This window comes from Bos javanicus, chromosome 4 (assembly GCF_032452875.1).
Source record: "Bos javanicus breed banteng chromosome 4, ARS-OSU_banteng_1.0, whole genome shotgun sequence".
Lineage (NCBI taxonomy): Eukaryota > Metazoa > Chordata > Mammalia > Artiodactyla > Bovidae > Bos > Bos javanicus.
In genome coordinates this window covers 52,792,659-52,936,837 of record NC_083871.1, presented here as the reverse complement: position 1 = coordinate 52,936,837, position 144,179 = coordinate 52,792,659, and the positions used below count along the sequence as shown (strand labels likewise).

At 38.9% G+C, this 144,179-nt stretch overlaps 1 protein-coding gene across 2 annotated transcripts; it reads left to right on the top strand.

Moving 5' to 3' along the window:
- The first annotated feature begins 49,157 nt into the window (after positions 1–49,157).
- On the top strand, positions 49,158–106,935 carry TES (testin LIM domain protein). Of its 2 annotated transcripts, none has more exons than XM_061414047.1 (7): positions 49,158–49,249; positions 82,877–82,962; positions 94,148–94,400; positions 95,382–95,717; positions 96,685–96,900; positions 97,307–97,465; positions 105,674–106,935. In XM_061414047.1, the coding sequence occupies exons 1-7, from the start codon at positions 49,223–49,225 to the stop codon at positions 105,860–105,862; spliced, it is 1,266 nt and encodes a 421-aa protein (XP_061270031.1). In that variant the 5' UTR covers positions 49,158–49,222; the 3' UTR covers positions 105,863–106,935. The 2 variants fall into 2 exon arrangements, with proteins under 2 accessions (XP_061270031.1, XP_061270032.1); XM_061414048.1 differs by lacking the exon at positions 49,158–49,249 and adding an exon at positions 49,676–49,778.
- Positions 106,936–144,179: the final 37,244 nt, after the last annotated feature.

Sequence of the window (144,179 nt, the reverse complement as noted above, 5' to 3'; positions counted from 1 at the left end):
CTCTAGAATTTTTAAAGAACTCTGATGTTTCTAAGTACCACTATTCACTGTCAGGAGTGTACACTCAGTGTGGTAAAGACTCTGCTGCTAAGACTCTACTACAATGTTAATCTAGAAACCACCTACTTTTTCTCTAGTACAGTGCTGTGCTCCTCTGGTGGGTTGAATTATGAGGGCATAGTCTAAGCTTTTGCAACAGAGACCTCAAATACAGGTGGTTTGCTTTGTGCTCATGTAATCATACCAAGATAAGAAGTCTCAGGACTGATATGAACGATCTGCCATTCTCAACAGGGGGCTTCCATCTTCTGGCCAATGTACCTGTGCCATTTCCATCATCATCTAGTGGCAAGCATCACTTTCTCTCCCATCCCTTTGGTCAGGACTAAATCTGTAAGGGAAACTGGGAAAAATAAGGCCTAGAAGACAGCCATGCTCCCTACTAAAATTCAGGATTTCTTTTAATAAAGAAGGAAAGAATGCATCCTGGTAACATCTAAAAAACTCTGTCATAGAGAACTTAATAAAGTATTACAATGTGAGACATCAAAGGAAAAGATTACAGATTTAATCTTCACCATTTTATAGATGAAGAAACTAAAATATAGTTCTATGACATCTTTCAACCTATTTAGAAAAATCTGGAAAATCAGTGAGTTTCCTTGCTATCATTCACTATAAAATCACAAGAACTTGTTTTCCTTAAGTATTTATATCCTTTGTAATTACACAGAATATTGATGAAAATAGTTTTATTCTTTCATAAAGTACTATAAAAATTATTTGTGGCCCAAGAGTTTGAAGACTAAGAATTACAGAACATGCTCTGTAAAACATGGCAATAGTTGAGCTCTCTATTTCTTCTACTAATAAGGAGACACATTTTAATAAATACCTTCAGCTCATATCCTCAAAGGAAAACCCCTTCAACTGAGAAAGATGTATATCTTACTCAAAATTGTTGCTACTATTAACAAACAAATGCTTATAATTCTCCAGCTAGAGATTATTTTAAAATCTTGAATCCTATTTAAGATTAAATATACAAAAAAAAAGTTACATAAACTAATTATAAATTTCAGTGCAATTGATATTAGTAATACTGTACTATAATTGCCTATGGTGACAGTAAGCATTTTATACATATTAACTGTGACTTGCTCATTCAATGGCCCTAAACTGTCTTGTGACTACATGGTGCATTTGAAACAGAATTTTTCTTCTAGATCCCCTAAGAACATTAGCCATAATGTCCATCATTATATTATGTACACTAACCTCTTCAGTCTTTAAGTGCAATTAATTCTTTTACTTTTTCTATGATCAATGCAATTCTGATTTGGAAGTTTGGTTCAATCATAGCAATCAGAAATTCATCTTACCTGTGGAAATAAAACAAATAAAGCAAGAAAATACCCTGGAAACCACACTTTCTTTGGGAAGTCGGTCTATTTTCATAAAGTAAAATGTCCAGCAGAGTTTACTCTTTCTTTCCCTTTTTTTAAACTATTAAGACATGGGCATTTGGTATTCTTCACTTCTCTATTCTTGTTAACATAGTTCCTCTTTATTCTATTTGGGTTATAATAAAACTAATAACTGTCTTGGTTCTTGTTAAAAAGTCCCTAACAGTGGTGAGACAGATATTGGAATTAAACTGCTGACTCACTCTCACATGACTGCACTGTGAAGTCCTAGAACTTAGGGGATCTAGAAGAAAAATTCTGTATCAAATGTACCAAGTAGTCACAAGAAAGAAGCAAATTCAGAATTGAATAGACTATGGCTAGGTGGAACTTCCATGGGTGGCACAGTAAGACTGAACTTTTCATTATAAAATCTAAGGTTCAGTTGTACCTTCTGTGGAATGAGTGAACAACTTGTCACAGGTCATTTGCAGGGAAGATGGGTTTCCCCAGTGGCTTAGCACGTAAAGAATCCACCTGCAATGCAGGAGACTCAGGAGATGTGGGTCAATCCCTAGATTGGGAAAATCTCCTGGAGGAGGAAACAGCAAGCCACTCCAGTATTCTTGACTGAAAAATCCCATGGACAGAGGAGTCTGGCAGGCTACAGTCCACAGGGTCAAAAGAGTCTGATGTGACTGAGCACACACACACACACACACACACACACATACAGGCGGGAAAGTGCTTGTGAAATCTACACTGCTTAAAAGGCTAAAGAATACTGTTGAGTAGGAATACACCAACTATACATTTGCCTAAATGTAATAAGAAGGAAAAATGGCTTCTATGAAGGCATGGTATAAATCAATGTCACTAAGCTGTTGGCTATATATTATGCTATCCTCATGATCAATAATTAGCTGATTAATGGCTGATTGAAAACTACTGAATTCACTCTGAAGTATAGGCCCTAGTGGAATGCAGCAGATTCCTCATAAGTCAAATGTTTAATCAACTGTAGAAAAGTTTAAGGCATGGTCTTCTGACTCTCACCCATTCTCTCCCCATCCCAGATTATCCTCTGCCCTGCTTTGCTCTGCTCTGTGCCTAGGAGCAGAGTCTGAATTACTGTTGAGCTAATAAAGCTTCTGCTTCAGGGCCCCTTCCAAGCATTGTGTCTAAGAAGACCATGAATTATTTTTCTTGTATAGTACTTCCTAACTGTATAAAGTTCATTGCCACATGACCTGTATCCAACCCTGCCCAGGAGGCTAAATCTTTAAGACTGTCAACTGATACCATAGGTGGAAGAGTGGCTCCTCCTAAGATGTCCACATTCTTACCCCTAAATTTTAAATATGTTTCCTCACAGAACAAAGATTGTCAGAGTGATGCTATATGGAGACTCAGTCTGCCATAGCTGACCTTAAAGAAGGAGGATTGAGCTAAAGAGTGTGGATGACATCTGCTGCTACTGCTAAGTCACTTCAGTCGTGTCCAACTCTGTGCGACCCCGTAGACGGCAGCCCATCAGGCTCCCCTGTCCCGGGATTCTCCAGGCAAGTACACTGGAGTGGGTTACCATTTCCTTCTCCAATGCAGGAAAGTGAAAAGTGAAAGTGAAGTCGCTCAGGATGACATCTAGATGCTGGAAAAGGCAAGGAAATGGATTCTCCACTAGAGGAATAAGCCCTTCTGATACCTTGATTTTAACCCAGTGAGACCTCTGTATGAGTTCTAACCTCTAGAATTATAAGATTATAAATTTAAATTGGTTTAAGCCATGAAGTTTGTAGTCATTTTTACAGCAGTAACAGGAAGCATAAACCTGGCTTCTGGTTGGATGTGGCTAATGGGAATCATCCAAAGAAGAGTGCAGATTGAAAGGAGAAAATGTTTTTTTTCCTGCTGTATGTTGCTGTTATTATTCAGTCGCTAAGTCTGTCCAACTCTGCGACCCATGAACTGCAGCATGCCAGGCTTCCCAGTCCTTCACTGTCTCCTGGAGTTTCGTGTCCATTGAGTCAGTGACCAAGCCAGTGATTGAATCCATTGAGTCTGTTCTATACCTGCTCTGAAACCAGTGTCATGGCAGGGCACTCATATCTCTACCACTCAGATCTCTAGAATTACTGCCATGGTCCCCTGCTTCACTGGCCCAGCTCAGTAGGATCCTGGGGCACAATTCCTCTCCTTGCCCCTTGAACCACCTGTTTTCTTAGTCCACACACAACTTCATAAATGAACCTATAGTGTTAAATAGTATCGCTCAAAATTTCATGTCTACCCAGAACCTGAGAATGTAATTTTATTTGGTCATAGGGTTTCTGTAGATGTAGTTAAAGATCTTGAGATAAAATCATCCTGGACTTAGGGTGAACTTTAAGTCCAATGACTGATATCCTCATCTAAAAGAGGAAAGGATGCCAAAAAAAAAAGAAAAATACACAAAGAAGGCTATATGAAGATGCCTTTTGAAGCCAATGAATGCCAAGGATTGCTGGCAGACACTAGAAGTTAGAAGAGAAGCATGAACATTTTTTTTCCCCTTTTAGAGACTCTGCTACTGCTAAGTCACTTCATTCGTGTCCAACTCTGTGTGACCCCATGGACTGTAACCCACCAGGCTCCTCCATCCATGGGATTTTCCAGGCAAGAGTACTGCAGTGGGGTGCCTCTAGAAGCAACTAAATCTCCCAACACATTGATTTTTGATTTCTGGCCTCCTTAACTTTTGTTTTAAGCCACTGAATTTGTGGTAAGTTGCTTTGGAAACCCTAGGAGACTAATACAATACCTTTATTAAAGTCTATTGAACCATCTGAGTTAGCTTCTGCTTTCTGCCAGGATCCTGGCTGACAAGAAACCTATGCTTATGACACTTGTGAAAGAAAGGAAGATGGAAGAATGTTAAAATCCTAGGCCACAGAGTCAAAATTAAAAATTATCTCACAGTTTAATATAAGGGGCTGTAACTGAAAAATATAAATTGTAACAGCCTTACATTTAGGCTGAAAAAAATCATCTGATGTTATTGCCCATGTAGATTTAGCAAATCACTTAGTATTTCTTATTCTAAATATCACCATGTTTAAAATGGAGTTAATACAATTTGTTTTTCCTATCTAATGCTGTTCTAAGAATAAGAGGAAATAGTAGAATATAAGGAAATGATAGCAGCCATCAGATCTAGACTCGACTTTGTCACCAACAAGTTACGTAATCTTATTTCAGTTAATTAACCTCTGTGATCTCTAATTCCCTCATCTCTAAAATAAGGAGCTTGGACTAGATAATATACAAGTGGATCATTTTGTGATAACATACTATAGTTTGTTTGATTGAGATAAGGAAGACATGTACAAACAGCCCTTCTCATGAAAAAGACCAAGGGGATTTTTGGTAGTTGATCACAAGCTCAGAAGTAACCAGTTAAGTCATGTGGGTACTAAAAATTAATTAATTAGAGAAGAGAAACAATATAGACTTAGTCTGTATTAGAAATATCTATCTAAAGGGAGATAAGAGTTCTACTGAACTGTGTTATGTGGTCAGTTAAAAACATTAAATTTGTAAAGGAATATTAACAATAAAAATTATAACCAAGGCAGGGTTATCAGAATGATTCAGCATGTGGAAAACGTTATATATATATACTGCTACTGCTGCTAAGTCACTTCAGTCGTGTCCAACTCTGTGCGACCCCATAGACGGCAGCCCATCAGGCTCCCCGGTCCCTGGGATTCTCCAGGCAAGAACACTGGAGTGGGTTGCCATTTCCTTCTCCAATGCATGAAAGTGAAAAGTGAAAGGGAAGTTGCTCAGTTGTGTCCGACTCTTTGCAATCCCATGGACTGCAGCCCACCAGGCTCCCCCACCCATGGGATTTTGGCAACCTACTCAGTATTCTTGAAAACCCCATGGACTGAGGAGCCTGGAGAGCTACAGTTCAAGGGATCACAAATGATTGGACACAACTGAGTGACTGAGTGTACATAATATATATGTTGATTTAATTAGCAAAGAATATATATCCTGGAAAATGAAAGGTTTAAGATGGTAATAAAGAAGGAAAACTAAGGCTAGAGGATCAAAGTGGAGCAAAGGTAATTTTAGAAGCACAACCAGGGAAAGAACAATAATAATTAAAACTATTAATATCAAACAGTGGAGTGGCAATGTTTGATGCCAGGACAATTCAAAGCTAAGGCTAGGTAACATTTTAGGGTTCTAATCAACCTATCAATGGTTTGTTAATGCTGGATTGTACTAACTCATAAGAGATCATTGCTAGGAACTCTTCCAAACTCCACTGACATCATTTCAATATGTTGAAACTGGCCTCCATGGGAGTATTTTCACCACAAAAATCAGCAAACACTGAAAATAAGAGTCTTTGTTTTCCCCCAAGACCTGGTAGCTAAACATTTACCATGACACTACGAGGTATTTTAGAATTTCAGCATTGAACAGTTCGACATTTGCAATTTTACTCCCAATCCTTTGAGTCTAAGATTCTATTTGACTTGACTTAGTAGAGGGGAAAATCAAAAGAGAGGACTCTAAGTAAAGTTAAAATGCCTTCAGGGTCTTCCCTGGAGGTCCAGTGGTTAAAACCCTGCACTCTCAATACAGAGGGCATGGGTTTGATCCCTGGTTGGGAAACTTATCCCTCACGCTACACCACATGGCCAAAATAAGTAAATAAATAAAATGCCTTCAAAGTGGGACCTCTGCGCCCAGTTTCCTGATTCTACACACTCATATTCTTCCTCATATTCTTCTGCTGATAATGACTCTTCCATGTACTTTGGCTATTTCCTCCCCACCAGTTTTCTTTATCATCTTTCTTATCAAGATCTGACAGGGACCCATAATAAAGACCTTCAAATAGGTGAAGGGTTGTTGTGCAGAAAAGAGATAAAGCTTATTATTATTATTATATAATTTATCAGCAGAGGTATTATGGTGTGATTTAAACAACAACAACATCAACAATTATGTTTAGATTAACACCATTCGTTAGTTGGCACTGATTATCTACACATATGACAGAAGTTACTTAATATCCCCTGGATTCTGTCTCTCATCTCTGAAGGACTTACAACTTCTAAATCAAAGATTTTGAAAGTTCTATATGACATAATGAAACAAAAATATTTTGTCAAGTACTGTGGCTTCCCTGGTGGCTTAGACGGCAATGAACTTGAATGAACTGTAATGCAGGAGACCCAGGTTTGATCTCTAGGTCAGGAAGATCCCCTGGAGAAGGGAGTGGCAACCCACTCCAGTATTCTTGCCTGGAAAATCCCATGGACAGAGGAGCCTGGCAGGCTACAGTCTACGCAGCCGCAAAGAGTTGGACACAACTGAGTGACTAACACACACACACGCGAATAAAAATTATTATTGTTATTATACTATCACTAAATTTTACCTGCATCCCAACTTAAAATTGCGTTTATTTTATGATTTTAACAGGAGCAAGAACTGGCTGCACATCCAATCTCCTTTATCCCCCATCCACATCGTGTATCTGAATGTGATTCAAAAGCAAAACAATGCAATCCAGGCCTTGCCATTTCCCACATAACGGCAGCAGTGACCACTGCAAACAATCTTCTGTGACTTTGTTCATCTCTTCAGGAGAATAGTAGGAACTTATAATACGAGAGCCTTGCTCATGTGGAGCATCTCCTTTCTCAGTATGCTTTAAGACATAAAATTTTTGAAAGTAAAAGCATTTTGAACTACTTCACATTGTACTTTCCTTTGTATTATCTCACTTTAAAAGTCATTCCTTCTACCACTAAGGCCAAGGCATAGGGTTCAGCAGCCTAGAAAAAGAAAGTGGTAAAAGCCTAGAACAAAAAGGTCAATTTTTTTCTCTTTAAAGTTCAAAGTTTCGATTTTTGAGTCCACAGCAAGAGAATACTCTTGAGAGTCAGGCTTTGTTGAGAGAGTAAAGAATGTTCTAAAATCCAAAGTCTGCCTTTGCATGTGAAGCTTAGAGGTCTGAATATACAATATTTTATAAGGTATAAGTAGAGAAGATACAGGATATCACATCATGTCCTAGAGCTTGTGTCTACCTATCAGTTTCAAATGAACAATTAGGTAGGAGAATGTTGGGGGTGAGAATAGGAGGTAGGATGAGAAATGCAGGGAGCAAGGAGAGAAATTCAGATTAGGACAGTCCAAGAAGTTGCAAGGACTCTGAAAAGAGCCTTAACCCACTGGTTTACAGAAATTCTGATAGAAATTCCAAATAAGCTGAGAATGAGAGCAACTGAGCTGGTACTCCAGTTTACACTGTGCGGAACCCTACAGCAGCAAGGCCAGGAGAAAGCGGTTTAGGTACACGGGGCTGGACATTCTTGCATTGTCCCCTTACCTCCTGAGTAACAGAGAAATGATTCAAGGACTTCCCTGGTGGTTAAGACTCCACGCTTCCACTGCAGGGGCATGGATTCAATCCATGGTCGGTCACATGCTGTGCAACAATATAAATATAAAAATTTTATATTTATAAACCCAAGTTCAATCCCTGAGTCGGGAAGATCCTCTGGAGAAGGGAATGGCAATCCACTCCAGTACTCTTGCCTAGAGAATTCCACGGATAGAGGAGTCCTTGGGGTCACAAAGAGTCAGACATGACTGAGTGACTACATTTCACTTTCACTTTCATATATATATATACATACATACATATATGTGTGTGATTCAGAAGTTCCCATGAGGGGTAGAAAGATAAAGTGAACTTACCTGAGGGGTCTGGATGAATAGGAAGTTTTCTTATGCCACAGAGCTTTGAAACCAAATTCCCATATAAGGGAGTAAATTGGAGTCATAACTGGATCTCTGGGGACAACATAGTGGGAAAGAGTTGTAGCAAAATCTGCCACCCCAAAATGTCTCTTTGGCACGCAGATTACTTTGAGATGCAAACAACCAAGGCCCAGAGGACTCAGGAAGAAACTCCGACCTTCCCCCTAACCGCCTAAAGAATGTAGATGGGAACATGTTCCAGAAAGGGAGCTGTCACCATAGAAAACTATAATGTGAATTAGGTGTGTAGAAGTGAAGGAACCTAGCAGAGTCTGTTTGTTAAAATTTTTATGTGTCTCTGCATGGCCTAGCAAACACCTGTTAACCAAACATTCATTTTTCCATGTCCATGTCAAATGCCTTCTTCCCCTTGAAGTCCCAAGCCACTCTCCTCAACACCCTCGTTTGTCTTTAGCTGAAGGTGGTATTTAAGATGAGAATTTCAGCCTGTTTGGTGACTTAGACTTTCTGGGTCTCTCTTATGTATACTGGTTATTAAACTTATGTGTGATTTGCTCCCGTTAATGTACCTCATGTCAATTTAATTCTTAGAACAGCCAGAAGAACTTGGAAGAGTGGAGGAAAATTTCTTCCTCCCCAACAGAGTCAGGGCAGGATTTGGTCAGATGGCGGAGGTAATCAAGTTTACCTGGAGCAATTTCACACCATATCAATGCTAAGAGGACAGAACACAAGTTACACCATCTGCAGACACATTAGAAGAGGCAGCTGTGGACACAGAGTGCCCAATGAAGGTGCTGTAAACCACCAAGTTACCTAGTTATGTGTCAACAATAGAGGACTGTGGTTTAAATTATGAGAGTGAAATTTAATGCCCAAAGAATGCAACTCAAGGTCCATGAGAGCCACAGACAGAGACTAAGGGGAAAGCAAATGTTCCTCCTTGGCTCTGACATGAGTTTTGTAAAACAAAGTAGAAGTTAATATATGAAAGACTGGGCTTAATAAAGTGAAAGTGAAATCGCTCAGTCGTGTCCAACTCTTTGCGACCCCATGGACTGTAGCCTACCAGGCTCCTCCGTCCATGGGATTTTCCAGGCAAAGGTTTTGGAGTGGGTTGCCATTTCCTTCTCCAGGGCTTAATAAAAGAAATATTAAATTTAAGAAAAAGAGACCATTTTAAAACAAAAGAGCATGAGCTATTTATTTTTCTGCTCGGTCCCCAAATTTCTCATTAACAAAAATAAGAGCTTGTAAGCAAGGTGATATAAATATAAAGAAAATAAAGGTTACTTTTTCTTGTATATCTGACTGGCAAGGCATATATTTTAACTTGCCATAACCACTCCAAGTCACTTACTTTAAGGAACGGTACTTTGGGTAATAAGTCAGCTAATAAAGAGACCAGAAAACCCACTGTTCTTGCTGTGAAGGGATTAAAAAAGGAAACTCTAATTGAAGGGCCTGCATTCATTTTCTCTTATGACTGAAACCAGTCTCCCTGGAGTCTGGGGAGTGATAAATATCAATATCCATCAGACTAAAGCCCTGAGTATCAGACCCAGGTGGATCCAGGGGATGATGGGCCTCCCTATGGAAAGCAGTGGTTATGCCAAGGAAAGATAGCAGAGTTTTGAATGGAGAGTGTCGAGGAAGAAGGATGTGAAGCTAGAAGAGAGACACAACTTTATCCTCTTTAGAAGGTGGAGCAGAAATCATCCATAAAACCTCATCCCTGTGAAGTCCTAAGTATTTAGATTCCCTAATATGTGGGATTCAAGAGAAACTTCAAGTTAACTAAGACTCTGACCTTGGTTCTCTCAGGCTTGTAACTCCTTTATAAAATTGCCTTTATCCTAAAAATGTCATATACTCCTAGAAAATTGGATGTGATGGTTTTGTGAAGGATGAACAAATAGGATGGCCAAGAGGTTCCATGGATCCAATGGAAAAAGTGTTAATATATTGGGGCAAATATACCTCAGAATCCAAGAGTGGAAATAGAAATATTAGAGCCCAGTGGCAAATCCCTGGGATTTGAAAAATACTCCAGAAGGACACGTAGAGGACAGATTTTACAGTCACATCATCTAGCAGCCCTCACAGGTTACTGAAGGGGACTAGTGAACAGCAAGTTGCATGGCTATGTGTCATTAGATGACTAGTATGGGTTTATGTTATGAGTGGGATTATAGACGATTTTGCTTTCCTTCCTTTATTTTCTAGAGTTTCGGTTCAGTTCAGTTCAGTTCAGTTGCTCAATCATGTCCAACTCTTTGCGACCTCATGAATCACAGCACACCAGGCCTCCCTGTCCATCACCAACTCCTGAAGTTCACTCAGACTCACGTCCATCGAGTCACTGATGCCATCCAGCCATCTCATCCTCTGTCATCCCCTTCTCCTCCTGCCCTCAATCCCTCCCAGCATCAGAGTCTTTTCCAATGAGTCAACTCTTCGCATCAGGTGGCCAAAGTACTGGAGTTTCAGCTTTAGCATCATTCCTTCCAAAGAAATCCCAGGGCTGATCTCCTTCAGAATGGACTGGTTGGATCTCCTTGCAGTCCAAGGGACTCTTAAGAGTCTTCTCCAACACCACAGTTTAAAAGCATTAATTCTTTGGCGCTCAGCTTTCTTCACAGTCCAACTCTCACATCCATACTTGACCACTGGAAAAACCATAGCCTTGACTAGACAGACCTTTGTTGGCAAAGTAATGTCTCTGTTTTTCAATATGCTATCTAGGTTGGTCATAACTTTTCTTTCAAGGAGTAAGCATCTTTTAATTTCATGGCTGCAGTCACCATCTGCAGTGATTTTACATACACATAAATACTGTTTCTCCAACATATAGAATGTACCAGTTATTCTTCAACAGTGAGGAAAAAAAGCAAAAATCAATCCTTGTCAGTATTTTAAATAAATACAATATAAAATTAGGTTATAAATAGAAAAATAGCCACTTTGAATATTTTCAAGCTCAGCAAGCAGATATCTCTCCTCTCTCTTACTCTTTCCTGTGTATTTCCCCAGTATCCTTTCACATTATGACTAATTCTTCGTTTCACTCATAGGTTACCTGAATTGCTTAAAGTTCATTGAGAAAAAAAGATCAGCATTCATAAACAATCTATTATATCCTTAAGCCTTTAGTAAATTAACTCGAACAAAATTATAGAAATGAATCATGATCCTTAGATTAAAACCTCAAACTAATTTTCACATTCTACTATACCCACTACACTACCACCACCATAACATACTCACACACATGCAATAATGTTAAAATTAATATAAATTTTTAAAACTTATTTGCAGTTCAAGTATATTTGTTAAAATAATTATTAGTTTTATATGAATGTTCCATGAAGTAAAAGGGTAATTGTCTCTTACAGGAAAATGAAAAATATTCCACTTATTCCATTAGGTGGCAGCAAAACACTGCCAAATCCTTTGCCTTGAACTGTCTTGACAGGTTATACTACACAGAGAAATAAAAATGTTCAGTTGTTACCTCTCAGTGGAAGGGGCTCCATAAACATCAAGATTCATAGTGTATTGAATTTAAAGGCTTTATTGTTAAATTATTTCAAATTAAAAAAGATTCAAACTTCCTTTGTTTTTAAATCCAATCCAAAGAATTTGCTAATTATATATACCAATAATAATCTACGAGTTTTCCATTTTTATGAAGTTGACTCCAGTAGGTAGAAATAAACATGAAATCAATAAATACCAGTAATGTAAAAAATACTAAGCTTTAGTCTTCATCTCCTTTATCACCAGTCCTGTGTCATCTGAGTGAAATTATCCTTTCTAAAAAGTTACCTCTTAACTAGAAGCTCAAGTTTGAAAATCATTATAACACACATTGTCAAAATTGCTTGTCTAAGATTTCCTGAATAAAACAAAGATATCCACTTCCTTCACCCCCAAATTCACCTGTTTTGTAGGGCCCACGTCCATCCCTGAAGTTCTGGTATGGAATGCTGTTCTTGCCCCTGCCTCCATTCATATCTTGGGGTAGAGCAGAAAAAGGTCCAGAAAGGGACAGAAATATACCAAGTACAGGACTACAAGTATGTATAGAGTTAAAGGCTTAACTCCTTACAGGTTTACCAAACTTCTTTCCAAAGTTTTTACTATTATACATGAGTGAGAAATATGTGAGGGTTCAGGTCATTCTACATTCTCATCAACACTAAGTATTAATACTGGCAGTAATTTTCATTGTACCAATTCTAATGTATAAAGTGATATCTTCCTGAGGTTTCTGTTTTTAAGGATCCCCTTAATTCTCCACATAACTTTGTTAAGAACTTCTACATAAGTGAGCTGGGGCATGGTGGTTGTACCACTTATGTATAACAGATATACAGATGTATCTTTATCTCCCTAGCCCTCGGGGTCTCCAGGGCCAGGATAGCCAGATTACCCAGGCTGCTTTCTTCCAGATCAAAGGTCTCATCTACTTACCTCAAAGTGCCATACAAACTGCATTTTCAGTGTATGTCATATGAAACAGACTGGCAGACTTTTGAAAACATATACTTAAGCTTCTACTTAAGTAGAACACAGGTCAACAAAGGTCCATCTAGTCAAGGCTGTGGTTTTTCCTGTGGTCATGTATGGATGTGAGAGTTGGACTGTGAAGAAGGCTGAGCGCCGAGCGCCGATGCTTTTGAACTGTGGTGTTGGAGAAGACTCTTGAGTCCCTTGGACTGCAAGGAGATCCAACCAGTCCATTCTGAAGGAGATCAGCCCTGGGATTTCTTTGGAAGGACTGATGCTGAAGCTGAAACTCCAGTACTTAGGCCACCTGATGCGAAGAGTTGACTCATTGGAAAAGACTCTGATGCTGGGAGGGATTGAGGGCAGGAGGAGAAGGGGATGACAGAGGATGAGATGGCTGGATGGCATCAGTGACTCGATGGACGTGAGTCTGGGTGAACTCCGGGAGTTGGTGATGGACAGGGAGGCCTGGCGTGCTGCGATTCATGGGGTCACAAAGAGTCAGACACGACTGAGCGACTGAACTGAACTGAACTGAACTGAAGCTTCTACTTCTCCTCCTGTTATGTCAGTTTCAATCAGAATCTTTTGGCACCTGATTAGTAACCAGAATTCCTTCATTTGTATTATTCTCCTCTCTTTATTCTGGGAACAAGGGAGGGGTTGAAGACCCTGGTGGAGCAAGCAGTTTCAGGGAAGATTCAGTAGTGGACTTAGAAAACACTGGGACGACCCAGAGGGATGGTATGGGGAGGGAGGAGGGAGGAGGGTTCAGGACGGGGAACACATGTATACCTGTGGTGGATTCATTTTGATATTTGGCAAAATACAATTATGTAAAGTTTAAAAATAAAATAAAATTTAAAAAAAAGAAAAGAAAACACTTCTGAAATGGGTCTACTACATCCTGAGACCCTGTCATTAAGCATAGGACCTACTCATGTTGTAAAATATGAAATCTGGCAAAAGTTATGTAAGTTTCCACCTGAATAAATCAGCTCTACATCACAGTTTACAAGAAGGTCCATAAAATAATCAAGTTCGAAAAACTTGTTCCTTCCATTTCTATTTTGCAAATGTATGCTATGAAGCACACATTTAGGAAGGATGTGCCCTGTAGCTTCTAAAGCTTATTCAACCTACCCTTCAAAACATCTCCACCATGTGTTATCACTGACCAGTTATAGAATCATGGTGTCATGGAAAGGGATTGACTGTATGCTCATTGTATTTGGGGGGAAGCTTTTCTGGAAGCATTTCACTCTAGGCTGTCTTCTTATCTTTGATGTTTTTAAACTCACTTCAGTAACTCTGGATCAACAATCACCTCATTAACATCCTACCTTATACTCCCTGTGCCATTGCTGGAGACCATGTTTGGTGTAAAAATGATTAGAATAGGTGATGCATTTGTTCCAGGAGATAAGTTTTATTATCATGAAATATCAGGCAAGACTAGGTTAGATGTTCCTGTGAAATTGTCTGATGAGATGTAGCTTCTGGAGGCAAGAAAATTAGCCTCAAGCCAGTCTCAAGTGTTTCCTGGATTTATTTATTTTCTTAATAATTTATTGAAATAAAATTCATGTAACATAAACTTAACCATTAAAGTGATAGTTTGGTGACATATCTAACACATTCACAGTGTTATGCAATCACCTCTTTAATCTAAGACAGTTCCATCACTCCAGAGTAAAACCCTATATCCATTAAACCATTTCTTTCCATTTTCACCCCTCCCTAGTCCCTGGACATCTGAATTCTCTATGGATTTATCCATTCTGGATATTTCATGTAAATAGAATCATACAATATTTGACTTTTCATATCTGACTTCTTTCCCTTAGAATAATGTTTTCAAGGTTCACCATATACATCCACTGTGGTATGTATAAGTACTTCCGTCTTTTTCATGGCCGAAATACACATATACATACATATATATATATTATATATATACACATATTCTTAAAAATGACAGGACACTTGTATTTTTTGGCTGTACTGCGTGGCACGTGGGATCTTAGCTTCCCAAAGAGGGACTGAACTTGCACCCCTACAATGGAAGTGCGAAATCTTAGTCACTGGACCAGCAGGGAAGTTCTTGAAATATATATTTTTTAATCATAATTTGTTTATCCACTTATCTGTTGATGAATCTTTGGACTGTTTCCACCTTTTGACTAGTACAAATAGTGCTGCTATGAGCATATGTATCCAAGAACTTATTTTAGTACCTAAATTCCAATTTTTTTTTTTTAGGTGTATACCTAGGAGTTCAATTGCTGGGTCATAAGGTAAGTCTATGTTTAACTTTTTGAGAATTTCCAAACTGGTTTCCATAACAGCAGAACCATTTTGCATTCCTGCCAGCAATGTAAGAAAGTTCCAGTTCTTCCTTGCCAACACTTAGTTTCCATTTATTATTATTATGATAGCCCCAGGAGATATGAAGTAGTACCTCATTGCGGTTTTGGTTTATATTCTCCTGATGACTAATGATGCTGAGCATTTTTCATGTGCTTTTCGGCCATTTGTATATCTTCTTTGGAGAATCTATTTATGTCCATTGCTTATTTTTTAATTCAGTTGTTTGTCTTTTTATTCTGGAGTTGCAACAGTTCTTTATATATTCTGGATACTAGTCCCTTGTCAAATATATTATTTGCAAATATTTTCTCTCATTCTGTGGATTATATTTTCACTTCTTTGAATAATATCCTTTGACACACACAAGTTTTTAATTGAGATAATTCCAATTAACCTATTTTTTTCTTCTCTTACTCTTTCTTTTGGTGTCATACCTAAGAATCCATTGATAAGTCCAAAGTCAAAAAAATTTACCCCTATGTTTTCCTCTCATAGTTTTATGATTTGTAATTCTTATATTTAGGTCACTGATCCATGTTGAATTTGTATTTATAGGTAGGAATCCAACTTCATTTTATGAATGTGGATATGCATCATATATTAAAAAGATGAGTCTTCACCACTGAATGGCCTTGGCACATTGCTGAAAATCTATTGGTCATAGATGTATGGGTTTAATTTTTAAACACTCAATTCTACTCCATCTGTCTATACTTCCACTGCTGCTGCTGTCGCTTTCAGTCGTGTCCGACTCTGTGCGACCCCATAGACAGCAGCCTACCAGGCTCCCCGTCCCTGGGATTCTCCAGGCAAGAACACTGGAGTGGGTTGCCATTTCCTTCTCCAATGCATGAAAGTGAAAAGTGAAAGGGAAGTTGCTCAGTCGTGTCTGACTATCTTCGACCCCATGGACTACAGCCTACCAGGCTCCTCCATCCATGGGATTTTCCAGGCAAGAGTACTGGAGTGGGGTGCCATTGCCTTCTCCGTCTATACTTCTAGGCTTATGCTAATACCACACTGTTTTGATTACTATAGCTCTGTTGAAGTTTTAAAATTGGGAAATGTGAGTTGTTCAACTTTACTCTCTTTTTTGAGATTGTTTTGGCTATTCAGGGCCCCTTACGATTCCAAATGAATATGAAGTAATATATTTCAATGTGTTGAGATTTAAGTCTTTGTTCTTTTATCTTGTGTTCAGCTAGTATTTTGATAGCAATTTCCATGTTCACCAGGAGTTAAAACACACACACACACACACACACACACACAAAACCCTCCCAGTTTTTAGAGATTGACTCCGTGATGAGTCACTCCCTCAAACTTAGCTAGGCTGTTTACAACTCTGAATTAGACTTCACTTCCTGCTTGCACTGAGACTAGAGGTCAGCCAGAGGTAAAAGCTTAGAGCATTCTATGGTCTTTTCTGAGCATCTGACCTTCCTTGGACAAATATTTGGGTTTCTAAATTCCCAAATATATGTGGATGCTTTTCCAAGCTCTGGTTTCTCAAAAAAAAAAAAAAAAATTCTTCCCAGCTTTTCTTCCCAGCCTTTGGACAGTCTGTTGCATCTCAGCCAAAATTTTTAGCCCCAGGTGGCTGTGGGTTGTTTGTCACCTTACAATGTTTCAGAGTAATGCTGGCCAGTTTTCTACCCTGAGTGAGCTCCAAGTTAGGCAAATCAGAGACCTTGCTAGTGTCTCAGGCAGCTCCCAGAGAGCTTAGACTAAACAAACATAATATTTTGTCAATTAGATCTGCTCTGCTCCCTATGGACCAGGGAGTCAGACTCTTACACTGGGTAGGTGGGCTGCCATCTTCAAGAACACCACAAAGCTGGGGAGGGGTTTGAGCAAGAGGAAGGAAAAATGCCATAAAGCTTTCCTATCATTGTTAAGTTGCCTTCTGTTTTTGATTCAGCATCCACCTGGCTGCTGTAAACCTTTAAGTGTTTTCCAGAATTCTAACAAAGTTGATTCTGCCAGTTTCTGCTTCTTTTCAGTGTTTCTGTAGAGAGATAGGAGCTTGGAGCTACAGCTCTGCCATTTTGCTGATATCCCCCAAATTTCTTTTTCAGATCAGATCAGATCAGTCGCTCAGTCATGTCCGACTCTTTGCGACCCCATGAACTGCAGCACGCCAGGCCTCCCTGTCCAACACCAACTCCCAGAGTTCACTCAGACTCATGTCCATCAAGTCAGTGATGCCATCCAGCCATCTCATCCTTTGTTGTCCCCTTCTCCTCCTGCCCCCAATCCCTCCCAGCATCAGAGAGTCTTTTCCAATGGGTCAACTCTTCACATGAGGTGGCCAAAGTACTGGAGTTTCAGCTTCAGCATCATTCCTTCCAAAGAAATCCCAGGGCTGATCTCCTTTAGAATGGACTGGTTGGATCTCCTTGCAGTCCAAGGGACTCTCAAGAGTCTTCTCCAACACCACAGTTCAAAAGCATCAATTCTTTGGCGCTCAGCTTTCTTCACAGTCCAACTCTCACATCCATACATGACCACTTTTTAAGGCCATGCAAATCTACTCAGAGTGTATTTAGAAGCTCTTGTGATGGTCTGCATCAACAGAATAATTGAAACTGGTTAGGAGGCTACTCATAAATTCACTTTCCCAGGAAAGAACCTGTATGCCAATATACAAAAAAATTTTTTGAACAAATTTGGTTTACAGTAATGACTAGAATTTTATTTTGATGCCTTCAGGTATTTTATAAGTATTTTTCATTTTAAAATATCATGAATAAAAATAGCTCAGTTAAAACCTATTATATGCCTAGTCAGTACACCTATTAGAAAAATGCCACACACTACTATTAAATGTAAAACTGCTACAATACAAGGATAATTTGTAGTTTGAAAGATAATCCATCTTCTGTGGTCAAAATTCCATCTTTATATTTCACTAATGTATTTATTGATGTTCAAGCTGGTTTTAGAAAAGGCAGAGGAACCAGAGATCAAATTGCCAACATCCGCTGGATCATTGAAAAAGCAAGAGAGTTCTAGAAAAACGTCTATTTCTGCTTTCTTGACTATGCCAAAGCCTTTGACTGTGTGGATCACAATAAAATGTGGAAAATTCTGAAAGAGATGGGAATACCAGACCACCTGATCTGCCTCTTGAGAAATTTGTATGCAGGTCAGGAAGCAACAGTTAGAACTGGACATGGAACAGACTGGTTCCAAATAGGAAAGGGAGTACGTCAAGGCTGTATATTGTCATCCTGTTTATTTAACTTATATGCAGAGTACATCATGAGAAACGCTGGACTGGAAGAAACACAAGCTGGAATCAAGATTGCCAGGAGAAATATCAATAACCTCAGATATGCAGATTACACCACCCTTATGGCAGAAAGTGAAAAGGAACTAAAAAGCCTCTTGATGAAAGTGAAAGAGGAGAGTGAAAAAGTTGGCTTAAAGCTCAACATTCAGAAAACGAAGATCATGGTAGCCAGTCCCATCGCTTCATGGGAAATAGATGGGGAAACAGTGGAAACAGTGTCAGACTTTATTTTTCTGGGCTCCAAAATCACTACAGATGGTGACTGCAGCCATGAAATTAAAAGACGCTTACTCCTTGGAAGGAAAGTTAAGACCAACCTAGATAGCATATTCAAAAGCAGAGACATTACTTTGCCAACAAATGTTCGTCTAGTCAAGGCTATGGTTTTTCCTGTGGTCATGTATGGATGTGAGAGTTAGACTGTGAGGAAAGCTGAGCACCGAAGAATTGATGCTTTTGAACTGTGGTGTTGGAGAAGACTCTTGAGAGTCCCTTGGACTGCAAGGAGATCCAACCAGTCCATTCTAAAGGAGATCAGCCCTGGGATTTCTTTGAAAGGAATGATGCTAAAGCTGAAACTCCAGTACTTTGGCCACCTCATGCGAAGAGTTGACTCATTGGAAAAGACTCTGATGCTGGGAGGGATTGGGGGCAGGAGGAGAAGGGGACGACAGAGGATGAGATGGCTGGATGGCATCACCGACTCGATGGACATGGGTCTGGGTGAACTCCGGGAGTTGGTCATGGACAGGGAGGCCTGGCGTGTGTGGTTCATGGGGTGGCAAAGAGTCAGACATGACTCAGTGACTGATCTGATCTGATCTGAATGTATTTAGAAGTAAAGTACTATTGTTGTTGTTTAGTTGCTAGTTCAGTTCAGTCGTTCAGTCATGTCCGACTCTTTGTGACCCCATGAATTGCAGCACGCCAGGCCTCCCGGTCCATCACCAACTCCCGGAGTTCACTCAGACTCACGTCCATCGAGTCGGTGATGCCATCCAGCCATCTCATCCTCTGGCGTCCCCTTCTCCTCCTGCCCCCAATCCCTCCCAGCATCAGAGTCTTTTCCAATGAGTCAACTCTTCGCATCAGGTGGCCAAAGTACTGGAGTTTCAGCTTTAGCATCATTCCTTCCAAAGAACACCCAGGGCTGATCTCCTTTAGAATGGACTGGTTGGATCTCCTTGCAGTCCAAGGGACTCTCAAGAGTCTTCTCCAACACCACAGTTCAAAAGCATCAATTCTTTGGCGCTCAGCTTTCTTCACAGTCCAACTCTCACATCCATACATGACCACAGGAAAAACCATAGCCTTGACTAGACAAACCTTTGTTGGCAAAGTAATGTCTCTGCTTTTGAATATGAGTAAGCGTCTTTTAATTTCATGGCTGCAGTCGCCATCTGCAGTGATTTTGGAGCCCAAAAATAAAGTCTGACACTGTTTCCACTGTTTCCCCATCTATTTGCCATGAAGAGATGGGACCAGATGCCATGATCTTTGTTTTCTGAATGTTGAGTTTTAAGCCAACTTTTTCACTCTCCTCTTTCACTTTTATCAAGAGGCTTTTGAGTTTCTCTTCACTTCCTGCCATAAGGGTGGTGTCATCTGCATATCTGAGGTTACTGATATTTCTCCTGGCAATCTTGATTCCAGCTTGTGCTTCTTTCAGCCCAGTGTTTCTCATGATGCACTCTGCATAGAAGTTAAATAAGCAGGGTGACAATATACAGCCTTGATGTACTCCTTTTCCTATTTGGAACCAGATTGTTGTTCCATGTCCAGTTCTAACTGTTGCTTCCCAACCTGCGTATAGGTTTCTCAAGAGGCAGGTCAGGTGGTCTGGTATTCCCATCTCTTTCAGAATTTCCCACAGTTTATTGTGATCCACACAGTCAAAGGTTTTGGCATAGTCAACAAAGCAGAAGTAGATGTTTTTTTGGAACTCTCTTGCTTTTTCGATGATCCAGCAGATGTTGGCAATTTGACCTCTGGTTCCTCTGCCTTTTCTAAAACCAGCTTGCACATCTGGAAGTTCACCGTTCATGTATTGCTGAAGCCTGGCTTGGAGAATTTTGAGCATTACTTTACTAGCGTGTGAGATGAAGACATGTCCAAATCTTTAACCACGCCATGGACTGTAGCCCATCAGGCTCCTCTGTCCATGGAATACTGGATACTGAATGGGTTGCCATTTCTGCCTCCAGAGGTTCTTCCCGACCCAGGGATCAAACTCACATCTGGCTCATATAAAGACATATTGCCTACATATTTTTAAAATTTTATTTTAAACATAACAAAAAAGTATATTTTGGAGGTCCTATTAAATATTTAACTTCATTTGAGTCTCACAGGAAGCCTGTGAGGGAAAGATTCCTAGGGCAATTATATGAGGCATCAGGAGTGTGACTCATGGATATCATAAATATCATTCCTATCTTGTATCTGAGAGAGACAAACTGTGAGAAACAGAAGAATATGACTTATAAAAGACTACCTTAATTGGAACTTGAAAAATGGGACTAGCCACTTGGGAGGGGAATAAAAACTGAGAAAGTATCAAAATATTTTCGGGAACTTCTTGGCCAAGAAGATTCCCTTCTCTTTACTGGACTCTTAATTAATTAGTTTTTTATTTTATTTTATTTTATTTTTTGGTAGGATAGTGTGAAGAAAGTTCTAGAGCTCTAAGAGAGAAATATCAGTTAAAAGGGTTTGCTTATTTGTTTTCAACAAAATCTTACTTATTTTCTATTTTGATCGTAAGGGTCTATTTTGTTTCAATTATAGGAAATTAAAAGCACCCCACCTCCCACCTCCCCACCCCACCTCACTCACTACTGGTTTTAAGAAAGGCAGACAAAAAGGAGAGATTCATCTTTTATGCTATACAGAAGCAAGCATAAACTTTTTTTTTTACCACGCAAAATAAGATTTAAAGATTTGATAAAATATCCCTTAATTTTGTTTTATCTATTAATCAAACTTAAATAAGTTATTTTTTGTGATTTGAATTGCCCAGGTGTTACAGAAGTATATTAAAATAATTAAAAAAAAAAACTATTGAATTTTTTCCCTGGGATTAACTAAATCCTACAGCAATGTGTGTAGGTATGAGTCATTTTTTTTCTTATATTCTGTTTTGAACTCTGTGTGATCTTTCTCCATACTTGTTTCTTTCTTCTTCTAATTTTAAATGTTTTCTTTTATGTCTTTGGTAATTTTCTTCCTGCCATATCTCTTCTTTGTTATAGGACTTCCATCATATACTGGGCCTGTTGGGTTTACCCTTTATATCTCACTTTTTCCTCTCTCATTTTTTACACAAATATCTTTCCAAAGAGTTTACTCCATGTCTCTTCAATAGCTAGTGATTATGCTGTTTCCCCTGCACATTTCAAAAGGCCCTGGGAAACTCCACTGTCAGCCACCCTGTGGACACTGGCTGGCACTTCCCAGTGCCACCTGGGATCCTGGAGCAGGGTCCCAACAGGCTGACACTCTTTCCAGTTTGGATCCTGAAAGACCATTCCCCTTACCCTTCATAAGAATTCACAGTACATCAGCCACATATGAATGGCTGCTTCACTGGCAATCAGAGCAAGCTCAGAAAGAAATTACAAATTTAAATTCTAATAGCTTCCCTTAAATGTCACAAAGAAAGGATTTCCTACGGGTGCCCTGACTCCAACTTCTGACCAAGGTCACCTACCTTCAAGTTTGTAACCATGAGGGGAAAATGCAAAAGTAGACATACTTTAAAAGACAAACTGCTATTGTGCTAGGATGACAGGAATATGGAGGATTGTACTTAGTTTTTCCCCATCTTCCAGTATTTGGGTAAAGTATGCATATTAATTTTAAAATAAATAACAAATTCAAAGTAAATCTTATCAGTATGAAAAGCATATCAGTATTCATTGCTTGATAGTCAAATATTCATGACTTTGTATGTGCTCCTTGTTTTTTATGCATCAAATTCGGTGTCCTTTTACCATATTCCCTATTTTAAAGAGAAGATACCATTGCAAAGTACAGCAAGCATGTAGAATATTGATGCTTTATGGTATTCCTCAGCTCCCGTAACTTTCCAGTTCTTGATGTAAGACTCATATGAGGCCCAAGAGCACCTCTTGTCCTTGGACCCTATGGTATTCCTGTACTCTCTATCATTTCTTCCTGTTTAGAACAAATTAACCTACATGATTTCAGTTAATTAGAATGGAAAGTTCCCTTAGAAAGACACAGGGCAAAAACCTCCAGTGATGAAAAGCCACCACCTAGCTAATATGAAGGCTTTAAAAAATGTAATAGAGATATCTGCCACGTCTTAAACGGACAGTTTGGAAAGGCATTGCCAAAAGCCATTGCAACTGTGTCCTTGATTTGAGTTATAGGAGGAGAAATCAATTAGCAATAATTTTAGTTAGGAAGACAGCTAACTTTGGAAGTCTATTATTAAGAAGTTCACACTTCTTTTTTTCCCCCTATAAATAGCTCTTGGTTTACTTCTTTAAAGTAAAGCGCATACCTTAAGGTTCAGAGTGGCAAGCAGTACTCTTCAAGTATAAAAGTTAATCAAAACAATTCATTTCTCAAATGCTGATATTTACTTTTTTTTTTAAATACAGTTGACCCTTGAACAAAACAGGTATGAACTATGTGAGTCCATTTATACGAAATTTTTTTTTGTTCAGTATTAACTACTTCAGAACTACACCATCAGCACTTGGTTGAATCCACAGATGCAGAACTGGGGATGAAGAGAAGCCTTGTATATGATGTGTACGTGTGCTCAGTCGCTCAGTGGGCTACCAGGGCTTTCCAAGTGGCGCGAATGATAAAGAATCCATCTGCCAATGCAGGAGACACAAGAAGCATGAGTTCAATCCCTGGGTCAGGAAGATTCTCTGGAGGAAGAAATGGCAACCCACTCCAGTATTCTTGCTGGGGAAAATCCCACGGACAGAGGAGCCTGGCAGGCTACAGGCCATGGGGTCACAAAAGAGCCGGACGCAACTGTGCTACTGAACACCCACACGCCACAAAGGTCACATATATGGAAGACTGACTATAAATTATATGGTGGGAATAGGGACTCCTTGAGGGTTGGTGCCCCTAACCCCCATGTTGTGCAAAGGTCAACTGTAGATACTATTACCGACTTTTTACAAATGGGGAGATTGAAGTTCAGAGAGCTAACTATTTTGCTTGAGATTTCAAACCCAAGCAAGTTTGCCCAAGGAGCTTTCTTTTGTATGCTGAGTTTAAGCTCTATCTATGGGAAATTCTTAAAGAGTTGGGAATACCAGACCACCTTACCCATCTCCCAAGAAACCTGTATGCACGTCAAGAAGCAACAATTAGAACCAGACATGGAACAACTGACTGGTTCAAAGCTGGGAAAGGAGTAGGACAAACCTTAGATATGCAGATGATACCACTCTAATGGCAGAAAGTGACAAGGAACTAAAGAGCCTCTTGATGAGGGTGAAAGAGGAGAGTGAAAAGGCTGCCCTAAAACTAAACATTAAAAACACTAAGATCATGGCCTCTGGTTCCATAACTTCATGGCAAATAGAAGGGGAAAAAGTGGACTGTGACAGATTTTATTTTCTTGGCCTCCAAAATCACTGTGGATGGTGACTGCAGCCACAAAATTAAAAGACACTTACTTGCTCCTTGGAAGCAAAGTTAGACAAATGTAGACAGCATATTAAAAACCAGAGAAATCACTTTGCCATAAAGTTCTGTATAGACAAAGCTATGGTTTCTCCAACAGTCATGTATGGACATGAAAGCTGTCCCATAAAGAAGGCTGAGTGCCAAAGAATTGATGCTTTTGAAATGTGGTGCTAGAGGACTCTTGAGGATTCCTTTGACTGCAAGAAGATCAAACCTGTTAATCTCAAAGGAAATCAACGCTAAATATTCATTGGAAGGACTGATGTTGAAGCTGAAGCTCGAATACTTTGGCCACCTGATGCGAACAACCAACTCATCGGAAAAGACTTGATGAGAGAAAGATTGAAGGCAAGAGGAGAAGGGGGCAGCAGAGAATGCGATGGTTAGATAGCATCTCCAACTCAATGAATTCGAGCAAACTTCAGGAGATAGTGAAGGACAGGGAAGCCTGGAGTGCTGCAGTCCATGGGGTCGCACAGAGTTGAACGTGACTTAGCGACTGAACAACAACAACAAAGCAGGGAGTAGGAAGTGTGAGCACAAGCTCAACATTTGCTGAATGGGGTGTGATCATTTAGTGAGAATATAAAAATGAGAAGAGAGGCATGAAAAAAGCCTTTAAATAATGACAAAATTTTAAACAGTGGGAAGAACAAAAATTAAATGGAAAGGTCAGAGACGTAAATGAGACTTAAAGAAGGTGATTTCAAATTGCATTTACTCTAATTTCCAAACTAGAATCTGGAGTTTTTTGGTGAGCTGTTTTCCCTTTATGTTGCCACCAGGGGTCTCCAGTAACCCCTGCAATATCTGTTAGGGGAGCCCTCAACAAGTATCCTTTTAATTCAGTTCAGTTCAGTCGATGAGTCGTGTCTGACTTTTTGCAGCCCCATGGACTGCAGCATGCCAGGCCTCCCTGTCCATCACCAGCTCCCAGAGCCTACTCAAATTCAGGTCCAAGGAGTTGGTGATGCCATCCAACCATCTCATCCTCTGTCATTCCCTTCTCCTCTTGCCTTCAATCTTTCCCAGCATCAGAGTCTTTTCAAATTAGTCAGTTCTTCACATCAGGTGGCCAAAGTATTGGAGTTTCAGCTTCAACATCAGTCCTTCCAATGAATATTCAGGACTGATTTCCTTTAGAATGGACTGGTTGTGTCTCCTTGCAGTCCAAGGGACTCTCCAGAGTCTTCTCCAACACCGCAGTTCAAAAGCATCAATTTTTTGGCATTCAGTTCAACTCTCACATCCATACATGACTACTGGAAAAACCATAGCTTTGACTAGACGGACCTTTGTTGGCAAAGTGATGTCTCTGATTTTTAATATGCTATTTAGTTTGGTCATAACTTTTCTTCCAAGAAGCAAGTGTCTTTTAATTTCATGGCTGCAGTCACCATCTGCAGTGATTTTGGAGCTCCAAAAAACAGTCTCTCACTGTTTCCATTATTTCCCTGTCTGTTTTCCCTGAAGTGATGGGACCGGATGCCATGATCTTTGTTTTTGAATGTTGAGTTTTAAGCCAACTTTTTCACTCTCCTCTTTCACCTTCATCAAGAGGCTCTTTAGTTCTTCTTCACTTTCTGCCATAAGGGTCCTCTCATCCGAAAATCTGAGGTTATTGATATTTCTCCCAGCAATCTTGATTCTAGTTTGTGCTTCATCCAGTCCAGCATTTCTCATGATGCACTCTGCATAGAAGTTAAATAAGCAGGGTGACAATATACAGCTTAGATATACTCCTTTCCCAATTTGGAACCAGACTATTGTTCCATGTCCAGTTTTAACTGTTGCTTCCTGACCTGCATACAAATTTCTCAGGAAGCAGGTCAGGTGGTCTGGGATTCCCATCTCTTGAAGAATTTTCCACAGTTTGTGGTGATCCACACAGTCAAAGGCTTTGGCATAGTCAATAAAGCAGAAGTAGATGTTTTTTTTGGAACTCTCTCGCTTTCTCGATGATCCAGTGGAAGTTGGCAATTTGATCTCTGGTTCCTCTGCCTTTTCTAAATCCAGCTTGAACATCTGGAAGTTCATGGCTCACATACTGTTGAAGCCTGGCTTAGAGAATTTTGATCATTAATTTGCTAGCGTGTGAGATGAGTGCAAACGTGCGATAGTTTGAGCATTCTTTGGTATTGCCTTTCTTTGGGATTGGAATAAAAACTAACCCTTTCCAGTCCTGTAGCCACTGCTGAGTTTTCCAAATTTGCTGGCATATTGAGTGCAGCACTTTCACAGCATCATCTTTTAGGATTGGTGGCTCAGGGGTAAAGAATCTGCCTGCAAATGCAGGAGATGCAGGAGATGTGAGTTCAATACCTGTGCTGAAAAGATTCTCTGGAGAAGGAAATGACAGTCCACTCCATGAACAACTGAGCATAAGCGTGGCATTAAGAAGAGGGCTTTTCCAGCTGTGTCATCCACACATCAAGAAGTCCAGGTACCTCACAACAGTAACAGTTTATTGGATGCCTGATACTCTTGACTGACGTAAAGTTAGATGAGTCATTCAAGTGATCCATTGGTCTGTGGTCTATTGATTTCCCTGTAGTCACTTGTATTGGCAGTTTTATCACATGATAAATGAATGAAACATATTTTCCCATTTCAGAACTGGATTGATTATCTGCCTAGGACACACTAGTGCCCAACATACAGATTGTATAAGGTTTGGTGAGACCTCTAAGCATACTGGAAAAAAAAACACCTGATGTTCTAAAAAAAAATTCATCATGTTATAGTAACTCTAGAAAATATTTTTCTTTCTTTTAAAAAAAAGAGATGAGAAGAAAAATAGGTCTGTCTCCTGGAATGATGAGAAAAGTGAAACTAGATAAAGCTGCCGCTGCTGCTGCTGCTAAGTCACTTCAGTTGTGTCCAACTCTGTGTGACCCCATAGACGGCAGCCCACCAGGCTCCCCCGTCCCTGGGATTCTCCAGGCAAGAACACTGGGGTGGGTTGCCATTTCCTTCTCCAATGCAGGAAAGTGAAAAGTGAAAGGGAAGTCGCTTAGTCATGTCCGACTCTTCGAGACCCCATGGACTGCAGCCCACCAAGCTTCTCCGTCCATGGGATTTTCCAGGCAAGAGTACTGGAGTGGCGTGCCATTACGTTCTCTGAGATACAGCTGACAAGTGTTTATTTCTAAACTTTTCCCTTTTTCTCATTATTCCTACAGATGACACTATTTCTGTAATGACAACATCATTATCTCCAACAGGTTATAATGCAATTAAGTTATGTGCATATATACTTTTATATTGGATATTTAAAGTTTTACTAACATGAAGATGTTTATTAATACAGAAAAGTAGAAAAGTAAAATATCACCTAGAGATGTCCTATATCACTAACACTTTGCCATATTTGTTTGTTCTATATGTTTTTTCTCTTGAACCCTTATAAAATAAATTATATTCTGATGCTTCAACCTAACTGCTTTAGCATGCATTTTTAGAAAAATAAGAGCATTCTCCCAGCTATTGACAGTACTGTGTGCGTGTGTGTGTGCTAAGTTACTTCAATCATATCTGACTCTGTGTGACCCTATGGACTGCAGCCCTCCAGGCTCCTCTGTCCATGGGATTCTCCAGGCAAGAATACTGGAGTGGATTGCCATGCCCTCCTCCAGGGGAGTCTTCCTGACCCAGGGATTGAACCTGTGTCTCTTACATGTCCTGCATTGGCAGGTAGCTTCTTTACCACTAGCGCCCCCTGGGCAGCCTGACAGTACAGTAATCACATCTAGTAAATTTGGAAAACATCTTAATGTCACCTATTTCCCAGTTTGTATTTAAATATTGTTACCTCTTTCCAAAGCACATTGTATAGCTTTTTACTTTCAAACCAAGAGCTAATCAAGAACCATGCATTGTCTTTAGTTGGTTTGTCTCGCTGAATCTAAAACAATTACAATTCCCTCTTCCTTTTTCCACTACAATACAGACTTGAGATAAGACAGACTGTCTTGCAAAATATCCCATATCCTTGATTTGTCTATTTCCTTGTCGTATCCTTTAAATTGGGCTTTCCTAGGAGAAGGCAATGGCAACCCGCTCCAGTACTCTTGCCTGGAAAATCCCATGGATGGAGGAGCCTGGTAGGCTGTAGTCCATGGGGTTGCACAGAGTCGGACACAACTGAAGTGACTTAACAGCAGCAGCAGCAGCAGCAGTGGCTCAGACCTGGAGGAGGAAATGGTAACCCATCCCAGTATTCTTGCCTGGAGAATCCTATGGACTGAGGAGCCTGGCATGCCACAATCCATAGGGTCGCAGAGTCTGACATGACTGAAGTGACTTAGCTAGCTAGCTAGTGGCTCAGACAGTAAAGAATCTGCCTGCAATGCAGGAGACCTGGGTTCAGTCTCTGGGTCAGGAAGATCCCCTGGAGAATTCCATGGATGGAGGAGCCTGGCAGGCTGCAGTCCATGCAGTTGCAAAGAGTCGGACATGACTGAGTGACTCACAAACACACACACACACACACACACATCCTTTAATCCTCTAGCTCCTATATTTCCTATATACTGGAGGTTAAAACTGGGCCTCCTGAATTATGTTCAAGTTTAAATTCTTAACAGGAATTCTTCCTAAGTGATACTGTGAACAACACTGTACATCACACTGAAAGGCACTGGCAGTGTGTCCCTGTCATGTCTGATGTCCCACTATTAGTGACAGTAAATGTGATTACTGGATTAAAGGCGACGAGCTAATCTCTTGGTTTTAAAATTAAGTTATTTTCCTTTGAGAGCTACATATAATCTGCATTCCCCATCAACCATTTACTTACTGGTTTTAGAATTCATTAACTTCCCCTACTGTGACAGGCACAATAAATCCCTCAAAGATGTTCATGTCATAGTCCCCAGAACCTATGAATATGTTACCTTACAAGAAACAAAGAAGTTTCAGGTGTGATTAAAGTCAAGGACCTTGAAATGGGAAAATGCACTGGAATATTGAGATGAGTCCAATCTAATCACTTCTCCAAGTAGAGCAGAGAATCTTTTCCACATGTAGTCAGAGAAAGTGATATGATGATGAAGCAGGGTCAGAGAGATACTAAGTTGCTGGCTCTGGAGATGGAATAAGGGATCCATGAGTCAAGGAATTCAGGCAGCCTCTAGGAAGTGGAAGAGGCAAAGAAACAAATTCTCCCCTAGATCTTCCAGAATGGAGCACATCATGCTGACATCTTTTCAGTCCAGGGGGAACCCTCTAGGACTTCCAACCTACAGAATTGTAAAATAATACATTTGAATTTTTAAATAATATTTATTTATTTATTATTTCTGGTGGTGCTGGATCTTCTTTGCTGCAAGGGCTTTTCTCTAGTTGCTGTGAGTGAGGGCTACTTTCTTGTTGTGCTGTTAGGGCTTCTCATTTCGATGGCTTCTCTTGTTGGGAACACAGGCTGTAGGGCACACAGATTTCCGTAGTTGTGGCACATGGGCTGGGTGGTCATAGCTCCTGGCTCTAGAGCACAGGCTCGCTAGTTATGGCATATGGTCTTAGTTGCTCCATGGAATGTGGGATCTTCTCAGATCAGGGATAGAACTTGCGTCTCCTGCACTGGCAGGCAGATTCTTTACCACTGAGCCATCAAGGAAGCCTTATATATTTGTACTTTTTTAAGTCACTAAATCTGTGGTAATTTGTTATAGCAGCAATAGAAAACTAATGCAGATCTTCAACTTACAATGGGGTTGCTGCTGCTGTTGCTGCTAAGTCACTTCCGTCGTGTCTGACTCTGTGCGACCCCACAGACGGCAGCCCACCAGGCTCCCCTGTCCCTGGGATTCTGGGTTACAACCCAGTAAATCCATCATGGGTTGAAAATATGATTAAGTCAAAAATACACTTAATACGCCAAACCTCCTGAACATCATAGCCCAGCCTACCTTAAACATGCTCAGAACACTAACATTAACCTGCAGTTGGGAAAATCATCTAACACAAAGCCAATTTTATAAGAAAGTGTTGAATGTCTCAAGTAATTGTTGAATACTATGCTGAAAGTAAAAAACAGAATGGTTGTATGGATACAGAATACTTATAAGTGTACTGATTGTTTACTCTTGTGATTGCAAGGCTGACTGGAAGCCGCAGCGTGCCACTGCCCAGCATTTCAAGAGAAGATCAAATGTATGTCACTAACCAGGGAAAAGATGAAAATGCAAGATTCAAAGTATGGTTTGAAATGCATATCATTTTCATGCCATCATAAAGTTGAAAATCATAAGTTAATTGTAAGTCAGGGTCATACCTACATCAATTATTTATTGAGGGATATGAGTGAAAGTGTGTACACATTTTCTACATCAGTCATATTCCAAATCACGTGTTCCTCAAGGCTGTACCTGGTCTATTATGTTGAACTACAAACATAATCATGGCCCATCGGTATTTAAGTAGTTATGCAATTGAATGATTTTTACTAATTTTCATGTCATAGAATGAGATTTTTCTAGTTTTCAAATACTCTATACCTTCTCTATCAAAACTTAGGACTTTATTATATAGCAACAACATGGAGGCAAGCCAGAAAGTATCCATTCTTGGAAAGCATTATCATCATCAGTTAAAGAATACTGCTTATATGGGAATTTTCTTGCATAGTTCAGGAAGTTTTAGAAGCTTTATAAACATTAGTTTCCTCCTCTTCCTATACACGACTTTGTCCCAGAAGACAAATGCCAACAGTAACTAAAAAGAGCTGGAGTACCTGTTACTATTGTCAGACAAAATGAACTTAAAAATAAGAACTGTTACTAGGACAAAAAGGGCATTTTATAATGGTAAAAAGGATCGTTTCATTAAGAAGGTAAAACAATGATAATATGTATGCACCTAAAAACAGAGCTCCTAAATGCATGAAGCATAAACTGACAGAATTAAAGGGGTAAATAGACAATAACAATAATTGTTGGACACTTCATAATCCTATTTTCAATAATGGATATAACAACTAGAGACATCAACAAGGAAATAAAAACTTGATCAAATTATAAACATAGCAACAGACAAAGAACATCTATAAAACACTCCCCCAATATCAGAATATATATTCTTTTCAAATGCACATGGACCCTTCTCCAGAAGAGATCATATATTAGGTCATAAAAACGTGTCTCAAACTTAAAAGAATCAAAATCTTACAAAGTGTGTTCTCCAACTTCAATGGAATGAAGTTAGAAAATGACAATAAAATGACGGATGGAAATTTGAAAATTTCACAAACATACAGAAGTTAACCAACATACTCCTAAATAATCAATAGCTCTACCTGGCTGGGCAGCTGGATTGGGAGATGTTAGTACTGCAGTCCATGGGGTCGCTAAGAGTCGGACACCTGAGCAACTTCACTTTCACTTTTCACTTTCACGCATTGGAGAAGGAAATGGCAACCCACTCCAGTGTTCTTGCCTGGAGAATCCCAGGGACGGGGGAGCCTGGTGGGCTGCCGTCTATGGGGTCACACAGAGTCGGACACGACTGAAGCAACTTAGCAGCAGTACTATAGAAGATTGTGGTAAGCCTTAAGGCTTAAATCAATGTTGCTGCTGCTGCTGCTGCTAAGTCGCTTCAGTCGTGTCCGACTCTGTGCGACCACACAGATGGCAGCCCACCAGGCTCCCCAGTCCCTGGGATTCTCCAGGCAAGAACACTGGGGTGGGTTGCCATTTCCTTCTCCAATGCATGAAAGTGAAAAGTGAAAGTGAAAGTGAAGTTGCTCAGTCGTGTCCGACTCTTCACGACCCCATGGACTGCAGCCCACCAGGCTCCTCCATCCATGGGATTTTCCAGGCAAGAGTACTGGAGTATGGTGCCATCGCCTTCTCCAAAATCAATGTTAGATAGGGCCTAAGGAGCACTGCTGTGTTCAACTCTCAGGATCTGTCTTTGTCTATAAGCAAACATACATTTAATGGCTTCTCAGATAAGCTCCCAATCCCATTTATAATCAAACTAATCTATTAAACTATTGCTCATTACTGCCAATTCAACTGCCCAGCTAGATTAATCCCTCAGGGTTTTGTAACTCAAGGAGCCTTCACATCCTCTGTGCCTTAGCTGTACTACTGAATGCCTGCTCTCCTCTCTGCTTCAGTATGACCCTCGATATGACATTGTGCTGTGTGCTGTGCTGCGCTTAGTCACTCAGTTGTGTCCAACTCTTTGTGACCCCATGGCCTATAGCCTGCCAGGTTCCTCTGTCCCTGGGGATTCTCCAGGCAAGAATACTAGAGTGGGTTTCCATGCCCTCCTCCAGGGGATCTTCCCAACCCAGGGATTGAACCCAGGTCTCCCGCATTGCAGGCAGATTCTTTACCAGCTGAGCTACAAGGGAAGCCCCAATATGACATTATGTGTATGCATTGTTGTGTAAACTAGAACAATACATTGATGTAAACTACATTTACTTGCATTCACATCCTTCAAGAACCAGTTAAATTTCCTCTTCTTCCAAGAATCTTACTAAACTCCTAGAGTCCTCATTGATCTCTTATTTCTTTTTCTTTTTTAGATTTTCCTCTCTCCCTTTCTTCCTTCCTTCTTTCCTTCCTTCCTATTTTCCTTCTAAAACTGTATTTTCCTTCTTCTATACCTCTATCCCCCACACACCTAGTAAAAATTATTTTGAATTGTGTATTTATTATTTCCTGGTTTATTTCACAGAATTTATCATTCATGTGTATTCCCTGAAATAAAACATTGCTACATTTTGTCTTTTTTAACTTCACATAAAAGCAATTATAATGTATTTGTTCTTCTGTACTTTGTTCCTTTTTATCATCATGGGCCTGTCAGTTAACTTGAGTAGGAATTATATACAAGGTTCAGACAGCAAAGCAACACAATACAAAATACTGAATAGCCTTACTCCACCCGCCCCCTCTCCGCGTTGCCGCCAACCTATGTCTCCCTCTACCTTCTTCCTATGCTTCTATTGAATCTTTCCAGGGTAAGCAAACACAACTGTATTCTTATCCCACCCTACCTTTTCAATTTAAAAAGGAGTTAACATCATGTATAAATCTTTTCATATAAATTTACACAGAGAACTTTCTTTTTTTTTTTATAATATGCATCTGCCATAGTTTCATAACTAGTCTTCTTTAATGGACTCTTGGATACTCTCTAATCTTTTACTAATACAATGTTGCAGATAACAACATATTCCATTTTCTCCTATGTTCATGTATTTCTGTAGAATAAATTCCTATGCGTAGGACTCCTGGATGGAAGGGGAAAATACATTTATAATTTTGACAGGCATTACCAATTGCCCTTCAGAAAAAGTGTGCTATTTTATACTTGTCCAACAATATGTGCCTGTTTTCCCTCTGTCTCATTAACCTTAGATTTTTGCTAATCTAATAGGTGAAAAATTCATCTACTGGATTTTAAGTTGTGTGTATTTTCTTATTTTTAAGACTATTTGTCTATCTTTTCTATGAGCTAACTTTTCATGTCTTTGGTACAGTTTTCTCTTAGATTACTGACACTTTTTTCAAATTAATTCCTAGCATATCAATTCCTAGAATTACAGGAATGACAACTTTTTATCTGATTTTTTATCTTTTACTTTGTGTATTATAGTTTTGCCACAAAGAAATTTTTATAAATGTTAGTTTTGTCTGTTTTAAAATAGCTCTGGGTTTTTAATCAAAGGTAGAAAGTACATTCCTAATTTAATTTTGTCAAGATATTCTTCAATGTTTTCTTCTAGTACCTACATGATTTTATTTAAATCTTTGAGTTTATATCCATGTAGAGTACAAGGACTGGCTCTGACTGTATCTTTTCCTAAGTGGAGTTACCTAGTGCTCCACCCCAACATCATGTATAAGATTCACCAGTGTTGATGCATATAGCTACTGCTCATTCATTCATTCTACATATTGAATTTCATTGTGTAAATATGAACAACTTATTTATTTTCTCCAGCAATCCAGTGATGTTGGTTATTTCCAAAATTTTGCAATTATAAGCAGAGCTTTGTAAATGTGCTTATAGTATCTTATTTCTAAAGTCTGTAGCACTTACTGTCTATCATGTATAACTTGCATTAACTGGATAAATGAATTGATATTTAACTATTTCCTATTATTTATTCACTCTTTTCACACTAGGACTTGAGAAAAAGAAGACAGTAATCTTACATCTTCTCCACTGACTAGAAGAGAGATGAGCTCTCAGTAGTAAATGAATTGAATTGAATTAAACTGAATAGAATTAGTAGCCTGCTATAGGCAGTGAAATGTAACATTATTTCCTGTTATTCACCAAAAGCAGAAGCAACAGGATAAAATTAACTGCACACATATTTTGAATATATATAGCTGTTTATTTTTTAAGGTTACAGAGAACATGAATCTTAACGAAAAGCCCATTGTTATTGTTCAGTCACTAAGTCATTTCTGAGTCTTCTGTGACCCCATGGACTATAACTCACCAGACTCCTCTGTATATGAGATTTCCCAGGCAAGAATGCTACAGTGGATTGTCATTTTCTTATCCAGGGGATCTTCCAGACCCAGGGATCAAATCCACGTCTTCTGCATTAGCAGGTGGTTCTTCACCACTTCGGAGAAGGCAATGGCACCCCACTCTAGTACTCTTGCCTGGAAAATCCCGTGGACGCAGAAGCCTGGTAGGCTGCAGTCCATGGGGTGGCTAAGAGTCCGACAGGACTGAGCGACTTCACTTTCACTCTTCACGTAGCCACATTGTTAGTCCACTCAATTAATTCATTCACCTTTGATACTCTTGGAATATTTCATGTGCATATGAATACTGATATAGATTCTGTGTGTGCTGTGCTTAATTGCTCAGTCGTGTCTGACTCTGCAATACCATGGACTGTAGTCTGCCAGCTTCCTCTGTCCATGGGGATTTTCTAGGCAGGAATACCAGAGTGGATTGCCATGCCCTTCTCCAGGGGATCTTCCCTACCCAGGGACTGAACCCAGGTCTCCTGCATTGCAGGTGGATTCTTTACTGTCTGAGCCACCAGGGAAGGCCTTTTATGACCTATCAAAAACAGATGAGAAATGAGAAATGGTGGAAATTTTATTGCAGTTTCCTTTTCATGCATTCAAAAAGAACATGCTGGCCTTATTTGGTGTTATCTCTCACATCACTTTTGACTAATCCTTTTGTTTAAATGATAGGCGTCTAGGAGTGCCTACATCCTCTTATGGTAGAAGCAAATGCCTTTTAGAATTCATTCCAGGCTAGGTTTTTGCCCAGGGATTAGAAGTCTGAGTTTTAAGTGAACAAAATCTACATCTCTTTCAGAACTGTAATTGATTTTCCTCCTTACCCTGCTATTACTGCAAGTACTGCACTAAAATAGTCACCAATAAGCTGGAGTCATCCCTTTTTAGGACTGATTAAACTTATGAAAAATAAATTAATATCTTATGTTCACACTGAGGCTTACCAGAGGCTCATATTTATACTACAGTTAAGAGACAATCTTAAAAGTACATTTCCACTAGCAATAACATATTGAGCTCTCAGGAAATGGTATACCCAAGGAAAAGCAGTGTTTAAAAAATGAGATCTATGTACATTCTTAAGGTAAGAAAATTTATTAAATGACAATATAATAGATAGAAGGATGCTTTTCTATAAGGCAAAATCATGATTTTACTATTAAGTGATAATAGTCCATTAAGGCAAGGTGTTGTGTTATAATTTAAATATTGATAGAATTAAAATGCCTGTGAGCTTTGAGCCATTTAGGAATCGCACATAGTACTGTCTGACATACAAGCCAATTTGTCTTTTTCTGTGCTTAAACACTTTTCTAGAAAAGCTATAATTACATTATTTAGGAAATAAACTGCTAAAATAGTTAGAAAAAATGTAAGACAATAGTATTTGTTTAATTTTTCGTGATACTTGTCTTAAAAAATACCATAACTTGGTGGCTTATACAGCACGTATTTATTTCTCATAGTTCCAGAGGCTGGGAAATTCAAGACCAAGGTATTAGCAGATTAGGTGTCTGGTGAGAACCTACTCCTCCCTGTGTCCTCACATTGCTCAAGGGCAAAGGAGCTCCCTTGGGTCTCTTCTATAACGAGTGTGTACTCAGTTATGTCCAACTCTTCACGACCCTGTTAGCCTGCCAGGCTCTTCTGTCCATGGAATTTCCCAGGCAAGAATACTGGAGCGGGTTGCCATTTCCTCCTCCAGGGGCTCTTCTGACCCAGAGATTGAACCCGTGTCGCCTTTCTCTCTTGCACTGGCAGGCAGATTCTTTACCACTGTCATTTGAGAAACCCTCTTTTATAAGGACATTAATCCCATTTATGAGAGTTCTACCATCATGACCTAATCACTTCCCAAAGGTCCCACCTCTTACTATTACCACATTGGAGGTTAGATTTCAACATGAATTTTGGGGGGATGCAAGCATTTAGTCTATGGCAGTGCTCATGGTTTTTTGTTCCTGCTGATGAGCAAAACTTTAAAAAGCCCTCAGTACTTATTCCTAAAAGGTATCATTCTACCCAGGGAACATGCTGCCATAGACAATAATTCCACAAATACCAGTCAGTCCTCACTGCATTTGCCCACAAGGAAATATTTATTCTAAAAATGATGTAAAATTCTCCATTGCAAGAAACACAGGGATTCCTAGCCAATGACTTCAATAAACTCCAATGCTCTAATGTCTCATGCTTTTATTTTACACCCCTATCTTTTACATCACATTTTCCTTTTTTGCCTAGGAAAGTAGTGAGCATTTAGCATTATTATTAATGTTTAACACTGACTTGTGGAAGAAACAGATAATAGCTTTGCTTTCTGCTTTTTACATCATGTCTAAATTCATCCAGCAATTCAAGAGGGATTACTCAATGCTCTAGGTTTAGGTTAAAAGTAAATCTTACTAAATTTTGGTGAAATAGGGATGGAGTTCTTGCTATCAAAACAACAAAAAGAAAGAAAAAATTCCCTAGAATTGAAAAATGATTGTGCCAGTATTTCCCTTAAGATTATAAGGGACTTAAATAGATAATAACATCTTGTAACTCCTTAGTTTAATAAGAAAAAAAAACTTGATTGGCCATAGATCATTTCCAGAATTTTTCAAAATTAAACTTATAAAGAAGAGTCTTATTTTACTTGGTTATGAAAGATGTGAACTGGAATTATCTGTTGCTTTGTCACTGGTAACATGAAGAAGCTTTGTAAGCGACATTGAAGTCGCTCAGTCGTGTCTGACTGTTTGCGACCCCATGGACTGTAGCCTACCAGGCTCCTCCATCCATGGAATTTTCCAGGCAAGAGTACTGGAGTGGGTTGCCATTTGTAAGGGAATGAATTTGAAATACTACAAGGGAGAGAAAGAATTCTAATGAAGTCAATAAACCCAATTGGGTTAAACTAGTTCAAATTATGTTTCTGTCCTATGCTACCTAGACAATGGCAAGACATTGAGAAATTACTATCTGGAAAATGGGGTATTGCAAAGGAAAGGCCTTAATATATGATTCTATTGGTGAAGGGAGACAATGGTGAGATACAATCCATTGAAAATGATATTAAGAAAGTTAGTTAAATTTCTTTCCAGTTTTCTATTAGGACACAGGCCATGCACACCACGGCTGTTACTTAAAAGAATTCCAAAACAAATGTCAGGGTATTGGAGGGTGTGGGTGACATCTTGCAGTCTACATAAACTACAAGACAGAGATAAGCTAGGATCCAAAGCTGGAGCATCAGAAAGAAGAAAGGATCCCTTGGTACCAACCAACAGTGTCAGTGTTGTTAAGAGAAGTACTTTCTACCTGTTGCCAAAAATCCAAAGCAGCAGGTCAAAAAAGCACATATTCTGCTCATACAAAGATGAAACACTCTGTCTCATACTGAACATAGTGTGTTGGCTTAGAGAGGTGCTTTCAGGAGGAATCAGAGAAATGGGGAAGATTTTATCCCACGTGACTCACCAAATGATCTGTGTCCTCGCTGTTAGGCTCCTCTCCAAAAGCCTCATTTCAAGATGCAGTAACCTGGAATCAGTCCTGTGGCAAGCTGAAGCTTTCTATTATCTCTGGCTGTTTGAGGATAGTGGCCTAGAGCAGGCAATTAAATTGAGGTTAGAGGGGTAGACAGAAAACCAAACTTGTTGCTCAGAGATCAAATCTATGGCTTAAGGCTAGAGATGGAAAGATTTCACTTGAAAAGGGGGGCAGATTGTATCCAAAGATGACCATAATAATATTTTCCATGCCACATTCTTACTGTGTGATATTTACATCTTTCCTATTGCACAGTAAAGTCTATGACACCATGATCTTGAGGGGACCTTTGTAACTACATTGATCAACAGAATTTAGTGAAATTGATGCCATGAGACTTAATGAGGCTAGTTTAGAAAAAATGTTAATCACTTCCACCTTGCTCTTTTGGGATGTTTATTCTTGGAACCCAGCTACCACATGTGAAGAAGTTCAAATTAACCTATGCTGAAAGAACACATGGAGAGATCATTTGTAGATGTTTTTGCTGATAATCCTAATCACCAGCCATCATCAACTAGACAGTGAAGCACCTTCAGGTTATTCTAACCCTAACCATTGAGACAACCCCAGGTTTCAAGTCTTTCAGCAAAGAAGCCTTTCCTATGTGTGTGGTCCCCAAGACCACTCTCAGGTTCAATGATTTAGTAGAAAGACTCACGTAACTCAGAAAAACTGTTAAACTCATGTATGATTCATTACAGTGAAAAGATATAGATTAATTTCAGCAAAGGAAAAAGACACACAGGGCAGAATCCAGGAGAGACATGAGTTTCTAGTTTTCTTCTTTCAGTGGAGTTACAAGGACAGCACTTAATTCTCCCAGTAATGATGTGTGACAATATTCAGGAAATATTTCCAGCCAGAGAAACTCACCTGAACCTTGGTGTCCACTGTTCTACATAGGCATGGGTGTCTGTGTGACTGACCTTGGTTACTCAGTCTATAGCCACCCAAGAGGTCAAACTGATACAGCACAGCCCATGAGTCACATTTTTAAACTATCTAGTACATCTTAAGTCTCCAGATAGATAAATGCATTTTTCTGAGGCAGGATACTCCAAAAGTTTAGAGGTTATCTCCTAGGTGACAATTAAAGCCAATTTTATATTTGGAATTTGCAGGGTTTGAACAACTGATATCCATTGAGTTAACCCTCTACTGAGCGTGAGGCTAGTTCAGAAAGATGCCCAGCACTTCCACTTTGCTCTCGGGGACCTTGGAATTCAGCTACCATGCTGTAAGGAAGTTCAAACTAACCCAGGCCAAAAAAAAAAAAGAAAGAAAGAAATCATAGAGAGGCCATATTCAGATGTTCTTGCTCTTAGTGCTGGTCAATATCTATCATTAATCATACATGTGAAGACATCTCCAGAGAATTTTGTTCCCCAAATGTTTTGTCATCCTTAGCTTTTAAGACTTCCAGCTTAAGTCCCAGAAATCATGGAACAAGACTTCCCCACTATGCTCTCTCCAAATTCTTGATCCACATAGTTTCTAACCCTACTAAAATGGCTGTTTTAGGCAGCCAACTTCAGGCACTGGAAGTAGGGTCCTGCCTCCTTCACTGCCCTGCCTCTCACACAAAAAAAATCTAAAACATCTTACACTGGCTTTGGGAAGAAGTGAGAAGAAACTCAAGGGCCTAAGTATACTATTTGAAAGTCTAAAGGGATTCCAGGCAACAGTTATCTAAAGCTAAAGAAGGCCGTCAGTGAGTTTTTAAAGGAAAGTATGAAAGTGTTAATAGAAACTGGAGGAAAGAAAGCAGTTGTTACGTAGTGGTAGAAAATTTGCCAAGACTGTTGTCTCTAGTAATGTATAAAACAGAAAACAGCTAGAACTGGATAACTGGAGAATATTGAAAGTGCCACTTGGCTTCTTTTTACACTCTATGGTAAAATGTGAGAAGAGAGATGAACTAAAGAATGAAATGCATTGTTAAATAAAAAAGGGACTGGTACTTTCTGGGTTCAAAAGTAAAACTGTTTCACATAACCAACATTTCCATATGTCTAACAATTTTTAAATTAAGTATTGAGAAATGGCTTCTTGGTAAATACCAAACCTGGGGTGGTATATAACAGTCTTTGTTAAGACAGCAAAGAGATTTAATAGATTGACTCATATATAGTCTTTAGACAGATGGAGGGCCCCCTGAGGTTCTTAAGGGTGTGCCTCAGATATCATCTGCATTTTAAAGTGTTTCTAAGAATACTAAATATAATATCTCATGGAAATTTCACACTGGAAGGACAAGATAAAGAAATGATACTATCAGAGAAGTCTGGATATGGCTTTGGCTTAACAGAATATATTACACATTGGCACATAAGAAACACAAATGGTTTTTCAAATAATTATAAAAGCTTGAACTGAAAGGGAAAAGTCAGTACAAAATGCTAAAAGGCCTTTGGACTCCTATTTTTTGCATTCAGGAAGCAGGTTGAGAAAATGATTCGAATGCAAACATGATGTGCTCTTGGTAGAAAAAGAAGAATGCATCAGAAAGCAAAGCCAAGATTCCAGAGTGGAGTCAAGATCCATGAAGAACAATTGCCAAGGAACAGAAATGAGTGCCAATCAAGGAAGTCACAACATGGTCCTGGCCAGATTTCAGAATTGCTATGGAACAGTGGTTGTTATGTGCCGCCTGTTTTACACATTATTGAAGGGGGTTGTCTACAGCAGGTATTCCAGGACTCTCCCACTATACACTAAGTATGTGTGAGGCACAGGTATCTTGTTTCTTTAGTTCAGAGTTTTTCAGATCAAGAGGAATTGTACTCAAGGAGCTGTAACCAAATAGCTGCACTTGAGGAGTATCATCCACATCTGGACTTGGTGTGGATGACAGAGACCAGACTTTGTACTAAGGAGACCTGAAGATCTGAGAGAACGACATAGTTATATTTGGCATGTGAAGGAAGGTGAGTTTTTGTGACAAAGGGTAGATGGTAGAAGATTATATTTTCCAAAGAAGATTGCAAAAATATCTCCTACTTTATATACTCTTCTTAAGTTGTGATTTTTATACTCTTCTCATCAAGGTGGAGTCTATGTCTCTTTCCCTTAAAACTGAGAAGATGTTTATTATTATCTCAAACAACAGAGCATGATAGAAGTGGTACTACTATTATGACTTCCATAGCCAGAACATAAAAAAATGCCATGAATTCTACCTAACTCTCTTGGAACACTTGCTTTTGAAACCCAGCCACCAAGCTGTAAAGAAGCCCAAGCAGCTCATAGAAGCCCTAGCTGGAGAGGAACCGAGGCCTTCCCCCACCCACAAAGATCTCTGAGGTCCCAGCTGATAGCCAGCACTAACGTGCCTGTTGTGTAAAGCCATCTTGCAGCATGTCATGTAGCATTCAGTCATCTCAGCTGATCGTGCATGCGGTGGAGACGGGGGACTCTGGCCTTTCCTGTTCAAACTGCAGATTTGTGAGCAAAATAAAGTTGTTCTTGTTGTTTAAAGCTATTAAGTTTTAGGGTGGTTTGTTACACAAAAATAGATAGTAGACTTCTGGAATCTTTTAAAGCTGAGTGGTTCTTAACTGGGGATAATTTTGCTCCACAGAACACATCTGACAATGTCTGGAGATATTTTTGGTTGTCACAAGTGGGGATGGATGCCACTGGCATCTAGTGGGTTAAAGCCAGGAATGGTATTTAACATTCTATAATACACAGGACAGCCCCCTGCAACAAGTAATTATCTGGCTCAAAATGTCATTGGTCTCATGGTTGAGAGACAGTCAGACATAACTAGCACTTTGACTTTTCTTAGCACACAGTACCTGAGACATGAAGTCTTCTCAATCTTCTTTCATCACAGGCCAACCTTCTGAAAGCCATCAACTGGAATTTATTTGGGTTTCCCAGGTGGCACTAGTGTTAAAGAAACTGTCTGCCAATGCAAGAGACACAGGAGGCTGGGGTTTGATCCTTGGGTCAGGAAAATCCCCTGGAGGAAGGCATGGCAATCCACTCCAGTATTCTTGCCTGGAGAATCTCATGGACTGAAGAGCCTGGCAGGCTACAGTCCGTAGGGTCACAGAGAGTTGGACACAGCTGAAGCAACTTAGCACACACATGAAATGTCATTGGTCTAATGGTTGAGAGATGCCGATTTAAAGTTTCCCTGAAATAAAAATGACAGGCATATTCTTAAGTCTCAAGCCTGGCAAAAGGTGTTGTTTTATCCCAAACATCTCAGTCCTCCAAAACTCTGCTCTTATGCTAGCACAGCTTTCCAGAAGGAAATCCTCAATCAATGCCTTTCTAGAATTCATTTTAGGGAACAATGGATAAGGAAGAGTTTTCCAGAAGTAATAATCCAGTGCCTCTAAAGTAGAAGACAAAGGAACTAACGCCACTGACAGTAAATTTAGTGCTTATATTCTCAATTCTGCAAGATATAGTGTTGAGTGTGGAAGAAAGGCCACTGATTGCTTCTGCTTTTTCCTAGTAACAGTTTTATTGTGACTATGTTGCTTTTGTTCTCCTACTGTAATGGGTTATATCATGTCCCCCCCCCAAAAAAAAATTCATATCCACCCAGAACCTCAGAATATAACCTTATTTGGAAATAGAGTTTTTAATAGACATAATTCGTTAAGATGAAGTCATATCAGATTAGTGTGCATGCTAAGTTGCTTCAGTTGTGGCCAACTCTTTGCCATCCTATGGACTATAGCCCGCCAGGCTCCTCTGCTTATGGGATTTTCCAGGGAGGAATACTGGAGTGAGTTGCCATGCCCTCCTCCAAGGGATTTTCCCAACCCAGGGACCAAACCCACGTCTCTTAAGCCTCCTGCATTGGCAGGTGGGTTCTTTATCACTAGTGCCACCTGGGAAACCCCATACCTCATTAGGGTTGGCCTTAAATCCAACGACTGGCATCTTCATGAGAGAGAGATGAGAGATTTAGACAGAGATACAGAGAAAACAGCCAAGTGAAGATTCTTCAGGAAGGGCTCATAAGAACTGTATTTCCTAAATTCTATGTTTATAAAAGTCTTTGCCCTTTAACTTGAAAGTTACTTCATATAAAATCCTTGGTTTACATTGTCTTTCTTGAATAGCTTAAAATGTTACTCTATCCTCTTCTGATCTAGAGAATTGCTAAAGCAAAAGCGCACTGTTAATACAATTGTCTTCCCCTTTTAAGTCACATCCCTTCCTAAAGCTGAATACCCAAAAGATTTTCTTTCCTATTCTTCAAAGTCCAGTAACTTTACTAGACTATGTCTTGTGTTGGTTATTTTGAGTCAATATATTCTCAGGTAAGCAATATGATCTTTCAATATCTAGTTTCATATCATTTTTATAATTTCGGAAAGTTTTCTTGAGTCACCATTTTTTAGTGTTTGTTCCTTTGGTTTTCATCTTCAGAGACTTCTATCATCCATGTACTCGATCTCATCACCTTTTTAATATTTGATACTTTCTCTAGAATACTTTATATTTGTCTTCATTACTTTTTAAATTTTTTATTTATGTTTAATTGAAGGATAATTGCTTTACAATATCGTTTTGGTTTTTCCCACACATCAGCATGAATCAGCATAGGTATACATATGTCATCACTTTTCGATTTTTTAGAAATAAGAATTTTTACTATCCGTTGTTTGTAGGCATTATCGGTTTTTTGCCATAGTATCCTTTTTAGTTTAGCCTTCATCTATGTAATATTATTTTCTTCATTTCTAATTCTTTCCTGAATTCTATTACCTCAATTATGAGTTTTTCTAATTCTGATTTGTATGATCCTTTCATGACATGCTTTAACTTTTTGATGTCTTTGTTTTCAAGTAACACACTTTTGCTCTGTTTTGTGGACACATCTTTCTGTAGGGAAGTTATTCTGCTCCGTTTGCTCTCTTTTCTTATAAGTTTGTATTGGATTTGACCTTAATAACTTACTGTTACCCATTATTATGTGACATTAATTTTCCTAAACTTATACAATGATGCAGAGTTTAGAAAATTGTGTCCAACTTCAGAGAGCTCCATCCTCCCTTGTTTTTATGAAACGCTAACAAATACAACAAGATTTTGGAGATTTTCTGACTCCATTTCCCTTTCCGGCTGTTGAGCACTTGAAATATGGCTAGTATGACTGAGAAGTCAAATTTTAAGTTTTAATGGATTTTAGTTAACCTAATTAATTAAATTTTAAATAACTACATGTGGCTACTGGCTACTACATTGGAGAGAGCTCCTCTAGCCTTTCACTTTCCACTGTCTCTTCTGCCCCAACCTACTTATTCTGATTTCCCTTGACAAAGTTTCTTATTGTGGGACCCTCTCTTAGAAAGAAGTCCTAGTGGGTGAGTCATGAGATATCACGGGGTGAGATTAATTCAGCTCCTTCAGTCACATTTCACTGTTTCAGCTGTTGTTTGAAATTTGGCCTGAAGTGTTTTAAAATGGATATCTGGAGGATAACATCTTGAATTTTCCTGGTTTCTGTCAGACACCAACTTATTGTTTCTCTCCCTCCCCTGACAGAATTTTTTATACATGCATGTCTTGTGGCTTTTGTTGGCTTGTCCTTATCTGTTGTGTTTTTGGATTTATGGAGATACCTTGCCAATTTTATTGTAAAGGCTGTCCATGGCTTTTGGTTTTGCTAACCAGTTGATCAGTTTTTTGTTTTTTTTCTTTTTAATGTAGATTTTTCAGGCAGGTTGAAAAATTATACTGCCACTGCCCCATCTTCCTAAAATGCTTTGAATAATATATTTTTAGATAAGGTTTTTCCATTAAGAAATATGCCATGATCATCATGGAATATTTTTTAAAGGAAAGAAGGAATCCCCATGGACCTATCAATCAGAGACAAACCTCTGCTAACATTTTATGAATTTTCCTCATGTTTCTTTTCTGTGCATGATATTTTTGCACAGTTGTGAGCACAATCTATATACCATTCTATTTTCTATTTTGTTCCTATAACATTGATTGTTTACTGTTAGAAAAAATTAATATAAACTTATCATGTGAATCATTCATTATTTCCCTAGCTAAACACCAGTGTTTGGTCAACTAAAAAAATTTTTACAGGTAATAATTTGCTCTGAAAAAATGTTTGTCTCCCCATAGAACAATGTGTAATCCATACAAGCTGCTAATGAGCAATAATAGCTAAGTCAGTAGCACAGGAGTTCCTCTAACAGGTGTTAATAAATTATGAACATTTGCTAAAGAGGCCACCTGGGGCTACATTAATAATTGAGGAGACAGGTACAGTCATCTTTATCTTGGAAATTTACCTTACCTGGTGTAGAAAACTTTCCTATTGGTGTTTCATTTTCCTAGTGTTCTGGTATGCTGAGTGTGTGTGTGTTTATACGTACATGTGTATATGTCGATGTTTGTGCCTGTGTATTTATAACCAGTCATCTGTATCTCCATCCCAGATGTCTCTTTTGACTGCCAAACTCAGATCCAATTGGCCTTGCAAAATCATTACATACAAACGAAACTCATCTTAAGGTGGGAAAGGAGAGATTTACAGCCACCGTACAAGTCACCAAATTAGATCCCTAAGAGTGACTCTTAGGAATGCTCATCCTTCCTCCCTTCAAGTCAATCACTCAATTCCAGTATTTTCTACTTCCTTAAAATCACTGGTTACTCCTTTAACTCTCTATGTTGCTGCCTCAGTTTGTCCTATAGCCTATTTGACATGGGATACAGCTTTTACTCCCCAAGTTTACTTTCTGTTAAATTCAATGAGAATTTGACCCTTTTCTATAGCTGGACATTGTTGATGAATTCCTTCTTGAATTTCTTCTCTTAAGAGTTTGTTGGGAACTCTAATTTTTTTTTTCCTTACTAACTAACCTTTATTTCCTTTCTGTGCTTTTCTTGCTCAACTTTGCTCAATTGAGGTCATTGATATTCTCTCTTATTTTGCTATATCCCATGCTGATCATTTCCATCCATGGCTTTCAATTATTTATATATGTAAGATATTGACACTTAATCACCATTCCACCCCAGTTCTCATCTCCAAGATTAATATTTGGATACTTCAGTATCCCAACCTCAAACCTAATGAATTAAAAACTGTACCCTTTGTCCTCATCCCACTCCCAGGAAAACACAACTAAACATAGCCTATATTTTCCTTTTTCCAGAACCACCTACAAAAATGAGCAAGCCAGCAACATGTGTGTTATCTTCTACTCATTTTTCTGTCATCAATTACATCTTGTCATCAAACAGTGCAAGTTCTAATTCCTTAGTATCTCTTTAATGTAACACTTGAACAGCTAATAAGAAATCGGAATCTAATCCTCCTAACCTAAAACTTATCTACCTCAATGTTACCTTGTATATAACTGGCACAGTAATGTTTCCAGGTAGATATCACTTAATTTCAACTAGCAAATGATACACAAAGTGATGCTAGAAGGTTTGGGAGGGAAGAGAGAGAGAAGGGCAGAATATGATGCTAAAAAATGTTTCCAAAGTGTTCTTGCCTGGAGAATCGCAGGGACGGGGGAGTCTGGTGGGCTGGGGTCACACAGAGTCGGACACGACTGAAGCGACTTAGCAGCAGCAGCAGCAGCAGCAGATATTTTCTTTAGTATTTGTCTCTCAAATTTCACAAAATAAGCCCAAAATTTATGTTACAACATTGTTTGATGCCTTATTTAAACTGTTTCACTGGACATTTTCCATCTGTTAAGCTCCCTGAAAGAGACCAAATTGCCTTGTCATAACTAAACCTCATATTCACTGGAGTTTACATTGGGTAAACTTTGCAGGAGCCCAAACATTGTAGCATGGTTTGGGAAAATGGCTTGGAAAAGTTTTAATTAAACTGAGTGAGAAGAAAAATTCATGACCATCTTGGTCATTCCATTTTTAGTTTATTAATAGAATAAGAAAAACATCACATCATAAATCAGTGCTCCGTTTGTTACTGAACTGAATTTGGGTCTGCCCATCCAATATGAGACAAAGCTAAGCTGCTGACACCAGGCTGTGGTGAAGCAAACTGTAGTGTTTATTGTGAAGGCATCAAGCAAGGAGGACAAGCAACTAATGCTCAAAACACTAAAACTCCCCAATGGTTTTTAGGGGAGGGTTTTTAAAGGCAGCATTTGGGGTATGGGTTGTAGGATGCCTGACCAGCTTGTGCACAATTCTCTGACTTGTCGGTGGTGAAGTAACAGCATGCTATTTCAGGAATCCCAATCATCAACCTTCTTAATTGCAACTGGTCTGGGGCCTACATGTTGGTGGTTCATCTGATTGGGGTGGGGGCTGGTTTCTATAAAACCAGTACAAGGATATGGCTCAGGATACTATCTATAGCACTGAAGGAAGAAACTAAAGGCCCCTGGCTTTACTTTACAGCCAAACTATCATTATTTAGTTTCATTTGACTGTTTTCCTTTGTTTTTGCAATTTCTCATATAACTGATTAAATTTGCTTTTGGGGACTTGGAAAAAGCCTAGGAAGTTAATGTTCTTCTACAAACAAAAGGCAGGGGACACCAGGGGACTGTCCAGGGGAAGGTCCTAAGGGTTCAAAACGTTAGCTAAAATGAATTTGGGTTTTTTACAGTTACCATATTTCAAAAGGTAAAGGGGATAGAGGACTTCCCTTGTAGCTTGGTTGGTAAAGAATCTGCCTGCAGTGCAGGAAACCTGGGTTCGATTCCTGGGTCGCGAAGATCCTCTGGAGAAGGAAATGGCAACCCCCTCCAGTATTCTTACCTGGAGAATCCCATGGACAGAGGAGCCTGGCAGGCTACAGTCCATGGGGTTGCAAGAATCAAACATGACTGAGAGACTAAACCACCACCACCACCACCACCAAAGGGGAGAGAAATGTGAACCTAAATAGCTATGTGATTTGGGACTTTTTCCCTTTTAAAAGTAGATGCAGATTAGGTGGTCACTTGCTATCTAATCATTATAATTTTCTATCATTACCATGAACAGAGGGGGAAAAAAAGACTCCTCTCTTTTAATTAGTCAAAAGGTTGTTTTTTTCCATCCCAAACAAGCTGAAGACACTGCTTAAAGACTCATGAGCTTTAGCTCTGTTCCCAAGAGACTAAGAAATTGGGCAGGTCCCTATACCTCTGGGGTCCTCAGTTCCCTGCAAAATGAGAAAGTTATACTCAATAATCCCTAGAATTCCTTTCAGGTCCACCAAGGCAATAGTATTCATTGCAGTTGCTCCTGAACGAGGCCATGATATGGATCCAAATCTAGAGCTGAAGCGCTGCTTGTTATGCCTATGATACTGCTTCATCTAAGCATGAGCACATGAGGAGCCTCACATCTTTTCACACAACAGGGACAACGGGCAAGCCTCTTCTTCCAAAGGAATGGTGTAAGTTATCTCTTTAGTGGTTCACATTATCCTCATTTTTGAACTATCAAATCCTCAGACAACCCATATAACCATCTTCATTGGCTGTCTGAGATAAGGTTTCCTGCCAGTGCTTGGGATATTGGAGAAAAGTATTTAGCCAAGTGCCTTTTCCACAACTCAACAGTGATATTATAGAGTGCAATTATAGAGTGCAATGCCCATCACGAAGATCCCTAACAATCCCCACAACTTGTCTTTTTCTTTGCTCTGAATTTATATTTAAAGTCCCAAGCAAAACAGGTACAAGCTGACTGAATGGAAAAGGCTCTTCCTCATTTCAGCTGGAGGCAGCCTGGGCTCCAATTCTTTGGGAGGAGGTAGTGAGGACGCCCAGCGGAGCCTCAGAGACCAACTCCCGGCTACCCAATTGAGCTCCGCAGGGTACCGCCCCGAACGCGGCCCCGCCCCTCACCTTGCTGGCGCCGCGCTCGGCAGCGAAGGTGCGTGCGGCGCTCAGTGATTGGCGGCTGCCCGGAGGGGCCCGGCTGTCATTGGCTGCTTGGCCCTCTTTGTTCCCGGTCCCCGCCGCAGGCCGGCTGCAGCCGACTGGGCGGCGGAAGTTTGACCGTGCCGGGCAAGTGGCTGCGGCGGTGGTGCCGGTGTCCCGGCACATCTCCTCCAGTACCCGCAGCGGTGCCAGACGCCAGGCGATCCTGGGCGTGATATCCCCGCCAGGAGGAGAAACCCCCTCTGACACATAGACATGGATTTGGAGGCCAAAGTGAAGAAGGTAGGGTGGCTGGCAGCAGCCGCTTCACCTGCGCGGGGCGCCGCCCCCTGGCTACCAGTGGCTGGTGGGGCGCAAGGGCCGTCAGGCTCGAGCGGTGTCGGGATCTCCGGCGCCCGGGGCCCCAGTACCGGGTCCTTCGGGTAGAGGGGTGTCCGCTGGCCCAACTAACTCCTGAAACCCAGGAGCGACTGAGAGTCGCGCGCGAGGGCGGGCGCGGGACATTTCTCCCTGTCTAATCAAGTCCAACGGTTGGAGGTGTTTGAAACTTTTTCTTAAGATGTTTTGGCTGGGCCTGTGCCTCCCTAGAAGAAAAGGATGAGCTTAGGGCGAGTTCGGGCGAAACCATGACACTACTTCTTCCTGTCTCAGGAAGCTGAACTTTATTAAGCCTTTGTGGTTTGGGGTCACTGATGAGACTTTTGACAGCTCAGACCTCCTCCCTTCCCAGCTTGGCAGTCAAGAGGCTGTCTAGAGTGAGCGTTGATTTAACGTCCTTCCTTCGCAGCAGCGGCTGGTGATGGCGTGAAAGGTGAAGTTTTGGGGTGTTTTTTTTTTTTGTCTCTCTTTGGTCATTCATTACTTGACTTCCAAAGCACTGCATTCGTCTTCCAAAGAAAATGTTCTCCTTCTTTGGCAACTAGTCCCAAAGGACGATTGTCAGCGGTGGTTTAGCTCCAGGAGACGTTTCCTGACTGGCTGCCCTCCGGGCTTCAGGACCCATGGCCCTACCTGAGCCGCTCCGTGAGTTTAGGAGACTCACGTTTCCTGGGAGAAAAGGGTGGGGACCAGACTGTGACTCAGAGGGAATGCTGATGTCACATTCCAGTGTAACGTTCTGTGTGAAAGGTCGTCTCATTCCAGGGAATTGATTAGGCTAGTTGCTCCTTGGAGAAGGAAATGTTGCTCCTTATCAAATAAGGAAGGAAGTTCTGCTGAGAGTAAAGGGGGAAAAAAATAGAGAACCTAATTTTCTTATCTTGCTCATTGTGGGTTATCAGCATTGCCATTACTTCATCTTCTAAAGACAAGGTTTCTGACCTAAGCATGAGTTCTGTTTTATGCCCACAGTTGGATTTTTGAAAATATATGCAAGTGCAAAATATTAGGTTAGGTTAGGAGGCTGTTGAAAAATAAAAAGCCTGCAGTGGGGGAAAAAAAAATGTTTGCCCTTTGTGACTAGACTCAGCATCCAAAAGGGAATTCAAGAACAGGAAAACGTAAATTCTGAGAGTACAGTGATTGAATTCTGTTGTCTTATAGTTTGGTTTCTTATTCTTTTCTTTGCTTTTAGATGACACTAAAAGCAAATTGATTTTTTGTTAATCTTGCTTGCTACTAGGAAAGCATTTTGTTTGCCCCTTAATTAGCCTTCTGTTGATGAACGCTTTGCTTATTTTGTTTTTCTTGTGGGAAACAGTGGGTAATTTAGTACTTGTCTAAAATTTTTTGTGAGGGGATCTTGTCTATGATTAAACACAGTGCTTCAAAAAAGACTTTTTAAATGCCCAGATTCTTTGGAAAGGAGGGATGAGTGGGTGAAACCATTCTGTGTTACTGTAATTGCGAATACCTGTCATATATTTGTCAAAACCCACAGAATAAACACAAAGAGTGCACCCTAAAATAAACTATGGACTTTGGGGGATGATGATGTGCCAGTGTAAATTCATCAATTGTAGCAAATGTACCACTTTGATGTGGGATATTGATAAAGGGGTGGGGGTGGGGGGGATCTGAAAGGGGATAGGAGATATATGGGAATGCTGTATCTTCTGCTAAATTTTGCTGTGAACCTAAAACTGCTCCAGGAAAAAAACAAAACAAAACACCCTCTATTTAAAAGGAGAAAAAAAAAACACACGCACAAGTAACATTCAAAAGTGATTTTGAAATTATTTGGGACGAGAAGTAATTCTGAGGGAGAAAGTCCAGAGTTAAGAATTATATGTGCTAGCAAGGGAAAAATCCAGACATTATTTATACACAGTTTCCTTAGTTTCAGAATGTGGATTATCGTAAATAATCATCTTGATATATGGTGTAATTTTTCTCCTGCATCTTCCCTTTACTTTAAAAGGTTATCTTTTCAACCGAGAATCTTATCCTTCTCTCTAATCCTCCTCCCCCCCTCCCCCCACCCGAAGAAAAAGGATTCCATAAATTTAAAACTTTTACAGACAATACCATGACAGTAACAAATCCTGTTTCACTACCTTGTCATCACTGGTGATTCTCAGGGCAAAGTCCTCAACTAGTAAATTGGAAAGTAAAAGATCCCAAAGATGTCCAATCTGATTGCCAACATACCCTCTCTGTGTCTAGGTAGGATCCTTGACAGATTAATGTTCTGTGTATTTGACAGAGTGTTTCCCAGTACAAATAATTTAGAGGTCCCAGGAATACATTTCATAATTTCAAAAAGAAACTTGCATTCCCTTTAGAAATTGTTTTCTAACACATGAGAAGGAAACATTACAATATCATCTTTGATCTTATGAGTCTTCTTACCCTGTTTTGGTATCTAGGATACTTTTCAGGTCTCCCTTCTTTTTGACTTGGATATGCAAGAAAACTGATGGTTTGAATATACCTTTTAAAAATCATAGCTGAAAGTTGAAATAAAGGCACAGCCATTTAAGTAAAACTAAATTTGACTTCTGTTTTAAGATGCATGGCATTTTTTTCCTTTTAAAACCTTTTTACTGTTGTTTTCATAAGAAATTTTCTCCAGGCAGATGACAAATGTTACTTTCCCATTAACATTTCATGTAAAAAGAATTAGAGGGTTGTCTTCATTTCACATCCACCTAGGTGGATGATGTTATTATAAGATTCTTTGTTTTTAAAAGGAGAACTTGGGTGTCTATCATTGGCATAAATTTGGATTAATTACCGGTTAAAATACACCATCAGAAAGGCAAGGAATTTTTATAACTAGATTTTACTATATTGTATTTTGTTTGAGATAAGTGAGCTGTTGCTAGGAAGTGAGAGCTAGTTTGGTTATACAGAGTTTTGTTTTAATAATATTTTAGAGTAGAATTTGATTTTTACATCTTTGCCCTTTCTTTGGAGTTACTTGTCTAGATCTCTTCCTTATGTCTTGTGTCTCTTTATTATAATTGACTTCATGTAAGTAGAGCCTGTGTCTGCTTGGAAAAAACAATGACCTTTGAGAAACAGAAACAGAGTCTCATTTTATGGTGAATGCTAAATCATGGCCCACAGCCAGATGTTTTCCTCTTTCCTTTCTGTGTTACTCTCCCCTGAGAGGAGAAGGAAATGGCAACCCACTCCAGTGTTCTTGCTTGGAGAATCCCAGGGATGGGGGAGCCTGGTGGGCTGCCATCTATGGGATCGCACAGAGTTGGACACGACTAAAGCAACTTAGCAGCAGCTCCCCTGAGAATCACTTTTTTCTCTTTAAAAACATACCAGAGAGAAAGAGAACTATAGTAATTTCCCTTAGGCTGCCTGGAATTGCAAAAGAGCTTTTAATATTACACTTTATTCATTGTTTGCCTCCTTTCTAACCTCCATCTTTTGATCCTTCCTGATGTCTTGTGTATTTTTTCTGTAGGACCCTTTTCTTTGTTTCTTTAATTTTAAAAAGATGAGATTTTAAAGATTACAAAGTCACTAAAACATCTTGTTTCTCAGCATCCAAACATGTTCTGAAAGCTTCTGTCATTGCTGAAAAATCAAAGTGAAACCATGTGATTGCAGTTGGAAAGATAACTGAACCACAAAGATTATTTCCATTAGAAATTAGAATGAACCTTTTCTCTTAGGGTGGTCCCTGACTGAAGTGGAAAAGACAAGTAAATGGTGACCTGGAGGTTCAAATCTACACTTGAATTCTCTGCTTGAAGCCATTCTTGCCTGAGAATCATTGGCAAGACTTGGGGTAATGGGAGGGCTTCCAGGGCTTTACCTTAGAGGCAGTTACTCTCTCAGAACAAGTATAGAATAAAGTGTTCCTTAGCAGGGCTTTTATCTCTTTTAAGCCATAGTGTGAGTCATTACATTAATTAGATATGAAAAGTCACTTTTTCTAACTTGCTTTGAATATTGGTTTGAATAGAACTGTAGTAGGTTTTCTGTTGATTTTGTTCCTTAGTCCTGTCCTGTGAAGTTGAATTAGGGGTTTATGTCTCCACTGGTTGTCAAGCTGTGTACCATCACCTCTCTCCTTGACTTTGCTAGCTCACCTTCAATAATACTAAATATTACTAATCCAAGACACACTCCTCACCCTACATGCCCCCTTTTTCCCCCAACACACACATCACCCTCCTTTTTTTTTTTTTTTGAAACAAAATAATTTTTATTTCCTAACCATAGCAAACATATACATCCAATATGTACTTCTTCTTGTTACCAGCTAGATGGAAAATCTCTTTCTTCTATATTCCCAAAGCATCTTATCATAACTCTTAGCAAACTCATTACTTTCTCCCTCTAGATTATAGTCTTTCTCTTAACTAGATTGCAAGCTTCTTGAGGGAAATTCATATCCTATTTATACTTGTATAGTTATTTTGTTTTCTGTTCAAAGCAATTTATGAAGCAGACTAGCTTCATTTTAAGGATAAGAAAACTCAGGCTTAGATAGGTTGATCTGAAACTGGCAGAACGTAACTGTGATCTTGCACCATGGTCTTCATAATCCACGTGACTTCCATTATGTCACCTAGCCTGAGTCCTCTGATACTTTTGCTCTGATCACTGCATATATGTTGAATGAAGTACCCTAATAGAAAAAAACCTAAGATGCATTTAAGCATTTTTATTTGTTTAAAGGAATTATATTGGAGAAATGGTTTCTGTTCCAATAAAATTACCACTCTACTGGTTTCCTATAGTTAGTTTATACTTTACCCATGGTCATACGTATGCCTTTAGTGTAAGTTGCCTTTGACATTTTTTGCATGGAAACAAAGTCTAAATAAGTACAAATATCATGAAAAGTAACTTCTGGGAGATTTTACAGTCAAAGAAATTCCATAAGTTCCAATAACGTTCTGGACCATATCTGCTAGAATTCCCAGGTTTTGTTGGGAGCAGTTATAGTGCTGCCTTCTAGCTACTTAATATGGTTCTGAACAATAGCAACCCTGCTTTTGGCTCTTTGTCTCTCAACTAGTGACATCTGGAATTGTATACAGGTACTCATGGTTGGCCTGGAGAACAATCTGTTCTACCTGCTGAACCCCAGAGTTGATAGTAAGTCTTACACATAACATGGTAGGCTAAACCTCTTTTTCTCCTAGCCACAAAGTACTCTAAGTGCCACTGGAATGGCAGATCATGTAGCTTAGAATAGAGCAGTTAAAAACAAAAAGTTCAATGTTAGGAGAATTGTTCATACAATAAGATCTATTGAGAAGCAGTAGGAAACACCAAAATGAACTATTTAACGAGGCACTCACTGAACTCCAGGAGGGTACCAGTCTTGTGAGCCTGGAATTAACATCATGGACCACAGAATTAGTCTGAGGGGTCTATTTAGTAGAAAGAAAATGATAAATTGGTAAAAGAGTATTACTTCCTATGTTCTTTTTCTGAAAGCCAGAAGTAGGGATATAGTTTTCCCCATGCTAATTTGAATATGTTTTTTACACACCAAATCACTACAGTGTGTTCAGAAATTAGAAAAGATCAATAAGTACCCAGTATAGGTAAAGCTCAGTAGTATACAGAAAGATCTTCTGTGGTATATTAGCTTTCTCATGTCTGTTTATCAGTATGATGTTTTAAATTCGCTCTGGGCTGAGAATTAGCAGATCTGGGTCCACTGTAGTCTTTGTGATCTTGGCCACTCTGGATATCAATTTCCTTATCTATAAAAATCAATAGGGGAACCAAGTGATTTCTGAGATTTCTTCAAACCCAGTTACTCTTTTTGACTTTGGAAAATATCAGTAGTTTACCAAATATAATAATGTTCCACAGTGCTTAAAAATCATACAAGCCAAGAATATATAAATATATATGATTTTCAGTGGAATGGCCTGTATATAAATGTTATATATTCTTATGGAGTCCATGAGAAAATGAAAATTTTTTTCATAGATCTTAGCTGTTTTTTCAGCTTGTTTTTACTTAATTAGTTTGCCTTTTAAATATTTGTGGGGTATTTGAAAACATTAAGTTTAATTCATTTAACTCTTTAGTTTACAGCTTCAAAGGCATATAAATTGCTTTATTAGCATGAGGCAAATAAGCCTAGTCATGATGTATATCACTCTCGATGGTACTTAATTACAGGAAAATGAAAAATAATGGAGCTTTTATTGTCTTTAAAAGTTATCTCTCCTAAAATAAGATGATTCATTTAAAAACTATGTGAGTAGTTTATGTGCAAAACATTTTTCTAAACCCTGGGGGTATAGTATGAACAAAAAGACAAGATACCTTGTATTACAGAACTTACACTATTGAGAGAAAGGATAGAGAAAAAAAATGACAAAATAAATGATAGAAAGTAAGTACAAATGGGATTATATCCCTTAGTGAACTCTTTACAGGTCAAGAGTACACTAGATTTGTAACACAATGTCCTATTTTAGTGGTGATTCTTGGCATTTGTTCCTGGCTTTGCAAGCTTTGTACTTAGGAGTGATTATTTGTCTTAAGTAATGTCAAATGAAAAATGAGAAAGCAGCTTATATGTATTAGAATGTGAAGAAGCTTATAATCAGATAAAGCTAAAATTTTTACAGTGTTACACCTATAGATACACAAACTGTCTTTCTCCTGATTACAAATGCGCTTCAAGGGTCATTCCTGTATTGCATTTCCTGTTTACAATCATTACTAATTTTTGTTTGGTAACTACTGTCATGGTACCTGAAAGAAGGACTTTTAAAAATCCATTTATTAGATCATTGATATATAATACATACAGGAAATTATTTTGCTTTTTACAAAGTAGTGATGTTTAGAGATTACTATATGAATTATGAAATAACTTTTTTAATGATAAGAAAATAGAGAAAAGACTAACCAAATTGAAAATGAGTTTTAGAACCTCAAATTTTCAAGATTTTAAGGAAAAATTAATTTGAAAATTGATAAATTTGTATTTGATCTTTGAGTAAAATCCATGGATTAAAATGTGCCTTAAGCACTGTTATTAGACGATTAAATTTAGAGGTTATGTTTTTCAGCTATCCAGCTCCAGTCTTTGATTCTCCTATAAAAAAGCTGTGGTCATATTTAAAATAGTTTCACTTATTTTTTTTCCAAGTACCTGGTCTACCTAACTCCCTACTTAAATAATAGGAAATTAGAAGAATTAATATGCATGACTATAATTTTCTAATGCAAGTTCAAGCTGTGATTCTAAAATGACTTTTTAACTATTTTTCTTTCTTTTTTCTTCTCAACCATTATAATCACTGTTCATTGCCAGTTACAAAAACTGTAAGAAAGAACAGAAGGTGATAGAAGAAAGAACCTACCTAAAGAAACTCACTAGGTATAATCTGGGGACTGCTATGGAAGTATTTCATGTTTCTGTAGTATTTAGCTATAAAAATTGGTTGATTGTAGGTATCACTGCTTTTATTTTGGTCATATTCAACAAAGGAGAAAAGCATTGTTTAGGATTGCCAGTTTCTCTTATCCTTGGCTAGTCAACAATGTTGGACTGCTTGGGTTTGAGTATGGCTTGAGGAAGGGACTGTAGGAGAAGCCAGGCAGTTTGAGGACTGCCAAGAGCACATCTGCCAAGCAACAGCCAGGCTACCACTATGTAAATATAATTAAACTCTGGATGAGGCCGGATCATCCTCAAATCACCTATGCTTCAGTCTGTCTTTATTACAGTGACATTCTGACCACCATACAAATTTTAAGAAGCGGTTTCAGGGCATCTGTTGGTTACATAGCTTCGTATCTAAAACAGTGAGCCTAGCAAAAAAAGAGGCTGAAAGCCTAGCACAGATGCCTTGGTGCTGAGTCCGTTAATGTCTGTTGCCACCATGAACTTATTACCCCTGTTTTGTTTAAAGATAAAGTGATATCATGTTTCATTGCAAAATGACAATGCAAATATTAGGTGTATTTTTCTTTTTATGAGTGTAATATCATGGAAGTCTTGATAAAATGAGTCACAAAGTGAAGGTAAAGAATATATTTCCATTATGGGATACTGGCATACAATACAAATAATTGAGGGTTAAACAAAACAAAGTCACCATTTGTTTTTCATAGAGGATATTAAAATTTCAATTTAGATGTAAAACTACAGAATCTAAATTCCTTTTCTATCAGTATCATCTGTTGAGCTTGTATCCCCCAAAATTCCATGATGTCATCTGTGGTGGATCAAAGAAGGAAGGTAGGCAGGCTAGCTAGTGGGCAAGATGTGAATTAACTACAGTGCTGGATAGAATGACATCAGTGCTATAATACAGTGTTGCTCAAAATATCTGTGTTGAGGAACCATTTTTTCAAAACTCGGAATCTGTCCCAGGCCAATACTTTTTAAAACACAATAAAAACGAGTTACTAAAAGAAAAAAAAAGATAAAAATGAGGCCAATTTAAGAAATATACTAGACATACTGTCAAAGTGCTTAACAATTCTAATTTCTTTCAGTTTCTTTGTATGTTCCATCACAAACTGGTAACCAAAAGTTTGCAGACTGCACACTTTGTACCACTGCAATAATAGGAATACAGACAACTACGACTACCATTCTCTACCCTTATCAGTGGAGGATATGTTCCAAGACCCCCAGTGGATGCCTGAAACCCCAGATAGTACCAAACCCTATATATACGGTTTTTTCCTATATACACATGCCTATCACAATAAACTGGAAAATTCTGAAAGAGATGGGAATACCAGACCACCTGACCTGCCGCTTGAAAAACATTTATGCAGGTCAGGAAGCAACATTAGAACTGGACATGGAACAACAGAATGATTCCAAATAGGAAAAGGAGTAAATCAAGGCTGTATGTTGTCACCCTGCTTATTTAACTTCTATGCAGAGTACATCATGAGAAACGTTGGGCTGGAAGAAGCACAAGCTGGAATCAAGATGGCCGGGAGAAATATCAATAACCTCAGATATGCAGACGACACCACCCTTATGGCAGAAAGTGAAGAGGAACTAAAAAGCCTCTTGATGAAAGTGAAAGAGGAGAGTGAAAAAGTTGGCTTAAAACTCAACATTCAGAAAACGAAGATCATGGCATCTGGTCCCATCACTTCATGGGAAATAGATGGGGAAACAGTGGAAACAGTGTCAGATTTTATTTTTCTGGGCTCCATTATCACTGCAGATGGTGACTGCAGCCATGAAATTAAAAGACACTTACTCCTTGGAAGGAAAGTTATGACCAACCTAGATTGCATATTCAAAAGCAGAGACATTACTTTGCCAACAAAGGCCCGTCTAGTCAAGGCTATGGTTTTTCCTGTGGTCATGTATGGATGTGAGAGTTGGTCTATGAAGAAGGCTGAGCGCCGAAGAATTGATGCTTTGGAACCGTGGTGTTGGAGAAGACTCTTGAGAGTCCCTTGGACTGCAAGGAGATCCAACCAGTCCATTCTGAAGGAGATCAGCCCTGGGATTTCTTTGGAAGGAATAATGCTAAAGCTGAAACTCCAGTACTCTGGCCACCTCATGCAAAGAGTTGACTCATTGGAAAAGAATCTGATGCTGGGAGGGATTGGGGGCAGGGGGAGAAGGGGACAACAGAGGATGAGATGGCTGGATGGCATCACTGACTCGATGGACGTGAGTGTGGGTAAACTCCTGGAGTTGGTGATGGACAGGGAGGCCTGGCGTGCTGCAATTCATGGGGTCACAAATAGTCGGACATGACAGTGACTGAACTGAACTGATGATGAAATTTAATTTATAAATTAGGCACAGTAAGAGATTAACAACAAGAACTAAAAATAGAAAAATCATAACTATATACTATAGTAAAAGTTTTGTTGATATGATTTCTCTCCTTAATTAACTTCCTCATTCCTACCAAAAATGGAGCTGTGGCTTATTCAATGGCATACCCAGTCTCTGCAGTAATTTTTATATTTTTCTGTCCAAACCTATTCCCAAATATTTGTAACCATCCTTTGCATGTATGCTTGCTAAGTTGCTTCAGTCGTATCCGACTCTTTGCAACCCTATGGACTGTAGGCTGCCAGGCTCCTCTGTCCATGGGATTCTCCACGCAAGAATACTGGAGTGGGTTGCCATGTCCTTCTTCAGGGGATCTTCCTGTCTCAGGGATCAAACCCGTGTCTCTTTGTCTCCTGCAGTGGCGTGCAGGTTGTTTACCACTAGTGCCACCTGGGAAGCACTAAATGGTATAAGTCATTTTAGGGGATCCCTTGCTGAAGTCTTCATGTGGGCTTCATGTTTTCTGGTGCCACATGTTACCACCAACTAGAATATGTTTCTGCTTATGTCTCCCACCCATGAGTTTAATGCCTTTTCCATCTTAACTAGGCAATTAGCACGTACTGTGTGGCTATAATTTCTGCAGTTTGAGGTGCAACAGCAACACTAACATGAATTTGTTTTTCCTTCTTTACAATTTCATGAATAGAAGATTTCTTCCTACCATAGATCTTAGTAGCATCAGCATATAATTTTTTGCTGCTAAGTGGAGAAATATCCTTTCCTTTCACTTAAAGGAATGACCTTTCCTTTCACTTAAAGGAATCACTTTAAGTTTTCTCTTTGGCATATCTGAATTGCCAGCATCACTATTTCTGCAGTTTGGAGCCATTATTAAGTAAAAATAAGGGTTATTTGGAACGCAGGCACTGCAATGATACTGTAACAATCAGTTTGGTAATGAAATTGGCTACTAAGTGACTAACTAGCTGAATAAACTGGTCAAAGAATGATTTGTAACTAAAAGCAGGACAGAGCAGACTCCAGATTTCATCACACTACTCAGAATGCAGTTAAAATTTAGGAATTGTTTACTTCTAAAATTTTCCATTTAATATTTTTGGATCATAGTTAACCATAAGTAACTGAAACTGCAGAAATCACAAGTGTGGATAAGGGGCAACTACTGTATTATGAGGTTTCAGAAGCAGAAGCAATATAATTGGGTGGATTGGGAACAACATTATGGAGGAAACATCAGTCAAACTAACTCCTGTAGGATAAGTAGGCAAAGAAGGATTTCCAGGAAGAATAGATAATCTGAACTAAAGAAACATGGCTGCAAAACATCAGTAAACCCTTGGCATTCTCACCATTAACATTTTCAGCATTGACTCTTCTAGAATAAAGCTAAGGTATATGATTTGTGATTTTCCTAGATTACACGTTTGAATTTCGAAGTGTGCCACTGAGCTTGTACGGGAACCTAATCTACTGCTGAGGATCTATATCTCTCGCCTAATCGTGATTCTTATTTAATGTCATCTCTTGACTTAGAGGAGAAAACATCACACTGGAGTCTAGCTGAGGTAGTCTGGGCTTGGCTGCAAGCTGTGGGTTAGACTATCCTGCTTTGAAGTAAAACTTTACTTTTGCTCTAAATACACCTGAATGCCAATCCTGGGCAAAGTGGAAAATAAAAAGATGGTCTTTTGACACCTTTTACCCCAGATTTTCTGTGCCTTCTCCTCATCGGGCTTTTCCTCTCCAGATTCCCTTGGATGCTTGTCCTTGCCTGGGCAGCCTGCTCTAACAGCTCTTTCAAGCCAGTGCCACAGGCCTTTCCCTTCATTCTGTCTCTGAGAACATGCCTGTACTGTTCTCTTTTCTGCATGTGCTCTGATTAGGTAGACAGTCAATGTCAAGACATCACTTAATTGTATAGTCATCCTTACTCCTCAATTATACTCCTAAAGAAATACTGTAGCCCTTAAGCCTGGTAAAAAATGATGGGAATATTCAAGTTTAGGTATGTACAGTCTTTAAAAAGGCTTCTCAATAAATAGCAATATCTGTGGAATCCACTCTTTGAGCCAGCTGTGGAGTTAGTGACACAAGACCAAATTAGAATTGTTTGTCATGATCTAGATTCTTTTAGGAGACTCTTACAGACGCCTTTTGGAATCACATTTTAAAAATACCTTTTATAGCTGATAATTGGGAGTTTTTGAGGCCTGTGTATAAAAGCACATGCATTACAAAGTCTTTCCACTGAGCCAGAGCTCAGCCAATCCTAATTAAAAAATCATTTCATCGGCAGCTGTAGCCTGTGACACTTTTATAGTCTGCATTGTCTTTCTCAAAGTAACAGAGTTAGGAGGAGGCTCTTTTTGAATAGAATTCACAGAAGAGAATTGGTGAACAGCTCAGGTGACTGCCTTCATGTAAGAGTTTAGAAATAATTTGATAGTAGTAAATTTGAAAAATGTTTATAAGGAACCAGCATAAACTGAACAGATGCAATACATTTCTTTTTATAATTTACTTACCTAAAATAAGTGCAATCTTAAAACAACTAAATTATTTTGTCTCCAATAATATTGTGAGGATATATTAGGTTTTGAAAAAGTATACAGTACTGAAAAGTTAGTTATGAACTGCTGCCTATAAACATACCTAATTTGAATCAAGTAATTTACATTCTGATATCACAAAGAAGTACTATATATTTTTTCCTTTTCATCACCAGAAAAGTTATATAATAAAATAAGGTTTATATCAGTCTTTTTCCAGTTTTATCCTCTGTTCATTAAGGAGGACTATGACATATTATAAAAATTGTGAAATTTTTCTTTTGAATGTATTTCTAGAAATTTCTTGCTAGTCAAACCTGATAGTTTGTATTCTGGTTTGTGACTGTGTTCTAAAACAAGTATGTATGTATGTGTGTACACAAGTGTGTATGTATGTTGAGATGGCTAGAGAATAAGATGAGAGACAAAATCATTCTACTGTGTCTTCTGAAAGATTGTTCCCTGATCTTGACTGAGTGAACAGTTAAACTGAGGGGAATAAAATGAGAGCATTTATAAGGAAAGAGCAAAGTTTTGTTTACTCTGCCCATTGGGGTGGATAGAGACTTAAATATTTGAAGTGGAAAAAAATAAAGGCAAGGGTGGTAGATAAGCACATTTATATCCCCTCCCTTTGTAAAGTCTGTCATTACAGATCACTTAGTCTTAGCATTTAAAATCAAAACAGAATAGAGGCTGTCAAGATGGCCCCGGTTGATCCCACCTCCTAGAATTCATAATCCTTTGTGTTCCCCTTCCCTTGAGTGTGGGCTGGTCCTGGTCAGTAGCTGCCAAGGAATGTAACATGGCAGATGTGATGGTACATCCCTTCAGCCTCTATCTTGGGTACACTCACTCTCTGTGGTTTGCTTGGCCTGGGGAAAACTTGCTGCCATGTCATAGGTGCCAGTGTGAGAGAGCTTAAAAGTGGATCTTCCCCAGTCAAGCCTTGAGTGACTACAGCCTTGGTTGACCCCTGACCTGCCTGACCCATAGAAAGCTATAAGATGATAAATGTTTGTTATTTCCAGCCCCCAAATTTTGGAGTAATTTGAAAGTAATACAGAGGTTTTCCACTAGGAATCTAGGAATTTAGTGATTTGGGAAAAAAAAAAAAGAATTATTGCAGTTTTTGCTTCATTATATTACCCCTGGACACTGCATAAATATATGGAATCTTCTATATAATATAGTTAATAATTTTCAGTACTAGTGATAAACCTACTTGTTTTGAATCAAGATCTTTCTACTTTGAGAATTAACTTGTTCATTTGCATTTCGTTGTTTCTTTTAAAACATTTTTTTTCCTCTTCCTAAAACATTGTAAGAGAACTATTTTACATCAGGACCCTGGATGTTTCCTTGACTTATGCCCCATACTTTTGAGGGTCCTCTTGTATGTGTGAATGATCACCTCAGGGCTTTCTGTGTAGTGCAGGTGGTTAGCAGACACTCGGGTTTTTATAATCAGTCTCAGGTTTGTCTAGGAAGGAGGAATTCCTGGCTGGTAACAAATAGACAGTCTTTCAGATGAAAATCTATTGTTCTACAGAAGTTACAGATGAGGAATATGACTCATTTAAATTATTACTTATCTTCAGAGTCTCATTTTAGAGGAAAAAATAGTGATTTTGTAGTTAAGCTCAGGATTTGGAGTTAGAAAGGCCAAGATTCAAATCAGCTCTGTCAGCTTTTGGCAGATTGCCCACAAGATAGTCTTAGACAAATTACTTAATCTCTCCAAGTCTCAGTGTCTTTATTTGTGAAATAGGAGTAATAACACTTTCCCATCAGTTGTCTTGAAAATTCAATCAGGTGATGTATGTATTGTGCTTGGTAAGTATTCGTGTCTTAACAAATGGTGTGCGTGCATACTAAGTCGCTTTAGTTGTGTCTGACTCTATTTTTGTGACCCTATGGACTTGTAGCCCACGAGGCTCCTCTGTCCATGGGATTCTCCAGGCAAGAATACTGGAGTGGGTTTCCATGTCCTACTCCAGGGGATCTTCCCGACCCAGGACTTGAACCTGGGTTCCTGTACTGCAGGCAGATGTCTTACCAGCTGAGCTACCAGGAAAGCCCCTAACAAATAGTAGTTGAGGTGTTTTTATTACCACTTCCACCTTCACAACTACCAGTGGTCATTAAGAAAAAGCATAATTAGAATTGCTTTAAGGTACCCTAACAAAACTACAATTCATTATTGTTTCCTAGAAAAAAGCAGCAGGATCTACTTCTGGTCTTCGTCAAAAATGTTACTGTATTTATTGAGGTTGTGTAGATGTTTTAAGTAACTTACGATTTGATTATATCCCAGACCAAAGTAGGGAAATTGCCTTGGTTACAGTCCTTATATCACTTAACCTAAGACTGGTACTGCCTTAAAGAATGTAGGGAAAGACTGAGTGGGAGTTATCTATTTAATTTGTTAAAGTTCCAGGAAGATTGACCCAGTACCTCCAGAACAGAATTTATTATGAACTGTTTAGACTGAAAGATCACTTGTTTTCTTTTCCTTCTTATCACAGTGATTTGTTAGTGATGATTTACTACTATATGTGAACAAAAAAGTGTCAGTTCATTTGTCTCACAGTGGATTTTGTGATATAGTTTCATGAAGGGCTCTGCCTTTGTATTTCATGCACTGAAAAGCTGAAAGGATGTGAAAATGAATTCTAGAATCTGTTATGAAGAGTTTTATTTCCACTTGCTTCTGAATAAGTGGTCCTGACAACTAAAGATCCTTACTTGATTATTTTATTCTTGGTATAATATTTTGATCTCAAATTAAAATTTATATTTCTTTCTATTTAAAAAGGATTAATATATTAAATATTTTTCTGACCCGAGGTCTTTGCATGTTCCTGATCTGTGCGTAGGCACTAGTGGTTAAGAACAGGCATTCTGCGGTGCAGCTGACCTTAGACCTGTCAGCAGTTTTCTGCTTTAGTTTCTTCACCTGGATGAAAATGCAGAAATAATTAACAGGTTTCATAGCATTGTTATGAGTATAAAATGAGTATAAAATGAGATGACCCAAGTGAAAATTTACAGCCATGCCTGACAATATAATGGCTCAATAACTATTTGCCATTGCAGTTATTATCACCACCACCCCTGCCAGAGCCCTTTTAAAATCTTTATTTATTTTTTGTGAAAAGTAATGGAAATTCCTTGGTGCTATGTCATAAATGATTTGATTAAATTAAAGCAAGTATTAAAAAAGTAGATACTACTTTCTGGCATTTCTACAAATCTCAGGCTCTGCAGCAGGCATCAGGAATTCAAATATGAACTAGAAACTCAGTCCAGTGGAGTAAATGAGTATCATAGTATAGAAAAAAAGGGCTAAATAATAGAATTTGAACTAAGACCGATGGAATTCAGAAGAACTCTGCTGAGGATGGTTCAGGAAGGACACAGAGTAACTGCTGTTTGAATTGGGTATATACAGATGAAGGAGAAGAGGAATGAGATCCAGGCAAGGGAAAAGCTCATCTAGAAGCAGAGCATGGCTGGAGGGAGAGGGCTTCGAGGAAGGGAGTTGTAGGATCGAGGGTGGTGCCAAGTTGAAAGGCCTTTCTCTGCCAGGCTAAGACACGTGGAATTCATTGAACTCACTGAAAGTATCTAACAAGGGTAATATTACCATCACCTTTGGGTTTTATTAAAATAATTTGGGGAGCAGCGCTATGACCTTACATGAAGGGAGTGATCAGTTTGGAGAGTGTGAGCCCAGGTTGATGTGATAGAAATTTGGACATGAACAGGAAAGTGGAGATGTAAGAGCAAAGTGTAGTTTTTAACAGAACTTGGACATTAAAAGCCTGACTTTGACAAGGATAAAGAGGCCTGCATGCCCAAGTTTGGGTAACTAAGTAAGTGTAATGACTTCTTCTTCATTCTTCTTCTCATGTATTTCGGAATTAAGTGAGAGATGGAAAGTTTTTGTTCTTCTGAGCAAAGCAAAAAATAACCGCAATTTTACTAGGAATGATTAATCATACCTCTTAATCACAATAAGTTACTTCTTTGTAGTCCCACCTAAAAAACTTGACAAACTATATGAAAGTTGAAGTCTTTATGTTTAAGTCTGGTTTTCTGTGTAATCTGACCTTTTTTTTTTTTTTGGTGGTGGGTGGTCACTGAGAATCTTAGTAGATATTGGGAAACAGGCATTGAGCTAAAAAACTAAAACAGTTTAAACTCTTATGTTAGATATTAATGAAAACATACCAATTTGAAGTTGGGTTGAGGGGAAACTTCAAAGATTATACCAGGTTTCTAGAAGAGCCATATGCTGAGAATTATTTATTTAGAAATTTAATTCCTTTGTCTGGAATATTCACTTCTGTGAACAAGATCTAAAATACCTGGGTGTAATATGAATATATGTGTGTATACATATATATATGTGGATGAATAGATGTGTACATGTACAGAGAAAAAATATATATATATTTCATATAATCTACCTTGGTCAGCTTCATTCCAAGGTGATTAAAGAATTCTTAGTAACACTTGTGTGTTTAGTAACCACATATGATTTTTTGCTCCAGAGGGAAATTTGGTTATGAAAACAGCATGAATCAGATGATCTCACTATGAATACTGAATAATATCTTCCAGACGTAAATTGTATCCAAATCAAGTCAGACTGTATTCAAAATACCAGATGTTCCCTACTTTGCTTTTTCTTTAAAGTATCTGATATGTAATACCCTTCCCTGGGTCAGAAGGGTCACCTGAAATATTGCCAACCTATGTGGTTGCCTAAAATTATAAATATGGAGAAATTGATCCCATTCTCATTTCTCTCTCTGAAATAAGCAGGAGATGAGGGATATTTTAGGCACGGATCACAGTGCTATATGTTCAGTATCTGGATCCTGTAGTTAAGGATATTTAAAAAGCTTATTTGTCTATGACTAGTATTTCAGGATAAATATTATACAGTCATTTTTATTTTTTCAAAGGACCTAGATAATTATTCCTAAAGCATTACTGTAGTTTTTCCAAATATAGTCAATCCAAAGGACCTGTTTTCTTGGACACTGAAGAAGAAAAATTAATCTGTCATGTCCTTGTATTGATGCTGGCCAGAATATGTTACTAAAATTATATGAAGTAGACAACTTTTGGACTTGTGTGCTTATGAAAAACACGTGTTTTCAGGCACCAAGTGTTGACTCTGCAGGGACTACTACATCCCATTTGCTGCTGAAATAATTATGTATAATAGAACTGCGTCTTACCCTCAGAACTTAAATTTTGTGTTTCCTACGTAGTTTTTAAACTACTCTTCCAAGCTGAATTCCAGATGATTCTGACCTGTTAGAGCCAATAATACATTAGCTTTCTCAAATAATTATTTGCTATTTAGTATTTAAATGTTAAGCTGGTGACCATGCTGAATAGCAACTGAGATGAAGTTAATCTGAAACACAATTTTCAGCCATAATTTTAGAATTGAAAAGTGTCTTAGAATTGATCTAGTTCAATTCCTTCATTACCTAGATGAAGCCTAGAGAAGAAGAGTAACCTCTAAAATCAATGGACTTGGTCGTAATTCCTTAGGACCACATCACAGTTTTCCTGACTCTCTTCCAGTGCTCTTTCTACATTTTCACCATTTAGTCATGTAATTCTTGATCATTAATACCTGATATAGTTAATTCTCATCCATATTACATGTAAGCACATATAAGCACATATATATAAGCACATACATAAAACACCAACATGTATGACCTTCCTGTTCTAAACAGCCAGGCTGCCTTAGGTGAGGAACTAATACTTCCTCTACCATCCCCTCCCACACACTGTGGATATCATTAAATAACTTCCTTGTTCTCATCACTCACCAAAAATTCTCCAGCCCAGAAACCTGGGCAGAAACTAACCTATAAGATCTGAATGTCTAAGAGTAGTAGCCATAACTCTTGAAGAAAGGAGAAGGACCCTGACTGACCAAAGAACGCAGTCTGTACTGTGGGTAAAGGGAAGCACGAGGTATAGAGAGAAGAATTCTGGGTCCTGGACTTAAGGGAATCCTGAACACTAAGGAGGAAGAGAAGTTGGTTGAGCCCTTAGAACAGATGGTATTCCAGACCCGCAAACTGAGACTAAGAAAAGTTGGAGAATCCAAGCTCCTATGACCTCTGCCCAAAAGAGTCTTGGAATAGGTCTTGAGAATGTTCCTGGGGAAGCTCTGGCTCTGAAATTCATTTTACTACAAAGTAGACTTAGTACATTTTACTTCATTTTATATGTTTAACTTGTTAAAGGGAGAATAGCAGATGCCTAAATTGGTGCGGGAACAAAAGCAGAAGGAAGTTACCTCATACCAGTAGAGATATGTCTGCTGGGGTGCAATTTTATCATATAAATTGGGTTGAACAGGATTAGAGAACACATTATACTCTGGATTATTACTTAATCTGGAAGTAGGCAATCTATAAAACACTGTTTTCCACAGATCTTTGTTGTTTGAGTATGATACAGAGTTTGTGCTTTTGTATCCTAACAGAGTTTGATAAAGAGGGTAAGATTATGGAAGAAGTTCCCATCCCAGTAAGTGGCATAAGTTAGAGATCTTCAGTGCTGGGTGTTAAGGAGGTTGAGTTTATAGCTTCATTTATATCTATAAAATTTATCTTAATGAAATTCCTCTAAAGAAAGTAAGTTTATTGCCAGTCTGAAACTCTGATCACTTTAGCTGCTAAAATGGTTTTGAAACCTAGGTCCTTTTTTTCACTTGTGTGTTGTTTTTTAATTAGAAACATTGGGTTGTAACAGGAGAGTTTGTGTATCATATTGCTGTGACCTCATTCCGCTCTCTTTCATTTACTTGTCTCTTTGTGATATTTTGAGAGTCTCCTCACTCCTTATGTATGGACCCCAGGGGAAGAGGAATGTGTGTGTGTTTGGGAAGGTGGGAAGGGACACATTCTTCAGGTGGACACAAACCCAAACTGCAGGAAAGAAGATGAAGTTGATCTTCCAGGCAGGCCAGCGGGAGTAGAACAACACTGGAGCAGTGCTTTCTGAGCTTTCCAGGGCAGACTGCAGAACTGTTTTCTCAAATTACTGCTTCTCTCAGAGTTAGGTCTCCTAGTCTCCCTGAGGGTCTTCCTGAGGTTTGGCCAGCAGAACTTAAGAGGGGCTCTTGCTCCCCAATTCCCCATCCCACCCTATGCCTGCATGCCTTTTCTCTAGGACCGTCCTCTGTAGAGTCTCATCTTCTCTCGGGGATGTCTTCTTTTTTAAACCTGGTAACCTAAGACATGGTGCCAGATGCTTCAGGAGATTTATTTGTTCCTCAGGAAAAGAAAAAAAAGGATAGAAAGCCCCACTTGGCCGCTACAAGCCTGGCCTTATCACCTCTCATGTTCTCTAAGAGTTCCTCAACTCTAACCATCCTTCTTCTGTCACGGGCTTCAAATACGGTGTCCCTTCTGCTTTGAATGTACTTCCTCATTCTCTTTACTGAGTTAGATGTTCATCCTTTCCAGCTTATTTCATGGATCACTTGTTCAAAAGATCTTTCCCATCCTCCCTGCCTGATTCATGGTGTCTCTTTATATAGGTTTCAAAGTCATCTCCCTTGAGAGGCATTGCAGGAGGCTTGGGGCTTGTAGTCCTTTTCCTTGAAGCAGAAATGAGCTAGGGAGTCTCTTTGGAAAATGGAAGGGCTCCCACTGGACACCCTACAGAGTCTGCCCCAGCAGCACTGCTGCTGCTGCTGCTGCTAAGTCGCTTCAGTCGTGTCCGACTCTGTGCGACCCCAGAGACGGCAGCCCACCAGGCTCCCCCGTCCCTGGGATTCTCCAGGCAAGAACACTGGAGTGGGTTGCCATTTCCTTCTCCAGTGCATGAAAGTGAAAAGTGAAAGTGAAGACACTCAGTCTTATCCGACTCTTAGCAACCCCATGGACTGCAGCCCACCAGGCTCCTCCATCCATGGGACTCTCCAGGCAAGAGTACTGGAGTGGGGTGCCATTGTCTTCTCCGGCCCCAGCAGCACAGTAGAGCACAAGTCAGACACTGGGTTTTAGGTTAGTTTGCTGTTGACTGGCCGTGTAACCAGCAGCAAATCATCTCCTCTAAATTTTGGTTTCCTGATTTCTTATATCAAGGGGATGTCTAGGCTTCTCCAGCATGAAAAATATGTGGGCACTTTAAAAGAGTAGATGTTCATGGAACACCACCAGTTCTAATAGCTCTCATGAATAAATGGATAACAATTTTAAGAATATTAAAAAGCAGGTAGGAAAGAAACAAATTGCCCCTTTCCAAGGCTGACATCCCCAAGAAAAAGAAATGCAAAAAGGCCTTACAAATAGCTGAGAAAAGAAGAGAAGCTAAAGGCAAAGGAGAAAAGGAAAGATATACCCATTTCAGTGCAGAGTTCCAAAGAATAGCAAGGAGAGATAAGAAAGCCTTCCACAGCAATCAGTGCAAAGAAATAGAGGAAAACAATAGAATGGGAAAGTCTAGAGATCTATCTCCTCAAGAAAATTAGAGATACCAAGGGAACATTTCATGTAAAGATGAGCACAATAAAGGACAGAAATGGTATGGACCTAACAGAGCAGAAGCTATTAAGAGGTGGCAAGAATACACAGAAGAACTATACAAAAAAGATCTTCATGACCCAGATAACCATGATGGTGCGATCACTCACCTAGAGCCAGATATTCTGGAATGCAAAGTCAAGTGAGCCTTAGGAAGCGTCACTATGAACAAAACTAGTGGAGGTGATGGAATTCCAGTTGAACTATTTCAGATCCTTAAAGATGATGCTGTGAAAGTGCTGCACTCAATATGCCAGCAAATCTGGAAAGCTCAGCAGTGGCCACAGGACTGGAAAAGGTCAGTTTTCATTCCAGTCCCAAAGAAAGGCAATGCCAAAGAATGTTCAAACTACCACACAGTTGCACTTATCTCACATGCTAGTAAAGTAATGCTCAAAATTTTCCAAGCCAGGCTTCAGCAGTACGTGAACCGTGAACTCCCAGATGTTCAAGCTGGATTTAGAAAAGGCAGAGGAACCAGAGACCAAATTGCCAACTTCCATTGGATCATCAAAAAAGCAAAAGAGTTCCAGAAAAACATCTACTTCTGCTTCATTGACTATGCCAAAGTCTTTGACTGGGTGGATCACCGTAAACTGTGGAAAATTCGTTAAGAGATGGAAATACCAGACCACCTTACCTGCTTCCTGAGAAATCTGTATGCAAGTCAAGAAGCAACACTTAAAACTGGACATGGAACAATAGAGTGGTTTCAAATTAGGAAAGGAGTATGTCAAGGCTACATATTGTCACCCTGCTTATTTAACTTATATGCAGAGTACATCATGAGAAATGCTGGACTGGATGACGCTCAAGCTGGAATCGAGATTGCCAGGAGAAATACCAATACCCTCAGATATGCAGATGACACCACCCTTATGGCAGAAAGCAAAGAAGAACTAAAGAGCCTCTTAATGAAGGTGAAAGAGGTGAAAAAGTTGGCTTAAAACTCAACATTCAGTAACAACGATCATGGCATCCGGTCCCATCATTTCATGGCAAACAGATGGGGAAACAATGGAAACAGTGACAGACTTTATTTTGGGGGGCTCCAAAATTACTGCAGATGGTGACTGCAGCCATGAAATTAAAAGACACTTGGTCCTTGGAAGAAAAACTGTGACCACCTAGACAGCATATTAAAAAGCAGAGACATTAATTGACCAACACAGGTCTCCTTCTAGTCAAAGCTTTGGTTTTTCCAGTACTTATGTATGGATGTGTGAGTTGGACTATAAAGAAAGCTGAACGCCGAAGAATTGATGCTTTTGAACTGTGGTGTTGGAGAAGATTCTTGAGAGTCCCTTGGACTGCAAGGAGATACAACCAGGCTATCCTAAAGGAAATCAATCTGAATATTCATTGGAAGGACTGATGCTGAAGCTGAAACTCCAATATTTTGGCCACTTGATGCAAAGAACCAACTCATTTGAAAAGACCCTGATGGTGGGAAAGATTGAAGGCGGAAGGAGAAGGGGACAACAGAGGATGAGATAGCTGGATGACATCACCGACGTGATGGACATGAGTTTGAGTAGGCTCCAGGAGTTGGTGATGGACAAGGAAGCCTGGTGTGCTGCAGTCCATGGGATCGCAAAGAGTGGGACATGACTGAGCAACTGAACTGAACTGAACTGAACTGATGCCTTCAAGGCACTTGCAATCTAATGTGCTTTCCAGACTGGCACTGAATTCTCCCAGCATCCAAATATCAGCCACGTTTATTCAAAAAACTACTCTACGTAAAGTATCAAGGCCTTTGAGACACTTAGGAGAAACCCTCTTATATGGTCAGTACTCTCTGAAATTTACAATCAACAAATTACATAAGTACATAAACATAAGCATACCTGTTACATGCTAATTAATACTGCAGGGTAAGTAAGTGCTGCAGAAGTTTTTCCAGGAATTCACAGGAGGGGTATAGTAGTTAGTCATGATGCAGTGAGTAAAAGTAAAATTTAAAAGGCTAATTGTCATTTCCAAACTTAAATTACTTGAGTAATTTTAAATATCTGGAACTGTGAAAAGGAGCTGGACAGGATTGAGCAACTGAACTGACTGAAGGCTGACTTTGTAAATCAGCAATGAGTTCTTAGTATAAAACCTCTGCTAACTGATTGAGGTTCTAGTTATATTAGCTGAGCTTCCAAGTTTCATTCAGAAATACAGAATGAGGTGGCATTGGTCTAGTATGTTTCTGATATTTTAGATCAGTATTGCTCAAACCAGATGATTCAGATTTGAAGGCAGGCAAGAATTTGTTTAGGTGGCCATTTAACTTAGAGGCAGAATCATACTTAGTTCTCCATATTATATAAGCCAGTAAACCTTTGTTTCAGGATTTTATACACAGCTACAAACATATAAGTTTGTATGTGTGTGCATATTCTCTTTCCTGAGATAAAATGTATTTCTTTTTTTTTAAATATATTTAATTGGAGGCTAATTACAATATTGTATTGGTTTTGCCATACATTGACATGAATCTGCCATGGGTGTACATGTGTTCCCTATCCTGAACCCCCCTCCTACCTCCTTCCCCATCCCATCCCTTTGGGTCATCCCAGTGCACCAGCCCAGAGCACCATCTCATTCATCGAACCTGGACTGGCGATTCATTTCACATATGATAATATACATGTTTCAATGCCGTTCTCCCAAATCATCCCACCCTCGCCCTCTCCCCACAGAGTCCAAAAGACTATTCTATACATCTGTGTCTCTTTTGCTGTCTTGCATACAGGGTTATTGTTACCATCTTTCTAAATTCCATATGTATGTGTTATTATACTGTATTGGTGTTTTTCTTTCTGGCTTACTTCACTCTGTTATAATAGGCTCCAGTTTCATCCACCTCATTAGAACTGATTCAAATGCATTCTTTTTAATGGCTGAGTAATACTCCATTGTGTATATGTACCTCAGCTTTCTTATCCATTCGTCTGCTGATGGACATCTAGGTTTCTTCCATGTCCTGGCTATTATAAACAGTGCTGCAGCGAACATTGGGGTACACATGTCTCTTTCAATTCTGATTTCCTCGGTGTGTATGCCCAGCAGTGGGATTGCTGGGTCATATGGCAGTTCTATTTCCAGTTTTTTAAGGAATATCCACACTGTTCTCCATAGTGGCTGTACTAGTTTGCATTCCCACCAACAGTGTAAGAGGGTTCCCTTTTCTCCACACCCTCTCCAGCATTTATTATTTGTAGACTTTTGGATCGCAGCCATTCTGACTGGTGTGAAATGGTACCTCATAGTGGTTTTGATTTACATTTCTCTGATAATGAGTGATGTTGAGCATCTTTTCATGTGTTTGTTAACCATCTGTATGTCTTCTTTAGAGAAATGTCTATTTAGTTCTTTGGCCCATTTTTTGATTGGGTCATTTATTTATCTGGAATTGAGCTGCAGAAGTTGCTTGTATATTTTTGAGATTAATTCTTTGTAAGTTGCTTCATTTGCTATTATTTTCTCCCATTCTGAAGGCTGTCTTTTCACCTTGCTTAGAGTTTCCTTTGTTGTGCAGAAGCTTTTAATTTTAATTAGGTCCCATTTGTTTATTTTTGCTTTTACTTCCAATATTCTGGGAAGTGGATCATAGAAGATCCTGCTGTGATTTATGTTGGAGAGTGTTTTGCCTATATTCACCTCTAGGAGTTTTATAGTTTCTGGTCTTACATTTAGATCTTTAATCCATTTTGAGTTTATTTTTGTGTATGGTGTTAGAAAGTGTTCTAGTTTCATTCTTTTACAAGTGGTTGACCAGTTTTCCCAGTACCATTTGTTAAAGAGATTGTCTTTTCTCCATTGTAGATTCTTGCCTCCTTTGTCAAAGATAAGGTGTCCACAGGTGTGTGGATTTATCTCTGGGCTTTCTATTTTGTTCCATTGATCTAAATTTCTGTCTTTGTGCCAGTACCATACTGTCTTGATGACTCTGGCTTTGTAGTAGAGCCTGAAGTCAGGCAGGTTGATACCTCCAGTTCCATTCTTCTTTCTCAAGATTGCTTTGGCTATTCGAGGTTTTTGGTATTTCCATAAAAATTGTGAAATTATTTGTTCTGGCTCTGTGAAAAATACCGTTGGTAGCTTGTTAGGGATTGCATTGAATCTATAGATTGCTTTGGGTAGTATATGCATTTTCACTATATTGATTCTTCCAATCCATGAACATGGTATATTTCTCCATCTGTTAGTGTCCTCTTTGATTTCTTTCACCAGTGTTTTGTAGTTTTCTATATATAGGTTTTTTGTTTCTTTAGGTAGATATATTCCTAAGTATTTTATTCTTTTCATTTCAGTGGTGAATGGAATTGTTTCCTTAATTTCTCTTTCTATTTTCTCATTATTAGTGTATAGGAATGCATTTCTGTGTGTTAATTTTATATCCTGCAACTTTACTATATTCATTGATTAGCTCTACTAATTTTCTGGTGGAGTCTTTAGGGTTTTCTATGTAGAAGATCATGTCATCTGCAAACAGTGAGAGTTTTACTTCTTCTTTTCCAGTTTTGATTCCTTTTCTTTCTTTTTCTGCTCTGATTGCTGTGGCCAGAACTCCAAAACTATGTTGAATAGTAGTGGTGAGAGTGGGCACCCTTGTCTTATTCCTGACTTTAGGGTAATTGTTTCAATTTTTCACCATTGAGGATAATGTTTGCTGTGGGTTTGTCATATATAGCTTTTATTATGTTGAGGTATGTTCCTTCTATTCCTGATTTCTGGAGGGTTTTTATCATAAATGGATGTTGAATTTTGTCAGAGGCTTTCTTTGCATCTATTGAGATAATCATATGGTTTTTATTTTTCAATTTGTTAATGTGGTATATTACATTGATTGATTTATGGATATTGAAGAATCCTTGCATCCCTGGGATAAAGCCTACTTGGTCATCTTTTTAATGTGTTGTTGGATTCTGATTGCTAGAATTTTGTTAAGGATTTTTGCATCTATGTTCATCAGTGATATTGGCCTGTAGTTTTCTTTTTTTGTGGGATCTTTGTCAGGTTTTGGTATTAGGGTGATGGTGACCTCATAGAATGAGTTTGGAAGTTTACCTTCCTCTGCAGTTTTCTGGAAGAGTTTGAGTAGGATAAGTGTTAGCTCTTCTCTAAATTTTTGGTAGAATTCGGCTGTGAAGCCATCTGGTCCTGGGCTTTTGTTTGCTGGAAGATTTCTGCTTACAGTTTCAATTTCCATACTTATGATGGGTCTGTTAAGATTTTCTATTTCTTCCTGGTTCAGTTTTGGAAAGTTGTGCTTTTCTAAAAATTTGTCCATTTCTTCCCCATTGTCCATTTTATTGGCATATAGTTGCTGATAGTAGTCTCTTATGATCCTTTGTATTTCTGTGTTGTCTGTTGTGATCTCTCCATTTTCATTTCTAATTGTATTGATTTGATTTTTCTCCCTTTGTTTCTTGATGAGTCTGGCTAATGGTTTGTCAGTTTTATTTATCCTTTCAAAGAACCAGCTTTTGGCTTTGTTGATTTTTGCTATGGTCTCTTTTGTTTCTTTTGCATTTATTTCTGCCCTAATTTTTAAGATTTCTTTCCTTCTACTAACCCTGGGGTTCTTCATTTCTTCCTTTTCTAGTTGCTTTAGGTGCAGAGTTAGGTTATTTATTTGACTTTTTTCCTGTTTCTTGAGGTATGCCTGTATTGCTATGCACCTTCCCCTTAGCACTGCTTTTACAGTGTCCTACAGGTTTTGGGTTGTGTTTTCATTGTCATTCGTTTCTATGCATATTTTGATTTTGTTTTTGATTTCTTCTGTGATTTGTTGGTTATTCATCAGTGTGTTGTTCAGCCTCCATATGTTGGAATTTTTAATAGTTTTTCTCCTGTAATTGAGATCTAATCTTACTGCATTGTGGTCAGAAAAGATGTTTGGAATGATTTCAATTTTTTTGAATTTACCAAGGCTAGATTTATGGCCCAGGATGTGATCTATCCTGGAGAAGGTTACATGTGTGCTTGAGAAAAAGGTGAAATTCATATATTGTTATATCTTCTTCTTCCATTGATCCTTTGATCATTATGTAGTGTCCTTCTTTGTCTCTTTTCACAGCCTTTGTTTTAAAGTCTATTTTATCTGATATGAGTATTGCTACTCCTGCTTTCTTTTGGTCTCTATTTGCATGGAAAATCTTTTTCCAGCCCTTCATTTTCAGTCTGTTTGTGTCCCTTGTTTTGAGGTGGGTCTCTTGTAGAGAGCATATATAGGCGTCTTGGTTTATATCCATTCAGCCAGTCTTTGTCTTTTGGTTGGGGCATTCAACCCATCTACGTTTAAGGTAACTATTGTTAAGTATGATCCCGTTGCCATTTACTTTATTGTTTTCGGTTGGAGTTTATACACCCTTTCTGTGTTTCCTGTCTAGAGAAGATCCTTTAGCATTTGTTAGAGAGCTGGTTTGGTGTTTTTGAATTCTCTCAGCTTTTGCTTGTCTGTAAAGCTTTTGATTTCTCCTTCATATTTGAATGAGATCCTTGCTGGGTATAGTAATCTGGGCTGTAGGTTATTTTCTTTCATCACTTTAAGTATGTCCTGCCATTCCCTCCTGGCCTGAAGAGTTTCCATTGAAAGATCAGCTGTTATCCTTATGGGAATTCCCTTGTGTGTTATTTGTTGTTTTTCCTTGCTGCTTTTAATATTTGTTCTTTGTGTTTGATCTTTGTTAATTTGATTAGTATGTGTCTTGGGGTGTTTCACCTTGGGTTTATCCTGTTTGGGACTCTCTGGGTTTCTTGGACGTGAGTGATTATTTCCTTCCCCATTTTAGGGAAGTTTTCAACTATTAACTTCTCAAGTATTTTCTCATGGTCTTTCTTTTTGTCTTCTTCTTCTGGGACTCCTATGATTTCAATGTTGGGGCATTTAACATTGTCCCAGAGGTCTCTGAGATTGTCCTCATTTCTTTTAATTCGTTTTTCTTTTTTCCTCTTTGATTCATTTATTTCTACCATTCTATCTTCTACCTCAGTTACCCTATCTTCTGCCTCCATTATTCTACTGTTGGTTCCTTCCAGAGTGTTTTTTATCTCATTTATTGCATTATTCATTATATACTGACTCTTTTTTATTTCTTCTAGGTCCTTGTTAAAGCTTTCTTACATTTTTTCAATCCTTGTCTCCAGGCTATGTATCTGTAACTCCATTTTGTTTTCAAGATTTTGGATCATTTTCACTATCATTATTCAGAATTCTTTATCAGGTAGATTCCCTATCTCTTCCTCTTTTGTTTGGTTTGGTGGGCATTTATCCTGTTTCTTTGCCTTCTGGGTATTCCTCTGTCTCTTCATCTTGTTTATACTGCTGTGTTTGGGGTGGCCTTTCCATATTCTTGCAGTTTGTGGAGTTCTCTTTATTGTGGAGTTTCCTTGCTGTGGGTGGGGTTGAACAGGTGGCTTCTGTTTAGGGAAGCTTGTGTCGGTGTTCTGGTGGGTGGAGCTGGATTTCTTCTCTCTGGAGTGCAGTGAAGTGTCCAGTAATGTGTTATGAGATGTCAGTGGGTTTGGTGTGACTTTGGGCAGCCTGTATATTGAAGCTCAGGGCTATGTTCTGGTGTTGCTGGAGAATTTGTGGGGTATGTCTTGCTCTGGAACTTGTTGGCCTTTGGGTGGTGCTTGGTTTCAGTGTAGGTATGGAGGCATTTGATGAGCTCCTATCGATTAATGTTCCCTGGAGTCAGGAGTTCTCTGGTGTTCTCAGGATTTGAACTTGAGCCTCCTGCCTCTGGTTTTCAGTCTTATTCTTACAGTAGCCTCAGGACTTGTCCAACTATATAGCACCGATGATAAAACATCTAGGTTAAAGATGAGAAGTTTCTCTACAGTGATGGACACTCAGAAAGGTTCACAGAGTTACATGGAGAAGAGGGAAGAAGGAGATAGAGGTGACCAGGAGGATAAGAGGGGGAACCAAAAGAGGAGAGAGCAAGCTAGCCAGTAATCACTTCCTTATGTGCACTCCACAGTCTGGACCGCTCAGAGATGTTCACGGAGTTACACAGAGAAGAGAAGAGGGAGGAAGGAGACAGAGGTGGCCAGGAGGATAAAGGAGGAAATCAAAAGAAGAGAGACAGATTCAGCCAGTAATCAGTTCCCTAAGTGTGCACCACTGTCCAGAACACAAAGAGATTCACAGAGTTAGGTAGAGAAGAAAAGTGGATGAGGAGATAGAGGCAACCTGGTGGAGAAAAATGAGAATCAAAAGGGGGAGAGAGCAATCAGGCCAGTGATCTCATTCCCTCGTAAAAATGGGTATGAAGATCGGGTTCTTAAAGGTACAAAGTTGATAACAATTACCAAAAAAGCAAAAATTAAGAATCTAGAGTAGAAGTTAGATTCTCAAAAATACAATATTAAAGAAAAAAACAAAGTCACAAAAATTATAAAATATATATATATGAAGTTTGCTTTAAAAAATAGGGTCTTTTTTTTGCAAAGTAATAGGTTATAAAATGAAAATTAAAGGAGTAATAGAGGACTTAAAAATCATTTTTTTTTTAATTTAAAAAATGATAATAGTAAAAATATATCTTGGACTTTCTCTGGTGTTGTGGACAGTGTGGGGTCAGTTCATTCTCAAATAGTTCCTTAATCTGGCTTATACTTCCCAAGATCTATAGGCCCCTTCCTATGTAGTCGGTGCTAACTACAGAGTTTTAATCTATTGCACCTGTCTCTTCCAAGGCAGTTCCCTCTGTTTGTTTTAGCTTCTTTTGTTTGCTGGTCTCTTCAGTGTCTAATTTCTACTCTGACACAAGGGGGCGGTGGTGGGCACTTTTTTTAGACTCACTTGTTCAGTCATGCTGTGGGGAGGGAGGGACGCTGCAAACAACACTGGCGTGTGCTCGCAGTGTCTTGGCCACACTGGGTTTGCCCCCACTCACAGCCTTATGGCAGAAAGTGAAGAGGAACTAAAAAGCCTCTTAATGAAAGTGAAAGAGGAGAGTGAAAAAGTTGGCTTAAAACTCAACATTCAGAAACTGAAGATCATGGCATCTGGTCCCATCACTTCATGGCAAATAGATGGGGAAACAGTGGAAACAGTGTCAGACTTTATTTTTTTGGGCTCCAAAATCACTGCAAATGGTGATTGCAGCCATGAAATTAAAAGACGCTTACTCATATTAAAAAGCAGAGACATTACTTTGCCAACAAAGGTCCGTCTAGTCAAGGCTATGGTTTTTCCAGTGGTCATGTATGGATGTGAGAGTTGGACTGTGAAGAAAGCTGAGCACCGAAGAATTGATACTTTTGAACTGTGGTGTTGGAGAAGACTCTTGAGAGTCCCTTGGACTGCAAGGAGATCCAACCAGTCCATCCTAAAGGAGATCAGTCCTGGGTGTTCTTTAGAAGGACTGATGCTAAAGCTGAAACTCCAATACTTTGGCCACCTCTTGCAAAGAGTCGACTCATTGGAAAAGACCCTGATTCTGGGAGGGATTGGGGGCAGGAGGAGAAGGGGATGACAGAGGATGAAATGGTTGGATGGCATCACTGACTCGATGGACATGAGTTTGAGTGAACTCTAGGAGTTGGTGATGGACAGGGAGGCCTGGCATGCTGCAGTTCATGGGGTCGCAAAGAGCTGGACACGAATGAGCGACTGAACTGAACTGAACTGAACGGCGTGTGTGCTTTCTCTGTCTACACTGTTTAGGCTCTAGGTTGCTCTGCCAGGAACTGTCTGAGGCTGGCCCTGGGTTGTATGCACTTCCCAGGTCTAAGCCACTCAGTTCAGGTACTTGGATACTCCACAAAGGCACAGACTTCGTTGGGCCTGCGTTTGTGCCCTTCCTAGGTCTGAGCAGCTCAAGTGACCAGGTGCTTGGCGAGAACGACTGCGACTTATGGCCTCCCCCTGTCCCTGCCGCTCGGTTTTCTGGGTGTACAACCAGTGCACCTTCTCAGGTATGCCATGTGTCTCTTCTGAGGAGCTGATCTCTGGTTGCGACCCTCCCGGCGGATGTCGACCATCCAGAATCTCAAGAAGTCTTGGTTAGCAATGAAGCCTGCTTGCAGTTTGGTAGATGATGCCTCTCTGGGGCCGCGATTGCCCCCTTCCGGCTCTGGCTGCCCTCGCCTGCCTCTCCGGCGGGGGATGGGCCAGTCCGCAGCCGGCTAGTTCTGCTCAGTCCTTTGTTCTGTGAGCAGGCCTGGTGGTGTCTTAGGTTAAGGCTTTTCTCTGGATAGCTATCCCACAGTCTGGTTTGCTATCTAAAGTTAGTTGCCTCAGATTGCCCTTGGGGCATTCAGTCCTGGTCCTTACTGTAAGCAATGCAGCCCGCACCTCCTGCCCAGACCCTGCTTGCTAGTGGCAGATGTGGGCATCTGCGGGTGTCTGCGGCTGCTTCTCCGCTGGGAGTTACCATTGGGCACGTAATCTGTGGGTTTTAATTATTTATTTATTTTTCCTCCCGGTTATGTTGCCCTCTGAGGTTCCAAGGCTCGCCACAGACTCGCCAGTGAGAGTGTTTCCTGGTGTTTGGAAACTTCTCTCTTTTTTAAGACTCCCTTCCCCGGACTACCTCTTTTGTCTCTCTTTTTATCTTTTATATTTTTTCCTACATCCTTTCAAAGACAATGGGCTGCTTTTCTGGGTGCCTGATGTCCTCTGCCAGCATTCAGAAATTGTTTTGTGAAATTTACTCAGCGTTCAAATGTTTTTTCAATGAATTTGTGGGAGAGAAAGTGGTCTCCCCATCCTATTCCTCCGCCATCTTAGGACCGCCTCAAAATGTATTTCTTACTGTGAGTTTAGAACCAGCTGATTTAAGCTGAGCTATGTGATTAAGCCTTAATAATATAATCTTAATTTTCATCTGAGATTCAGTTTAGCAGGAGATACATGGAACATAGTATGAGGCAAATCCATATACCAGACAGATTCAGGATCGTTACCTCTCCTGTAATGGAAAACTAGAAAGGGCTGGAAAAATAATTGACCTTTTTAGATTTGCTGTTCATTTTACTATGAGTCTTGTAGTGGAGAAAAAACTCTTTAATTATGTTCATCGCAAAAGACCAGTAAACTAAAATAGCTAGAATCTGTCTTTTGGTAATCCATTTTATTTCTGTACTGTGAACTGTAATGATAAGTGACAGAAAATAATTTGATTCTTTCCAAAAAAAAACAAGTGGCTAGTGTTAAAATGTACAATTTAGAGAATTTTTAATCTTTTGAAAATGGTAATGGAGATATGGCAAAGGTAATAAAGTGTAGTTAATGCTGGACAGATTTTTATCACGTTTAGCAAATATTCTTGAAATGGTCTAACTTTAAAAATCGTAGGTTCTCCTCAGCAGTTGGGTAGACCAGCTGGTTTTGAATATGCCCTTAGTTATGTAAAAGGATGTGGTAAAATTCTTAAGAAAAAAGGAAGGGCTTCATTTAAACTTCATGGACTGATCAAGCTGATCTCTCATGGAACAAGTTACAATGTGTTTTGTTTTAAATTTTTTAATCGAAGGATAGTTGCTTTACAGAATTTTGTGGTTTTGATTGCAGTGACAAACACAACTTGGTAAAGCTACAAAAGGGAGCCACTGAAAAAAATCTCTTGTCTGACTTGTAACACTCTCTCCAGACACTAAACAGTAACAAATCTGTCAGCAGTCAGTGATATGAATAATCGAAGCACTGGTGATTTGTTGATGTGCTGAAGCAAAGCTAGTTGATCTTTTTCACTCTAATACCAATAGTTGGGTACAGAGCTTACATTGCCTTCTGGTGTCCTTCCCTCATCTGCACCCCTCCTCTTTTGCTTATTAAGTCATGTCTCAGCAGTTCCTGAGAATTACTGTTAATATGGTAGAAGGAAAAAAAATGGTTTGCTATATAAGGGCAATAGTACAATCCCTGCACCCCTATCTAGGGCCTAAGAGCACAGACCTTGGAATCAGACCTGGAGTCAGATCTCTTGTACACCATTTATAACACATTGATCTTAAGTAAGCTCTGTGGCCTCTCAGAGTTTCAGTTGTCATCTCTTAAGATGGAGAATAGAATTGCCTACTTTATAAGTATTTTATGAGGTCTGTAAAATTTCAGTAAGTGCTCATCTCTATCCCTGTCATTCAGTATCTTTGTTGTTGCTATTATTATTATATTTATCAAAAATAAAATAATAAATCAAATATTTAAATAATTAAAACAATATTTCCCCAAATCATTTGCATATTCCTTCTTTGCCAAAAAATATGTCATTTGGGGCCAGGCTTGCTTTCCAAGCTCTGGCTCTTCTGACTGTTCCCTGTACCTATTATATACAGGGCATGTAGTGGCCAAAAAGATAAATTCATTACTTTTTGTGACTTTTGCAATATGTGTAATCTGATATATAGTTGTATTCTAATGCTTTTTTATTCATGAAAGAAGCAATAAGAATACAGGGTATGTTATGTATGCATTTGGAATCGCCATATAGCATACCTGGGTGTCATGACTGATTAAACAATGTGATACTCATGAAAGATTTGTTTGAAAGTTATATCAAGAGGAGTGGTAAATGGAATTAAAGTTGTGGTCTATTGATTTTTTTTAAAGATTTTTTAAAAACATAATAGTAAATCCATGTTGTTTTCTGTTTAACAGATGGGTCTAGGTCATGAGCAAGGATTTGGAGCCCCCTGTTTAAAATGCAAAGAAAAATGTGAGGGATTCGAACTGCACTTCTGGAGGTAATGTTTTGAAAACTAAAACCACATTAGTAATTTCTGCTTTTTGGCACTGCTTCCTCAGACAGTGGAGACTGCTTACAAGTTATCCATCATGGTTGATAAGTTGTGATCTACTGTATTATTTTCTAAGAAATAAGAAATAAAGCTATTCTGACTTCTTATCATTATTTGAGCTTATTGGGCTATAGTGACTGTATTTATTTGCTTGATCTATTTGCTGGTTTTCAGTTTTCCTGTGAGACTAAGATATTGAATATGTCTCTTCTCTGAGTGGCAAATAAGTTTATGGTAATCCTGAAAGACTGTTTATTAATTGTTATTCTTTTATTAAGAATGGACAACTATATTCTTTTATTAAAATGGGCAACTATGCACATCTCATCTGTATATTTGTGATTAAACAATAAATACAATGAATTGAGCATTCATGTCCTAGTTGTCAGGAAATGGACTTGAATCTAGTTTGTTTGTTTTTTCCCCAAAATTTTCAGCTGTAAATTTACTACTGAAAACCTTTGAAAAGCTTGAGTTAAAAAAAATGATAATCCGTTGCCATTGTCTTGATTTGAATCAAGTGCCTACATATGGAAGACAAATGTTAGTGGATCAAAAATGTGAATTTCTTATAGCTCTTATTTGCATGTTTTTTTTTAAATCATTATTCTCTGTCATATAAACCTAAAATTGGTATTTTAAATCCATTCTTTTAAAGAACATAAATGTCATTCATCAGTGGCTGCCAAGACCATAATGTTAGTTTATAAGTGTTCAAAGTTAGAATTAGCATATTATTCCTAGAAGAAAAAAATTAAAGTGATCAACCATACATCATTAGGATGGCAGCTGACTGTTAGAATGAATCTCATTTGAGGACCACTCTTGCACTGCTTATTTCCATAGGAAACATTGTAGAATAAAAAATGTCATCGGCTACAGGGTTGTATACAGTATAAGTTAAAGAAGAATGTAAAATAAAATTTGGGGTATTAAGTTTCTTTAAAAGCTCATTTACATAATAAGTTTTAGGAAACAAGGACAGTTGTTTTAAATAGTGAAGGCAAAGGAAACCTTAGCCCTCCCCCAAATGATGATACAGTTCTTTACATGTAAGGAACTTAAAATGGCCCAGGGAATTTTAAAATTACAAGACTTTACTGCCTCTTCTTTGTGCTGCCTCTTCAAGGGACATAGCAGTTTGTGAATATGTCTGTAATATTTTGGAAAGGTAAAGTCAGCAGACACAAAATAGTTGTCATGCATTAGAATATTTCAGCTCCTAATGAGAACACAGCTCTTTGTACTCCGTCGGTTTTATGGAGAGCTGCACTGCCCTCTGCTGGGCACAGTTCTTGCTTTGCAGTCTCAAATCATGCTCTTTTTAGTTTGACTATGCATTTGCCAAAACTGCTAATGAGATTTTTATTTAAAGCTCTTTCCTCAGTGATGGTATCTTTTCTCTAAAGCAGGTTAGTTTATAGTAGTTCTTATTTGCTCTATATTATTTTTGTATTGTAGATAACTATCATCTGATATTTTCAGATAAAAATGTCAAATAAGAGCAGTGACATGAAAATCACTTTATTATCATTTTTCCATGTAGTCTTATCTCCTTATCCTCAGTATTTTCTGAGAATCTGTTAAGAACCATAAAAGACTACATCTTCTTCTGGTTGGGCTTCCCTGGTGGCTCAGAGTATAAAGCATCTGCCTGCAATGCGGGAGACCTGGGTTTGATCCCTGGGTGGGGTAGATCCCCTGGAGAAGGAAATGGCAACCCACTCTAGTATTCTTGCCTGGAAAACCCCATGGATGGAGAAGCCTGGTGGGCTACAGTCCATGGAGTCGCAGAGTCGGACACGACTGAGGGACCTCAGTTTCACTTTTCTTCTGGTTACTGACCACAGTGTTGGTATGTGATGTAAGCTGACCCAGTCGTGGCACGTCATTTCCTTGTTCACACTGATTTGTCCATTTATCCATTTATCCATTTATGGGCACTTGACAAAAGTCAGATCAGTTGAAACTCTTCCTAGAGGTGGTAGTTGTTGAATAATTTTACCCTCTAGGGACCTGCAAACGTCTTGTGTTTCTGATTGCCTCAGGTTGCTTATGAGAAACCATATGCGAGTAAAAAGAAACAAACTCTGACTATTGCCTAGTAGTATTTGCATTAGCATGTTGCTGCCTGATCTCCCAGGGTCTCAGAACTCAGGCTGAGTTATTTGCTGTTCCACACACATTCACCAAGCATCTGTTATGATTTAGATATTTTGCCATGTGCTAACTCCAATACTTTGGCCACCTGATGCGAAGAGCTGACTCATTTGAAAGGACCCTGATACTGGGAGAGATTGAGGGCAGGAGGAGAAGGGGACGACAGAGGATGAGATGGTTGGATTGCGTCACTGACTCAATGGACATCGGTTTGGGTGGACTCTGGGAGTCGGTGATGGACAGGGAGGCCTTGCATGCTGCAGTTCATGGGGTCGCAAAGAGTCAGACATGACTTGAGTGACTGAACTGAAGAAAGATAAAAGTCCCTGATCTTACCCAAAGTGTAGGTATTCCTATGATTTACTAGTTTCTCTATGTTCCCTGAAGTATTTGAGAAGTTATTTATCCCCCATAATCCAGTTTTTTCCCCCTACATTTTCCCTTACATAGTCTGCACAAATGATATTGGCCTCTTTATGCTGATGGGTAGCTGCTCAACCCTCAGATCATGGCTTAAATGTTACCTCTTCAGATAAGTTTTTTGTTTTATTTTATTCCCCATTTACATGGATTTATTCTGTTGTTGCTCTGTATTAATGTACCATGTTTCTTTCCTTCCTGATACACATTGTTCTAGGACTTCCCAGCTGGCTCAGTGGTAAAGAATCCACCTACCAATCCAGGAGACACAAGAGACGAGGGTCTAATCTCTGAGTCAGGAAGCTCCTGGAGTAGAAAATGGCAACCCACTCCAGCATTCTCGCCTGGAGAATCCCATGCACAGAGGAGCCTGGTGGGCTACAGTCCATGGGGTCACAAAGAGTCAGATGCAACTGAACATACATACATGTTCACACATGTTCATAAAAGACTAGGGCTTTGCCACAGCTTCCAGTTCAACTTGGATTTATATAGTCAGTACAAATGGTGTTATTTAGTAGTTCTGTCTTCTTCCTGGCATCAGTCCAGACACATTTCTCAGAATTTTTAATAATTCCTTGACCTTTTCACCGCAGCTGGAAAGCTTGAGGGTAAGTCCCTTTGACCTCCAGATGAGCCATTTTCGGTACAGTCTTTGAAGACTTTTACAGACTTTCTAAGGCTGGTTGTCCTGAGTGTAACAAAGATTCCAGATTTGGTCCAGGGCCACAGAACTGCTGTGATTGAAATAGACATGGGGTCTCAAGTTCCTGCCCACTTAACCTCCTCCTCCATCTTCATGGTGACCCTTGACTTCTAAGACGCTTAGGGCTTCTTGGAGCACATTGTGAAAATCAGAGCCTAGTTATTCTTCACTTTTATCAGTCTGACCTTCTATGCAGCCACAAGAATGGTCTTTTGAAAATGGATACTATTGTGTACTTACCAATAGCTTAAGAATCTTAATGCTTTCCCACTGGACTTGATCCTTTGAACAAAGTCTTTGGCCTTTGATGTTAAACCTCAGTATCTGTCCTCTGCTTACTCTTCCAACCTTCCTTCCATTTCAAGTACCCTGTGCTTCAATTACTTAGACACATGCTGTTTCCTAAAATTTCTGTGCCTTATCTCATGTTCCCTTTGTCTGGAAAGACCCTGTATGGTCCAACTAAAAAGAAATCTCACCACATGGAAACAAAAAGTCCTTCCTGTTCTCTTCACGTATTGGCCCAGGCAGTGTCTCTGAGAAGTTGTCTTTGTCTCTATATGAGTCAGCTCAGCTTCTGTAGTAAAATACCATAGACTGGTTTCTTAATAGCAGAAATGTATTGTCTTACACTTCTGGAGGCTAGAAGCCCAAGACTAAAACATGAGCATGGTTGGGTTCTGGTGAGGAACCACTTTCTAGTTTGTAGATGGCCACCTCCTGGCCGTATCCTCACATTCCCTTTTCTCCGTGTGTACATGCAGAGAGAGGAATATAAAAGATTGCGGATACCTGATATTAATACTTATCATATAGAAACTACTATCTTCTGGGCACACTTATAAGTAATGTTTAGAAATAACATATTTATGAAATGCAAGACAGAAACCCAGGATATCAAGTTTATAGCCAATTATTTTATATTGAAAGTAATATCATTGGAACCATAGATCATTTATTATATAAGTAATAGAATAAGTAATAAAATTATTATTTAATTTAATCCTCGATAAATGGTTTCAATAAAACAGTTGCATTTTACAAGAAAAGTGTTATTTGAATGAATATAGCATACATCTCTCCAGAGAATTTCTGATTGGGTGAGAGCTGGCTGAAAACTGAAAATTCCCCACCATAAATGGATTAATGCTTGTGTTGAATTCTATAACAGAGGCCCACTCTTAAGTCCATATATGTATATCCCTGTTATAAAAGGGCAGCTTCCAACCCTTTTAAATTATTCGTTTATAGCAGTGTCATGACCGTTCCGTTAAATCACTATGACTGCTGGCGGTATGTCAGAGCACTCCAGTTGCTACTACTTGCCTTGGAAAAATAATAATTTTTACAAATAGTGCTACAAAAATAACTTCTCTTTTGAGAAGCTATGAGGGATAGTTTCTTGACTGCTTTCAGCTTGAAACTATAAATCTATCTACTTTTCTGAGCAGTGCTTTTGGTAAGTTTTGTACTCTCTTGAACTTAAGAACTCTGAAGTTGTAATATAAAATTGTGAGTTAACAGTTCTGATTTGTCATGCATATTAATCTTTGCATGTGTATGTGTTAACAGCTTTAAACTTTTTAGGACAAATAGCTCTCCTCACCCTACATCATAGAGCTTCCCGGTCTACCAGTCTACCCTCACATCTTTTTTAGAAAGTCATATAAAAAAGACTGTTTTAAACTAACTTAATTCAGAGTCTCCCCTACATTTCCCCTTTGCACAACTTTAATTAACCTCCCATGGAAAATTTGGGCAGAAATGCTATAGGGCAGTTTAGAAGATTGAGAGATATGATGGCTGTGCTAAGTACGGGAGCTGATTTAAATACTCCCCTCAAACGAATAGCTCAAATAAATTTAATAAAAATAAACTTTTTAAGCCTTACACATATCATCAAAAGTTACATGTGAATCATCTGAAGAAACATACTGTACACACCTTATAACATAGCCCCTTGCACATGGATACTCTGGTCACCTATGCCGTTTTCATTTTATTTCAGGTTGGTCTAAAACAAATTTTTTAAAGTTCCTTATTTTCTTAAATGTCCTACTCATCCTCACACTTTCTCTTAGATAAAAAATAACGGTATCTCTCTCTTCTCTAATTTCTCAACAAAATTTTCTGTTTAATAAATTTATTGACTATTTTCCAAATGACTTGAAATTTCCTAAAAGATATTTCTAAAAATTAAAAAAAAATTAATTTAAATATGGGAGATTAGAATATAAAACACTGTAGACTAAACCCCCCCCCCCCAAATATTTTTTAAAACCTAGATAAGTAGTGGATAGTGCACCTTTCCACAAGGATAGCTCTTGGCACCTGGCCCAGAATTTATGGGTTTCTTTCTTGCCTTTTTATAGCTGTAGCTGCCCCTTTTTATTGCAGAAATGGAACGATAGTTTTCAGAGTCTGGAACGAATGTGGTCATTCCAGCTACTACATTGATGACAACTCTCTGGCTAAAAGAAACATCCTACCCTTCTTGAGTCACATTCTTGCCAGTTCTGTTATTGCAGGTCACAGTTTTGGAGTAAGGATTCAGATGAGCTTATATGTAAGTAAGGAAGCAGATGAGGCTTATATATATTGGGATTTTAAAAATGATCATGAGTCAGTCATAGGTTTTCCCCACTTAGGAAACTGCTAATCAGGCGTAGGCTGACTCCTTTAACTACTACTTCTTCCCTCATCACTGCGCTATCAGTGTGGTGTCTTACCTGAATTTACTTGCTTAATAAAGTTATATTGGATAGGTAAACGGGTAGACAGGGAATATAGATTTTCTCAGAATGTAAATCTTCTAAGAATAACCAAGACTAATAAGAAGAAGCAATATAGAGACGGCTAGTATGTCATTGATTAATATACTTTTTTTATATAATATTTTCATAGTAAATATAATTTATTTAACCATGCTACAGCTTGTCATAGTATAGTTCATGCTTTAGAAAGTCCACAGGCTTTGTTTCACTTACTCTTTTACTGTTAATCCTTCAGATTTTAGAATCTTACTCTCTTTATTTCATGGCATACATGTTATACTGGTGTACACCTGGATAATAAACATTTTTAAAGGAACTCCAATATTTATCACTATCCTTGTAACATTATTACTTCCTTCTTTAGTCAGTCACTTTGCTAATACCAGGATGCATGCCATAGTTCACAGCCATATAAGGAACTATTTATTTATATAAGAACTAAATTCCCAGCCCACCTTTCCCCTCAGGAAGGTGTCATTTTAAACTTGATCCAAAAGCACTGTGATAGTTTTATGAATAATTATATTATTTTTGTTAACTGAAGAACAAGAATGAAGAACATACTGTAGTAGGATAGTATGCTCCTTTCCAGTAGATGAAAGTATGAGATAACCAGATGTAAGTCTTTTATAGCTGAACTAGAATATGCAAACTATTCAGTAAGTTATTACCAAATAAAGAATTCTGACCGATGTGTACACAAGGGAAGTATTTTGCCTCCCTACCCCACATCTCTTGACACACTATCTTTCTCTCTCTTTCTGGGACTGTATAAGTACAATGTAATATTTTCAGTTTGCATACCTCACCTTAAGAAAAACAACATAAAAGTAAATAATTATTTAATAATTTGTTATTTGGCAAAGTGTTTAGTTTGGGGTGTTTTTTTTTTTTTTGGTAATTTTCTGATGTAGAGAAATCCAATGATTTATATTAATTTTAAATACGAAAGACTTATTAATAAGCTTTTAATGATGCTAATACATTTTTATATGATCAATTTGAGCATGTGTAATTAACAGTTTAGTTTCTCCCTTTCTGATGAATCCTTACCACTTGTATTTCTTTGAACTTTCTTATTGCTCTGATTAGTACCCAAGGAAAAATGAATGAAGTGGCAATGGCAAGGTTGCTTTCTTGCTTCAGATCCTAAAATGAATGCACTAAGTATGATGGATCCTGAGTGCTTGCTGACTTTTTTCCCCCAGAAACCCTTTCTAAAGTCCTACTTTCTTTCTACAACTAAAATTACTTTAAATGTAATCAGAAGAAATGTTGATATGTATTGAATGTTTTCTGTATCCAATGAGAAGCAAACCTTTATCAGTTTCTGTTATTGTCCTTATTTTCCTTTTTACTTTAGGTTTTGTCTGAATATTTCCTAACCTCCTGAGTTAAACCCTTAGCTTATTAATTTTTATTCTTCTTTCTAATTTGAGCATACCTTAACTATAATTTTCCTCCTCAGCATCTCTTTAGTTGTATTTCACAAGTTTCAGGAAGTAATAGTTTTGCTTTCTTTTTTCCTAAAAATATTGTAATTCTTTTCTTTCAACATTTAATTCTTTAAGACTCTTTTTTTAAAAGTACTTTGTAATGTTTTTGTTGATGATTTTTAACATAACTGCATTCTGTTCAGCTTATCTGGTTGATGATCTGTCCTTGATACTTGCTCTATGGCATAGTAGATGTTCGGTTTTTCAAAATGTTTCAAATAGTTGTAAGAAGAATGTATATTCTCCAGTCACTGGATATAATGCTTTCATGTGTGTCTTAGGTCAGGCTTGATACTTGTGTTATTCAAATCTTTATCTCTAATTTTTTAAAATCTCACCATAGTGATGGCTTTGTCCATTTGCTTCTTATAATGTATGAAAGTGAAAAGTGAAAGTGAAGTCTCTCAGTCGTGTCTGACCCTCAGCGACCCCATGAACTGCAGCCTTCCAGGCTCCTCCATCCATGGGATTTTCCAGGCAAGAGTACTGGAGTGGCATGCCATTGCCTTCTCCGATAGTTCTGTTACTTTTGCTTATATATGTTGAAGTTAGGTTATTAGGTGGTGTTAAGTTAATTGTTATAGCAGAGAAGTGTTTTTTTAAATATTTATTACTGTGAAGTGACTCTGATACTCATTAAGGGAAAAAGCCTTAATTGTATTCCCTAATATCATGGCTCAGTTGGTCAAGAATCTGCCTGCAATGTGGGAGACCTGAGTTCGATCCTTGGGTTGGGATGATCCCCTATAGAAGGGAAAGGCTACCCACTCCAGTATTCTGGCCTGGAGAATTCCATGGACTTAGTCCATGGGGTCACAAAGAGTTGGACACAACTGAGCGACTTTCACTTTCAATATACGTAACAACGTTTTGCTGGTATTTGCCAGGTTAATCTTTTTGCATCATCATACTTTTCATCCTTTCTATGTGGTTAAAATTAAGTGTTTCTTAAACAGCATATAACTGTTTAAATATAACTACTTTGTTATATTATCCTTCTGAAAGCCTTCATCTTTTAACTGGAGAAATGAGTCCATTTATTGTGACTGTTGATATGCTTGGGTTATATCAACCATCTAATTTGTGCTTTCTACATGTCCTAAGTTCCCAAGTTTATTTTTCTCCAATCTTGTTTGACTAATTACATTTTCATATTTTCATCCCTTTTTGTCGTAGTTAGAAATTACATTTCTTTCTTTAGTTATCTAGATATTTTAACATACATAGTTAACAACATCCAATGTTAATCTATATCTTCAGTATCTTCCTGAACAGTGTAAGGATATTAAAATGTTTTTTTAACTCTCAGATTTCTCCGTCTAACTTATATGCTATCATTGTCCTGTATTTTAGTTCCAGCTTATATTTTTAATCCCAAAAATTCTTTCTACTCTCTGTTTTCCTCTGCCATCTTTGCCAGCTTCTGCTCCTGTACCAGGCTCCCTCCTGAGCCCTCATCTCCCTCTGCTCTTCCCTCAGGAGGTGAAAGTGCTCTGTTCAACTTATTCCCTGGCTTCTGAATTTATATTTTCCGCCAGGCTACAGTTTCTAATAATAGATCTATATATCCTATAATCTACTTGATATCTTTACCCTGTTTTATAGGCATTTCAAACTTATTATTTCAGTTTGGATAGATTTCACCAATGTTTTCATCCCATACCTCAGTTCTATTCTTATTTTGCTTTTATGATCTAATAAATTACATTCCTTTTACAATCTTACTCATCCCAGAAACCTGGGTTCATTTTTTAACTGATTCTGTCTTCCCTTCATCAATGTATTCACAAGGCTTAATTCGTTTCACATTATTTGTTTAGTCACTCAGTCTTGTCCAACTCTTTGCACCCCATGGACTGTAGCCTGCCAGGTTCCTCTGTCCATGGGTTTCCCAGGCAAGAATACTGGAGTTGGTTGTCATTTCCTTCTCCAGGGGATCTTCATGACCCAGAGATCCAATCCAGGTTTCCTGAGAGTCACCTCCATTGCAGGCAGATTGTTTTACCACTGAGCCACAAGGGAAGACCAGTTTCACTTTAAGGATATCTTAAATTTGTCCCTTTCTTTTTATCTCCACTATCAGATACTTCAGTGCAAGCTATTACACATCTTAGCCAGGCCAAAACAGTAACCATCCAAGATGTAAATTCCACTTTTGAAATAGCAGTAGAATCCCTGTTCCTTAGGACCTTGCAGACTGGATGCACCATTGACATGTTAACTGGTCTTCCTGCTTTAAGCTACATCTATCCCTAAGTCCTTCTCCTTACAGTTTTTGAAAATGATAGATCTAATCATGTTATTCCATGACTTAAAAGCCTTTAGAGCCTCCTGATTGCTCTCACAGTGAAAGCCAGACTTCTTAATATGCCTTACAGTAGTCCCTGCATGATCTCAGGCTTGCCTACCTTTCCAGCCTTGTCACTACCCATGTTACTTAGCTCACTGTAGTCATACATACCAGACATCTCTGATCATAGGGCCTAAGGGCGCAGTCTCCTAATACGGACGACCACACATACTCTTTCTACCCAAAATGTCTGGAGGCTTTTCTTCTCCTGTCTTTACCTCTTCTCAAACACACACACAGAGTTCACATTCATTTTACACATCCTTCAGATTTCAACCTAAATGTCACTTTCTTAGGATTAATGTTCTTATGGAGTCCTTTGCTCACCAGTTCCAAGTCAAAATTATATCCTCTCAAAGTAGTCTGTGATTATCACAAATGCATTTATAGGTGTGTGTGTGTGTATTTGTTTAGTGTCTGTCTCCTCACCAGGTGGTAAGCATAAGTTCTAGACTGTCAGAGATTGGGCCTAATTATTTTCATCATTATATCCTAGTATCAGGTACATTGCTTGGCACGTGGACACTCATATATATTGCATAAATGAAAGATTACATGCCATACCAGATTGGGGAAGGGAAATTGTGTCTTTCAACTATAAGAAGGGAAGAGACTTCATCTGTCTTATACATAAGGGAGCACAGGTTAGGTGGTCACTAAATGTTTTGAAGAAATAAAAGAAGGGGAAAGGAAAGGGAAAGGAAGAGAAAGGAAATGGAACATGAGAAAAGAGAGAAAAGGAAATTGGAAAGGGGGACAGGAAAGAAAATGAAAAAAATTAATAAATCTTGGGTTACTGTCCTTGATGAGAAAAGTTACATCAACTTCTTTATCTCTCACTTAGTGGAAAAAAAATAGGTAATGGCTGCTACCATGCAATAAAATATGAAAATGCTTTCTGTGATAGTTTTTGGTGATTTTGTTTTATATGCATATCTGGTTGAGAGAATGAGGAGTATCACATGGGGTTACCCTCAGCCATACTCCCTTGAGCATGCACTTTCTAATCAAAACCTTTTTCAAAGTCTTATAAAGCAAAGATGCATTTTTATGTTTCCTTACTTAAACTTATGTATAGCTACTTGTAATCCCCTCACCCCCACCTGTCATAAGACTTGACTTTGCATACCATTATAAGGAATATTTGTAAAAATATATTATGAACTATATATGTATGATTGATTAAGTATAATTAATCATTGCCTGCTTATCTCCAAAATTATAGAAAAATATGTCGTAACTGCAAGTGTGGCCAAGAAGAGCATGATGTCCTTTTGAGCAATGAAGAGGATCGAAAAGTGGGGAAACTTTTTGAAGACACCAAGTACACCACCCTGATTGCAAAGCTAAAATCAGATGGAATTCCCATGTATAAACGCAATGTTATGATACTGACCAATCCAGTTGCTGCCAAGAAGAATGTCTCCATCAATACAGTTACCTACGAATGGGCTCCTCCTGTCCAGAATCAGGCATTGGTAAATAATAAGGGGGAGAGAAGTCCCTTTATTAAAGTTCCTAGGCTACTTATTTAGGGCAGTTCCTTTAGTGACCTAATTGACCTCAGGTCTATTATTTTTTGGGGTTCCCATTACCTTGACTTCCAACTCCTATTGGACTTTTGGAAGTAAGATTAGATATCTCATAGAATTTTTCTCACTACATAGATAATCGGTGTTAACCTTTTCAAAGAAATGGCATGACATTTTCAGTAATTAAATGAAAAACATGTTTTGTATAAAGCTAGTAACTTCTTTGTTACTTTTGGGAAGATTTTTCTTAAGATGGTTAAAAAAATCTAAAGAATAGAATTTCTTTCAATTTTTTGTAACTCAAAAGGTGGTCAACACTATATTTCTTTTACTATATAAGGCAAAAAAAAAAGCAATTTTGTGTCAAGCTCATTCCACTAATATAATAACTAGATGAGACATTTGGAAATCTTTTAAGAGGGTTAGTTAAATCATGAGAATGAATCTTGTGATATCATTTTCTTATAGGATACTGATGATCCTTAGGCCATTCTGAACATGTAGCTTAAAAAATTGTTTTCTTTTGCAGTTATACAGTAGTATTTTTGTTTGTTTGGGGGGCTTTGTTTTTTTTATGAATTTTATTGGAGTATAGTTGATTTACAATGTTGTGTTAGTTTCAGGTGTATAGCAAAGTAATTTTAGCACAAACAAACATTAGTAACCCAAGTCTTTACAAAGTGAAAAAAAAACTTTGCTTTCATGAAAAAATGTGTTCATATTTACTGACTAAATCTATTTATTGCATCATTTTTAATGTTTTTTAATATATTAACATCTCAAGATAACTTGTATTATGAAGATCAGTTGTTATTAATGGATAAAACTGAATTATTCAGTAATTTGATTCCAATGAGTGTTATATAGTATCGTTTGTCTGATGGCCAAGGCATCTCCCAGTTAACACTGGTCTCCTTTGTGGTCTAGGCCAGGCAGTACATGCAAATGCTGCCCAAAGAGAAGCAGCCGGTGGCAGGCTCAGAGGGAGCACAGTACCGGAAGAAGCAGTTGGCAAAGCAACTCCCTGCCCATGACCAGGACCCTTCAAAATGCCACGAGTTATCTCCCAAAGAGGTGAAGGAGATGGAGCAGTTTGTGAAGAAATACAAGAATGAGGCTCTGGGAGTAGGAGATGTCAAACTCCCCCGTGACATGAACACTCAAGGCCCCAACAAAATGTACATTCCTGGAGGGGACAGAAGCACCACGACAGCAGTAGGGGCCATGGAGGACAAATCAGCGGAACACAAAAGAACTCAGTATGTAAGTAAAGCAGTCATGACGTTAGCCCATTTGGTATATTTTACAGGTTCATTCCATTTCTTTGAATTGTGGGAGACTGGTGGGGGAAGTTGCATTCCTCTGTTTCCAGAAGGGAGTAGATGAGGGAAGTAAATTGAGTTATAATTTCAGTTTAGGCTTATTTTAGAGAATTATCATGTATCATGTTTGAAACCTTGGTCTAAAGCCAAGTTTTCTGATTATCTGTTGCCAAAGATAATTACAAGTGTTATGTGTACACAGCAGTTAACATGGTGTCATGCTGGAATAAAACATACCATCTAGAATCTGTTTCTAAACATAATTTTGGTGTTAATTGTTTCTCTCTTCCCATAAATAATAATAATATATGCTTAGGTTAATTCGGTTTTGCTCGTGTGAACATGCATAAAATTCAAACTTAAACATGTGGATATATAGTCAATCATACTTTTTAAAAATGTCTCCTAAGACAGGGAAATTGAAGTCATTTTTATGCCTTGAAAGTAGAAGAAAATTGTAACACAGACGAACCAAAAATAAGAACTAAACTTACTGTTATGTATTTCTCATAGATCCTGTTAGCATGTCAACCAACCAGGCTTAGTCCTGTATTAAAACAAAACAGAAAAAAAAAAAAATGATAGAATAAGTTTTAAGGTAATCATTTTTGAGAGAACTACTTAAAACTGAAGTGAAAATTACTATTAGCCTTTTTCCATAAGCAACTTTGATTCAGTAAACAGTGCTCTGTTACATACTGGATGCAAGAATTACATTTGGAGAACCTAGAGAAAGCCAAGAGATTCCTTTTCACATATACTAACACCATACTGCCTATATGGACAAATTACTAATTTCAGTAGAAATTATTTCTCTTGGAAGTGGTTTCTGTGAATTCCTTCTGGAACTGTTGATGAGAAGCACCGGTTTTGGATGACTAGATTGTTTTGGCTGGTTTCCCTTTCAGTCCTGCTACTGCTGCAAACTGAGTATGAAGGAGGGAGACCCAGCCATCTATGCTGAAAGGGCCGGATACGATAAACTGTGGCACCCAGCTTGTTTCGTCTGCAGTACCTGCCATGAACTCCTGGTCGACATGATTTATTTCTGGAAGAATGGCAAGCTGTACTGTGGCAGACATTACTGTGACAGTGAGAAACCCCGGTGTGCTGGCTGTGATGAGGTATGTTCTTTAGGGCCACCCGCATACAGGCTCCCTTTTGCGTCTTCCTGTGGTTCCCTCACCATGCTAACCAGGCCTCCCTTAGCGAGAGAGCAGAATGAATTAAGCCAGTATCGTGTGCTTTATTTACATCCAACGAAGTTGAATGAAAAAAACATTTCAGTCATTCTGAATGCCCATGTTTATTGTGTTGACAAATGAAGACTGTCCAGATACCTAAAACATTGATTTGAACTAAACCAAGTAATCATCCAAGTTCAAACTTTAGGTTATCCTCAGACTTCAAGCCCCTGAAAGTAGACTGATGTTCCTTGTGGATCTAAATCTGTTGTCTAAAGAACCTAGCTTGGTCATTTGAAGCAAAAAGGAAAAAACATGATTGATCTTATTTTTATCCTCTTCCTAGCTGATATTCAGTAACGAGTATACCCAGGCAGAAAACCAAAACTGGCATCTGAAACACTTCTGCTGCTTTGACTGTGACAACATCCTAGCTGGGGAAATATACGTGATGGTCAATGACAAGCCTGTGTGCAAACCCTGTTATGTGAAGAACCATGCTGAGGTAAGAGACACCTTGGGATTCAGTAGCCTTGACCTGCTTTATTTAGGTCTCTTACAAAGGAGAAACAGAAAGTACTACTCTCAAATAGGAAACAGGTGAACTCTACCATACGGTGTTAAAATCCGGTAATTCAAAAACAGTACGTGCGTTGAATAGGATGAACCACCTCAAGACTCTGTATATGCAGTTTATACTATAAAGTGCTACTTGATAACCAAATCTCCACCAAAAAAATTCCTTAATGGGAGTAAGATTGATTGATTCTCATCATACAGATGAGCTTTCACTTAAATTAAGGTTTTTAGAGACTGTTCATATGCCTTAGCTCTATTTGAATGTTTATAAATTTCTGTTCATGTTACCAGATCATGCACTGTGGCTTTGTTTTTGCTACCTGGAGATTGTACAGTGCCCTTTCTTAAACCCTCACTGAATTAATATATATGTGAAACAAAATTTCAGAACAAAATTTGACTTGCGTGTTTATTTGCATAAGCCAAACATTCAAATATTTCATGTGGAAGTACATATATGTATGTGTATACACACACAGAGACACACACATATGTGTATATGTATAAAATCGACCATGCTTACACAGAGCTTCTATTGCATGATGGCCCAGAGATAGATAAAGAGTTGACCATATATGGTAAAACTTATAATCCAGGAATATTAAAAGGATAGATGTTTACTTTATATACAGGTAAATAAGTACTAAAGATCTCCCTGAACTATCAACTAGAGGAGACTCCTGGCTGAGGAATATAATGATATATTTATATAGTTCTAGAAGTATGATATTATTAATATGAAAATAAGGTTAAGAAGTTTTGGTGTCAGTGCCAATTTTCAACATTTACCCATTGCCCTCAGATATAATCCATCAGCCATCATTTTCTATCAACTCTTCTCATCAATGTATCTCAGGTTCTCACAGTTACAACTATTCCACTTCAGAGCTTTATTTTTTGTCATATTGATTATTATAGCAACCTCAAATTTGGCCTCCCCACTAACATTCTTCTTGTTCAAAGCTACCTTCCATAATGATGGAAGATAATCCTTCTAAAATGAAAACCTGATCATTAAGCCTTTACTTGATAGATCCAGCCCCTTCTTACCTATCCAGCCACTTTTACTAGTTGTTCAGTCGAGTCCAACTCTTTGTGATCCTGTGGACTGCAGCAGGCCAGGCTTCCCTACTAGTTATCTAACCCAAATCATATCATTTCCCAAGCTACCTGCATTTCGTAGTTTATACTGTTCTTTGTCTTCTGCTAACACTCATTCCTTTGTCTGATATATCTTCCTATTCTGTTTTTATTTATTTTTGGCTGTGCCACGTGGCTTGTGGGATCTTAGTTCCCTGACCAGGGATCAAACCCAGGCCCCTGCCAGTAAAATCACCAGGTATTAACCACTGGGTTGCCAGAGGATCCCCTTCCTGTTTGACCTGATTATGCATGCACACTCCTCCAGACTCAGTTTAAGCTTAACTTTTTCAGAACACCTTTCCTGATTCCCTACCCTTGTTCTACCCCTTTCTCTCTGGCTAGGCAGGATGTCTCTGTTCCCTTGGGGTTCTTTGTGTACTTACCCACATGTGTGATTGTCAATATCACACCTCTGTCTCTTCCACCAGACTGTAAATAGCTGGAGCATAGAGCTTCCCTCTATTTCCATACCCTCAATGTCTGCACTTAGGAAATATTTGAGTGACTGACTTGTGTTTTAACATTTCTCATTTTCTGTGAGGGTCAGCATGGACCCTCCTTATATCTGAGAATAAGATGTTGAATCACTATGCAGTCTAATAGATCATTTAGCTTAAAAACAATGCTTCTTTGAATGTAGTTGCAACAGTTCTCTACTGAAGAGGGTTGTCATAATAAGCAGTTCACTGTATTGTGTGTTACCTTGGCCTCAAGGACTAGAATGTAAACTCCATGAGGGCAGGGATTTTGTCTGCTGCTTTTCTGTACTATTTTCAACACTAGAACAACACAGGAGGCACTCATGTTTGTAGAATAAAGCTTTTAACAGATGAAGCTACTTTGTTATTAATACAAGCTTCTCTCCATTCCGTTGCAGTAGTTATTGGAGAGGAATAACTACAGAGAGAATGCAGGAAACTCTAAATTATTTAGCTTTATAATATAGCATGATTTATTTTAGAAGGTGTACTTTCTCAATAAGATACACTGTTGCCATGTGCTTAATACTAAAATGAATATTTATCGCCTGAACAAAACTTAGGTGATAGCAGCATGCTAAAGGATATAAAAATTGGAAGATTGTCTAGTTCTGGGCATTGATCTGCTTAGATCTTTTAATTTTAAAAAGAAAAAAAAAAAGGAGTGAGAATATAAATTATTTTTAGACCTAAAGTGAAAACCTCAACTCAAAAAAGGACTTTTCTGAAGAAAAAATTAACCTGGAAGAATGGGAAATACACTTAGTTTGTCTCTGCATGGTCTCTGGAATTCCAGTCTCAAATGGCCACCCCAAGATTTCACATCTCTGAGATTTCACAGGACCCTCCTGCTAGAGAGCAAGCATCATTATCAATTTTTTAATTTTATAATGTATATACAAATAAAATAAGTAGGAATTGAAGGAAATAATAACATATTGGATTATTAGCTTTAATTAAGAATTCAGGATAATCAAATATCAAGCATAAAGTGGTGAATGAAGTCCATCAGCTCCCTGACCAGTCCTGGAGTCTCCAGACCCTTAGTTGAGACCAGGGCAGCTTTCAGATTTACGAAGAATTAGGGATAGGGATCAATGGCAACCCACTCCAGTGTTCTTGCCTAGAGAAACCCAGGGACAGGGGAGCCTGGTGGGCTGCCATCTATGGGGTTGCAGAGAGTTGGACACAACTGAAGCGATTTAGGAGCAGCAGCAGGGATAGGGATTGGTAGTTTTTACCTGGGGACACGTCAGATTTAGGGATGAATGGCAATCAGATTATTAATAAACATAAATTTTCTGAAGCCCACAAACCCTACATTCTATGCTATTTCAGTTCAGTCACTCAGTCATGTCCGACTCTTTGTGACTCCATGAACTGCAGCACGCCAGGCCTCCCTGTCCATCACCAACTCCCGGAGTTTACCCAAACTCATATCCATTGAGGCAGTGATGCCATCCAACCATCTCATCCTCTGTCATCCCCTTCTCCTCCTGCCTTCAGTCTTTCCCAGTATCAGGGTCTTTTCATATGAGTCAGCTCTTCGCATCAGGTGGCCAAAGTATTGGAGTTTCAGCTTCAGCATCACTCCTTCCAGTGAACACCCAGGACTGATCTCCTATAGGATGGACTGGTTGGATCTCCTTGCAGTCCAAGGGACTCTCAAGAGTCTTCTCCAACACCACAGTTCAAAAGCATCCGTTCTTCAACTCTCAGCTTTCTTTATACTCCAACTCTCACATCCATACATGACCACTGGAAAAATCATAGCCTTGATTAGATGAACTTTTGTTGGCAAAGTAATGTCTCTGCTTTTTAATATGCTGCCTAGGTTGGTCATAACTTTCCTTCCAAGGAGTAAGCATCTTTTAATTTCATGGCTGCAGTCACCATCTGCAGTGATTTTGGAGCCCCCCAAAATAAAGTCAGCTACTGTTTCCACTCTTTCCCCATCTATTTCCCATGAAGTGATGGGACCAGATGCCATGATCTTCATTTTCTGAATGTTGAGCTTTAAGCCAACTTTTTCACTCTCCTCTTTCACTTTCATCAAGAGGTGCTTTAGTTCTTCACTTTCTGCTATAACGGTGGTATCATCTGCATATCTGAGGTTATTGATATTTCTCCCGGTAATCTTGATTCCAGCTTGTGCTTCTTCCAGCCCAGCATTTCTCATGATGTACTCTGCATAGAAGTTAAATAAGCAGGGTGACAATATACAGCCTTGACGGACTCCTTTTCCTATTTGGAAGCAGTCTGTTGTTCCATGTCCAGTTCTAACTGGTGCTTCCTGACCTGCATACAGGTTTCTCAAGAGGCAGGTCAGGTGGTCTGGTATTCCCTTCTCTTTCAGAATTTTCCACAGTTTCTTGTGATCCACACAGTCAAAGACTTTGGCATAGTCAATAAAGCAGAAATAGATGTTTTTCTGGAACTCTCTTGCCTTTTCCATGATCCACTGGATGTTGGCAATTTGATCTCTGGTTCCTCTGCCTTTTTTAAAACCAGCTTGAACATCTGGAAGTTCACGGTTCACATATTGCTGAAGCCTGGCTTGGAGAATTTTGAGCATTACTTTACTAGCATGTGAGATGAGTGCAATTGTGCGGTAGTTTGAGCATTCTTTGGCATTGCCTTTCTTTGGGATTGGAATGAAAACGGACCTTTTCCAGTCCTGTGGCCACTCTGAGTTTTCCCAATTTGCTGGCATATTGAGCGCAGCACTTTCACAGCATCATTCAGGATTTGAAATAGCTCAACTGGAATTCCATCACCTCCACTAGCTTTGTTTGTAGTGATGCTTCCTAAAGCCCACTTGGCTTCACATTCCAGGATGTCTGGCTCTAGTTGAGTGTGAGTGATCACACCATTATGATTATCTGGGTCATGAAGATCTTTTTTGTATAGTTCTGTGTATTCTTGCCACCTCTTCTTAATATCTTCTTCTTCTGTTAGGTCCATACCTTTTCTGTCCTTTATTGAACCCATCTTTGCAGGCTTCTCTGGTGGTTCAGATGGTAAAGCATCTGCCTACAATGTGGGAGACCCAGATTTGATCCCTGGGTCGGGAAGATCCTCTGAAGAAGGAAATGGCAACCGACCCCAGTACTCTTGCCTAGAAAATCCCATGGACAGAGGAGCGTGGTAGGCTATATATACTCCATGGGGTCACAAAGAGTTGGACACGACTGAGCTACTTCAGTTTCACTTTGCATGAAATGTTCCCTTGGTATCTCTAATTTTCTTGAAGAGATCTCTAGTCTTTCCCATTCTATTGTTTTCCTCTGTTTCTTTGCATTGATCACTGAGGAGCTATTTGTAAGGCCTCCTCAGACAGCCATTTTGCTTTTTTGCATTTCTTTTTCTTGGGAATGGTCTTGATTCCTGTCTCCTGTACAATGTCACGAACCTCCATCCATAGTTCATCAGGCACTCTGTCTATCAGATCTAGTCCCTTAAATCTATCTCACTTCCACTGTATAGTCATAAGGGATTTAAATTAGGTCATACCTGAATGGTCTAGTGGTTTTCCCCACTTTACAATTTAAGTCTGAATTTGGCAACAAGGAGTTCATGATCCGAGCCACAGTCAGTTCCCAGTCTTGTTTTTGCTGACTGTATAGAGCTTCTCCATCTTTGGCTGCAAAGAATATAACCCATCTGATTTTGGTGTTGACCATCTGGTGATGTCCATGTGTAGAGTCTTCTTTTGTGTTGTTGGAAGAGGGTGTTTGCTATGACCAGTGTGTTCTCTTGGCAGAACTCTATTAACCTTTGCCCTGGTTCATTCTGTACTCCAAGGCCAAATTTGCCTGTTACTGCTGTTTAGTATGTTAAATCTTTTTACCAAAACAGTTTCCTTAATTGTACATAGAACAGTAGTTATCACTTTTTTAAAATTGCAGTGAATACGTGAGTTTTGAAAGATTATAAAATGATCTAAAAATATTATTAAAGGGCTGAGATACAGAGGGTAGATCATGATCTAAAATCAGGGGAATAAAAAATTGAGTGTGAAAACAACAAAGAGCTACATTCTAAATGAATTACAAAGCTATAAAAATGAATTTATACAAAAGCAATTGCTTGCATGGTGCAGCTTCAGATTAGGAGTCATTGTAATCAAAACAGTCATTTTTGTTGTATTTAGGATTGATCATGCAAAGATCTCCCCTGCCTCTCAGGGAAGACTGGGTTGACATAAACTGTGAAATAAGGAGTTACAGTCTCTGTAATTAGAAACCTTGCAGTTATCTAAAAATATAGAAAGCATTACTATATTGCAGGTCTGAAATGGATATCTGTACCAAGGCCTTGCACCACATGCTAAATCAATTCACCCAGTGAGTGGCAGTCACACACCTGTGACCCTCCTCATCCCATCCACCTTCATCACACAGGAATTCCTGACAATCACATTAAGAGACCAAGAGTGCAGAAGATTAGCCACTTTTATGTAATGCTGGACAATCTTACTGGTTTCTTCATTTGTTATGAAATATTTAAAAGAAAAATATTAGTTTCATTCATAACACATATAAACAAGAAGGCATATGAACTATCTAATGTTTTGGAGCTCTCAGTTGGGTAGTTTTGTCTTCTGCTGTAATAATGCCAGTTATTCATTTATTTTCTCGCTAAACATGTTCAGCTAAAGAAGAAAATTATGTGTGTTTGCGGGTGTGGATGTGTGTATCTCATATTTATCTGTACATAACATACATATATACTGAATGGCATATTGAATATAAGTGCTAATATTCCATGATATTTGATTTTACATAAATTATAACATGACAGAAGAGATATTTTTAGTGCACACTAATTATTCTCAAACACTGTCAGTATTTTTGATTGAGTCCTGAATTACTTTGAACATAGTTTTCACTTGTGTGTGCTAAGTCACTTCAGTCGTGTCCGACTCTTCGCAACCCCGTGGACCATAGCCCGCCAGGCTCCTCTGTCCATGGGATTCTGCAGGCACGAATACTGGAGTGGGTTGCCATTCCCTTCTCCAGATTTTCACTTACTGCTGTCTAGAAATTAGTAGTGTTAATCATCTCGCATGTCATAGGTAAGACTGGTAAAATTATCACTTCAGAGCTTTAGTGAATGAGGAAAAAATCTTTTTTAAAAAGACTATTTTTTAGAGCAGTTTTAGGTTTATAACAAAATTAAGAGGGAACTACAGAGATTTTTCCCATATATTCCCTTCTCCCACACATGCATTGCCTTATGCATTATCAACATCACTCACAAGAGTGGTGCGTTTTTTAACAAGGATGAATCTACATGGATATATCATAATCACCCAAAGTCCATAGTTTAGCTTAGAGTTCACTCTTGTTGTGTATTCTCTGGTTTGGACAAATGGCATATATCCATCATTGTAATATCATACAGAATATTTTTACTGGCCTATACGCCCTCTGTGCTCTGCCTGTTCATCTCTTCAAGCTGCCTGTCTCCTACTCCATACCCCTAGCAACCAGTGATCTTTTTATTTTCTCCCTAGTTTTGCCTTTGCTAGAATGTCATATAGTTGCAAGCATATAGCATATAGCTTTTCCACATTAGCTTCTTTCACTTAGTAATGTGCATTTAAGTTTCCTCCATGGCTTGATAGCTCATGTCGTTTTAGCTCTGAGTAGTATGAATGTGGAGACTTCCCTGGTGGCTCAGACAGTAAAAGCATCTGCCTACAATGCGGGAGACCCGGGTTCGATCCCTGGGTTGGGAAGATCCCCTGGAGAAGGAAATGGCAACCCACTCCAGTATTCTTGCCTGGAAAATCCCATGGACAGAGGAGCCTGGCAGGCTACAGTCCATGGGGTCGCAAAGAGTCAGACATGACTGAGTGACTTCACTTGAGTATGAATGTATTATAGTTTCTTTATCCATTTACCCACTGATGGACATCCTGGTTGCTTCCAGATTTTGGCAATTACAATTAAAGCATCACGTGCAGGTTTCTTTGTGGACATAAGTTTTCAAGTCATTTAGATAAATACCAAAGAGCATGACTGCTGGAGTATATAATTAAAGTACGCTTAGTTTTCTTATAAGAAACTGCCAAACTGCCTTCCACACGAGTTGAAACATTTTGCATTCCCACCAGCAATGGGTGAGAGTTCCTATTGTTCCTGCCAGCATTTGTGATATAGGAAAAATCATAAAACTTAAAAAAAATAACTGCTAATATACAATCTAATAGATACAGTGGAACCCAACACACTGCTTTGGAACTTCAAGACTTTCTGCCTTGAACACCCATGGCTTATCTTAGAAGCATCAAGTGCTATTTGGACTTCACCTGTTATTTCTCACATGCTCCGCATATAACTATGAAGGTTAACTAGAAGGTCATTCTCAGTTGTGTATCTTTAAGATTGTCATTCTTGGTTTATTTTGCCATCTAAAGAAATGCGTTGTTTGTTCTAACGTGAAAATGTTATCATCACAGTTTGATCTCTCATCCTCTTCTCTTCTTTGTATAACTGCCTTAACAGGTATGTCAAGGATGCCACAATGCCATTGATCCCGAAGTGCAGCGAGTGACCTATAACAACTTTAGCTGGCACGCGTCCACAGAGTGCTTTCTGTGCTCCTGCTGCAGCAAGTGTCTCATTGGGCAGAAGTTCATGCCCGTAGAAGGGATGGTTTTCTGCTCCGTGGAGTGTAAGAAGATGATGTCTTAAGAGGAGAGCACCAAGCAATATTGAGCCCTAGCTATCCAGAGTGGTCTGCATTTCTACTGTAAAATGCAATTTGGAAAAATAAAAGGAAAAAAAAAAAAACTATAATGAAAACCAGGAAATTTTGTTCAGTATCTTTCTTTGATGTTTTTCCTAACCAAATTTTTGCATCTCAATTTTTAAAACCTGCTTTAAGCATTTAATTTTTAAAATGGTAAAGAATTTTACCTTTCTTTGGCTTTCCAGATGTAAAATCTTCTGAGTTGAAAGCTTGAGTTTAATGTCTTCATATTCCTACCTTCTTCATGCCAAACACAATATATATGAAACACTTAAAAGTTAGTGTTTGAATGGAAAGATGAGCATTTCATGTTCTATATTCTGTTTCCCTTCTTGTATAAAATGAAAAGGAAATTAAACTTGCCCTAATGCCAAGGCTGTACTTTTATTGCCTCATCTTATTCGCTGAATTTTGTAGTGATACACAGTGAATTCTTTTGACAGAGAAAATAGAAATGCAGCATAGTATGAAGAACTGTTATCATTTTAATGTCTATGCATTTGCTATTTCCTAACTTAGGCAGAAATGGCTTTACTGCATATCTCTATTTTTTTTTTAATCTGCTCTACCTCTCACTATCCTCTTTGTAAGCTGATGACCTCCATTTGTGGCCTTGAATATTTTATTGTCACGTGTGGCTTCCACACTTTTTACTTCTATAGATGATTTTTGGCAAGCCACTCATTTATGTTATATTTTCAATCCAAAGAACATGTATACTTTTTTGTATCCAAGAAACTATAACTTGTACTCTTTGCACTTGGCTCTGTGGTTTGAATAGACTTTTTGCACGGTTTCCATTCTTTTCTAATGGATACTGTCCTATGATATGATGACTGTTTGTGGATATATAACAAATGTCTTCTTTGCCTGTGTGCTTCCTTCCTTAGGTATTTCTAATGTTTATTTTTCCTTTTCTACTTCCATACAAAGCTATGCACTATGAAAATTAAATGGAATGAATGATATATGTATTACTATTCAAAATAAAGTCTCTTTCACTTTAATAATTATACCTTTATTTTTTGTATCTTTTTCATTTGAGAGCCAAAAAGTCCTTCTGCAATTAAGCATTTGTTACAGCAGGGGGCAGTGTTTCCAAGGATAAAAAATAACCTGACAAATAAGGGCTACTTCCTGACAGAACAGAAACTAGACTTTTCATTATGATGAAGGGATAAGTTTTATGAAACTTCATAATAAGTGAAAGCATTTAAATAGTTGGTTTTCAAGTCATGCACGAGTTTTTTCTTTCAGAAAAAAGAGTGTCATTTTAATTGACATCAGGAAAGCTACATTCTTTGCAGGTAAGTCTAATGAAGTATTAACTCTTATACTCAAACTGCAACTCTGGATTTCTATGAATTTTTTTTCACAGCAGCCTATTGTGAAAAAGGAAGCAAATGTGGAATAGTTGCAGCTTTGTTCTTCCTAATATTAGCAGGTTATGAGGGTTTTTTTTTTTCCCCTCAGTCTAAAGTATTTGTCACAGTAGAAGTAGCACTTTTCTCTGACACATACCCAGGATAATTTGATTATTTTTGAGCTCATATTTGTTTGGCTAATAGTGTTTCTCCTAAATTTTATACCCCACACCCCCACCCATCCTAACTCCACACTCACTAACATACCAACGTCCACATCTATTCCCTCTCTGCATTAGGCTTTCCTCAGCCATGAAGAAGTGAGTTGAACACGTCACCTTATCCAAGAAGTAATCTAATCCTACATATAATTTTAAATGCTAATGTCACAGATATCCATCATTGTCTGTATGTATCACTTTATGCTTTCTCTCATTTACCTTTGTCTCAAATGGCAAAAGATGTATTTCCACTGCATTTTTTCTGTGAGGTTTAACAGCTTAATTTTCCCAAACATGGCTAAGTGAGAATAAACTGAAACAATTTCTCTGCGTGTTAACAGAACTACTCTTCACAGGTCTGCCTGCACAGCCTCTTCTCTCCTGGAGCTGAGATTGAAGCAGGCTGTTTTGGAGATGGAGAGGCTCAAGAAATTTGGTTAAATCCATCTCTCACTACCTGAGATACTGATTGCATGAATATTAGGTATTTCCGGAAAGAAGAAACTACTTTGCCTGAGGAATACAGAACCTTTGTTTTGATTCATTCCCCTGACTTAGTTTTACTTTGGCCTTGTAATACAATAGAATGAACTGTAATGAAATGTAATGCAAGAGAATGTGCACCATTTTCATTGTTCATCACACTTTTTTTTTTTTTTAAGGGTTTTCAAATACTTTGCCCTTTAAGTACTTAACAAGAGAGTAAGATGGTTACTAGATTCTATAAGATTTTCTTTTTCTCTAGCACTTAGGATATGGTCACCCCATTTTATATAGTCATGACTTTATATTCTGCATTGACTTCAATTCTAAATAATGGCTTACTTGATACAGGTGCCAGCAGTAAATCCTTCCCTTGCAATGGGGAAAATATAAGAAAGTAATATTTCTATCTGAATGTATGCATTTTTTCCTTCAAAAATAGATATGAAGAATAACCTTTTGGCCTACTTACTTCCTATGGGGTCAATAAGTGGAAATTTCTATCATCCAAATCCCATTTAAATTATATTTTTCAAATATATAGCTTATCCCCTTTTTGAGAAGGCAGTGGCACCCCACTCCAGTACTCTTGCCTGGAAGAGCCCATGGACAGAGGAGTCTGCTAGGCTGCAGTCCATGGGGTCGCTAAGAGTCAGACACGACTGAGCGCCTTCACTTTCACTTTTCACTTTCATGAATTGGAGGAGGAAATGGCAACCCACTCCAGTGTTCTTGCCTGGAGAATCCCAGGGACGGTGGGGCCTGGTGGGCTGCTGTCTATGGGGTCTCACAGAGTCGGACACGACTGAAGTGACTTAGCAGCAGCAGCAGCATAGCAGGCATTTGACTAACATGTCTGTGTATTGATAATTAGCAGTTGAGAGACCCTTAACCTGAAAGGGACTAGATCAGGAGGGACAGGATACTGGAATATGAACCACACAATAAAGGTACCACAGACAGTAAGAAAATAAATGTCTTTTCCCCTCTTATTCACCTGTTCAGCAGTGAGTACTTGAGAACAGCAATGTTAGATGCAGAAAGAGAAGGGAGATATTTCTTTCCTGAGACCCAGGAAGTTCGAAAGATTTTGACACATCAGTTGGTGGAGTATATTGAAGTAATACATTTATCATCCTTATTGGAAGAATCAGACATATTAGAATGACTAATCATGAACTCATTCACAGAATTTGCATATCCTGTTCATCTTTTAAGGGCTTCCCAGGTGGCTCAGTGGTAAAGAATCCTCCTACCAATGCAGGAGATGCAGGTTTGATCCCTGGGTTGAGAAGATTCCCTGGAGTAGAAAATGGCAACCCACTCCCATAAGCTTGCCTGGAGAATCCCATGGACAGAGGAGCCTGGCAGGCTGCAGTCCAGATTGCTTCAAAGGGTTGGACACGATTGAGCACACATGTATTCATCTCTAAACAGAAGGATTTTGCTCTTAACTTTTGAATACAATTGTAATTTTAAGAAATCAGTGTATTTTTGTTATCCAGTCCCTTTAAGAAATACAAGTTGCTTAAGAGACTAGTCATCATACTTTTTGGTATGGTGTCTTATTTATTTATTTATTTATTTATTTATTTTTGAAATGAGGGGCTGAAGTTGTTTTTCCTTTAATCAACTCTAGCTGAAACTTCTGTGACTCTGAAGTCTTCAAGCACAGATTTCCAAATCTGACTTTGAAGTATTTCAGCCCAATTTCACCAAAGTCAAGAGATTCATTACTGACTCATTCTTAAGGAATTTTCAACACGCAGTGTTTAAGTTCATCCAACTTCACCATGGTTACCAAAGAGACACCACAGCCCAAGATGAGCATTAAGCCTTTGTCTTAAGATGCCCTGGCATATCTGAACTTGTCTTCTGGCTGTTCACTTAATTCCTCAGAAAACTTATGACTCCATCAGTGTCTCCATAAAATAGCACTTTACCACACATTCTTGCTAGATATGTCCTGCCCCTCCCAGACCTCTCCCAATTTGAGTGCTCAGTGAGAACTCTTAACATTGAACTGGATATTCATGTACATGAACGGACTCACTGGGGTACATGGGTGTGTTTTGAGCAAACAACCTAAAACACATTCTTGCTTGATTAATGAGATTTTTTTTTCATGTATTTACTAGATGTTTAAATACCTTTAGCTAAGTATTTTATCTCTTCATGGGCTGACAACATGGCATTGTAGCTTCTATTTAATCTGATAATGTATTTTGAAACCCTCAAGACATCATTAACCTTTCATATTGTTTTGAATGGCATTTTATGCTGACATTTTTAAAGGAGACTATTGATTTTTCTTCAGTGATACTTTTCCCCAGGATATCTTGACCTTCAGACAATAACACAAACAATTTGTACCCAGGTATCTTTACTAGAGCCAGCTATTGAATGCAGAAACATTTGAATTGACATTCCCAAGTAGTGACTAACTTTGAAAGCATGATGGCATGGTTCAAAGGAGGGCTGAGGTTAGAAGTCTAGAGACCTGGCTAAGTCCCACTGATCCTCTCTCTCCTCACAGTTTTACTGAGTAGAACAGAGGAAAGATTGTTGGATTTGAGGAGTCTGGGAAATAACAGGCCTGAGTGTGGGTTGGACATCTACAAATATATTGAAGTCACCAAGAACGGTAACTTCAAAATTGGGAAAGGAATACGTCAAGGCTGTATATTGTCACTGTTTATTTAACTTACATGCAGAGTACATCATGTGAAATGCCAGGCTGGATGAATCACAAGCTGGAATCCCAGATCGCTGGGAGAGAGAACAAACTGAGACATGCAGATGATATCACCCTAATAGCAGAAAATGAAGAGGAACTAAACAGCCTCTTGATTAGGGTGAAAGAGGAAAGTGAAAAAGCTGGCTTAAAACAACATTCAAAAAACATTTGAATGGCATCTGATCCTATCACTTCATGGCAAATAGATGGGGAAAAAGTAAAAACAGTGGCAGATTTTATTTTCTTGAGCTCTAAAATCACTGTGGATGGTGGCTTGGCAGCTACAAAATTAAAAGACACTTGCTCCTTAGAAGAAAAGCAGTGACAACCTTAGACAGCATAGTAAAAAGCAGAGACATCACTTTGCTGACAAAGGTCCGTATACTTAAAGGTATGGGCTTCCCCTGGTGGCTCAGTGGTAAAAATCTGCCTGCAAAGCAGGGGTGGCAGGAGATGCAGTTCAATCCCTGGGTTGGGAAGATGCTCTGGAGGAGGAAATGGCAACCCATTCCAGTATTCTTGCCTGGAGAATCCCATGGACAGAGGAGCCTGGCAGTCCATAGGGTTGCAAAGAGTCAGACACAACTGAAGCGACTTAGCATGATTTTTCCAGTAGTCATGTACAGATGTGAGAGTTTGACCATAGAGAAGGCTGCAAACAAAAGAATTGATACTTTGGAACTGTGGTGTTGGAGAAGACTCTTGAGAGTCCCTTGGACTGCAAGGAGATCAAACCAGTCCATCCTAAAGGAAATCAACCCAGAATATTCTTTGGAAGGACTGATGGTGAAGCTGAAACTCCAGTAGTTTGGCCAGATGTGAAGAGATGACTCACTGGAAAAGACCCTGTTGCTGGGAAAGATTGAGGGCAGGAGGAGAAGAGGGCAACAGAAGATGAGATGGTTGGATGGTATCACCAACTCAATGGACATGAGTTTGAGTAAACTCTGGGAAAGAGTGAAGGACAGGAAGCCTGGCATGCTGCTGTCCATGGGATTGCAAAGAGTCAGAAGAGCCTTAGCAACTAAACACCACCACCACCAAGAATAACAATAGGGGAATTAGCAGAGAGAAGAATGAGCCAGAGGCTAAAGTCATGTTAAAAAATGAAGGAATGTGCTGGATTTGATAGAACATGGCATCTAAGGATAGAAATAGGCGGTACAGTCTGTAGCCATGTACTAGATACATTTTAAAGAGCTGTGACTGAGGAAACAAAAAGGAATTGACATGAAACCAAGAAGAATCTTGAGGGGCTCCTGGGCACAGAAGTCTTTTTATGCCCCATTTGTTGTAGGCAAGACTCCAGTCTTCGCAGTTCCAAAAGGCAGATTCGGACAGTTGCTAATCAGAGGAGAAGCAGCCAAGAAACCACGTGAGGCAACCTTAAAGGGACCAGAGAAGCTCTTAAAGATTAGGAGACCAACCATCTGAGGCCCTGCAAACACCCTAGTCTTGTCAGCTGCTGCAGCTGCTAAATCGCTTCAGTCATGTCTGACTCTGTGTGACCCCATAGACAGCAGCTCACCAGGCTCCCCCATCCCTGACAACCCCATATAAACCCCATTTTGCTATAAAACTCCATCAGATTCCCCAAAGTTGTGATACCTAGCTTTCGAAGGCAGGAGCTCACTTGTCCCCCTTTGCATGGCCAAACAATAAAGCTATTCTTTACTCAAAACTCTATCTCTGAGATTCAGTTTTGCGTTGGTGTGCAAACAGGCTGAGCTTTTGGCATCAGAAATAACAATGAGGAATGATGAGGATACCTACTCCACTGGCATTGCAGAACTCCCATATGGGAGAAAAAGTAGCTGGCCTCTGCTTGAAAGACTTTGAGGGATAACCAGGGATCGGTTGGAGCAAGATGAAGCTCTTGAGAGTACAAGGGAGGCTGCAGTTCATAGAAGTTGAATTTCACAGAACCCAGAGGTAAAGTTAAGGAGTGTAGGAAGGAAAAGAGCCAAATTAGGAAATTCACAAAGAAGAATGGATATCGAGTTTCTAAATGAGGCCAGAAAAATCTAGATATCTGGGGTAAACAGGACTGAGGGGCATACCAAGTTTAGATTGCTAATGAAGGATGAGCTTTTGGCTGTAAATAACTAAAAACACAGCAAGATTAACTTAAAGACCAGACATAGGCTAGTCCAAATTTGGCTCAGAACAAGCTCTTTTTAATCTCTATGCTCTGCTATCCTCTATGTGTTGCATTCCATTCTCAGGTTTGTCCTTCCATTCAAGAACCACTCCCTCACATAATAGCATCCAAGATACAGAGCAGAGAGAGGGCAGAAGGTTATTTACTTTCTTAATAAGGAGAAAAATCTTTCCCCAGAGGCCCCAGCAGACCTACCTACCCATCCATTTCATTAGCTAGAACTAATTCACATGCTCCTTCACGTGAGAAGAAAAAAACAGTAGCTAGAGTTGACTTATCTGATCATAATTCATACTCTGAGTACTAGGCACATGACCATCCAGAGAAAAATCAATGTTCTGATATAGGAAGAAAAGAAATGACCATTGAGTTGTTGAATGACAAAGACCACATAAATGAATAGTCATTTAGAGCTCAGAGTCTTTTAGCTGGAAGGTATGGGATAGCCGGGCAATTGTTTATTCTGAAACTTGGGGTTTCTGTTGGCCTGTGAGATGAGACAGGGGCATCATTTGGGAGCGTCTTTCTTAGGCAGGATGTCACTTACTTACATGACCAGAGGTTATGTGGAGTCAGAGCAAGAGACACTGTGAAGTCCTTAGGGTGACATTACCAGATTTTGCTTGGCTTGCCTCACCACGACCACCATCTCATTCTGTCTGTCTAATTTGTGCCTCAAAATGGTGAATAACAAAATTAATTAAGTGAGATCTCTATAAACCATGAAAATTAAGTGAGAATTTTACTAAGTTTGATGGAATTCATTTGGTCATTTCTAAAAAATACAACAGTAGAAGAAACAGCTCAGGAGCTATAAGCTAAAAAAAATCAAAGTTTACTTAAATATTTTAAAAATATACTGCTACAAGAATCAAAGTACATTGCTCCAGCAATACTTATTTTAAAAATTCCCTCTTCTGTCCTGCCTGTTTTCCTCAGACCTCCATCTGCTCTGTCCACAAGTCCCCCAAACCCCAGTCTTGTCCAACCTCTCCTCTCTTGACCTCTGCCATTTCCATTTCTCTCCAGTGCTTCATCCATTCACTCACTCAATTAATGTTTATTGAGCATCTGCTATATGTCTGGAATGGCTGCAGTTTGCAAAATAGTAAATGAGACAAGATCCCTACTGTAATGGTGCTTTATGTTCTAGAGAGAACAGAAGTAAAGAATTCTAACACAAAAAAAGGAAATGTGGCCAACTGGGGAAAATAAGATTCAAAATCAGAATATATACAAATAACAAATGGAGGTCAAAGCCATTAAAATATTAGAGAATAAGGACCTACCTAGTAGCTACAAATAGAGGTCCACATTATTCTATGATTCTAAGCATTGCCTTTTATCTTTACATGTGAGAATTGGGAACCTCTTTGACACTCTGAGTGGACTGAGGGAAGGCTGTGAACTCTCTCACGTGGATTATTTACCCCATGGCCTAAGAAAATTACTATTAGATGTCAGTACTAAGAGAGCTTCACTCTCCAAAGGAAGGCATTCATTTCCACATTTCTGAAATTTAGAGTGAAAAAAATAAATGTATTTTCCCTTTCATTTTACTTCCAGGAAATTTTGAAACAAAATCTGACCCTCCACTAACATAGCAACTATGACTCAAGTATGTCTATTATTTTTCCAGACTATATTATTATATGAGTTCCCCCTTTGACCTGCTTCAAATTCTTTGTGGAACTAGGTAGCATATATTTTTGGTTAGCATTTTTGTTTCTTTTCCAAATGGCCAAAAAGGTTATTCATCATAAAGGTACAGGCAGGAAGTCATTGGCCTAAAGAAAGAACAGAAATAGTCTGAGCAGCCATCAGATCTCTTCCCATCTTTCTCTCATTCCAGGTCTCCTGTGCACATCTGCTCCATTTTTCTTTTTGCTGTAGACACATTCTCTCCAGTCCTCAGTCCAGTGAAAGAGGGCTGCCCTAGCATTTCTGGGTTCAGTCACAATGAGAGACTGATGGGCTGTCTCTGGTTCTGATTCCAAATTTCCCCCAAAGAAAATCTAATTAATACTAGTTCTTTCATACCGGACAAAATAGTTTAATTCCAAAGGGTAGACTCATGCAATGTAGGTAAACAGTTGAAAATCTGCCTAAATGAGATTTGAGGGGGAAAGAGTGAGAATAAGTGGGGGGGTGGGGTCAGCTATTTAGGGAGCCATTGTGAGCAGAAAGATATTCCTCAAGACGACTATTGTAATTGCAAACATGTAGATAGAATGATAGTGTGATGTTGTTTAGTCACTAAGTTGCATCTGATCCTTTCAACCCCATGTACCAGGCTCCTCTGTCTATGGGATTTCCCAGGTAAGAATACTGGAGTGGGTTGCCATTTCCTTCTCCAGGGGATCTTCCTGACCCAGAGACTGAACCCACATATCCTGCATCGGCAGGTGGATTCTTTACCACTGAGCCATGAGGGAAGCCCAAAAGTGTGATAAACATTGCCTATTTCCAGTGGGACTATATTTCCCAGCATCCATTACAGTTGTGTGGGGCTTTGTGATTTTGTTCAATAGAATATGAACAAAAATAAGTAGTTTCCTTCTAGGCTTGGCCTTTAAAAAATCAGAATCCCCCAGAAGATGGTGGAGCCAAGAAATAAACTGTTTCACATTGGAACATATGTGAGCCAGAAACAAGCTTTTACTGTTGTAAGCACTGAGATTAGGTTTGTTTGTCATAGGAATTAACCTTTCCTAACTAATACCGATAAATAAAGCAGACCTTTTTCTCATTCTACAAACATCCCTTGACTTGGTCATGTGTTATATTGGGATGCTGGGGAATTGGGGGTGAACAAGGCAAGGCTTCTATTCTTGCCTTCTTCTCTCCCTCTCTTCTCCATAGTCTCATGTAGGAGACAAGTAAATTGGAAATTAAAATAATGAAGACCTGTCCCCTAGAGAAGACAACGAAAATGATACCAGAGTGACTGTGATACTGAAATGTCTTCTCTAATAGCAGAGGTTATATTTAATTTTCTTAGGTGAGTGGATGGATAAATAGAAAAAACGCTGCAAAAACATAGTCTAAAAAGACCTATCACAGTGGGATAGAAGGACAGGAAGGAATCAAGGACAACTCTGAAGGCCCAGCCCTGCCAATTGTAAGGATGACAGTAAAATCCAGAGAAATGGGAGAGCTGCTTATGGAGGAGCTAGGTTGAGAGGAAAATGATGAGCTTGCTTTGGAACATGATGGGTTTGAGGCAGGTGGAAAGATAAGTTAGAACCTGAAATCTGATGCTGAAGAAACACCTCTGGCTGCAGATGTAGATAAAGAAACCAATGGATGAAAGTTATATTAGTATCTCATATTAACTTACAAAAAGGGGCCCAAGTTTTCTTATGAAATGTGACTATATGTCAAAAATACTCTTGAAATGATTTTCACATTACTTTTCCAGGATATAATTAAGACAAGTTTAGTCTATTTCCTCTTTTTTGAGAAAATGAAAAGTATACTAACAGTTTTGGTACTTCCACAATATACATTGTAAGCTCTGAACAACCATAACCTTTCTGTGTCTCAGTTTCTCATCTATAAAATGAAAATATCAATCCCTATGCGGCAGATTGCATTTTGAAAAATAGCTGTAGTAATACTTCTGGTCCTATATGTTCTTCCAGAACCTTGCCACTCACCATCTGGAGTCTGTCTTCCCTCCTCTTGGACCTGAGCAGGACTTTGTAACTCCCTGGATGAAGAGAATGTGACATGCATGCCTTCCTAGGCTAGGTCATAACAAGTGATATGACCTCTCCAGGCTCTCTGCCTCAAGGATTGTACCTAGTCACCATACTGTAAGGAAGACAAAAATAGCCCACTTAGTCCATGTGGAGAGGAACTAAGGCTCCCAGTCCAATACCAACATCAACTGCCAGAAACGTGAGTGAATGATTCTTCAGATAATTCCAATCCAGAGCCTTGAATCTTCCAGTTGAAACCCTGAGATCGGCAGAGACAAGCTAAACCCACGTGTCCTGTCCAACTTCTGGAACCATAGAATCCATGAGCATAATGAATGGCTACTTAGTGCTGCAAAATTTGGGGTAATCTGCTATGCAGTCATGATATCTATAACACCTATTGAACAGAATTATTACATACGTGTTTTACAGGAATCTTCTGTATTACTATACATAATATATATATATATATATATATATACACATATGTATGTATTATCATAATATATACACACTATATACATAAAGGAGCATTCCTGCAAAATATGTAGATTTGCTACAGATACTACAAAATTTTTATTTTTATAAATATAGGATTTTATATTTATATAAATTTATATTCATTTTATATTTAAGCAAAATTTATATATAAATTTATTTATAATTATAATCAAATATTAATTATATATATAAATATATATTTATGCTTTTATAGAGAGAGAGTAAACACTACAGGCAAAGCTGTTGACATAAAGGGTTTCATCCCCGAGGGAGAGTTCCTCAGTCCTATCGAAGGCTGAGAATATTTCTTGCTTTTTCACTTATAAAATGAACATATGAATTTCCATTACTTATCTCCAGCCAAAAAAATCTTTGGGGGATAATCACAAAGCCTTTATCAAAGTACTTAATGTGGATTTTACTAAAGGAAGAGTTAACAGCTTTAGAATGATCTTTATTACTTGTGTGTGTTGGGACAAGCATTATTAAACAAGAGAAAATTTGGGCTGAAACATTTTCTTTAAACAAAATTCATTCTTAGTCACTCTCCCCTTTTTATAATTCCCTTTAGATTCTTTTGAACAACTGAATTAGTCACTGTTCTAAATGTTTTATGCATATACACTCACTTAATCCTTATAACAACACTTACAGGTAGGTATTTTTATGAAATCTTTTGACAGATAAGAAAACTGAGGACAGTGGAATAATGTAATTTGGCCCAAGTCACAGACCTAGGAAGGGGAAGAACTGAAATTCACATTCTGGCAATCCGGCCCAAAAGTCTGAATTCTTATTCACCTCACTATACTGCCATAGTGAGTATATGTAACTTCCCTTTCATATAAACTATGTCAAGACCACATAAAATTTTTTTTTTACTTTTTTGGCTTTGCACAGGGATTTCTTATATGCACCTTTGCATCTTCCAAAAGATTTAGCTCATCCTTTAGAGGAAGTTTTTCTCTCCTTAAGGAGTTGCTCCACATCACATTGATCATGGGCCACACAGCCAGCCGCAGCCCTGTGTCAGCCTGCTAAAGACAAAATCCTTTCTGTTTCTCAACCAAATCCCTCATATTTTGAGCTGAAAACAAGAACTGCCCTGCTGAGGTGCCAAGGGAAACATACTTACGTTATGAACTGTTTCTAACAAATGTTTTGGAGATTTTAAAGGGACAGCTTTCTAAATATCTGAGACATTTGCAAACAACCCCAGAAACAGGCCAGCTTTGCAGCCCAAGCATTGCTTCTGGTTGTATAATCTTCTTTCTGAAAACAGCTGTTGCAATGCCCGGTTATCTATTGTCAGATGATAACAACAGATGTTTTCTAGGATTAAAGTAACCAAAATAATCTAGGTCTTTGGTTTTTAAATGTGCATTGTTAATATAATTTTGGCATTCTTTAACAGATTTCAAAGTGGAATCAAAGGTTTATGTTTATAGAGTTTATATTCATTCCACAAAGTTCAAGATATTTGGCAGTGCTAGGGAAAACTTGAAAAGAGTAACAAAAGATTACCATGAGGAATTCAAAGCTGCCTTGTATGGTAACACCGATTCAAACCACCGCATTGCTCAGCATTATAAACTTAGCTGTAGTTTTAAGGAATGATCAGTGTGTAGCTGCAGAGATTGCTTAGTATAACACGGTAGTTTGCCCATTAACAATGAATAACGGACTTTGGAAAATTTATAATTAATGTCTCAGTTTTGAAAACATTGAAGAAATGAGAGAGAAATAAAGAGAGAGAGAACTGTTCATTTTATTAGTTTCTTTGACTTCCTCAGCACCAGCAGCTCCGCCTCGCCTTGTAATTGTAAACTGCACACTTTTGCCAACCTGGAATGCACACTGTGTTCCTGCCCAGCCCCAGCTCACTCTGAATCTGAGCACTCTCAAACCCTGCTCTCCCAAGCTCTTGATTTGTTGGCAGTCAGTAAAAGGGGTTTCCTTATGAATCATAGTGCGTGGGGAGACTGAGTGGTATACCCCTCACTTGTGCCATAATCTGTATGGAATGCATTTGAAATAGAAGACAAATCTAGAGTTCAGTTCAACATCTGACTTCAAGCACACGATCAAAAAAATTGGAGTGCAATATGGAAAAAGCACTGTGTCTCTATTGCTTTGGAAAAGTTTATTCCCATTAACATTGTCTCCAAAGGGACAGGAACTAAGTTGCACATTTTGGGGTCTGAGCTCTAATTAGGAAGGAGTCCATTTCTTGACCCTTTTAGATGACCCAGCTTTCCTCATCTGTTAATGTGGTTTTATCCCATCCTTTGGTGTGCTGAAGTGGAAAGGCATGTGTTTGAGAAAACTGAGTTGCCATAAATAATTGTTTTCATCAGTCCTATTGAACAAATGTGAAGTCTGATGGCTCACATCATTAACTGCAAGAAGACTAAGAATATTGTAAGATAGGTATGTTTATAAAAGTCAGAATAGATGTGGGAACACTTTCCCACCACTTGTCGTCACCTGTTTATATTACATAAAGAAAATGGATTTACTTATCAGCAATATGCACGTATCTGGAAAAATGAATTGCAACTAGCTATCAAGTTCTAAATTTCATTTTAAAGAAACTAGATACACTGTACGAACCAAATCTTTTTTTCTTCTTAGACTGCATTAATCACTCAAATATCTTAAATGGAAAAAAAAAAAAAAAAACTAGTAAAAGTACCCTGAATACTCATCAGAAGGGTTGATGCTGAATCTCCAATACTTTGGCCACCGGATGTGATGAGCCGACTTATTGGAAAAGACCCTGATGCTTGGAAAGATTGAAGGCAAAAGGAGAAGAGGGAGGCAGAGGATGAGGTGGTTGGGTAGCACCACTGATTCAATGGATAAGAACTTGAACCAACTCCAGGAGATAGTGAGGGACAGGCAGGCCTGGCATGAGGCAGTCCATGGAGTTGCAAAGAGTCAGACACAGCTTAGCAACTGAACAACAACAAAGGCATTTTGAATGAACAGAAAAACTGGAAAATATGTGGCTACAAGCTTAGAATTTGCCCTAAAAGCTCATATCAAGCTCACATATTCTCTCAAACTATAGAGGATAAATCATGTTTCAGAAGTATAAAATTCAAATATGTCACAAAGTTTCCTCTGATTACTAGGCAATAAAATGATTATACCTTCTTACTTCATGAATCTTTAATTACTATTCAGAGAAATAAGTAAAGTTATTTTACTCATATTCCTTGCAACATGTATTTCCTGGTAAAGGTGAATGATGTGAGCAAAGAGGAATGAATAATAAGTAATCCTTTTTTGGATACTCATAATTTTGACTTGATACAAAAGTCCCTTCCATATCAATCATCTGATACAGTCACTGGATATGGCTGATGTTAGCAATCTCATAAGTATGTAGAAATTAACAAGAGTGTGTTCACTCATTTATTCAACAATCAACCTCTCAAGGCTTACCAAATTTTGTGATGTTTACAAGGTGTTTAAGAGGTCTATAAGCTCAAGAAGCTCACCATGGGAGAGGAAGCAGACATGCCCACAACTAATTAGTATACTGCATATAAGGCAATGGCACCCCACTCCAGTACTCTTGCCTGGAAAATCCCATGGACGGAGGAGCCTGGTAGGCTGCAGTCCATGGAGTTGCTAAGTCGGACACGACTGAGCAACTTCACTTTCACTTTTCACTTTCACGTGTTGGAGAAGGAAATGGCAACCCACTCCAGTGTTCTTGCCTGGAGAATCCCAGGGATGGGGGAACCTGGTGGGCTTCCATCTATGGGGTCACACAGAGTCGGACATGACTGAAGCGACTTAGCAGCAGCAGCAAGCCATCAATAGAAGAGAGCATGAAGGAAGCAGAGAGGAGAAGAGCAGAGCAGACTTCAGGAATAAAGGCAATAGCTGAACTGGGTCATTAACAGCAGTGCAAGTGACCCAGGAAAAGGGTGAGAGGTTATGATATCATGATTTAAGAAATATATATTTGAATAAGCAATATATATTTGGCCTTTGTCCAGTTCCTGTCACAGGGCTCCCAAAACCCTTGGAATTTCATAAGTGATAATAGAGACAAAGATGTGTTTAGCTGTTCATAACAAGTCCCTTTCAACCACACTTGAGTTTGCCAGGGGAACCAATCATGTGATTAAAGGGTTAGAACTTTCAGCCCCACTCTCTGATCTTTGGGGAGGGCAGAGGGATCAGAGATTGAGATCTGTCAACAATGGCCAATGATTTAATCAATCATGCCTAGGTAATGAAGCCTCTAGAGAAACCCAAAGGGATGAGGTTCTGAGAGTTTCCATTTGGTGAGCATGTGGAAGGGTAAGTGGTGTGTCAAAGAGAGAACAGAGAAGCTCTCTGCCCCTCCCCACATAACTTCCCCATTCTTCTCATCCATCTGGCTGTTCTTGAGTTATACCTTTTATAATAAACTGGTATTCCTGTAAGTCAACTATGTTCCCAAGTTTTATGAGCCTCCCTAGAAAATTAATTGACCCGAGGAGTAGGCTCCAGGGACCCCCAACTTACAGCCAGTGGCCAGATCCCAGGTAACAACCTGGACTTGTGACTGGCATCTGAAGTAGAGGGGAAGCAGTTTTGTGGGGCTGGGCCCTTAACTTGTGGGATCTGATGCCATCTCCAGATAGATAGTATCAGAATTAACTTAAACTGTAGAATACCCAATTGCTGTCACAAAATCGTCTGGTGTGGGAAAAGTACCACATATTTGGTGATCAGAAATGCCAGAAGTAAAGTAGTGCAGTGTGATTGCAAGGAAACACAGATCTGGCCACTGAAGTGTTCTCTGTGAGCAAGAAAAGGAACACACAGGAATGTAGTCTGTTTTTCTTTCTTTTTTTTTTTTCAGAAGAGAGATGGAGCAGTAAAGGGCAATTCGTATAATGCCATTTGCAGCTACATAGTGGACCCAGAGATTGCCAAACTGAATGAAGTCAGACAAAAAAAGATAAATGTCATGATACTGCTTACATGTGGAATCTAAATTTTAAAAAATGGTAAAAATGAACTTACCTACAAAACATAAATAGACTTACAGATGTAGAAAACAAACTTATGATTACCAGGAGATAAGGGGGAGAGGGATAAATTGGGAGACTGATATTGACATATACATACTATTATTTTATATACAATAATAACTAAGAAGGACCTACTCTATAGCACAGGGAACTCTACTCTGTAATAGCATATATGGGAAAAGAATCTAAAAAGAGTGAATATATGTATATGTATGACTGATTCACTTTGCTCTTCACCTGAAATTAACACAATGTTGCAAATCAACTATACTCCAGTAACTTTTTTTTAAAAAAGACATTGTGCAGGAACAAGACATGAGTATGGGATGAAATGAGGTTGTAGTAATTTTTGATTATAAAGAGAGGGAATATTGGTGGAGACACTGACAGACTTCGGGCTGGCAAGGAATAAAGGCAAGGTGTGAGTCTTACTGCAAGGGTTGCAAAGGAATATGGCAAGCTCTGGGAGTTGGTGATGAACTGGGAAGCCTGGCGTGCTGCAGTCCTGCTGCTGCTGCTAAGTCGCTTCAGTCGTGTCCGACTCTGTGCGACCCCATAGACGGAAGCCCACCAGGCTCCACCATCCCTGGGATTCTCCAGGCAAGAACACTGGAGTGGGTTGCCATTTCCTTCTCCAATGCGTGAAAGTGAAAAGTGAAAGTGAAGTCGCTCAGTCGTGTCCGACTCTTCATGACCCCATGGACTGCAGCCCACCAGGCTCCTCCATCCATGGGATTTTCCAGGCAAGAGTACTGGAGTGGGGTGCCATTGCTTTCTCCCATGCTTCAGTCCATGGAGTCGCAAAGAGTGAGACATGACTGAGCAACTGAACTGAACTGAAGGAATATGGACTACACAGCAGTATTTTCCAAAAGGTGTTTTATGAATTATTAATTTCATAGACCACTTGTTTCTTGGGTTATTTATAGTAAACGGAAAGCTTCTTATTCAAATAAGTTTGAGGAATGCTGGATTTCTTTTCTGCAGAAGTTCTCGGAGTCTTCAGTATGCTAATCCATATGGCTATACAAGAAAGGGTAAAAAAGAGAATTTCCCACATTTATTTGACCAAAGAACCTTATTTTCACAGGTTACTTTGAAGAACCAGTGTTCCACATAAGGTAATTAGGAAAGGATACTATAAAGAGTTGAGTGGAATTGAAAGTCTTAATTGTTAAAGGTCAGAGAGTTTTGTGGCCAAATCTGCATTTCAGAAATGCAACTTTGGCAAGATTAGGGAAAATGGATTGGAAGTGAAACAGAGTTGGAAGATGAGGGAGTAAGCTAAAAGGAAAAAATCTAAGCAAAGGCCATGAAAAAGAAGGGAAAATTCTAAATTGGGGAAATTTTCAGAATTGACAGCACCAAAGGACTAGTTGGACATGGAGAGTAAAGAAGTGAATGAGAAGGGAAAAGCAAACAATAACTTAACCAAGTAGTCCAAGGTAACATCATCCATAATGAGACAGATTGACACCATGTTCTTACTGATATGTTAAGAAGGATACAGTGTCATCTACATTATATCCCAAATAATATATAACCTGAAAATAACTTTCTTAAGTCTTTATTGAATTTGTTACTATATTGCTTCTGTTTTATGTTTTTTTAGCTACAAGGCATTTTAGCTCCCGGACCAGGATTTCAAAAGTCTTAACCATTGGACCTCTAGGCAAGTCCATGAAACTAATCTTAAAAAATATCAGATAACCCAAGTTGATAGACATAAAATCAATGGAATGTTCTCTCTAAAAATGTCAATATCACAAAAGACAAAGAAAAGCTGAAGAACCTTATCAGATCAAGGGAGACTAAAGAGAGATGAAAACTTGGTGCAATTCTTCCTGGACCAGCAAAAAATATGTTATAATAGACATTAAAAAGGCACTTGGAGTGACTTGAGTAGGTCTGGTTTTAGAAAAGGCAAAGGAACCAGAGATCAAATTGCCAACATCCACTGGATCATGGAAAAAGCAAGAGAGTTCCAGAAAAACATCTATTTCTGCTTTATTGACTATGCCAAAGCCTTTGACTGTGTGGATCACAATCAACTGTGGAAAATTCTGAAAGAGATGGGAATACCAGACCACTTGACCCGCCTCTTGAGAAACCTATATGCAGGTCAGGAAGCAACAGTTAGAACTGGACATGGAACAACAGACTGCTTCCAAATAGGACAAGGCTGTATATTGTCACCCTGTTTATTTAACTTCTATGCAGAGTACATCATGAGAAATGCTGGACTGGAAGAAACACAAGCTGGAATCAAGATTGCCGGGAAAAATCTCAATAACCTCAGATATGCAGATGACACCACCCTTATGGCAGAAAGTGAAGAGGAACTAAAAAGCCTCTTGATGAGAGTGAAAGTGGAGAGTGAAAAAGTTGGCTTAAGGCTCAACATTCAGAAAACGAAGATCATGGCATCTGGTCCCACCACTTCATGGGAAATAGATGGGGGAAACAGTGGAAACAGTGTCAGACTTTATTTTTCTGGGCTCCAAAATCACTGCAGATGGTGACTGCAGCCATGAAATTAAAAGGCACTTACTCCTTGGAAGGAAAGTTATGACCAACCTAGACAGCATATTGAAAAGCAGAGACATTACTTTGCCAACAAAGGTTTGTCTAGTCAAGGCTATGGTTTTTCCTGTGGTCATGTATGGATGTGAGAGTTGGACTGTGAAGAAAGTTGAGCGCTGAAGAATTGATGCTTTTGAACTGTGGTGTTGGAGAAGACTCTTGAGAGTCCCTTGGACTGCAAGGAGATCCAACCAGTGCATTCTGAAGGAGATCAGCCCTGGGATTTCTTTGGAAGGAATGATGCTAAAGCTGAAACTCCAGTACTTTGGCCACCTCATGCGAAGAGTTGACTCATTGGAAAAGATTCTGATGCTGGGAGGGATTGGGGGCAAGAGGAGAAGGGGATGACAGAGGATGAGATGGCTGGATGGCATCACTGACTCGATGGATGTGAGTCTCAGTGAACTCCGGGAGCTGGTCATGCACAGGGAGGCCTGGCATGCTGCGATTCATGGGGTTGCAAAGAGCGACTGATCTGTGGATCAGATAATAGCATTGTAGCAATGTTAATTTTTGATTCTGAAAATTTTACTGTGATTATTAGGAGAATATTCTTATTCTTAGAAAACAACACTGAAATATTTGGAGGGGGGTGCATGAGGTCTGTAATTCACTCTCAAAAAGAACAGAAAAAGTTATATGAAAAATGCATGCATATAGGTATATGGAGAGGGAGAGAGAGAGAGAATATGAAAAAATGTTAAAAACTGGTGACCAATCTAGGTGAAGGGCATTTGGAAGTTTTTAGTTCTTTTTGGCAACTTTTGTGTAAATTTAAATGATTTCAAACTAAAACATTAAAAAAGGTAATTCAGTCATTTCACTTGCAATGCCAAGATGTGCAAAATATAAGTCAATGATGTTTTTGCAGTTTCTAGCGTCAGTGATGAATGGACCATACAGGCTAGGGAGGAGCAGGAAAGAGAGAGAAAGGCGGAGTTCTGTTTGGGGCATGTTTTGTTAAAATGACAATATCATGTCCAGTGAAACATGGCTGGTAAGATGTACCTGAAGTTCTGGAAATAGTGCACATGAGTCAAAAATTTTGAAGACACCATTATATATGATGGTCTCTATCTGCTGATATTTTAAATTAAATGATAGTTTCTCTTTTCATTCAAACAAATTTTAGTTGAGCCAGAGCAAATTTGCAATTTTAGTCTGGGCTTAATCTTTAATCCCTAAATATGACATGTGAAATTTTACCACCTTTTTGATAAGCCAGACTCTCCCAAAAAAGATACTGACATAAATGACTTGGTTATAATTAAAATTATGTTATATTAAATAATTGATTCTCAATGGGTGTTCGGGATCAACAGCCACAACCTGGCTTCCTAGACATTAAGAGCAATTAAGATTTTGTTCATGTTCTCAAAAAGTTGATTGAAAATATAATAACATATTAGTTGAGACTGAGTTCAGTTGACTCAAAAATACCAGTCACGTGTTTTTAACCTTCCTAAACTAGAGCCAGACATCCTGGAATGTGAAGTCAAGTGGGCCTCAGAAAGCATCACTATGAACAAAGCTAGTGGAGGTGATGGAATTCCAGTTGAGCTATTTCAAATCCTGAAAGATGATGCTGTGAAAGTGCTGCACTCAATATGCCAGCAAATTGGGAAAACTCAGCAGTGGCCACAGGACTGGAAAAGGTCCATTTTCATTCCAATCCCAAAGAAAGGCAATGCCAAAGAATGCTCAAACTACGGCACAATTGCACTCATCTCACATGCTAGTAAAGTAATGCTCAAAATTCTCCAAGCCAGGCTTCAGCAATATGTGAACCATGAACTTCCACATGTTCAAGCTGGTTTTAGAAAAGGCAGAGGAACCAGAGATCAAATTGCCAACATCCACTGGATCATGGAAAAAGCAAGAGAGTTCCAGAAAAACATCTATTTCTGCTTTATTGACTATGCCAAAGCTCTTGACTGTGTGGATCACAAGAAACTGTGGAAAATTATGAAAGAGATGGGAATATCAGACCACCTGACCTGCCTCTTGAGAAACCTATATGCAGATCAGGAAGCAACAGTTAGAACTGGACATGGAACAACAGACTGCTTCCAAATAGGCAAAGGAGTCCATCAAGGCTCTATATTGTCACCCTGCTTATTTAACTTGTATGCAGAGTACATCATGAGAAATGCTGGGCTGGAAGAAGCACAAGCTGGAATCTCAAGACTCTTGAGAGTCCCTTGGACTGCAAGGAGATCCAACCAGTGCATTCTGAAGGAGATCAGCCCTGGGATTTCTTTGGAAGGAATGATGCGAAAGCTGAAACTCCAGTACTTTGGCCACCTCATGCGAAGAGTTGACTCATTGGAAAAGACTCTGATGCTGGGAGGGATTGGGGGCAGGAGGAGAAGGGGACGACAGAGGATGAGATGGCTGGATGGCATCACCGACTCAATGGGCATGAGTTTGAGTGAACTCGGGGAGTTGCTGATGGACAGGGAGACCTGGCGTGCTGTGATTCATGGGGTCACAAACCTGACACGACTGAGGGACTGAACTGAACTGAACTGAAACTTCATTCTACAGATCTTGTGTTTCAGAAGCAACTTGGATATTGGTTTGGTTAAGTTAAACAACATTACAGTGAAAACATTTACTTTAATAAAGACTTCCCTCTAACCTGAACCTCTAACTTCATTAGAAATTGGGAACACTAATGCTAAAGTAGATTAAACTAACCAGGCTAAGAAAATGTCAGCTTTTCCAAACCTTGGGGTATGAAAGTGAACAGGCTCAAAGTATTTTACCGAAATAAATATTATCTCAATTTTGTGTACATAAGGCAGTTTCAACTTTTCCGGGACTAAATGCAAGATATCCTCGATGACTTTTTCCTGTTGTAAAATGCCAGAAATATCTACCCATCACACTGGGACACCAACTCACCCAAACATGTAAATAGCTCGTGCAATATTTCCTTCTGTATCTTGGAGCAATCATCTGAATAGCAGCAAAGTAATCCTTCCACTCTCTTTACTGGATGTAAATGCTGTTTAAAGCATATCAGACAGAATATCTAGCCAGACTGCCTGGGTTTAATTCTGTCTTTGCCTCTATTTACTGTCATCTAAACAGGATGTTGAATCTCTGGAGCAATGGCAGTACTTAGAGCTTTGGTCATTGTATTGTTGCTGTTGTTATTTAGCAGCTGAGTTGTGTCTGACTCTTTTGCGACCCCATGGACTGTAGCCTGCCAGGTTCCTTGTCTGTGGGATTTCCTAGATTAGAATACTGGACTGGGTTGTCATTTCCTTCTCCAGGGGATTTTCCCAGCCCAGGCGTTGGATCTGTATCTTCTGCATTAGCAGGTGGATTCTTTACCAGAGCCATCTGCAAAGCCCTGGTCATACTATATATCATTTAAATGACAAAAGTAAAAGTAATCCCACCTACCTGGATGAATGGACTTCCCTGGTGGTTCAGATGGTAAAGAATCTTCCTGCAATGCAGGAGACCTGGGTTTGATCCCTAGGTTGGGAAGATCCCCTGGACAAGGGAATAACAACCCACTCCAGTATTCTTGCCTGTGGAATTCCATGGACAGAGGAGCCTGGTGAGCTACAGTCCATGGGGCCGCAAAGAGTCAGACATGACTGAGTGACTAACACACACACACACATACACAGCTAGATGAATAGGGCTTCCCTGGTGGCTTAGCAGTAAATAATCTACCTGCAGTGCAGGAGATGTGGGTTCAATTCCTGGGTTGGGAAGGTCCCGTGGAGAAGAAAATGGCTACCCACTCTAATATGTTTGTGTGGGAAATCCCAGGGATAGAGGAGCCTGGTAGGCTACAGTCTGCTGCTGCTGCTGCTCAGTCGCTTCAGTCGTGTCTGACCCTGTGCGACCCCACAGATGGCAGCCAACCAGGCTCCCCCATCCCTGGGATTCTCCAGGCAAATACACTGGAGTGGGTTGCCATTTCCTTCTCCAATGCATGAAAGTGAAAAGTGAAAGTGAAGTCGCTCAGTCGTGTCCGACTCTTAGCGACCCCATGGACTGCAGCCCACCAGGCTCCTCCGTACATGGGATTTTCCAGGCAAGAGTACTGGAGTGGGGTGCCATTGCCGTCTACAGTCTAAGGGGTCACAAAGAGTTGGGCATGACTTAGGGACTAAACAACAAACAAAAACCAACCTAGATGAATAGAGGTTCCAGCTTCCTCTAGGGTCTCATCCCTAGCATCATCAAGAAGCTACAGAGGTGCTCACTTACATCCAAAGGGGGAGTCTTAGTATTTCTCAACTACAATTTAGACAGTTTTCTTGGGACACGAGGACTGCACCAACACTATTTATATGACGGCAATTCCAGAAACAAATGCCCTCTGTGCTGCTGTTGTGATTGCTGTCACTCCTGTCCTGATCTGAAGATGCTTCCAAAAGTGACTGTGGCTGCTGCTCATGCTCTGCCTGTGTTTGTTGAACATTACCATGCTCTGATCTAGAACAGAAACCAACGTTCCTCTTTACCTCTCTGCCCCAAGAACTCTAATTCTATAAGTCTATCACTGCTGTTTAAAAATTCCAAAAACTAACCAATCACTAATTTTAAATTATCTAGCACTCTATCCTGTTTTTTGTTTTTTTGGGGTTTTTTTTTAGAATAAAATTCTTAAATAAATTGTACTCATTGGCTATCCTGGGAAAATATCCTTATCCCAATGCAATGTTCAGGAGAGGCAATACAAAGGCCATTGGAAGAGGCAGGGGAATTACTACTTGAGGAGGGCAGACTAAAGGTCTAGGTACAGGAACTAAAAAGAGAAAATTGCAACCTGAAGTGAGTTAAAGAAAATTTCTCAAAGCATTTTTCCCTTTCAAAAAGCAATATGTCAGAGAGTTAATAAAAATGAAGTGCAAATAGATGAACATACGAATTTAGGATAATTCTAAACCCAAATATAGAAGGCAGCAAAGCATTTCTACCACTGTCTACCAGTTTGTCAGTGTCTATTGTATTGCACTCAAGGAATGCCTTAACGAAAATCACAATAAAAATTGGAAATGTTTTCTGATGGGTTATTTTCCTGGTACTGATTAACCATGACCTCATATTTTTTTTCTCCTAAAAATTATGAATATTTTGGTAGAAGATAATTTGCTTTTCCACTGCAGAGAGTCTGTAACCTGAGTGAGAAGATACCTCATCATAACCAGAGGATGAGTTAAATGAGTTAGCAACCCGGTGTGACAGCCCCCAGGACAGTGTGTCAAGAGGGCCTGAGTGGCCATGCCACAATATCCTGCCTACCTGAGTCCTGATATCTGGGGCAGCTGGCAGGGGTGGCTAGCATGGCTCATCTAGAGCTCCTCAGAAGGCAGCTCAAGTCTTGCTGTGGTCCATGCAGGGGGCAAGTGCAACAGCCGTTCTCGCCGCTCAACACAGATAGGATATGGCAGTCAGTGAACTTCACTTCAGCAGCCAGCTACCAAGTGCCTACTGCCTCCAGGGAGCAAGGGCCCTGTTTTAGTTGCCTGTGGCTGCGGTACATAGTACCACAAACGTGGTGGCTTACAACAACAGAAAACTATTCTGTTGAGGTTCTGCAGGCCAGAAGTCTGAAATCAAGGTGAGGCATTTACATTTCTTCTGGAAGCTCTAGGGGAAAATTTTCTTTTGTCTCTTCTGTTCTTTGACCCTGCCGTTAGCATTCCTTGACTTGTGGCCTTACGGCGGCATCACTCCCATATCTGCCTCTGTGGTCATATCACCTCCTCCTCTTCTGTCTGTCAAATCTCCCCTGTGTATTTCCTATAGCGATGTGTGACATTGGCTTTAGTAGACTGTGTGGATATTCCAGGACGATCTCTTCATCTCAAGATTCTTAATGAAACTACATCTGTAAAGATCACTTTTTCTGAATAAAGGTTCTAGGTTCCAGGAATTAGGACATAAATGTATCTTTCTGTGGGCCACCATTCAACCTATCATGGAGCCCATGAGGCTACTGGAGGAGTTAGTATTGGATCCACATTTGGATCCATTGTGGATTGGTTTGGACGCACATTGGATCCATTTGGATTGGAGTTAGCATTTGTACACCAAATTAAATTGGAGTTAGCCTTTGTACACATGGTAAAGGGTCAGGACATGACTTAGTGACTGAACAACAAGAAGAAGCTCTGAACCAGTGGCCCCACATTTCTGGCTTCCCATAAATTGATGTTTTTTTTTTTTTTTTTGGTTTTCAGTTGATGTGCTGGCTGCACAGTAGCTATTTTGATGTGTAGAAGACCTGTCCCAAAATAGCCCTTTGGTATTATCTCAAGACACATGATCTGGAAAAAAAAAATCTATTGGATTAAAAAAAATCTGTCCTCATTAACAAAGGAAATTTCAATGTTATAATTGTCAGTGAGAGAAAAGGAAGAGGTTGCTAAAATGTTCAAATATAATTTTAACTTTGAATATTTTAATGGTTTTAATTTATCATGTATGCAAAAAAAGTGTCTAATCAATGATGATATCAAAAGTTTGATCATTATTGTTGTTGTTTGTTTAGTCACTAAGTCATGTCCAACTCTTTGTGACCTCATAGACTGCGGCACACCAGGCTCCTCTGTCTTCCACTATCTCCCAGAGTTTGCTCAAATTCATGGCCATTGAGTCAGTGATGCCATCCAACCATCTCATCCTCTGCTGCCAGATACTTCTTTTGCCTTCAATCTTTCACGGCATCAGGGTTTTTCCAATGAGTTGGTTCTTCACATCAGGTGGCCAAAGTATTGGAGCATCAGCTTTAGCATCCAGTCCTTCCAATGAATATTCAGGACTGATTTCCTTTAGGATTGACTGGTTTGATCTCCTTGCAGTTCAAGGGACTCTCAAGAGTTTTCTCCAGCACCACAGTCCGAAAGCATCAATTCTTTGGCACTCAGCCTTCTTTATGGTATAACTCACATCTGTAGTGACTACTGGAAAAACCATAGCCTTGACTATAGAGGCTACAGATGCTGTTAAACCTCCTGCAATGTGCTTACCGCAACAAATTGTAAACTGTAAAATAAATGTTTCTCCTAACTTTATTTCTGACTCTTACTTCTATTTACTTATTTGTTGGTGGAAATGTTATTCATTGGAATATAATGCCATTGCTCTCAATGAAAATCAAAACAATAAACCAAGGACATATATGTTCTTCAGTAAGAAGTGTCTATTTAAAGGCCAGGTGAGCCTTCCCTCATGGCTCATTGGTAAAGAATCCGCCTGCCAATGCAGGAGACGCAGTCTGATCCCTGAGTTGGGAAGATCCCCTGGAGAAGGAAAAGGTAATGCACCACAGTGTTCCTGTCTGGGCAATCCCATGGACAGAGGAACCTGGCAGGCTACAGATCATGGGATCCCAAAAGAGTCTGATACAACTTAGCAACTAAAAAACAACAGTGTAGCAGCATGACTATACATATGACTGGAAATATGGAGAAGTAGAGTATGCTTTCCAAAAAGGCAATGGCACCCCACTCCAGTACTCTTGCCTCGAAAATCCCATGGACGGAGGAGCCTGGTAGGCTGCAGTCCATGGGGTCGCTAAGAGTCAAATACGACTGAGCGACTTCACTTTCACTTTTCACTTTCCTGCATTGGAGAAGGAAATGGCAACCCACTCCAGTGTTCTTGCCTGGAGAATCCCAGGGACGGGGGAGCCTGGTGGGCTGCCGTCTATGGGATCGCACAGAGTCGGACACGACTGAAGCGACTTAGCAGCGGCAGCAGAGTATGCTTTTTGATCAAAGAAGAGTCTATCTCCTCTGTTGAATTTGAGGTAGACTGGAATCCAGATTTTCTGGACTCCAAGACCCATAAGTTTTCAACTAGCTCAAGGGTGGCAGAAGCAGCTGACTGTTTCTCCATCCCCCAGCCTGTCTTAGAGTTCCAGCGGGACCACATGACCAGTTATAACAGATGGGTGGGAGTGGGAATGGCACATATCACTTTGAAACCATCCTGACTCTTCTACCTCTCTTTCTAGCACATGAGGAAACAAGACTTTACGAAACAGAAACTGAGTATGGGGTAGGAATAAATTTAGGGAAATCACTTATTATTCACATTAAAATTTAACTGGGAAGGTCAGTACAAACAAAAATCATTATTATATAGAGTAGTTATATGATTTTAAAATTTATTTTCATTATCTTTTGCTATTTTCTTCAAATTCCATATAAGTATTTCACAGCTTTGATCTTGCTAATGTCCTTTATGCTTTATTTTGTTTTTAATATAGACAAATACTATAAAATAACAGTCATCTGAAACCTCTCTGTTTCTGCCCCTTTCTGTCGATGTCTCTCTGTCTCCCTGTGTCTTTCTGATTCTCTCTCTCACAAATATATACACATGCCCATTTTTCCACATTTACTCTGAATATTACAAGAATCTACCACCATGAGTAAATTTGCACAAAAAGTCAAAATAGAATTTAGACCTAAATGTCGCTTATGGCTTGTTAACTAATAGCAACCCACTACCACTATGAATCAATGATTAAAATTGCTCTTTCATTTGAATGGTTAAAGAAGAAAGTGTGGGCAATGGGGAGAAGAAGGGGAAGGAGAGAAAGAACAGGGTGTGACTATGTTTAAGAGGAGGCGTGAGTGTTAGAAATGCAGAAGTACAAGTAGTTAGAGAAAAGAATATATTTGAAGAAAGTTATATGGCAGAAAGGAGCCCATTACTGAAACTTTGAGTTTATAGTTTAATGCCTATTCTTCTATATACTTATTTGTTAATTTCTTTAATTTATTTTGCTGGCTCACAAATTGCACCACCCTTTTTAGATAGGAAAATAAAGTACAGGCAGAAAGATAACTAGGAAACTGTCTGGGACTTTATGCTGCTTGATGCAGCCGTGCCCCTCCCCCGCTTTTAAAAAGAAATATGTAGGCCAGTGGCTTGTTTAGAAGAAAGCTGTCTTCATACTCCAGAAACTCAGCAGGAGGTCGCTGAAAAGAACAAGCAGTCCACACAGAAACACGCCCAGAAGAAACAGTCATTCCCTGAGCTGGAATGTTAGATCTGCTTTGAAGTAGCTGAGGTGATGCTGCTCTCCCTGGAAAAAAAGTGGGAGTAAAACCCAGCAAGGTCATTCACCTTGGGAGCCTGGGTAAGAGCAGATTTGGCCAATCAGCCCATGGCTATATATATACATATATATATGCAATGCACTTTTTAAACATGTTTTTAATTGGAGGGTGATTGCTTTACAATGTTGTGTTGGTTTCTGCTGTACAGCAACGTTAATCAGTCATAAGTACACATACATCCCCTCACTCCTGAATCTCCTCCCTTACTTCCCTCATCCCACCCCTCTGGGTTGTTACAGAGTACCAAGTTGAGCTCCCTGTGTATACAATAACCTCCCACTAGCTGTTTGGTATGGTTTTACGTATGGTAATGTATATGTTTCAGTGCTTCTCTCTCATTTTCTCCCACCCTCTTCTTCCCCTGCTGAGTCCCTGTGGCCATATTTTTATTCAATGTAGTTGACTTCTCAGTGGATGGGGTTTAGGATTCCATAACTAAGGAATCAACAGATGAAGAAACAAATTTAAAAAGGTGGGCAAAAAGAAACCTTGACTACTAGGAGCAAATGGAAGATGTGTTTGTGTGCAAACAGGAAGCTAGGGCATGAGGTGGTGACAGTTGACTAGATTTGGAGACGAGAATCCTGGACTCTTATCTAGTTTGGACTACATGTGAGTAGCTTTTTATGTCTGGTTTTAATTTTCCTCATCAGTAAAATGAACAGATTTTTATTAGATGATCCAATAAGACTTTCTGTCATACCATAAACATTTTATGCATAGCTTTCTGACTGGCTGAAAATTCTGACTCAATATGACTCATAGAGTGTAACTTTGTTCTGGCTTGTCCTTGATCCTGGAGCACCTCGAAGTCTCAGTGAACTCCTCCTCTGAGGCTCTCCTTGTATAATAGTGAGACTCCCCACAGCACAGGAGCCATCCCCCACCTCTGTCCTTATTGTTAGGGATTTGGTTCTCACTTTGGCCAATTTTATGGTGATCTTATCCTCTGAAGATCTGCCTAACCAAGTTTGCTACAGAAAACTGAACCCTGGTGCTAAACTGGGATTTAGATGCTCAGTTTTGCTTTCTGTTCCTTAAAAATTGAGAGCAAAGTAGTTCTGAATTAGAATGAAATGATTAATATAATGTATTAAAGTTTGCTTCTAGGGCCATTATTCCAGTAATTAAAGAATCATATGGATGCTCCAAAATAGCAATTGCTAATTAAGATGCCATCAAAAACTACTAGAGCTCATCAATGAATTCAACAAAGTTGCAGGCTACAAAATTAATATACAGAAATCAAACCTGTAGATATACAAATAGGTATACAAACCTATACCCTAACAATCAACTATCAGGAAGAACCATTAAGGAAACAATCCCATTTACAATCACATCAAAAATAATAGAATATCTAGGAATAAATCTAACTATGGAGGTAGAAGACCTGTATTCGGAAAACTACAAAACACTGATAAAATAAATTGAAGACTACATAAACAGATAGAAAGATATACTGTATTCACGGGTAGGAAGAATTGAGATCCTTAAAATGACAATAATACTCAAGGGAATCTACAGATTCAATGCGATTCCTATCAAAACACCAAAGGCATTTTCACAGAACTAGAACAAATACATTTAAATTTGTATGGAAATACAAAAGATCCCAAATAGCCAAAACAATTTCGAGAAAGAACAGAGTTGGAGGTATCATGCTCCCTGACTTTAAACTGTATTCCAAAGTTACAGTCATCCAAGTGCTACAGGACTGTTTCAAAAAACAGACACGGAATAAGAAGCCCACAAATAAACCCACATACTTATGGTCGGTTCAAGAAGGCAAGAATATACAATAGGGAACAGACAGTCTCTTCAATACATGGTGCTGGGAACTAGACAGCTATATGTTAAAAAAAAAAATGACATTTACAAAAATAAACTCAAAATGGATTAAAGACATAAATGTGAAACCTGAAAGCACAAAACTCCTAGAAGAAAGCAGGCAGAACATTCTGACATAAATCACAGCAATTTTTTTTTTTTCCTGGATCTGTCTCCAAAGGCAAAGAAAACAAAAACAAACAAATGGGACTCATTAAACACAAAGGCTTTTAGACAGCTTACTGAATGGGAGAAAATTGTTGCAAATGATACGACCAATAAGGTGTTAATAGCCAAAATAAACAGCTCATGCAATTCAATATCAAAAAAGAAAAAAAATACTTGATTAAAACAAATGGGCAAGACACCTAAAACAGACATTTTCCAAAGAAGACATACAGATGGCCAACAATCAAATGAAAATATGCTCAACATTATTAATTATCAGAAAAATGAAAATCAAAACCACAAGGAGATATTTCTTCATGCCTGTCAGAATGACTGTTATCAAAAGGACCACAGATAACAAATGTTGACAAGGAGATGGAGAAAGGGCATCCTTGTACACTCTTGATGGTAATGTAAGTTGGTGCAGCCACGATGGAAACCAATGGAGGTTTCTCTAGAAACAGAACTACAATATGATGCAGCAATTCCACTCCTGGGTATATATATCCAAAGAAAACAAAAATATTAATTTGAAAATGTACATGTATCCCAATGTTTATAGCAGCAACATATATAGAGGAGCCAAGATATGGAAGCAACATAAGTGTCCATCAACAGATGAATGGATAAAGAAGATGTGGTACACACACACACACACACACACACACATATATATATACACACATATACACACACACACACAATGAAATAGTACTCAGAAATAAAGAATGAAATTTTGCCATTTGCAACAACATGGATGGGCCTGGAAGGTATTATGCTTAATGAAGTAAGTCAGACAAAGACAAATACTGTATGCTATCATTTATATATGGAATCTAAAAAATAAATGAGTGAATATTACAAAACAGAAAGAGACTCATGTAGAGAACAAACTAATGGTTACCAGTGGGGAGAGGGAAGGGAGGAGGAAGGGGCAGGATAGGGGCAGGGGATTAACAGGTACAAACAACTATGTACAAAATAAATAAGCTGCAAAGATATATTGTGTAGTACAGGGAATATGGCAAATATAATAACTTTAAATGAAGTATAATCTATAAAAATTTTGAATCACTATGTTGTACTCTGAAACTAATACTATAAATCATCTATACCCCAATTAAAAAATATAAAACAATAAAGTTACCTAAACAAAGTTAGCAAAAGCAAAACAATAAAAATGTCCATTGATAGACAAGTGGATAAAGATGTGGTTTATACACACATTTTATTGAAAAATGAAAAGCAATTAATGTTACATGAGGAATATTAATGATGTTTTAAACTTTCTTTATTCTTCAAAATCTTAGAATTACTATATTAAAATTTTGTTCCAGCTATATTAAATCACTGATTTGATATCAGCCCACCAACTTCTTACATGTTCTTTACTTACTAAGATATACTGCCTCAGGCATTTAGGAAAAATAAGAATTTCTAAATTATATGTTATTCTTTATGATACACAATTTATATTTTTCTAAATGCCTACTCAGTAATATGTTCTTCTCATGCTTTGCCTTGTCAGATGGTTTTAAATAAAATCTTTTTTGGTTTGGTTTATATTCCTTAACTCCTTTGAACGCTGCAGACATATGATAAAAAACTCACTAGACCAGAAAAACCAATCTTGTAGCCACTCAGTACAATCAATAAAAATCTACAATAAATAATACAATAAAATCTACTGTTTAACAAATTATTTTTTCTTTTGGTGGAGTTTCAGTGGGAAATTTAATCCACTCAGATGATCTAAAATGGTTCCTTCCATGGCATTAAATCAACCACTGGGCTGATGAGTTTGTGCCCAATCATTGGAAGAGAGACTAGGAACTTTAACAGCTCTATATAAATAAAGACATTTCAACTCAAGGCACAGTTTAAGATCCAGTCCCAGACACAAGGAGGCTGAAGGCAAGAGGACTTGAAGGAGATTCCTGAATAAATAGTCAATCTATTATTAAGGAAAACCAGGGCAAATCCCTTTTGATAGATCTCAATTAGGCACCAGTTCTAGAAGACTTTGCTCAGAGTCATATTGGAAAATTCTCCAGTAAATATAGCCACAGACCAGACATTTTCATGGGGTCACAGAAAACCCCAAGACAGCCCTGGATCAGAGTCGCCAGTGTCTGTACTATCCCAAGGAACACATTGAAAAGCAAGACTACAACTTTGAGACTTGGCACGTTAGATTCAGAACTTTTACTACTTTATTGGAATTCAATCCCTTCAAGGATCTGAGGAGACTCTCTGAGCTCTGTCATCTGTGGCTGAGGCCAGGTTTACAAACCAACAAGAAGATTGTAGATAAGTTGGTGATGGAGCAGTTTAGGATCTCCACATTGCAGGAGTTCCAGGTCTTAGTCAAGGAAAGTGGTTTGGAAAATTGCAAAGACCCAAAGGACATGCTAAGAAATAAAAAGAAACCCAATAAATAGACCACAGTCACCTTACAAGGAGAAAAGTTTCTTCTGCAAATTTGAATGTTCAGATGGTGGAAGTTGAAGTCAGTGACATGGGTAATGGGAGAAACTTATTCAGGAAGCCCAAACCCTCTATGAGTGAGATACATCAGATGACAGAAGGAACAGAATATTCTCCTGTCAGAGACCATTCCTGGAAAAAAGGTACACTGGAGGGTCTGAGACTCAACCAGAAATTGGAGAAGGGCCTGATGGGAGACGGGGAAGAAGCAAGAATAGTTAAATTTCAGGATCGTGAAAGGGAAGTTTTGACTCAGAGTGGACACAAAAGAGGCTCTCAAAAGAGTTCCAAAAGAAAAATGGGACAACAGTTCCATTTCCCAAGAAGTACCTCAAGAAGGAGCCACATATTTGTCCTGAGCTGCTCAGAACAACATGGGCCAAATTCAATTCCTTCACTGAACACTGTAGGTCATCCTACTGGAAAAGAAGCCACAGACACTGAATGAAGGTAGGGTATGCAAAGAAAAGCTTTCATTACAAGCCTCAGTTTGCCAGCACACACACACACAGGAGAGAGATGCTTTAAATGCAATATCTGCCCCAAAGTTTTCATGCAGTCTTCAGATCTCCAAGCTCACCAGCAAATCCATGCAGGCAAGAAGCCATACCATTATGAACTCTGCACTAAGGAATTTACCCACTACTCCACCCTGTGCACTCACCTGAAGATCCACAGAAAGAAGAAACCGTGCCAATATGAAGACTTGAAGAAATCTTTCAGTCACAAAGAGAACCCCAACATTCACCAACAAACTCATTCTGGACTAAAACAGCACCCTCTGTCAGTTGGGGACTTTTAAACACCATCTAAAAACACAATTAAAAATTATTTCCCAATGATTCCACCATCAGGTCCAAATCTCTTCTCCTCCAAGAAAGAAATTAATCTGTTACAAAAATAATGTATGATATGTTGAGCAATTAATGAGATTTCTGGAACATAATGGGGGTTTCATAAATATTAATTTCAAGAATCTTTGAATAATTACACATCTTCCCTATTGGTTTTTGTTTTCTACTTCATTATATCCCTTTGTTTTACTATCAGATTTTGGTTTGTGCCACCATTCTTCTTCAGTGAATGCAAGTTTCATGAGTTTTCAGTATTTCATAATCAAACTGAAGCTGCTTAAAACAAATAAATAAATAAAATATGTTTTTTTACTGTACAAGAATTCAGATTTCCAGTTATATATATTGCATTTGCCATTTTACTCCAGTAGTGTTCCTGTTTGCTTACTTAGCATAATAATCTCCCTCTTAATGTCATCTCACTTTTTTATTACTTTAATGCCATCTTACATATTTATTTTTGACTTCATAATTTTAAGTTTTGGGTTTTTTTTTTAAATAAACTCAAGGCACTCACATAAATTGTCTTCCATTCTTTGGTATTTTCCTCCAGACTGAGTTCATCATTTTGTCTTTCATATACCGTATTTCTCATCTAATTATCCAACTATTGATTGATGGATCACACTTTTACATCTCATTCTTTTATAATATGACTGTGGACACTGTATGGTAAAATCTACTTGATAGTCTCTCCTCATGTCTTGGTATGACATTTAAAGATCTGAATTTTGAGATTTTAAAATCTCTTGTTCTATTTCCTGTATACTGAAGCTACCAAGGAAGAATGCTTAAATGAAGTCACAAACATGGTTTTCCTTCTGAAACACTGTTACTAAATACATTTTAGCAGGACCCCTGCACCCAGCCGGGGATACATTCACTTCTGCAACCTTCTCCTGCTCTATCCACTTAGTACACATTCCTGGAAAGGCACAACTTTTTGCCTTTGCTGAGATCCTACAGTGAGAGCTCATGCAGTCAAGTGTTTCCTGTATTTCTCTCCTGACTTTCCAAGGATGCCTCCTCAACCCACTTCCCTCCTTATGGAAGATGTTGGTGAGAATGTCATAATGTTGTGGAATTCACAACATTAACAGAGTTGTTTCTGCTGAATAGAAACAGAGCGCCACATCAGAATTCACTCCTATATTCAACATGTATTTTTCTGTGTCATCTCTGTGGTGAGCACCATTCTAGGTTTACATCAGTTTAAAAAAAAATAGACGTGTTTATTACCCTTCTATATGTCTTCTTTGGAGAAATGTCTGTTTAGCTCTTTTGCCCACTTTTTGATTGGGTTGTTCATTTTTCTGGTATTGAGCTGCATGAGCTGCTTGTATATTTTGACGATTCTTTGAAATAATAGTGGAGAGGAGGTAGAGAAAAGGGAACCCTCTTACACTGTTGGTGGGAATGCAAACCGGTACAGCCACTATGGAGAAGAGTGTGGAGATTCCTCAAAAAACTAGGAATAGAACTGCCTTAAACTCAGCAATCCCACTGCGGGCATACACCCCGATGAAACCAGAATTGAAAGAGACACATGTACCCCAGTGTTCATTGCAGCACTGTTTACAATAGTAGGACATGGAAGCAACATAGATGTCCAACGGCAGATGAGTGGATAAGGAAGTTGTGGTACATACACACAATGGAATATTACTCAGTTATACAAAAGAAATGCATTTGAGTCAGTCCTAATGAAGTGGATGAAACTGGAGCCTATTATACGAGTGAAGTAACTCAGAAAGAGAAAGACAAATATTGTATATTAACGCATATATATGGAATTTAGAAAGACGATAACGATGATCCTACATTCAGGGCAGCAAAGGACACAGATGTAAAGAACAGACTTTTGGACTCAGTGGGAGAAGATGAGGGTAGGATGATTTGAGATAATAGCACTGAAACATGTATATTACCATAGATAACCAATGCAAGTTTGATGCATGAAATGGGGCACACAAAGCCAGTGCTCTGGGACAATCCAGAGGGATAGGGTGGGTAAGGAGATGGGGTGGGGGGCTGTTCAGGATGAGGGGACACATGTAAACCTGTGGCTGATTCATGCTGATGTATTGCAAAAACCATCACAACATTGAAAAGCAATTATCTTCCAATTAAAATAAATAATTTTTTAAAAAATAGACAAAGTTTCTGCCTCATGAAGATTACTTTCTGGTGGGAATGAGATAACAATGAATAAATAACAAAATATACATAAATCAGGTAATAAATGTGATTTAATAAAATGAAGCGTAATAGTTATAAGGCTTGCTGTTTTGGATAGGGCGGTCAAAAAGAACCTCTGATATGGTGACAGAGCATGAACCAGAAGAAAGTTAGTAAGTGAGCCAGGTAACTATGAGGGGAAAAATTCTCCAGGCAGAAAAAATATAAATGCAAAAGCCGGGGACTGGAAAGGTGATTGGCACATCTGAGTAACAGTGAGGAGAACAAGGGCTTCCCTGGTGGCTCAGATGGTAAAGAATCCTCCTGCAACATGGGAGAACTGGGTTTGATCCCTGGGTTGGGAAGATGCCCTGAAGGAGGGCATGGCAATCCTGACAAGGTGACTGGTAAGCTGTGAGATCAGATAGGTGGTGGGAGCCCAGGAAGGCACTTGCACTTTTACTATGAGGAAGATGGGAAGCCATCGGCAGGTTCTGCATAAAGAAATGACATATTCTGGAAGGATTCCTCATTCTGTCTACTCTCTCTCTCTTAGCTTGCCACTTTCCAAATTTATGGAGAGAAGATTGCCCTTTTCTTGTTAAGCTGCTGTTAATTTTCTAACTTGTTTTTTTTTTTTTTTTTAGTTAAAAGAAATTGAAGCTGTAAATCCTCTTCATTGAGCCATCTCTACCTCTGTCATTCAGTTGGAAGTTTCATTCCCACTGTGCTCTGGCGGCTTGTAGGCATGGTCCACCCACACTCACCCTCCAGCCCAGGTCAGGAAGGTCGGGTCCTGAGCTCTCTGGAAACCGCACAGCCAGCACATTCACCTACCCCAGCCTTTAATCAGCTTTGCCTACAATCCAGGCAGTGTGTGCTTGCCTAGTAGTGCTTTAGTTCCTTTTTTCTTTTTATTAAATATATGATTCAAAACAGTATCGTTCTTGTTTAGCTTTCATCTTTCTGAGTTTGAAGTGTCTGTAAGAAACAGTTGTAGATTTATTTTTCAAGATTGCTACCCTTAAATCAAGACTTTTTAAGAACATAAGTATGCCCTCTGATTTTTTTTCTTATAAAAGAAAGGATGCTAAATTTACCACACAAAAAAATAATGTTATAATTGCATTAAGAATAATCAATGAATATAGGAAAATTCTTGAATATCTGAAAAAGAGGATTTTTGATAAAAAATCTACCAAACTCTGCTAATTTTTTCCTGGAGTACTTAAAATTTAAAGAGACTCCAAATGTTCTTCATGGAAAAGTCTAGGTCTTGTGTCTAAAGTTTACTTCCTTTGAAAAATTTCAAATGATTAGTTGAGCACAGTAGAAACAATGGCATGGGATTTATTAAGATGTGGTTTAAAATGTAAAGAATATATAATTTTTATGAATTATTTATCTACTAGTGTGCAAAACTAAAGAAGTTTAATGAAATAAGAAGTGAACCTTGAACTTACAGATATATGAAATAAAATTTTTGACTATTGTAAAGGCAACCTGAATTTTTGAAAGATAAACATTGAAAAAAGCCTAAACTTAAGGTTACCTATAAAATATATTGTGTATCATATCAATAAGCTTCTCATGTTGTACATGTATCCTTATTGTGGTTATTTTTGTCAAAGAATTCTATTCAAATGTGTTCCATATTTCGGTGGAGAAATCCTGGCAACTACACAAAGGTTGTACCAATTTTCACTTCCACCAACTATGTACGAGAACTTTCCAAGGCCCATGAAGCACTATTTTCTGGTTTGGCTGAAGTTAGGGGGGTATTGTTAAATAATCTAATATTTGCATAACGCTTTTTCTGAACACAATTATTTCAGTGTTTTCACAATGTGTCTAAATTTAAAAGAAAGTGTCATCATTATTGAAAACATGTTTGTGATGAACTAACCAAGTTTCCCAAATTACAATAAATCATACTATGAGAGAACTACATTAGACATTTTCACTCTGAGCAAATGAACACATCCAACACCTTTGTGTAACATTATAAAACAATAAGAAATCATGTAAAAGCACATGCAAAGCAAAAAGAAAAACAAAATATAGCCAACATGTCTGCTTCTATCTTTGTATTTTTCAGTTATCTAGTCATGTCTGACTCTTTGCGACTGCAGCACACCAGGCCTCCCTGTCCCTCACCATTTCCCAAAGTGTGCCCAAGTTCGTGTCCATCCCACCAGTGATGCCATCCAGCCTCATCCTCTGATACCCTCTTCTCCTTCTGCCTTCAATCTTTCACATCATCAAGAACTTTTCCAATGAGTCAGCTGTTCACATCAGGTGACCAAAATACTGGAGCTTCAACTTCAGCATCAGTCCTTCCAATGAGTATTCAGGATTGATTTCCCTTAAGACTGACTGGTTTGATCTCCTGGCAGTCCAAGGGACTCTCAGGAGTCTTCTCCAGCACCACAGTTTAAAGGCATAAATTCTTTGACGTTCTGCCTTCTTTACAGTCCAGCTCTTACAACCATACATGACCAGTGGGAAGACTATAGCCTTGACTATACTGACCTTTGTCAGCAGAATAATGTCTCTGCTTTTCAAAACACTGTCTCAGTTCAGTTCAGTCTCAGTCGTGATCGACTCTTTGTGACCCCATGGACTGTAGCATGCCAAGCTTCCCTGTCCATCACCAACTCTTGGGGTTTACTCAAACTCATGTCCATTGAGTCATTTATGCCATCCAACCATCTTATCCTCTGTCATCCCCCTCTCCTCCCATCTTCAATCTTTCCCAGCACCAGGGTCTTTTCAAGTGAGTCGGTTCTTTGCATCAGGTGACCAAAGTATTGGAGTTTCAGCTTCAATATCAGTCCTTCCA

Excerpts from the sequence above, each read along its gene's own strand:
- TES (XM_061414047.1), top strand. The coding sequence starts at position 49,223 with ATGGATTTGGAGGCCAAAGTGAAGAAG. Across the intron at positions 49,250-82,876 it reads TGGAGGCCAAAGTGAAGAAG|ATGGGTCTAGGTCATGAGCA; the intron begins GTAGGGTGGCTG and ends TCTGTTTAACAG. Across the intron at positions 97,466-105,673 it reads ATGTGAAGAACCATGCTGAG|GTATGTCAAGGATGCCACAA; the intron begins GTAAGAGACACC and ends CTGCCTTAACAG.